The sequence below is a fragment of the Cavia porcellus genome, unplaced genomic scaffold, assembly GCF_034190915.1.
Source record: "Cavia porcellus strain 051 isolate PalLab524CR breed Dunkin Hartley unplaced genomic scaffold, mCavPor4.1 scaffold_1, whole genome shotgun sequence".
Lineage (NCBI taxonomy): Eukaryota > Metazoa > Chordata > Mammalia > Rodentia > Caviidae > Cavia > Cavia porcellus.
This window is the reverse complement of record NW_026947484.1, coordinates 111,232,563-111,376,741: the sequence shown is the minus strand read 5'-3', so window position 1 is coordinate 111,376,741 and position 144,179 is coordinate 111,232,563. Positions and strand designations below refer to the sequence as shown.

At 37.8% G+C, this 144,179-nt stretch overlaps 2 protein-coding genes and 1 non-coding gene across 4 annotated transcripts; 2 read left to right on the top strand and 1 right to left on the bottom strand.

Moving 5' to 3' along the window:
- Nucleotides 1-12,615: 12,615 nt before the first annotated feature.
- On the bottom strand, nucleotides 12,616-24,670 carry LOC100714902 (guanylate-binding protein 5). Its single transcript, XM_003478925.4, has 11 exons — nucleotides 24,484-24,670; nucleotides 22,565-22,773; nucleotides 20,510-20,637; nucleotides 19,599-19,708; nucleotides 19,141-19,337; nucleotides 18,546-18,788; nucleotides 17,222-17,502; nucleotides 16,253-16,465; nucleotides 15,264-15,366; nucleotides 14,845-15,026; nucleotides 12,616-13,414 (listed from the first exon to the last, which is right to left on the bottom strand). The coding sequence occupies exons 2-11, from the start codon at nucleotides 22,752-22,754 to the stop codon at nucleotides 13,301-13,303; spliced, it is 1,761 nt and encodes a 586-aa protein (XP_003478973.2). The 5' UTR covers nucleotides 22,755-22,773; nucleotides 24,484-24,670; the 3' UTR covers nucleotides 12,616-13,300.
- A 28,240-nt stretch (nucleotides 24,671-52,910) lies between these two features.
- On the top strand, nucleotides 52,911-53,017 carry LOC111754381 (U6 spliceosomal RNA). Its single transcript, XR_002789073.1, has one exon. It is a non-coding gene; the product is annotated as a U6 spliceosomal RNA (small nuclear RNA).
- A 37,893-nt stretch (nucleotides 53,018-90,910) lies between these two features.
- Nucleotides 90,911-108,734, top strand: LOC100714630 (guanylate-binding protein 6). 2 transcript variants are annotated; one of them, XM_063253865.1, is made up of 12 exons: nucleotides 90,996-91,017; nucleotides 93,029-93,123; nucleotides 93,647-93,855; nucleotides 94,771-94,898; nucleotides 100,574-100,683; nucleotides 100,887-101,083; nucleotides 102,976-103,221; nucleotides 104,377-104,657; nucleotides 105,374-105,586; nucleotides 106,600-106,702; nucleotides 107,030-107,223; nucleotides 108,485-108,734. In XM_063253865.1, the coding sequence occupies exons 3-12, from the start codon at nucleotides 93,666-93,668 to the stop codon at nucleotides 108,704-108,706; spliced, it is 1,884 nt and encodes a 627-aa protein (XP_063109935.1). In that variant the 5' UTR covers nucleotides 90,996-91,017; nucleotides 93,029-93,123; nucleotides 93,647-93,665; the 3' UTR covers nucleotides 108,707-108,734. The 2 variants fall into 2 exon arrangements, with proteins under 2 accessions (XP_003479199.2, XP_063109935.1); XM_003479151.3 differs by lacking the exon at nucleotides 93,029-93,123 and having other exon boundaries at nucleotides 90,911-91,017.
- Nucleotides 108,735-144,179: the final 35,445 nt, after the last annotated feature.

Genomic DNA, 144,179 nt, shown 5'->3' with positions numbered 1-144,179 from the left:
GGTTCTACACATGCATGAGTCTTAACATGTATTTCTATCCTTTCTATATTAGAGGGAGAAACAAAACAAAGCAAGGCAAAACAAAACATATTACTATAAACACATGAAATGAAAAAGACATACAAGGCCATTGTACAAGAAGTTCTACCATAGTTCCTGTGTTGTCTCTTGTTATCTTCAATAGAATTGGCTATATCATCAGATATAGTATAATTGAATATATCAGTATATAACAGTATTAATAAAAACACAATTTCGTATATAGTATAGAACTTCAAAAACCAGCAGTTATCAAATCAGAATGTGTATCGCAGAGTCTTGTCATCTTCAGTGTAGTTGCCTATACTCTCAGACTTGATACTATCAATCATCAGTTTGGAATAAAATATGTTGATACCAAAGAGCAATCAAACAAAGCAGATTTAACTAAGATCAGTCATGATAAAACAGTATAAGTCATACACGGCTCCAGATTAAGTTAATAGGAAATTAAAGATGATTATTGTGCTATATCCTGATGTTTTTGGGATAGCTGTCTGTGCCCTCAAATCTAATGCAAGTAGACAAACTGGGACAGAATAAAATCTATCTAAGCAGAGTGGTGCGAGTACTGTGGGTTTTAAATCCTGATACACTATTAACAATATCTTCTGCATATTTTTAAAGACTCTCCCTCCCCTTTCACTTCCCCAGGGTACACTGCATTTTTGGGTCTTACCAAGACCCTTGGTTTTAAATTGGTGGGTGGGTCAACCTGCTTTTATCTAAGTGGTTCCAGACATTCTCTCTCCTGGACTTGATCTCTAATTGTATTCCTTTATCTGTTAAAGCCTGTCTTTCCAACCATCAAGAAATACTGGCTAGTTGCCCCTATTACTCTCTGATTCTCTGGCGCATAGAGCATTGTTTTCTCACATTTGATTTTCAGTCCATGTACCATTTTCATGTTAATTATATTTCTTATAAATAGCATCTTGGTGGACTCTATCTCCTGATCTACTTCATGTGTGGTTCTTTTTTTTAAATTTAGTGTATCAAGACCATCTATATTAGAGATTACAACCAACCTGTTTTGCCTCATTTCTGTTATGGTCTTTTTTTTGCCACCAGTTGTCTGCTTATCTTCTTCATTCTGTTTTCTGCTCCATTCATTGAAGCCTCTCTGCCACTGTTCCTGGAATCCTAGTACTTTTCTTCTCTCTAGAATGCCCTGCAGTATTCTCTGTAGAGTTGGATTGGTGGTTGCAAATTTCCCAAGTTCCTCTTTGTCTTGGAAGCATCTTGTTTCTCCATTAATTTATAGAGTTTAGCAGGGTATATCAACCTGGGCTGGAGCTTATTTTCTTTCAGGGCTTGGAATATTTTGCTCCAGGCTCTTCTTGACTTGATCGTTTGTGTTGAGAAGTCTGCTGTTATTCTGATGGGCCTTCCTTTATAGGTGATCTGTTTCTTGTCTCTAACAGCTTTTAATATTCTGTTCTTATACTGAATTTCTGGGATCTTGATTATTATATGCCTGGGTGTAGCTCTGTTTTGGTTGTAGGTGGCTGGAGTTCTGTGTGTCTCATACATCTGAATATCATTTCCTTTTCCTATGTTTGGGAAGTTTTCCTTAATTATTTCTGTGAATAGCCTTTGCAGCTCCTTTGTTTGTCCCCCTGCTTCTTCATTCACATTCTTTATTTTCAAGTTATAGATCCTCTTGTTGTCTTCTAGCCTTTGTATTGTTACTGCTTGTTTCCTTGCTGTTTTAAAAAAGTTTTCCCTTTCATAATCCATATTGCAAACCTGTCCTCCAGTTTGGATAATCTATCCTTAGTTTCTTTCAAGAAGATTTGCCATCTTTCCATAGAGTTTTTAATTTCCTGGTAATCTCTTTGAATCTGCTTCATATATTCTATATTTTCTTCATATTCTTTGTCAAATGGATCTCTCCTTTGTTTAAGTTCCTCCCTTCTGTCTGGTCTTCTTGAGGAGTTCTTAGCATCTCTTTTATTAATCTTCTTATATCTTGCTTTTATTAGCTAAATATTTCACTTTTGAACTCGTCTATGAGGTCCCAAATATATCTCTTTATGTCCACTGGCGCTGTGTCTGATATTGCATGTTTGCTGTTCTCGTTCTCCTTTGTTTACCTGTCCTGGGTCAATGTTCTCAGGGTTGGGACCTGAGGACTTTTTTTGTTGCTTCCTCTTCCCATCTTTTTTGTTTCTTCCAGGAGGCCCCAGTTTCTTTCTTTGTTGGTTACAATTCTTCTGAAGCATGCTGGCTAGATGACCCTTCCCACTGCAGTGTGCTAGTGAGTTGCAAACAGGGGCAGTGAATGCTGGACCCTCCCCTCCGGATCAGTCAACCTGCTGAGGCCTTCACTCTATATATTGTGCACTGCCCTCTGTCCAGGTCAGTCAAACTTCTGAGGCCTTCACTGGGTTAGTGTGTACTGTTGCTGTAGGGAATTGATTTTGGATAATCTATTCGGTCTCAACCAGTTTTTGTGACCCAGGCCAAGCTCACTCCACCAGTCCTGTTTAGGAAGGGAACAACTGACTGAAGTCACTGCTACGCCTTGTACTTGCCAGTCCTGCCTGGTCCCAGAATGTTGCCCGCCAGAGCCCTCTTTTCTGTGGAATGGTTCTACTCCCATCACTCACCACAGGTTGATGTAGGCTCCCTGCCAGCTCAGCTCTCTATTCGGCTAGCGGACCCTCAACCTCAGTGTGACTGTGCCTCCAGTGAGTTGAAGCAGCGGGACCTTGGATACCTTGACAAGTTGCCTGCTGGGGTGGGAGAACTGAACCTTTAGCTGTTCCAATAATAGCTCTGAGACTGCTCCAATCCAAGATGTGGTCTTTTGTACAATGGAGTACTATTCATCCCTAAAGAAGGATAAACTCAAGACAGTTTCAGTTAAATGGATGCACATTGAGACTTTTATAGGTAAATGGATACAACTTGAGACTATACTCATGAGTGAAATAAATCAGACCCATGTGTAAACATCCTATTGTCTCACTAGTGTCAGAAGCTGAATGAGTTAATAGGACCCAAAAAGTACAATAGATACTGTGCACTGGAAAAAAAAACTTCAAAACAAAAGAGAAACTATGATGGGAGAAAGAAGAAAGGATGGAAGGGAAAAGGAAAAAAATATATATAATAATTAGAAAATATAATGTATGTAATAATTAAGATAATTATACTGCTAATTTCTCCTAGTTAGTTGAAAAGAAAGTTTTGTGTAAGTATTCTTTGGATAATAGCTCATGTCTGTATTTTGAGCCCTGAACAATTATTCTGAAGATAACAATACAAAATGTATTGATTATTGTTACTTTTCTACTATTTTGAAATTCAATTTTTTTCCGTTTTCCAAAAAAAGAGTAGAGATTATAAATCATTACCCAGGAAAATTTTAAAACAAACTTTTAAAATTCCCTCCATGTCCTTTCATACATGATGTAGTACAATGAGTCATAATTTTTTTTTTTTATTTAAGAGGAAAAAGAGAAAAACACAAAACAAAACAAAGCAGTGTAAAGTTACATATAATACAGAACTACAAGAGTCATAATTTTATTGGACATTTTACTTTTAAATTAAGTTTATATACTCTCCTTTTAATACTGCTGAAATGTACCCTTATTATATAAAATCATGATGAAATTTGGTAATACACTTTTTATAATTCCTTTCTTTGGGGATTCCTGAAGGTTAGCATTGCCATTTTCCCCTTCCATCCTTGAGGACATGTTTTACCTGAAAATGCAATCCAGGGTGGGCTTTTGAGTACTTAAACATGAGCAAGCAAAATTCTCATTCAGAGCTGTATCTCGAACAGGGCAAGCATTATAAAGCAAGTGAGGTGATTTGCATTAAATAGTGCTACAGAAAAAGCAAGGCTCTTTATAAATAAGGATAATTTATATTTGGGAAGATGATAGGTGACTTCTCAGGGAGGTGTCAATTCTTCTGGGTCTGAAGAATGATTCAGGCTGCAGAGCAATAGCAGGAAATGTATTTTAGTGAGAAGGAATGCAGTAGACAAATGTATAATGGCAAATAATCCATGCTGCAAACAACCCAGGGTGCACTAAAGCAAATGGGCTCATGTAGGACACAGTTAACAGATCAGTCGTGACCCAAACTACAGACTTTATTCTGGAAGCATACTCCAAGTATTTTTCAAGTCTGTCTTTCTGATGGCAGTAGGAGGGAGAGCAGGAAAAGGGAGTTCCGGAGAGGAAGGCTTCATCCAAGTGATGGTTACATCAGTGTAGAAGTTATGTTTTCTCCACTCTTGGCTTGAATGGAAGCATTGTTCCTTAGGATCATTTAGGGTCACAGTTTCCTTGTATCTCATTGTTCTGGACCCAGTAAGTCACTATTTTCATTTGCAAGGTCAAACCTGACTGCTACATCTGTGATCCAGACATAAAGAAAGTAAAGAGAGGTTCATAGAACACAGGCTCAAAGTTCTATGGCCCACCTCCACACTCAAGGTCTGCGTACTGCTGTCTATAGCCCTTGTGAAACTCATCACACAAGCGCTCCAACTTGCAAGTACATGTAACTGGAAAAATATAATCTCTAGAAAAATTGCCACAAGCTCCTTTTATAAATATTATACAGTTTTTAGATTGTTTAGAAAATGAGTTGTAACTCTAAAACTTTATTCAACAATATCAGATAGAACTTTTTAAAAAATTTAACTTTGCATTTTCTGAGGTTGACTCCAACATGGGCTATTTACCATGGTATTATACTCCCTGAGACACAGAAGAAGACATGCAGGTAGGTGCAAGCATTACCCTGTAGCAAACAATAACAGTCTGTTTTCCTTCAACTAGACCCAAGAAGTCTTTCCCTTTCTTATTGTCTCTTCCTCATACTTTTAGCTTTTGTTTTGTGTATGCAGGTGTAAGCTTGTAACTCCAGAAAAGAAAAATCTAGTGCTAGCTCATTTGTTTTTACTTTAAACAAGATTCTTTTTTTCTTTTGATACTGGGAATCAAACTCAGGACCTTGCACTTACCAGGCAGTTGCTGTGCCAACTGAGCTATATTCTAGGCCCTAAACAAAAACTTAAAAAATTTTTTTGTCATGAAAGAAAAAGTAACTTGGGAGTCTTTCGTTTGTCTCCATGATGTGTAACTGTTGTTTTGGAAAATATTTTTTAAAATCATGCTCATTATCTCAGTTATAACAGTATAATATTTGTAAATGAGAACTTATTGAAATGGTTTTTGAAACTGATGGAGTTAATGAAGGTTTGTTAAGCTGAAATGAACTTATCTCTTGTTCTGTTAATTAACTCCAGAAAAAAATGATCTAGCATCATCTTTTTAGAGATTGTAGTACTTTATTTTGTTTTCTTTTGACTGCTGGTATACTCAATTCTGGGATTTAAGTGACAATTAGCAGAAAGAGCAATACTATTTTTGACATACCACTATACAGTTTGGCAAAAGACCATGAAAACATTCAACTCGAATGTTTAGGAAAGCCAAAACACACAGTAGAAGAGAAGAGAAGGCCTTGTTAGAGCAGGCAGGCTGAGCATTCCAAGGTTTGATAGTGTACGGCAGAGCCTAGGGGGAAGAGATAACGTACACCATTACCAGATGCCTTGAGCTGAGTACAGATCAGAACAGGTTGGAGGAACATGAGCACAACGAAAGAAAAGGCCCACATGACACAGATGTAAAGAGTTTGTTGGGACACAGTGAAAGGGCATTTCAGATAGTGAGACAAATTCCTGGCATTCCAGGCTTCTGGAACAGGGACTTGCAGAACCTCACTGATGGAACTAGAGCCCGTGGTGCACTGAAGGCAGCAATAGAAAAATAATACCTGCATCTGCAACCAGTGCTCACTGCAAACATTGTAATATAAAAGAAGAATGCATATTTCCAAACACAGATACTACTATGTCCTTCCCCACTAGTTTGTTTATTTAGCAATGTTTGATATTCAATTAAATAATTGGGTTGCACAGAAAAGCCAGGTAAAAATGGTATTTTAAAGAGATAAAACAAACAGTAGTTTTAGACATACACCAAATGTTGGCTCAATCCAAGAGGACCTTTAAAATCTGTATGTTTATTATGCTAAAGGATCTAGTGGAAAAGAAAGCTAGTGAAAATTGATCAACATACATGAACAGATGTGGATTTTCTGCAGATAAATGGAAACTGTTAACAAAGTCAGATGGAAATTATGTAAATGAAGAGCACAGTATTAATGATAAAAAATATCCTTAATGGTCTTAATAAGAATGAACATAGACACAGCAGAATAAAGAATTAGAAACTTTGCAGTTATTCAGGAGAAATTCACCAAACTACATCACAAAGACATTCAAAAAATGAAACAAGTAATGGGTGAGCACCCCAGTAGCTAAGGATATTGTGCAGAGCAATGTGAAAAGATTTACCCTAAATGTAATTAGTGTTCCACAAGAAGAAATAGAAAGAAATGCAACCGTATTTGAGAGCTTTCCAGTATTACTAAGGTAGCAAACAATAGGTCCTGAAGCAAAGAGAACCCAGGACAAATAAGCACAAGGTCACCCATGCCCATCATAGGCAACATGATAAAACTCAAATATAAAGAAAATATTTTGAAAGCAACCAGAGAAATGCATATATTATATTTAAAGAAGTACAGGTGGAATGTTAGCAGTTTCTTTCAGGTAAAGTAAAAAAAGTATCTCTAAGATTATTGAATAGAAAATGAAACTCAAAATTCTGTAGTAAAATCTTTCAAAATGAATGTAAACACAGGTTTTGTAAAAATAGCTGATAAAAAAAATTCATGAATTCAGTGTAATCACAGTAACATACTAAATCTTTGCCAGCGCTATGAAATATTTCTGAAATTAATATGGAATTTCAAATGTTTGAGTAAGTCAACATATTTTTGAAAAACTTTGTAGACTGACTGCAGCATAAATAACAGCACATTAAAATTTGGTAAATAATGTATTGTTATATTTGCATCCATGGGTGGGGAAATAGGCCAAAAGTAACAATTAAGAGGGACCCAGAACAAACAGGAATAGCTTCATACTTGAATCTGAGAAGTTCTTTTGAAAGGTTATGTAGAATATGAACTTTTTATTGAACTATGTTAGGAGAAATGTGTTTTCTTTTTCCAGAAAAATATTTTGAGCCCATACTTCACACAACATAGATTTTCAACTCTTACTAAAAAAAGAACTAAATTAGAAAGGTATAATGTTACATACTTTAGAACATAAAGAGGTAAGTAACACCACTTTCCATAGCTAAGAGAATTCATATTGAAGATAGGACTCATGGGTACAAACACACATGCACAAACACACATGTACACATGCACACGCACACACACACACACACATACCACAATGCTGCTAGGGATAAAGTTAAGTATGGTTGATTACATTAAAATTATGAACTTTTTCATGAAAATTCTGTAAATTAAAGGATGCCACAGAATTAGAAATGACAATGGCAAATCATCTGACCCTTATATCCAAGACAGTTAAGGAACTTTTAAAAATCCAGAAAACTGCAAACTACACAGTAGAAAAAGCAAAAACAGGCCTTTCACAAAAATCAAAAAGACCCAGCAAAGATGAGAGATGCTCCATCTGATTTGTAGGAAAAACATGCAAATTAATGTGTAAACACAATATGACCACATAGCTACCTTTCTTTTTTTTTTTTTTAAATTTTATTTAAAAGGAAAAAGAGAAAAACACAAAACAAAACAAAGCGGTGTAAGGGTACAAGTAATACAGAACAACAACAACAACAAAAAAAAAACCAGTAAGAAATCACCAGTTAATAGATTACATATTATCATCTTAGAAATAGTTGCTCAAATCACAGTATCAAAGAATATGAAGTGGACATTCAAACAGTGAGACTGCAAACAGTTGTGTTCAATGATCCAACCAAAAACATTAATATGGTCAGCTATTTAACACACCTAAACCTTTCAAAAACATGAAAAATGTTGATGTGAGACATATTAAAGTTCTGGTAAGTATGTAAATTGTGAGAATTGGAATTATAACAAAATTTATATAGAGAGACTAAAATATCTACCCTTTCTGACCTAACAATTTCATTCTGGGGAGTACTACACAGGAAATTTTTCATGCAATTGTGCAAGTATATATGTTCAAAATTACCCTTACTAACATTATATAAAATATAATTTTGAAAATCCAACTACAAGGTATGTTGGAAAAGTATCATGAGTGTTTAAATACTGAAAAAATATTACAGTGAAAGACATCCCTATTAATCTCTCTCAAAATACTCCCCCTCACTCAGAATATACTGATTCTTTTGCTATTTTCTCGTGCAGCTCTGGAAGTCTTGTTTTGTGAGTACTTTTAGTTGTAGTGTTTTGTGAATGGCTTGTTGTCCTGAATCAGTTTGAAATGTTCAAAGTGGTTTTTACTTTGGGAAAGAGCCATAAGTCACACAGTGCCAGATCTGGTGAGTGTGATGGAGGAGGACACTGTAACATTTTTGCAAGTCCCCTGTTCTTACACTTGGCAACGGCATTCACTGGATTTTTAACACCTAGGACCTTTGCAAAATAGGACTTCCAGAATTGTTGCAGAAAGTTACAAAACACAACTGGTGTTTGAAGTGAGAAATATTTTGAAGGAGAGTAGTGAAATTGTGTATTTTACTGAAATCAATGTCTAAAAATGTAAGCTTTCATTGTCTTTGGTTTTTTTAGATTTGTTTTGATGAAATCTCACTATGTATTCCAGGCTGTCCTTGAACTCAGTATCGTAGCCCAACGTGGCCTGGAACTAGTGGTAAACTACTGCCTCAGCCTTTTGAATTCTGGGCTTATAAACATGCAGCAGCATTTTCATGATCACCCCTTGAATTTATCATTACTAATGTGAATAAACAGTGCTTTATTTTATATACTAGAAGTCATAATAGTGGTTGGTTTTAGCAAGTTTGCTGGAAGTCCTAATATGTGCTATTCATAATTTATGTTCCTAGGGAGCCATTTATGGGTCCATTTTATAATTTTTGAGAAATATTGTACATTGCATGCCTTCTAAATTCTTCTAAATGTGTCATATTTCATAATTTTGAAAAAATGTTAAATGTTAATAGTAATGCATATTAACAATTTTTTAAAATAAATGCAGTAAAACTATACTAAATGCTCAAATATTTTGATGAGTAATAGATGAATTGTTGCAGTAACCACTACTGGCACACAATCCTGAATCCATACTAGGTGGCATTAATATTTGTATATGGTGTTAACTAATAAAGAAGTTATGTTTTCCATTGCAACTATATAGCAAATTACCACAAATTTGGAGACTCAAAACAACATACGCTTATTGCTGTACCACTCTGGAAACTAAACGTCTCTGAGACCAAAGTCAAAGCATAGGAAGGGCTAAGTTCCATGAGAGGTTCTAGAGAAGAATCTATCTCCTCACTTTGCCTTAAATTTAAAATTGAATCAATTAATTTCACAATAGTTGGACCCAAAAGGTTCAACTGCACTGTCTAGTTTTTGATAGGTCTGAGAAGGGGAAGAGGGGGAAGGACTGGCCGGCAGTGGTGGCTGAAAAGATAAGAAGTATAAAATATAAATAACCTTTATTTTGGGAATGCGGGGAGAGACACCCCCAACCCCCCAGGGCTTGGCATCTCCCCCCCCGGGGCCGGCGATCTCTCTCTGGAACACGTGGAGTGAGGCACATAAGTAGCCTCAGTCTGGGGTGGACCCTAAGGGGCATTAGGGATGTACGGGTAGCACATTGGTCTTAGTTTGGCACCAGAGGTAGGTTATTAAGGGTACAGGGTTACAGGTAAATCTCTAGGGGCGGGGGAGGCAGGAGCTCCCTAATTCCAGCTGAGGCTTTTCCTGGCTAAAGTGTCCGATCTGGGCCAGCAACCCTTTCATATCCCGTCTTATGATTATTAGGAAAAGGGGCGAAGATTTTTTTCTGTAACTACTTCCTGCTGGCTGAGGGCGCTGTATTGGGGTCTAGGGGAGTCGATGGGATGACGGTTGATGTCTAGGTAGAAGCTGGTGCCAGGAGTTTTAGGCAGGACAACTTCACTGGTGAATGCACGTATGTTAGACTGAAAAAAACAAAGAGACAAGATGTTATGTGGAGACATGGCACTGTCATACTTACGGACCCAAGTGAGGTAGAGGGAAAGGTGTCTTTGATTTAGACCTGTTATTCTATCAGGATGACGTTGAGGTGGCAAGGCAAAATTCTGAAAAATTAAATGTGGGATTAGGAGGAGTGAAGTTATGAGAGGTGCTTACTCCCCCATATGAAAGCATAAAAGTTAAAAGGTAGGTAGGTAAGGCTTGTCTCTGGTATATATGACGTTGGAGTCTGTAGGCAATCCTGTTAGAGAGTCCTGCTATAGAAATGATCATTAATAGAATGTAAGAAATTAAGAACCAAACTGGAAAACAAAACATGACAACCTGTGAGTCATAAGGCAGAGATGAGTATCAAAAGGATGGTTAGATCTAGGGCCTGAGTGATGTGAAACCAGGATGGCAGTTTAAAAGGGAATAAAAGCATTTTAAGATTTAGGACTGGGGCCTGTATAAAATAGGCCCTGTTTGTAACTGGCATAGGTTGACCTTTAATACTCCGTGAGACATTGAGGATTTATTAGCCTGAAAACTCAGTAAGAACTCTGTATATGTGGCTTCTTAGTCCACAAATATAGAGAATGTCTTACCTTGAGAGTTTTAATGTGACTTGGATTCTGAGATTGATATCCACTAAGGCAGTTGGCCCCTGTGACCTGTGAGGGGTACAAGTTAGGATGCCCCGGCCACTCTCTGGTGGCCAGGATAGCCCAACAGCCCTGGAGTAAGGTCTCGAAGAATGCCAGGATGGGGGATTTTGTCTGATGTTTTCTGATAAATTTGAGTGTGGCCCATGGCGGGGGGGGGGGCAGGTAGCTTCACCTTGTGTAGATTTGTCTGTCTCAGAACTGTGTTATTTAAAATATGAACAACCATATCAAGGTCTCTATGGAGCTTGAAGGTCAAGTTTTGCCTTGTTGTTTGAGATCTGGACTATAGTAAAAGTTATCTGTGGAATTAAGTAAGTATGGAGGAGCTTAATATTGGCATTTAAAATTATAAGGCAGGCTGGTAAAATTATCAGGTGGCCAGTCATGGCACCATCTGATAGGTCTGAGAAGGGGAAGAGGGGGAAGGACTGGCCGGTGGTGGTGGCTGAAAAGATAAGAAGTATAAAATATAAGTAACCTTTATTTCGGGAATGCGGGGAGAGACACCCCCGACCCCCGGGGCATGGCATCTCCACCCCGGGGCCGGCGATCTCTCTCTGGAACACGTGGAGTGAGGCACATAAGTAGCCTCGGTCTGGGGTGGACCCTAAGGGGCATTAGGGATGTATGGGCAGCCCATTGGTCTTAGTTTGGCGCCAGAGGTAGGTTATTAAGGGTGAGGGTATAGGGTTACAGGTAAATCTCTAGGGGCGGGGGAGGCAGGAGCTCCCTAATTCCGGCTGAGGCTTTTCCTGGCTAAAGTGTCCAGTCTGGGCCAGCAACCCTTTCAGTTTTTAGTAACTTCAAGAAACTGGCAGTGTTTCCCTTGCAGTTCATTTTCTTGTCATTCTGTACCCAATAACACATCCTTATTCTATGAGACAGACTATTTGGAGATGAGTTGGTAGAGAAGAATGTTAGTAGTTCACTAGTGCAAACAGAATGTTCTTATGAAGTTATCTAAAGAAGAAAAAACCCTCCTTTATTTCTGGAGGGTAACACATAAGAGCAAAAGCTTAAGGTAATTATCAAGTTCTTGTAATATAGGGTAGGTTTATGATACCAAGTCATGGAATGCTGAATAACTAAGTTAGTTATGTTGAGGGGTTTAACTTGTATTAAAGTTGGGTGTCACAGAGATAAAGCAGTTGTTCTTTTTCTATTATGAAATTTCCTTGGTTCTGAAAATAATTTACACACGCCTTTATGTCTTATAAAGCTTACCAAAATAATTATAAAATGTTGATACACAAAAGTTTATCAGTGTGCTGGTACTTTGTGAAGTTAATGCCAAGTACAGAATACAGTTGAGTTATACTCAACCATAAATGCTATGAGTAGTTCAGGTTTCTATTCTTATATCTGGAGTAACAGAAACATTTCAACTTCCTATCATACAGCACAACTGGGAAATTCCTTAAGGGAGAAAAATACAACACTGCTTAATGTTTCTATAATTTTGAGAACATATTTTACTCTAGTTAAGCAAAACAAACAGAAAACACCGAAAGCTAGAACTATAATACAGGGTGTTTTCATTCTCATCTTAAAGCAGTCCTTAATGTCCTTAGGGAGATTCTGTCTTCCCTATAGACTTTTAAATACAGAGGAAAATAAACACAAAGTAATAGTTTTAGTTCAAAAGCACTTTAGTAGTTAAAATATATACTAATATATATTTACAGAGGAAAACAAAAACAAAGTAATAGTTACAGTTTAAAAGTGTTTTAGGAGTTAAAATATATACTAAGATATATTTATAAAATCCACAATTTTAAAAAAATCATCACACTTCTACATATGCTCAGAAAGAATTAAGATGATTTAATTTTAGCATTGATGCAAATGAGTTACATCAGGTTTTTGGCACATTCTTCATGTAACATATTTACAAAGTTTACAAAACTATGAACATATAGTAAACAATTATTAAATCTAATATAATTTATTTCCTATTATGGCATATACCATTTCAGTTACATCTTTAGTGAGGTTAAACATAAAGGAAAATACATTTTTAAAGTGCTTCAGTCTAGGACATAGTTTTCCCATGCTGGTGTTTTATCTTCCAAAATATCTCCATTTCATAACAACATTTGCTTTCAACGTGGACTTTCTCTGTGCAGGATGGTCCACAGCACTGCTCACCAGCTATGCCACAGCCCATAGAGTAGTGGTTCTCTATCAAGGTGAGAGCCGTGCATTGTTTCCACTTTCCCACAGCTTCCCCCTCTCACAGCATCCAGCCGCTTCGCACCAGCAGGGGTGGGGACCAGCTGAGCCTAAGATGTTGGTCTTGGTCCACTTGGCCCAGCCTGTGTGCTTTACTCCCACCCTGTGGCTTTTAATGTCCTGAACCAATACAGAAAGCTAGACAGGAAGAATTACTGGAATTACTTAAATATTGATTGTCCAAAGTTCTGTATTTCTTGTTCCTTTGTTTCAACAGTAAAAAGGGGAAAGAAAAGGAAACTCTGATGTTCAGCACCTTACAGCAAGATGCAGTCATTGTGTGGTGGGCTATAGGCTCTCAAACGGTTTATCTCCTCTTGCAGTCTTCGCTGTTCAGCTTCAGCCTGTGCTCTTTGCCTTTCGGCTTCCTCCTAAGAAATGGTGAATAGAAATCGGAAAGCTTAGCAATGAAGCTTCTTTTTCACTGCCTACTTGTCCTTAACTTGTTTTAGTACACAGCGGCAATAGATAGTCTCTGAAAATCTCTCCTCCATTCATGTACAACCAGCCTCCTACGGCAATTATTCACTCTTCTCTTCCCCTAGCTCCTGAAACTCGTGCTCCCTTCCCTGAAATGTTGGAGAACTCAGAATTCTGTTTCAGTTCTCCTTAAGACCTTTACACTTCACAAGTTATTTGAATAATATCGGCCATAGCTTGACTTAAATTCTCATTTACCCACAGAAGGATATTAGATATGTTTCTAAGAGAAGAGACTGACACAAAAATAAAGTGTCCAGGTGACATGCAGAGCCAGGTGAGACATCTGAGCCTTATATGAAGATGTGTTTCAGGTCACCACAGTTTTAGAGATAGAAATGGACATTGAAAACCACAGGTTTCCATACTGGCCTTTGGGAAAGAGCTGCAGTCTCAAGAAGGTCTTGGAGTAGCTGCCAAGCAGCCAGTGCCTGCAGATAGGCAGGAAGCAGGGGGAAGGTCATGATGCTGATTGTCTCAGGAAGCCTCTAATAGAGGGGTTTCATACCAGGTTTGCAGGGGCAGCAGTGCTCTGGACCACACTCACTGGGAAGGCAGTTTTGACAAGTTAAGGGCTGTGTGATACTGGTATTTTGTCCTCACTTGAAGAAATGAATATATGTTATGTACATGGACCAAATCCAGGGACACACTGGTTGTGCTTCCCAGTGAACAGGATAGATGAGGGAGTGTGGACACATGGCTTTCTACAGTGCTTGGCGAGTAAGAGCTGCTGCTGCTCAAGTGATTATAAGACTAAAGGACTGGATACAACAAGTTGCAAGTTAAAGTTCATCAGAAGCAGAGATGATCAAGGAAAGTCAGAAGCAAAGATACAGCAGGAAATTAATGCAGAAAGTGTGTATGATTAAGAGAAAAGATTGTCTGGAGAACCTGACGTGTTAAAAGTAAATACTGCCATGCTCACTTTGACAGCACATATACTAAAAGTAAAGACTGACATGGGCCTAATGTGCCTTAGTTTTTATTTAACAATTTATAGTGCTTATACTATCCCAAATACCGTTCTGGACATAAGTATTAGTGCATTTAATTATCACAGTAACTTCAGAAAATAGGTACCATTACTGTCTCCACTTTACATGAGAAGGAAAGGAGGCACAGGGAAGAGAGAACTTGCCTAGACCACAGTCTGTCAGAAAGTGGTGCCCAGGTTTGCACAGCAGTCTGCTTGCAGAATATTTGCCTTGGGCCACCAAATTATGCACCACTCTCCTTTGCCAGTGGCCCATACTCTCTCTCATGCTCACAGAGAGGGGAGAGTTGAAGAAAAACCTGAGATGAAACAATTAATAAATACCCGGAGCCGCTGCTCCCGGTCCCGCTGCTGCTGAGCCAGGAAGTTTGCTCTTTGGATCTCCATCTGCCTCACTTGCTCCTGATGGCGCCTCTCCTTCTCCTCCATGAGTCGCTGGTTCTCCCGGGCAATGGCCGCCAATCTTTCTGCTTCAGCCCTTTCAGCCTCTGCCTTCCGCTGAGCCTCTGCAGAGATGGAGGAAAATCACAAACGCTGTCAGACTACTGTGCCCCTTCCTTTGCCTTCTGCTCTTACCTATTGTAAAGATAGATATTGTAAACTTCATAGGTAAAGTTTCCCTGGGTTGTTTCCCCCTTCCAGCTAATTTAATTGTAGCTGATGGTGCTCTCGGGAGGGCCTGGTTATGTTTATTTTTAGACAAGCAGCAGCTCTGTCTTGTGTTTCTTCCATTTTTGTCTCACCTTTCATCTCCTTTTCCTTGGTGGTGAGAGCCTGGTCTGACTGTAAAACAGCATCACTCACCGACTGCTTGGACGTTAGGTAATTCTGCAGAACTTCCTCAGCCTAGGAACCCCAAAACATGCAGTCAGAATCAGGCAGTGGTAACCGGCAGCATTATGAACCTCTTTGTTTCTATTTGTTCTTGGCATCCTCCCCTGCTAGTGGATGCTCAGCCAGCATGGGGTGGAAATGTCTACAAGTCTGTCATGTCACAGGTGTGGGTACAGCTTGGGCCTTGACAGCTGAGCATCCATGGCAACTTCTGGAATTAAATTAAAACCTTTTTATTTCTTGAATTAGTTCCAATTTTCATGCTTCTGTTTTGTGTGTTCAAAAATCAACAACAATAATAATCAACAATAATAATAATCATCAATAATAACAGTAATAAAAGAAAAAATTCCTTGTGGCAGTAAGTACTAAAGGTTGGAATAGATGTCTGGTGATAATGATGAAGGTTCATTTTAATACTGTGGTTATGGCTATGCTGGAGTGCTAACACGCATGGCTTCCCATGAATGCTGAGTCAAGTAAAGACCAAAATAAAATGTAGATAACAGGAAATAGGGATTTTTCTCAAAGAGGAAAGGCACCAAGAAATGGAGAAAGGGAGAGGGGGGAAAGGGGAAGAGAAAAGAAATGAATATATGTTATGTACATGGACCAACTCTACACAAAGAGTGTAAACGTAATGTACTGCAAACATTGTGTAATGTACTGTATCAGAAAGAGTCATCAAGGATAGAGTGAGGAGGAAATGAAAGACAAGGAGAAAACAGAACAAATTAAGATGTATTGTGTACATGTTCTATCTCCCCACAAGACATGTGCAATAAACATATTACTAAAAAAAAGAACTAGTGACTATATATGTTTTTCTTCTTATCTACAGTGTTTTTACAGAATGCTCCCTAAATTGTCCATAGTTAACGCATAAATCTGGAGATACCTGTAGTCCTTTCCTTGGCTGTTGATAGTAATTTGCCTTCAACTCTTCCACTTTTTGAAGGAAGAGATTATGGCCTCCTGGTTTAAAATAAATCCCCTGCCTCACTTCTTCTTCCAGCGGACCAAAAATAATCTGAAGTAAAGTTGAGCAGTGTTCTGAAGAGGCTGCCTTGTTCCGCTCACAAATGTCTTCCAGGTTTGCATCTAGAAGTGTCTTCAAAGGGACAAAATCCCACAGAGATGTTAGCAAAATTCAGTAGCTCCAGGTGAGGTTTTTAAAGGAATATATAATCTTTTATAGAAATTTAGTGGAATGTAAACTAGACTATCTTTTTCACCAAACCTTGAAAAGTCCTGAGAATGACACTTGATGAAAAATAACATTTACTTTTGGGTTAGACATGTACTAAAACCACTTTTTCTTGTTATCTGTGCTTTGGATGTCATCTTATGAACCCCTGTCTCTGAACCTGATGCCTAGACTTTAAATGCAAGAAACTGTTTTACAAGATTTTAATTTTTATGTTTTTCTACCTTTAGTGAGAAGGCAGATTTGGATAATTAGCTGGAATGATATTGGATAATTTTATTCATCCTGAATACATCGTATTTTAGTAGACACTAATTCCAATTTTGTCTCACTAATAAAACAGTAAGGTAATGCCTTGTTAATACAATTTTGAAAGCAATAAAATCAATTCAACTTTCGTCCATGGGTATGTAATATGTTGAAGATGAGATATGTGTTTATGTGAAAACCTAAAAGTCTAAACTGCCTACAGTATTACATGCTTTTTTGATTTTAGACTGAAAGTAGCATCATCAAGTGAATCACATGAGGTTCATCATTATGTTCAAGTCTGACATTTGCTTTTCTTAATTAAATCCTGTTTTAACATTCATAGAAAATATTTGTCTTCTATTAACCCTAAAGCCAATGTATTAGACAAACAACAATAATATTAATTACCTGTAATTCCTTCTGGAAGCTTTGGTCCTCATCCTTGAAAGAGTACTTTGTGAATATTTCCAAGGCCTCCCTCTCACAGGCCCTGTGCAGGTCCAGCAGCTCCTGGAGGGTGTCTGTGGGCAGCTGAACCTTCTGGCCCATCTGCTGGTCATAGTGGGCCAAGGCCTTCTGCACTGCAGCTGAGTTCTCTGTCTGCACCAATGCTAGGACTGAATTCTCCATGCAGGGCAGATCCCCATTGTTGATGGCATTGACATAGGTCTGTGCCAGGCTCTGTAGACCTTCATAGAAATAAAAGATGCTTATATTATTTTTAGAGAAATAGTCTATGTTCCACTGAGTAATGCTGAAAATGTAGACTTAATGACTCAGTGCCTGAAATTTTTCACCCTTCTGTGAAGCATTCAAAGGGCCCACATAAATTCTTTAGGAAAACTATATAATTTAGAACCAAAGTCTATCCTTCTTTCGGAAAAGAAACTGTATTTAAATAAAAATACGGTAAATCTTAAGATATATGTGACTTTCACATTTCATAACTGTCTACGAACACCTAAGGAGATGGTTATGTAAAAGTCACACACTTGATTGGAATGCTATAGGCCTCACCTCTTTAATCTGCCCTTTCCCTCTTCCTCAGCTTCCATTTTCTTTGGAATTTACCTCTTTTATTTTATGATAAAACTGGTTGAGATATAGCCTCTTCTTTAAAAAAAAAACAAAATGTCAAATTAAGCAATTTTTGACCACATCATTTTTCTTATTCTTGCCTGGAATTTCCTCTGCTTTCATTCTCTGTCAACTTGTACTCTATTCCCCTCTATAATGTAGCAATTATTTATAGAATTCTGACTCAAGAGCTTTCTTAGAATAAACTAGACCATGAAGCCAGCGTTCATATATTTTAGAAATCCAGACAATTAACACCTTGGTTCAACATTTGTATCTACACAGTACTCCTTCTACCAAGAACATGCCATCTTGTGCCTGTCAAAGGCTTTGACACATAATAAGGCTACAACAGATTTCTTAGACAAATGGTGCCAATCAGTGAGGATTAGTACATTTCAGCAGTGGAAAGTGGATGATTAAAACTCTTAACCCTATCTTTCCTTCCTTTCTCTTCTTGTTTTATGTAATTTTGGAGGCATTACTAAGATTACTAGAAATATATTTCACATCTATTATAATGTTTTAAATGTGCCCCATATGATTTTCATGGTTATAGTTACTTATGCACTTGTTAACACTGGTGCTACAAGGAGATTCACGTGTTTCTTATACTTTCTGTTGAGTTGAAGGAGCTACTTAAATAGATACTCACAAGGTCCATCGACCTTGATGCCTCCTGGAAGAGTCTTGGCTGCAGAGTGGTTGAAGATGTAGGAACAGAATTCTGCCACTTGTTGCACAAACTCAGGATATAGCTCATCATCATGCAGCATTTCAAGCTGGGAAAGCTGCTTTTTGTGAGCCGGTGACTCAAAGATAAAGCATTTCTTTCTTGGAAAGAACTTCCTTATACACAGACGGGGCAAATTGAAATGCTGAATTCTCTCATTGCTACCTGAAGAAAGAAAAATAGAATTTACTTAGTATAGTGTTTTTGCTTATCATGTACCTCAAAGTAACATTCTTTTTGCTAATGTTCCTTAGTTTAACATTTCTTTATAAAGCCTAAGCAAAAGCTTAAAAATATAATCAGGAAATTGAAACAGGAAAGAAATTTGTTCCAAGAACAGGAGAGTGATACATTTTAATATTGAATCTCTAAATTTAAGTTAATAATATGCATCATTTATTCTGTGGGACAGTTAGTAAGGTAAATGTGAAAAAATATACATTTAGTGACCTACACACAAAAAGGATACTTTATTGGGCTGCTTCTTTTTCCTTTTTCCAAAACCAAACCTCCTTACCTTCTTTGAGTTTCAATGAGTTCTCCAGGTATTGATCTGGTGTGATGACTTTTCCACCTGCTTCTAGGCTTAGGTAGAAATCTCTTAAAGTCCATACCAAGTCTGGAAAGAAGCTCATTAAGTCATTATTATCTTCATTCTCATTAATAACAGGTGAGTTTCTTGCTCTGAGCAGATCTGTGAGTTCTGTCACATTGCTGAGATGCAATTAAGGAAAGTTCACAAAAACAGAACAACACCTAAATCTATATTTTATTTCCTGTCTCCTCAAACATTTATTTTCTCTCTACCACTTAACCAAACTGACCTTTTATCATAGCCAATATGAGGTTTATTTATATTGTATTTTCAAAGATTATCAAATTTTTATTTTTGTGATTTGCAAGATCTCACAGCCATATAGCTGGTGAGTACAAATCTCTCTGGCTGTTCTCCTATCCTGAGCCACAAAAGGATACTGCAGTAGGTCGATAGCACCCTGGTCAATTTTGTTCATGGTGTTGTATACAAAAGTGCTGCTCAGCAGAATTGCCAGGGCGAAGATCTGGGCGTCATTCTTATCATCAACCTGGAAGTCAGAACAAATTTAAATAACATCTCATGGCATTCTAAGGTGAGCAGTCATTTAAAAAGTAAGATCCTAGTACACAAACATTAAACAAGACAAACAAAAGTCACTGTCAGACACAATGAACTTAGTGAGGCTTTCTCACTGGGGATTTTATATCTGTTCATACATTGTTAACTCATTGCTCCTTTTGTAACTACTGTTAGATATTTTCAAAATGAGTATTCAAATTAGTTATCATGGAGGTCCATGATAGCTAATACTATGTATGCCAGGCTGGGTGATGACAGACAAGATCTTCAGAGCATCTTGTTTAACTACTTACAATCAAGGTTTTTCCAGGTTCTAAAAATTTGGCCTATACTTGTAATACTCGCCTGCATTTTATTGAGTAACTATTATCCACAAGGCTCACTGAGAAAAATGCCTTGATTTGTACCACTTAACCATTTCCAAAATAATTTGATCAGAACTGATTTCAGGCTATCAAAGTAAACACAAAATTCACACTTAAAAGATATATATAATTGATTTATATGAGCTTATGTGAGCCAATTCTTGGACATATCTGAAGCTTTGTCTTGCATATCCAGTATAATTCTTCATACTGATTTTGCCTTATAAATATATCTTTTTTCAAGACTCTTACCATTAAAAATAGAAAGGAAAAAAAGAGATATACTCTAATCAAGGAGAAGTGTGTGTTTATAAAACAAAACAGAGTAGCAACAATAAAGCCTACAAGCATAAAGAACATTTAGAGATGAACAGGTTGGTCAAATAAGAATCTTTCTCCTCTACCTTCTCTACGTCTCCCAGACCCTCAGTGTCAAGCAAGACAAGGGTGTGGTCTGGCTTCTCAGGATGAGGCACACACCACATCCAGATCCCCTTGGTGTGGGACTGCACCGTGGAGCCAACAGAAAAGCCTGCAAAGGAGAGTTTGCCATTAATAAAGGTCTCGGGAGAATGAATAGTTTTGGCATAATGAAGCTAGGGCTTAAAGAAACCAAAGAGCAGAAAATATAAGTATTGATCTGAATTGCAATCAAAAGGTGAGAAAGTAGGGGTTGGGGATTTAGCTCAGCGGGGTAAGCGCCTGCCTTGCAAGTGTGCAGTCATAAGTTTGATCCCTGGTACCGATAAAAAACGAAAAAAATAAGGTGGGAAAGTAACATTAAGTATCATAGTTCGGAGGTTTGAAAATGTAATATTGCTTTAAAATTTTAATTTTATATGGTGATTATTTCATTGATGTCTTATTCAATATGAAGGGCAATAACAAGACCAAAACCAAAATGAAACAAAACTATACAAAACAAGTGATATATATATATATATATATATCTCACTTGCTCTGTGATACAATTTGGGGAGTATGGCCATTTTCACTACTTTGGCTTTTCCTACTGAAGAACAAGCAATATTTTTCCATTTTATGATATCCTCTTCAATCTCCTTTTTAAAGAGTATTATAGCTTTCAATGTAAAGAACTTTTACGCCCATTGTTAGATTCATTCCTAAATATTTCATTTTTAAATGGTATCACGTGAGTGTTTTCTATTCCAATTTTCTGTAGGGTGTTTATCATGAATGGCTGCTGGACTTTGTCAAATGTTTTTATGCATCTCTTGTGACAATCCTGTGATTTTTTTTCCTTTGGTTATGTTGATATGATGTATTACATTTATTGATTTGTGTATGTTCAACCATTTCTGTAGCACTGGGATGAATCCCACTTGGTCATGATATACAATCCAAAAATGGACATTTGAAATGAACAGACACTTCTCAGGCGAAGAAGAAAAATAGCAAATAAACATAAGAAAAAATGTTCAGCATCACTAGTGTTTGAGAGATACAAGTTAAAACAATGCTGAGATTTCATCTCACTCCATAAAGAATGACAGTTATCAAGAAATCAACCAATAACAAGTGCTGGCAGGGTTATGGGGAGAAAAGAACCCTCTTCCACTGTTGGTCAGAGTGTAGACTGGTGCAGCTGCTGGTGGAAATCAGTATGAAGAGACTTCAAAAAACTAGGACTAAAGGTCTCACTGGACCCAGCTATTCCTCTTCTTGGTATCTTCCAGAAAGAGTTAAAAACATCATACCATAGCGATATACGCACATCAACATTTATAACAACAGTTTGTAATAGTTAAATCTTGGAACCATCACAAATTCCCATCAACTAATGAATGAATATAGGTGATGTGGCTTTTTTATACAGTGGAGTACTACTCTGCCATAAAGATGGATAATGTTGAGACATTTCTAGCTAACTGGATGCACTTAGGACCTACTTTTAAGTGAATTAACTGGACACACATGTATTAATACTGCATTCTTTTTCTGGTGTGAAAAATCAAAAGTGTAAGCAAGAAGTAAAATGAGTAATAGATATTGTGTAATGAAAAGAAAATGTTCAAAAGGAAAGGGAACTAGGGATGAAGAAGTAGAAAAAGATGGAAGAGAAAAGAAAAAATGATGAGACAAGAAGTAAAAAGTAGAAACAAGCTTTTATAAATCAGAAGGGGAAGATGAGTTGAAGGAAGGGTAGAAGGATGGGGAAAAATCAATTTATGTCACTCACAAAATCCCTATGATGTATGTGATCATTATGTATAACTAAAATGTATTAATAAACTTAATTACTAAAATAAGCAGATATTTAAAAAGTGATGTATTAGAATCAAAGTGCTACCTTGTATTTCCAGTGAGATAAAACAACCAGCTATGGCCCAAACTTTGGCTTCAATGTTCACTGCCTTTTTCTCTCCTCAAATCTCCATGCTGGATGGTGACATTGTAGGGGAGAGAAGGGAGTCATCATCTTTGCCGATGGCACTCACCTTTATTCTTGCCAGCCAGCTTGTTCATCAGGTAGGATTTGCCTGTGCGGTAGAGGCCCACGATAGCCACCACCACGACGGGCTGGCTGATGGCAGACAGGATGCTCAGAGCTTCTTGTTTAACCACCAGCTTCTCCTCAGTGTTCTCAATGAAGCACAAGGGCTCTGGCATGTGGATGTGTGGTGCCATTTTCAGTGTGTTTTCTGCTCTATAAGAACAGAGGTAGATTGAATCAGATTCACGGTTTCTAGTCCTTGCACTCAGAAAAGAGAGTCATAAATTTTCTCCCATATGAACAAAAGTTTTGTATACATCAATAAAATGGAGACAACACTTGTACAATTTAAAGATTTGTAAAAATATTATGGATGTAGTTCGTTCTACACAGCATAACAGTGACATCACAACATCCACCTGGTTCTTATGAGCCATATGTTCCATTCAATTTATCATACAAAACTTTGCTTTTGGATTCAGGAAAAAAAAGCCAGAGACAACAAATAGCAAACAGCATAAAATTTAAGAATTTATTTTTCATTCTGTATATATACAAAAAATCATTTACTTATTATTTCTTATAATGAATAAAGATACTATGAATAAATGTTTCATTGTTTGATCTATGACCTTTGAACAATTTCCAGGGATTCATAAATGAATTATTCTTGATAGTCCAAGAAATTATGATCACTTCAATGGAATGAGGAATCACAGAACTCCTCATATTGCAATCTCCGAAGTGAAAGCAGCACAGTTTACTGCCACCAGTTTGTGGAAACACCTGACTACGGGAACACATGAAAGGACTTTCCTTCGGACTTGGGGGGGACATGTGTAAAAGTGCATGCCACTAGAGCTACCTGAGCTGAGCAGCGACTGACCATGAAGTCAGGAAGATATAACTGTGAAATACTGTAGAAAAGGCTAAAAATGACTATGAAATAAGGATTAGGAAATCAGGAAGAGATACTAGACAAAGAGCAGTTCAAAATATATCTGAATTTTCAGCAATACATTTTAGGTCTTCTGCTTTTTCTGTTTCCCATTTGGTAGAGGCAAAGAATTAGAAATGGGAAAAAGGAAGGGAGAAGAAGTGGAGGAGGGAGAGGGTAAGGAGCTGGTGGTGACAGGCAGAATTTAGAAAGGTGATGAATGCAGCTAGAGCCCGCCAGTAATCCGTGGGATAGGTTTCCAGAGGACAAGAAAATTTGTTTGTCACAGAGACACCTGGGACATAAAGTGCTGCCCCGAGTGCTGCATGGCAGGAGATTCCTTTGGGGAAGCCGTTTACTAAATACAGAGCCTGGATTCTGCTGGCAACAGATAAGGCATGAGTACACACACGTGCACGCGCGCGCGCACACACACACACACACACACACACACACACACACACACACACGTCACTGAGCCTGGGCTACATCTGGTGGAAGAAATCTAGCCTGAACGAAGTCTAGATGTATGATTAGAAAGCAAATTGCCCTTGTGATCTTTGTCTTTCTCTATGGCTTCCTGTATTTTTCTCTCTTTGTACCTAACCATGTGGCGCCTGCTCACCAGCATCTTATTTCTATGCTTTCCTCTCCTGAAAACAGCAAACTCACCCCTGACCTTGGTAATTTACTTGTGCCCCCTCAACACAGAGTCAAGCAAGAGAAAGTAAATTCATTCTCGTCTGTTAGTGCCTACCCCACTCAAGCCCAGTAGTACATATAAGGAACCTGCTGCTTTGAAAAAGTCTGAATTTCATCCGACCTCATGCTCCATGTGAGGATCAGCTCCAGCCCTTCACAGTTCTGCTGGTTTTAAAAAGTAACCAGTGTTATAGACCGCTTCCCATCCACACCCCAGGCTCAGAGGCTGCTTGTCCCTGAGCACAGCTCTTTCAGAGCTAGAGACGCTGGGGGAAGCACCTTACCTGCTCTTTCCCGTGGTGGAGATTTTGCTTCTCTCTTCGGCCTCTCAGTGAATTGTTGGACTCTTATTTATCCCTTTAATGTTGTAAAGCTTCCTGGATTTCCCCAATTTGCCCAAGAGACAATTGCACAGCAGCCTTTTGACAGATTTAGAGTAATGTGAAACTGAAAGTACTTGGTTCAGCGTTGTGAAAATCTGCAATCATAAAAGGAGTTTCTGGTGCTCTGCTGGGGCAAGATATGATGGGGTTGCTCAACCAGAATCTTCAGATACTGTATTGTGATAGAAGAGGTCCTAGAAATTATTTGATCTTTTAAAAATGACTGTTAGATGGAATATGACAGAGTGATTTTGAAGAATGGGGAGCAATTGGAGCAACCTAGAATGAGGAAACACCATTTATTTTTAAAATCTAATTTCATAAAATAGTAAGCCCACTAACAGTGCAGCTGTGATTCCTTGGGAGCTGTAGCAAGTAAGGGAAAGGGCACGGTTTACACGCTCATGAGTACCTGGTAGCTGGCACTTACATGGTACCAACACAGAGTCAGGAGGGAACTCCATGCATTGCACAGGTAGTCCAGAGCCAATGCTGACTACATTTTTATCATAACAGACATCCCTATGATTTTACAGAAACTTCATCACTTGTCTCAAATCATAGTACTACTGGTATAGTGAATTCAAGCAGCCTGGATCACCTCTTCATGAACCAACTTACTCTGTTGCCCCTCTGTGTTTGCAGACTGAATAATTGTTAAAATAATTACGCTATTTGTATATTATCTTGTAATTGTAACCTATGTTACAAGTAAAACCTGTCCTGATCACAACCACACAAATTAAAGGACTTCGTCAATATTTTACAGTGGAAAAAAAGATCTGGGGGAGGGGATTACGTTTTAGATATTTTTGGATATGATTTGATTGTAAATGAATCCAAAAGGTTTATTTACTATAAGCCTTGGACTCAGCATATTGAAGTGAAACGTGCTGAAAACTTTAAGTGGTGCAGCCTAGTGGGAGGTGATTAGGATTTGAAGAAAGATTACTAGTTTTATTGTGGGAGCGAGTTGTGGTTGTTGTGACAAACTCCAGGATGATTATGTGTGTGTCTGTGTTTGTGTTCCATCACTTTCTTAATGCAGGCCTGTCTTACACGATGCCATCCATGGTGTGTAAGGTACCCAAAATGCCTCATCAGAGGCTGAACAGATGGGACCAGGCACTCTTGGATTTTCAGCTTCCAGAAGAATGATCCATCTCTTTTCTGTAAATAGCACCTAATCTTGAATGCTTTTTAAAAATAGTAAACACAAAACTAAAAAGGGCTAAATATAATTCCATTCAGATTCCCTCAGCAGGTCACAAGAGTGGGATGAACACTTTAAACTCTAGTCTTGCTTGTGCTTTGCTCCTTGCTGGTATAAGGAGGGAATGTGGAGGAAAAGTGGACAGACCTGCAGTGTCCTCTGCTGGTGGCACTGTACTCCGGTGTTGGCCACACCCTGCAGCCAGGGTCCCAAATGTCAGAAATGAGGATAGAGTCTCTCTTTCCTTTTCCTTTTATTCTGTGATCTTTAAAATTTTTCTAGGCAAATGCTCTAGAAATTAGTTTAATTTTCTCTAGAAATAAGATTCATTTGAGTCTTTCACTTGCTGGACACACCCATGATTCTCTTGTCTTGGGGTCTCTATGCCAGCAGCTTTTTGCATCTAAATCTTACCCCACTTTGACAGAGTTAGTTCTTTCCCATACTTGAGGTTTCTGAAAATGGGTGTCTTCTTACAGATGTCTGACAGGCTTGTTTTTTTCAATCACCATCCCATTTTTATTTTTAAATTTCCATATTGAATACTTGCAATTCACTCTCATATCAGGATCTTCAGAGAATAAGAGATACGTCCCCAGGATCTAGAAGAGTACTTGGTATCAGATGTAGAACTCTGGGATGAATAACAAGTCAGGCACTAGAGTCAGGACCAACTTTCTATCCGTCTCAAAGGCAGTTAGACTCAAGTTTTACTAATGGTGGTTATGGACAACAAGGCGGGACTTCCTCTTCCTTTGTTTTCTTGGTCTTTAAACTCCTGCTTGTATAAACCAGTTTCCTGGTGACTCTGACCAGAAATCAAATACACTTGCTTCTGAAGCCAGCCCCACTCAAAGCATGCAGGTGTAGCTCAGGCATGGCACTTTGAGAACACCTGGCTTGATCACCCTCACTCTGGTTCCTTTCTCCGGTGCAGTGTCCATGCTGACAGAGGACCATAAGGAAGCCCAGCAGCTGCTTCCCTGGATCAGAGGAAGGAGCAAAGCTCAGAGATTCTCCTAGGAAGGGAGGCTCCCATGAAAACACAGAGCTCTGAAGTCCTCCCAAACAAATAGACTATATCTGAACCTGAAAGTGAGGCTTCTACTTGACACTTGAAGAAAACTGTATGAAGATCTACTTTGTAAGAAATACTTATATCAGGTTTTCAGGCAGAAAACAAACAATCCCAGATGGTTCTGCAAATTCACATGGAAAAACAAGATCATTATTGAGAGAATTATGAAATTATAGAAGACAGTATAAATGCGTGATTCTTCCCTTTCTTATTTAAAACAGCTGCATGCACATAATTGTATTTCAGAGAGTATAACAGAAATGTTACAAATTTAGTGAATTAGGTAGAAGCAAAACTGTAGTGGAACAGAGAGATGATACCAGGTATAAAATTGAACTAGAGATCGTAACCAAGCGAGCTCTGTAAATTTAGCACCTAATCTATGGTAGGCTGTTGCTAAATACTTTACCAGTGCTAGTAATTAATTTTTCCTCTGTAGTGGGTTTATGATAATATTGTTATCTGCATTTTTTCAGACATTCAGTGTGGTTTTAGTTGCAGATTGTCCTGTTCATCTCCTGACAGCTGCTTGATTGGGAATTTCTTCAAAAATCAGTGTGTTAAAAGAAGTTCAGATCAGGTTTATTAATGCCTGTATATTTTGCCACAATGAACTGAAGGGTTTTTTTTTTGTTAATCTCACCTTTATTTTCCCTAAATTTGAAGTTTGAATAGTTCTCTAATAAATGAAACATCCAAGCTCTTTTCACTTTTATTCATGATTAGCAGAGTTTCAGTGTCAATCAGGACAACTAGAAATAATCTTCATGTCTGACACACGTCAGATGGAAAGTGAAAGTATGGCAAGCTCTTGGTTCTGGGAAATAGACTGGATGTTTATGAAACCCTGAGTTGGGAGGAGGAGTGTACATTCTATTTGTACTTGAAAACTAAAAATTTTTCTAGGAGTTTTTGTATGTTAAATACTGGAACAAAGAAGCTACATTTTCTCCCTTTTATGTTAACTTAATTTGCAGTCTATGAAATTATTGTGTACTGCTCTACTTCACATTTGCATACCAGATTAATTTGCAATTTAGCATACATGTTTAGAGATTTGAAGGACTGTCCAAAGGCTATCATCCCAAGGACAGATAGACTGTGAATTTCAGGTATGGAATGCTTAAATAAATAACAAAGTGCTTATCACATAAAGAACTCTGCAGGTGCTCCAGAGAGTGCAGCTGCAGGGACTTGCATAGTCAACAGGATTCACGGAATTCCATCTAGGAGAGAGGCAAGATCTGCATATTGGAAGAACAAACAGTACTTGTCTGTGTGTGTGTGTGTGTGTGTGTGTGCAGGCAGATGCACAGAGAGCACAGCACTATGTTAGTGCTGAGTGGGTGAGGATTCCCAGATGTAGTCCCGCCCTCACAGGACTTAGTCCAGCATATGAGATCATCCCTCATGCTGGTAACTGAAAGCAAAGACCTGGAGAAGAGAGGAAGGGAGGAGCGCAGGATCCTGAAATGTACCTAAGGCTGCAAATGGGAACATTTGGAACTTTGAACAGTGTGGAATTTAGTTTGATGCTCATTATGCAAAATGTATTTAATTGTATTAAAACATAGTCCAATTGTTTTTCTTATTTATATTTAAATTTTTTTGACCATCTGTTGTCTTTTTTCTACTAAACTCAGAGTGACAGCATAAACATCTATTGCTAGTATACATTTTTCACACTGTAGTGAAATCATGCCCAGTACATTGTATTAATTCCTCTGACCCACATAGTCTTATAGATGTTATTTCAGTTGTTCTCATTTCAGAATGTAGAATGTCGCTTTATTTATTCAAAACTTTTTGTTCGTTTGCTTTTTTTTGCTCCAATAAGATTTTGTTGGTACATTTTAGATATACATAATGATCACATTCATCATAGAGAATTTATACCTGTACATGACCTAACTTCTCCTCCCCCTGACCCATTTTCCTTACCTTCCCTTTAACATGTCCTTTGAGATAGGATCTCTGTGTAGTCCAGAGTAGCTTTGAACTCCAGATCCTCCTGCCTGTCTCTTCAATGGTTGAATTAATGGTTGTACCATCATTTCGAGCTCTCAAAAGCCTTTTTTATTCTCCCATTATTGTGCCAGGGATTTAGCTCAGCAGCTCAAGCACTTGCCTGGTAAGTGCAAGGTTGTGAATTCAACCCCAGGTACAAAAAAACAAAAACAAAAACAAAAACAAAAACAAAACAAAAAAAACCTCTCAATCTCTCAGTATTATTGGGTAGTTCCCTACATTTCCATTTAAATTTGAACTTCTGATTGATTTATCCATGCATTAATGATTTTATCATTTAGATTGTACCAAAAACATACAGTAAAATATTTACCAACATAACCACCCATAATTCATTAGGGTTAAGAATGTTTGCATTTTAGTGCAATGGAATATAGAAAGTTTTGCTTTGCAAAAGAGAAGCTCTATATCTATTGATTTACTATTCCTTAATCTTTTACTCCTTTATTCCTTGAAATAATCATTCTATTTTGTTTCTAAGAGTTTTATTGTTTTATTTATAACATTGTGGTGTTAAATTTAGGTGTCTTTCTAGGGGATTATGTGGAGAGTCTCAGTGGAGAAATCATATTAGTTTCTAGAATATGACAACATGGAGAGGGCCCGACGAATGGATGATGATTCTTATTAACCAAGGCGGTAAAGGAAGGGAAAAATAAAACTGGGAAAAGGAAGGAAAAGTGCAGAATGAGAGCTGAAGCCCAATGTAACTCACTGAGCCCTGTTCCACGCTGTACTAGGTGCGGCCAGAGGATTTAAGGTCCTGCTGAGACTGTAGCTGCTGATAATGGAGGTCTGTGAATCCTGCACCTTAACGTGGCATACTGAGCAGTGGATCCAAGAGGAAAAGCTGTATTGGCTTTTGGTGACTGCTGGACATTGAGATCTTGGACACCATGAAGCAGCCTGGGACACTCCAGTCTGAAAGAAACCAGAAACCTAACAAGAGATAGAAAAAAAAAAAAAAACTCCAGCTGCCAAACGTGAGAAAATAAGCCCAGGAGAAGTAAACACAGAAGAGAACCAGCACAGTAACCCTCCAATACTAGACACAGCATCAGCCGAAATAAAGAAATACCTTCATGACCTCAGATGAATTTAAAACTGTACTTCTGATCCAAGTGAGGCAAGATATAAAGAGATTAATTAATTAAATGATAAGCCCAGCCCAAGAGAACACAGATGGAAAAACAGAGGAAATCAGAAAAGAAAGAGAAACTTCTGAAGAAGAATTTAAACATAACCTAGAATACATGAAACAGATGTAAAGAAATTACCAGGAAACTAAAATCTCCATTGAAAACTGGCAAAATGCCTTGACAGGAACTAAAGTTAGCCTTTTGAAACTTGAAGAGAGATTTATGATATATGGTCATGAAAGAAAAGCCCTCTTAAAAATAATGAGGAACCAGAAAGAAACAATTCAAAGGCTAGGAGATGACAAAAGGATGCATAACGTAAGAATAAAACATGTGAGGAAGCAGGAGCAACCAAAAATGAAATACAAAGAATATTCACAGATATATTAAAGGAAAATTTCCCAAGTATAGGAAAAAGAAATGATATCCAGATAAATGAGACATACAGGACTCCAGCTACCTACAACCAAAACAGATCTACACCCAGACATATAATAATCAAGATTCCAGAAATGCACTAAAAGAACAGAATACTTAAAGCAGCCAGGGAAAAGAAGCAGATAACCTACAATGGGAAAATTATCAAAATAACAACAGACTTGTCAACACAAACTCTCAAATTGAAAAGGAACTGGGGGAAAATATTCCAAGTCCTGAAAGAAACCAACCAAGACTCTTGCAACCAAGACTCATATACCTAGAAAAACTCTCTCAAAATTAATGGTGAAATAAGATGTTTCCAAGACAAGGAGGAACTGTGGGAGTTCGTGGCCACCAACCCAACCCTATAGAGAGTGCTGAAGGACATTCCAGAGAAAGAGAAGAAGGGATACCAGGACTCCAGCAACAGTGGCAGAGAGGCCTCAATGAACAGGGCAGACAGTGGAATGAGGGAGTAAGGTGGACAAATTATAGCAGGAAAGTGGAGTAGCAGACATGAGGCAGAGACAGTAAGCTATAATCTTTAGTATAGATAGCTTTGATACACTATAAAAAAAGGCAGAGGTCATTGTTAATAGTGTATCAGGATTTAAAAAACACAGTAGTCTTATCGCCCTGTTTAGTTTGAATTTAATTTGTTCCAGTCTGTCCACTCATATCAGATTGGAGGGCACAGACATCTGACCCCAAAATAGCAGATTATACCATGGTAACTATCCTTAACTTCCTATTAACTTAAACTGAAACCCTGTATTACTTACATTATCTTACTATGACTGATCTTATTTGAATCTGATTCATTAGACAGTGATCTTGACTGATTTTATTTGAATTTGGTATGCTCGATAGTATCAACCCTAAAAATAGAGGCAACTACTCGGAAGATGACAATATGTAAAAGATATCCATACCGGTTTTGATTATTAACAGCTCTCAAGTCCTACAAGTTTTCAAAGTTGTATTTTTATAAAAATAGCTATGTAATACTATGCTTAACTATATTAAGCCTGATGATGTGGACAAGTCTATTGAAAATAACAAGAGAAAGCATAGTAACTATGGTAGATCACCTAATATTATGGTCTTATGTGTCTTTTTCATTGAATGTTCTTCTGGGAATTTGTTTTGCTGTCTTGTTATGATTTTTTTCCTATAATACAGAGAGGATAGATATACATGTAGAAATTCACACATGAGAAGATTTTTTAAAACTATTTACAGGAACAGATTATATAATGCAAGATGTAATGAAAAGATACTCTGAAGAAGAAGAGACACTAAGAAACCCAATGCTAATTCTATAGCATTATGATATGAAGTCTAGCAATACTATTCACTGATCAGAGTGATATTAGTCTAGTCTCTTAAGTTCAATTTCAGCATATGTAAAGATAAGGACAGCTACTATGAAGAGAATGAGAGACACTATGGTAGTTATTATTGTCTTCTCCAATGTCAGATCTTGAAGATTTATGGAGCCTTCATCATCCTGTGATGATTTGATTAGTTCTATAATATGCAGTATGTATCTAATGTGCGTGAAGATGGGGAGAACTATTTGGAAGAAACTAGAGACAATTAGATAAACAGTGAAGATCTCCAGTAGACTTGCTTTGAAATCTGTATTTCTTTAAATTGTTTCTTTTTGAACTGTTTTTTTCTGTTTTGATATGTTTAATCTTACCCTCTTTAACATAAAAAACAAATGTGTAGGACTGATAACCATATTACTAACTTTTTGATAGATCATTGAGCAGAACTGTTGGCAGTGTCACTATTTGAGTGTCACTTTACATACTTTAATTTTATAATCTGAACAACTATTTCTAAAATGACAATATGTAACTTATCAACTGGTGATTTCTTACCATTTACTTTTCTGTAATTCTGTATTATTTCTACCATTTTTTTCTCCATGTATTTTTTTGTTTCTTTCTCTTTAAATAAAAAAACCCTTATAAAAATAAATTTAGGTGTCAAGTTGACTGTATTGAGGGATAGCTAAAGAACTAATGAAGTTTTGACTTTAGGTTTGTCTTTGAGTTTGTCCCAAAGTAGCCTGGCATTTGAGTCAGTGATTTATGAAGGAAGGACCACCCTCAAGTCATTTGAGGGCCTAGCTAGAGCAAAAAGACAGAAGAATTTAGAAGTCTCACCCTAGAGCTAGAATATAATCCTGCCCTGTCTTTTTTTTAAAGAGAGTAAAACAAAATATAACAAAATAGAACAAATCAGATCAGAAGAAAACAATGTAAGTGACATAGATTTCAAAGCAAGACAACAGGAGATCAACAGTGGCTACCATAATGTCTCTTGTATTCTTCTAAATAGTTGTCTATATCTTCACACACAATGAATTCACACAAAGCAAAATAGCATAAAACTGACCAAAACAGAATAATGAAGGCATTACAGGCCTTCAAAAACAGACAAAGGAAAATCAACAATGGCTTCCATAATGTCTCTTGTTCTCTTCAAGATAGCTTTCTATATCTTCATGTATGTTGAAATTAAACAATATAAAACAGACTAAAACCACTCTGAAAAAAGATAAAAGCATTACTGGATTTCACAGCACGATGATAGGAAATCAGCAATGGATACCATAATGTCTCTTTTTCTTCAATGTAGCTGTTCATATCATCATGTATAGCACAATTGATTCTCATAAACTTTATGAGATGGTTTAGGCATGTATAAGCCTCTATGTGTACATCTATCCTTTCCTTTTGTAATATTTATTGAGGATTTTGTACTTTATGTACTTATCATTTCTTACACTAGAGAGACAATGTGGTATTTACACATGTGAGTTTGATTTATTTCACTTATGAGGAAGGTCTCAAGTTGCATCCATTTACCTATAAAAATCTCAATGTGATCATTTTTTATAGCTGAGTAATATTCCATTGTATAAAAGTACCACATCTTCTTTGTTCATTCCTCAATTAATGGGCATAGGTTGTTTTCAAGATCTTGCTATTACAAATTGTGCTGCATGGGTGGGCATATATCATTGTGATATGGTGTTTTCAGTTCTTCTGGGGATATGCCCAGAAGTGGAATAGTTGGGTCAAATGGAACTTCCAATCCCAGCTTTTTGCACACCAGAAATTCAGGTGCTCGGGCCTTTGGACTTTGATAGAGCCAACTCCTAGAATCCTAAAATATGTAGCTTGTTGAAGGACTCTCAAGAGACTTCTCAACTTCCATAAGTATGGGAACCATATCACTTAGTAAATCTCCTGTCTTGAATCTCTCTGAATCCTATTGTTTCTGTGAGAATCCTGATTGATGTACTCATATAGCTCAATCATATAGTACTTGTTTTTCTGTGTCTGCCAGATTTTACTTGTTATAAAGTATTCAAGATTCCTTGTGGAAGACCACCTGGATGACTCTCCTTCAATTAAGAGCAATTAGCTCCTCAAGATAAGAGGATATGACTTCCCAGGGCAGAAAAGTTCCACATCAGAGCTGTAGCACTGCCCTATATACATGAAATGCTACCTCGGTTGTGTTATGCAAAAGGATCTTGCTGCATATTGCAGAGATGCTTTCAGACCTCCTACATAGCCCGGTTCATAGTACTCACATATTTCCTGTCATTATCACGGTCACACATCTTCAAAACACTTCCTCCTTCACATATTAATAAAATTTAGGCTGGGCTCTAAGTGAAGGCCTTTATTCCGATGAACCTTCATCCTGGCTGGACTTAGGACTCCCTTGGCTTTCCATAAGTATAAATGTTTTAGGATCATTATTCTCTCTGTGAGTTGCACTGGAGGTGGTAGATTGGAACCACTAGTGGTAGATTTATTGGAATTCCAATAACTTTTGCATAGGATTAGAAATCTAAACTTGCCAGACTGCCATGAATCTTGGGAAGGGCTCTCTGTAATTCCTCCGTGGTGTACCTGAGATTTGTATTTCTAGAACAAAGTGCCTGAGATAAAGAATGTATAAAGAGATAAGAGCTATTTAGCTCATAGTTTATAGGTTCATAGTCCAGAGACACAACCCCTTTGTTTGGACACATCTTGACATGTGTGCTGTCAAAATAAGTGCTCACATCTGGAGCCAGGAAATAGGAAGAGTAGATTGGTGGGATTCTGAAGTCCCTTTTTCAGTCACTCCCCCAGTAACATAAGAATATCCCAATACCCACTAACTAAGGGTCACTAGTACCTCCCAGTTGGGCACTTTGAAAACTAGGCCTTAACCTATGGACTTTTGAGTGACCATCATACAAACCATAGCATACACAATGTAGGCTGCTATAGTATTGTCTAGTGTTTGAAGCTTAATAATACCCCATTATATTCACATAATATATTTTGTTTATTCTTCATCTGTTGATGGACTTTTGGGTTGTTTCAGTCTCTTGTCTATTTTGACAAATGCTTTATATAAAATGTTGGTGTAAATATCTCTTTCCACCTCTTTTAGGTTCTTATGGATAAATATCCAGAAAATTGCTTGTCATAGTAATTCTATTTTTCAGTGAACTTCTATAGTGTTTTCTATAAATTTTTGTTTTCTACCTATAGTGAGAAAAGTTTTTAGCTTTACTTTACTTTTTGTAGTGCTAATTCTTTTCTGTCTTCCTAAAAGTGACTCTACTAAGGGGCATTATGTGAAATCTCATTGTGATTTTTCTATGTTTCCTGCCAACCGGTGTTGTTTTAGTTACTTTTTTCATTGCTGAGACAAAATGCCCAACACTCAAAGTTAAAAAGGCAAAGGTATATTTTGGCTACAGTTTGTAGAGTTTTCAGTTCATTGTTGTCCTGGTCCAAAGCAGGGTAGCTTGGCCGAGGGGTATCACATAGAAGAAACAGTCCATGGCTTGGAAGGGCAGCCAGAAGGCAGCAAAACAGTGAGGTGGTGGAGCAGGAGCAGCAGGGCGGCAGCCTGCCCCTCACTTTTATCCCTTCGAGTGGACTGCCCTTCGGTACATGCATGGCCTTGCAGATACCAGGCTGGTGCTGTGCTACTAAGCTACATCTCTGGCCCAACTTGCCTCTTTCTGAAAGGTTCTGGAAGTCTTCTTTTGTCAATGTCATCATGAAGGATGATCAGAAATGTGGTAAGTGCTGTTACTAAGTGCCCTCAAAGAAAAACGCAGGCTTGGAAAAATACTGCGGTATGTACTCATCACCAGATCTGACACTGTGCAAATTCTGGCTCTTCTCCAAAGTCAAAATGAATGCAAAATATAAAGCTTTTTTTATTGATTCATGTCACTGTGACAACCATGGCAACCTAACTAAAGGTATTTGGAAAATAAGATTTCCAGAACTGCTCCAGAAAAAGGTATGAGTGATGGGACACTTGTGTTCGAAGGAAGGTAGATATTTTCAGAGGGACTAATGGCAATGTGTCTTTTAGTGCAGTACATTAAAAAAATTTTTATTCACCATAATTTTCAACTATACCTGAAGTCCCCCTTACCTGCTTTTGTTTTTAGTACCTGTACTTTTAGTACCATATGAAAGTGGTCATTACCAGACTCCGTGTCATGAAAGTTTGCTGCTACAGTTCTTTAGTTTTATAGTTTTAGATCTCACACTGAGGTCTTTTTGCTCACTTTGAGTTAATTTTTGTGTGTGATGTAAGATAAGTGTCTATTGTGCTCGGGTTGTGAGGAGAACAATTAGAATCAGGACATGGAATTTATTTTATTATTTTATGATGGTCACCCAGAGTTCACATAAGAAAGCACAGGAAATCTATCCACAACATCAAAGGCATAGAATATTCAGCCAATAGCCTGAATCCCACAGCAATGTCCTACATGAAAATGCTGCCTACAAGTCCAACTGGAGGTCTAGAGCCCACAAAAATGACTCATTCCAGTCTGTTTTATGGACTTGTGCTGGGAATGCCCAAAGGTCAGCAGTGGAGCCTAGGAAGTCTATGTTAACGGGGTGAAGGAGCTGTTTTGTTAGGTTGAGGGTTCCATGCCGGAGCCTAAAAGTCATGCTCAAAACAAAGCCCAGAGCTGTCTTGAAAAGCACCACAGCCACCCGCAGTGACACAAAGACCCCCAGATCCTCTGACAATAAGCACAGTTGTGTACCTGCCAGGAAGCCAGTGTGATGAGTTCATCCTGGAGACCAAGAGGCACATGCCTTCTGATCCAGAGCCAGGAAGCAACGGTTGATGTCAGGACCAGAGCTTCCCCAGGAGAACCAACGGCTCAAACAGCAACATGTAGGAGAACCCACAATGCCTCAGTGCCTCCCTTCTCCTTCTCCACATATCTATTTATGCTGGCAACTTTACTCAGATGGACCATCTATGCTTAGCATCATGGTGATTTAATTCCGCTGGCATCAAGTTGACCACTAGTTTTTAACTTATAAGAATGTCCAACTTCATTTTTTCCCACAACACCATTTAGTAAAAAGGTTGAAAGGCTGTCCTTTCCCAGATGTAGGGTCTGGACATTCTTGTCACATCTCATTTAATGATGTACATTAGTATCTATTCTTGGTTTCTCTTCTCTTTCTTCGATTTTGAAGTCTGTTTTTGTGTCTGTCATCCATTTGGGTTTCTCAGCTTTGTAAGGTTATTAAATCAGGAAGTCTCTAGGTGTGGAACTGGGTCTGGTTTAAATTTGTCCTTCAGAATGCCACAGGTGATGCATGTAAGTAGAAGCTGCAACAGTATTCAGGTGGTAGAGTGCTTGAGAGATGGTGTCTAGCAGGGGGAACTTAGGCCATCCTCCTGAGTGAGTTTATGCTGTCTCACACAAGCTCAGGCTCATGGGACTTCATCAGTCCTGTACAAGAAGTTGTTACACATGAATATGTTGTCTATCCTATGTCTCTTCTGCTTTCTGCACTCTCATGATGAATGCAACACCCTTGAAAGGAGAGAAAGGGAGAGCACTGTCCACCAGGACTGAGCCTTGTCTCACATCATTTAACTGTGCTGAATAGAGTTTGTTCTTGGGTTGTCTCTTTTGTTGATCTATGTGTCTGTTTTTTATGCCATGACTTTGCTTCGAGTTCTGTGGACTTATAATATATTTTGAACTCAATGAATGTTCTGTGATGTGAGCATAGTTTAACTTTCCCCACCACAGCTCACGTACTAATGCATGTCATGAGTTAAGGCAGCTAACAGTGTTGAGTTGGTGGAGTGTTTAAGAAGTGAGACTGAGTGGCAAGGAAATAGACCATATTGGCACTGTCCTCATGAATGAGTTTAAGCTGTTAATCTGAGTTTAAACCCTTGTGAAATTGCTTATTTCTATGATATCAGATGCTGTACTGAAACATGGCATCCTTCCTGAGTCCTCATTTTGTCTCTTGCTATTAGGCTTGTTGTTCTCACATGTATTTCCATTTCCACCTTGATGCTTCTATCGTGCTGTGACAGTGACAGACATCCCTCAGCAAAGCAGGAATATGCTGGCATCTTATTCTTGAACATCTAGAACTGTGTTCTAAATAAACCTTATTTCTTTATATATGAGCTGGTATCAGTTATTTTGCAGTAGCAATAGAAAATGAACTAACACAAAATGTAGCAACTCCAAATGTATTCTTGTTTTCAAGACTGTTTTGGCTATTTGAGATCTTTTGAGCTTCCATTTGAATTTTAGGATGATTTTTTTCCTATTTCTGCAACAAGTATATTGGAACATTGATAGGTGTAACATTGAACCCGTAGATCTCATTGAGTAACAGGGAAATTGTAGTATTATTACTTTCACTCTGTGCTATCTTTTCATTTATTTAGATCTTTAATTTCTTTTAACAAAATTTTGTAGTTTTCAGAGTGAAAAATCTTCAACCTCCTTGATTAAATTCATTGCTAAATATGTCATTCTGTGTGATGCAATTGGACATTGGATTGTGCTGAGGACCATCTTGACATGGTACAGAGTAGGTTATAAATGATACCAGTAACTTGGCATAACAGTAGTTCAAGAGTCTGTCTTAGGCCTGTATGACTTGTGAGAGCTGTGGCTGCCTTACACACAGATTAATCTTTAGGTCAATGGCCTGGGCTGAGACTAGCAGTTTGTGGTGCCTCAAAGCAAAATAACAGCAGCAGGATTTTCCAACTAACACTGCTAACAGTCAGGCCAAACAATTATTTGCTTTGTGTGTGCATGTGTTAAGGGAGTCATTTCATTCATTACAGGATATTTAACAGTGTCCATGGCTTCTAACCATTAGATACTGTTAGTATCTTACCTACAATCTTGACAGTCAGAAATGCCTCAAGATGTTGCCAATTGTCCTGGGTGTCACAATGGCTCCTTTGAGACTCAGTAGGCTAAAATAATAATCTGATATTATCTTCCTCCTCTCAGTATCTGTCACATTGCTCATGACAAAATCTTTCCTGAATAAAAATCCTGGTATTGTCTCTATCTTGTTTAAATATCTTCTCAATTTCCTATGTCCACAGAATTTATAATTTTCCCTGTATATAACAGCCATAGAAAACATGTCCTGAAATATTAGCATTATACTATTTCTGCCAGGAATTGCTATCTGATCTTTAATAGGTACATTGACCTCCTTGGGTTTCAAGTTCCTGATTTCAAAAGTGAGGCTCAACCTAAAATCTCAACCTAAAGTCTCAACCTAAAATCTTAGATTCTTAATATAACTCAGTTACATATGCAAATTAGCAAAGATTGTTTTTATACGTTTAGCGCTGTTTAGGCTAAGCTTGTGTTTTAAGTTTAAAACTCAGATCCACCAGGTCCAGAATGTATTCGATAAATAAAGTTTAAGCTAAGTGACCTTCCTTTTAAGCACCACAAAATCCTATAGAAAACTTTAATTATCATGTTATTTTGAAAATAAGGTTTGTTCTTTCTCCAATAGACCCTACATAGCAGAGCACTGTGCTAAAAAGATGAAGCCTGAATTGTAGAAACTTACTGTTATATGACCTAAAGGAAATGAATTAACTTCTCTGAACTTAATTTCCCCTATCTGTAGACTGGGAATTACAATACGTGTGATCATCATAAGGTTTAAGGTGTGGCAAAACTCACACTGCAATGTAAGTATTTAATATAATTTACTCTGTTCCCAACCTACTTCTCACCATTTTTTAGCAATGGTAACAGTACTATAGTCAAATTTTTCTCTTTCTTGGTGTCACATGTAAGTATTGTTCATCTTTCAACCAGTCACATCACAGAGATGTATTCACAGTGCCCCACAATGAAGCAGCTCGACATAAATCTTGAACTAATCATCAGTGTACCTGTGTGCATATATGAATTCACCTTCTATTTGATGGAAAATATAACATTATTGACCTATATGGAAATCAAAAAAAGTCATTTCTTGAGTATGACCTAGATCAGTGATAATGATCTTTTAGTGATACAATGACCTTTCAATGATACAGCACACACGTCATAGGTTTGCCACCACTTCTCCAAATGGAAAGTTAAAATTCACATCATAAAGTTATATTAATTTGCATAAGATGTCCTTTAATAGTAACATTTAATTAACATTGTAACTCATCAGAGTGCTGAATAATAACATATGTCATTATCCAATTTGGACAATTCCAAAGGCCAACACATTTACTCAGATTTTCCAAACCAGAGTGGAAGTATGGCATGAGGACGCTGTATTGGAGCTGTCTTAGCTTATTTTTCCCCAGGCTGACAATTATGCTCTTAAAATATGATCATCAAAGTTATTTGTATGCAAAGCACATCCTATGATATATGCCTTTATGTCCTTGTCATGTGATCGCTGAGCTCATGTAACCTAATAACCCATCATCATTAGAGGTGATCTATACCCACAAGAGAACAGTGAGTGAAGTATGGATTAAAAAAATGTGTCAGTACACCCAGAAACATTAATTGCAGTTTAATCAAAGTAATAATCAAGGAATGGTTAGCAGTAGTTTTCCAGTTGAGCCGAATAAGAGACTCACCCGGAAATTTAACACATAGCCAAGGTCTCACCTTGCATGAATTAGACCAAAATATCTGAGGGAACATTATGGTGATAGTTTTAAAAATCTGCCCAAGAAATTCTAATATATATAGCCAGGATCAGAAATAATGAGCTAAGTTAGCAAGCATGGTATGGATCTGGTACAAAGATACCGGTATATGTAATATGACCTAGTTTCTGTAATAAAGGAACTTAAACGTGTGGAAACTGGCATGATTATGTTGGTGTCAACTTTGGGTTACAGCCTTTGTCCTAAAAAGAATGACTTTTTTAAGTTTTCAAGAAACTGGCAGAAATAGAGCATTTGGTGGTAATCCTATAAGACAAAGACAAAAAAGCATCACATATTTGTAGGTGTTTGAAACTCAACAAGCCTCTGGCTTATCATTGACAGATAATACTGTTTTTTAGAAGAAACTAGTTGTCTTTCCAAAAGTTATTAATTCAATTATTAATTAAGGAGTTTGTTTCACTTATAAAGGAGTTTGTTTCACTTATTACTTATAGAGGAATAATTACTATAGTTTACTGTTTTTTACCTGCATTATTAGGGTAACATAGAAGCATACAAATTTTTGGTATATACAATGTGGTTCAAAAATTCTCTGAGAGAATGTGTTTGTTAGTAAGCAGACTTGAAATACTTATAGGAGCAGTCAGAGATGTGACAAGAAGATCTAAATACCAGCAGAAACCTATCAAATATGAAGTAACTGTTCAATTACTTTGCCAGAGAAATTTTGTTTGTTTTTTAAAAGAAAGATTCTGAAAGAAGAAGATAGAACAGAAGAGAGGAGAAATTGGGGCTAGCAAAGCAGAAATTATCTTGGCTCAGCTATTGTGAAATCAATATTTATGATGAACAAAGAAATCTCAGAAGAAAGGTAATTTCCCATGTCCACACATTCAACAAAATCTACTACATTTGAATGTGGTTTTTCCATTATCTTAAAAGTATGAGTAAGTAATAGGCAATGCACAATTTCAAGCACTGAGAATAAAACACCATCCTCAAACTGAGAAGTCATTATCAACATAACTGAAAAATGAGAGGTAACAAATCAGAGACCCGACCTGTTCTCAGTTAACTCCAGAAACCCATCCACATTTCACAGAAACATGGTAGCAATCTTTCTTAACCTTGACTCTCTTAAAGGTTGTACTATTTGGTTATTTGAGTTAGAGTACTGTGTTTTTGTTCCAGGACTTGTTTCCAGCACAGCAAATAATTTCATCACAAACTGAGCACATACAAATCAGCTGCACAAAGGGATTCCCTTTGAGGCAGGTCCATGATTTTTGGACTGTTCTCCTTTTTCAGGGTGAGTAATTGAAAATCACAATGTGTTGCAACTAACATCTGTTAACTGGAAAAACAGCTGACCACACTGAGGTTTTATGAACTTGTGGAGTCCATGCCATGCTTATACATTAGTCGTGCAAATATAAATCAGTACATCTTGAAACCAATGGACAGTATCTACTAATGTTAATATAATGTCAATAAGAGACAAAGTACTTAATTTTCAAGGATAAAGCAAAAAAAGAGCTTTGAGGATCAAGAAAGAGGTGATGGGAAGCCAAAAATCACAGAGGTACACAAGACCAGGCAGAAAAAGAACAAAATTAAACCTAACCATGGTACCAGGGAGGGGAATTTGACTCTGCAAACACAAGGTAGTCCCAGAAGGGTTGACAGTCCCAGTAGTAGACAACATTCTGGCAGCTCTACACCCAAGACATACATTGATTATAAAGCAGAAAATATTGCTTAAAATTTTTGTTACTGGAGTTTGAGGTGGTGGAGTCTCCTTCTAGAGGTGATTTTTAAGTTCTTTAAGTTCTTTTCCTAAGAATTGGTCAACACAAGTGCAAATGATAGCAAGATTTTACATTATTTAAGTTAGGAAAAGAAATAGGTTCTGCAGAGCAAGTTTGGGCCAGCAAAAAGTAAGACCATAAATGAACTTTACAGGATGAGTAGACTACTGTTTAAGAGAGAAGCCAGTAGCAAAGAACTCAATGGTGACTGACCTTTTTGTATCTTCACTTTTTGGTTGAAGTCTTATTGAAAACCTGCTTAAGTTGTCATGAGAAATCCATATGCAGGATTTTGAGAAAAGTTTTATGCATGAGTCCTGGGGTTTTGTTTTTAACAGGTCGTGCCTGATTCCCCAGCCAGGTTGGCCACACCCTAGACTCCGACCTCAATTTTACTTTGAAAGTGATACTTTCAGAATAGTCAGCAACCTATATTGGAGAAGAAAGCTACTGTAAGTGCCCATCATATACAGCAGTGGTATAATCAGGAGAAATTTTGAAAAGGAATTTAAGACTGAACAGCTCGACCATATTAATGTTTTTGGTTGGATCATTGAGCGCAACTGTTTGCAGTCTCACTGTTTGAATGTCCACTTTGTATGCTTTGATACTGTGACTTGAGCAACTATCTCTAAGATGATAATATGTAATCTATTAACTGGTGATTTCTGTTTTTTTTTTTTTTTGTAGTATTGTATTGCTTGTACCCTTACACCACTTTGTTTTGTTTTGTTTTTTCTCTTTTTCCTTTTAAATAAAATTAAAACAAAAAAGACTGAACAGCTCTGGCCATGCATGGTCAGCAAGGAAGAAAACTAGATGCCAGCCTCTTCATGTCAATCAGTGCCATGTGCAGGCTGTGGGGAGAACTAGATGCCAGCCCCTTTCTTTAAATCAGTGCCATGTGTGTCCCAAGGGGAAGAGAACTGGACACTGTATCCTTCCTGTGAGTTGGTACCATTCATGAGCCATGGGAGGAGAACCAGATGTCAGCACCTTTAGGTGTATGATCTGGGAGATAAGAATAGCCAAAGTACACCCACCCCATAAGCTATGGGCTGATCTGGAGAAACACAGGCTGAGATGATGATTATTGAAGTAAAGTATAATTTAAAGTTTACAGAGTTTATTGTTCCATTGATTTTGCAAGCCTAAAGCTGGAAGTCTGATCATTTATTTAAAATACAACAATATGCAATATAGCATCTACGGGGAATTTCCTTCTGAAGGTGGTAGTCATTGTTAATTCCCTATTATCTTGTTTTAAAATAATGTGTTGCTTTCATTGTTTTGTTTTCTTTGATTTTATTCCATTTTGTCTTGCTTGATTTATTATATCTGATGCCGTGCGCAGCTATTTCAAAGATAACAAGATATAATAGCCATTTGGATTTACTATTATTTTGTTTTGAAATCTGGTATTGTGCTCATTGTTCTATTTTTATTGGTTCTGTTCTGTTCTGTTTTGTTAGATTTTATTATGTGTGATGGTTTGGGCAGCTATTTTGAAGACAATTAGAGACATTAGTGTAGCCATTATTGATTTCCTATATCTTGTTTTGAAATCCTGTGTCACTTACTCTGTTTCATTTTGAATGGTTTTACCCTTTTATTTTGCTTGGTTTCGTTCCTTTTAAAGTAAAAAAAAAAAAAGACTGAACAGTTCTGATAATCAAAATCACAATGTTACCGGCAACATAGGTTCACATGCTCAAGTTCATTTGCTTCCTGGTGAGCAAATCATAGGGCATACATTTTCATACAAAGAAAAATGGAATTTATTCAAAGTTTGCTCCAAGGAGGTGGAGAGGTCATTTTGCCTCAGATCATCATCTCCAGTGTGTACGTGTGTAAGGGTTTTTTTACAGTAAGAATCAGAAGGCTGGAGGAACATAAAGAGATAATGCAGACATCCACACTTGCTTTATTATTTCCAGCTGACTTCAGCTCAGTATTTTCTTACTTGTGAAAAGAAAACTGTCTTCTGTAGGAAGCATCTGCAGTTCCTGTCCATTTATCTGGACTGAAGAGAGATGAAGTTAGCTGTTTATGTCCTAGGCCTGAGGAAACTTGGAGAAACCACTCATTTCTAACAGAAAAAAGCTAACTTTTAAAGTTCCATTTTTCAGTGTTGTTTACAGTAGAAAAACCATGCTTTGGTGTCTCTAGGACTATCCCACAACAGGGACTTAGTGGGAGATGAACACAAAACACAAGAGAATGGAATGAAAATGGGAAGAGATAACCATAGACTTTCCAGAGAAGTTTAAGGACTGGGAACTCTGGCTGTGGAGGACAGAGTGATTGGCAGTATTGTCCTGAGTGGGGAAAAGCAAGTGTATTGTGTGTAGATTCCTTGGTGGGAGTCTGGATGTTAAAATGCTGGAGCAAGCCCAAGCGTGATGCTTAGCTCTCCTTATTGCTTCCTTGAGTTGTCTGTTTGATTCCCACAGTCAACAACATGATCGGAAATATGCCTCTGCTTGTATGTTTACCATGTTCCTGGGTATATGGACAGAGAAGCCTCTTCAGCAAATGTGACATTTTGAGAGCTCATGGAATCTAAAGCTAGTTGGGGATAGCAAGTGCTCAGGGCATATTACCAGGACTAAAAAAGAAAATAAAAACTTCTACAGTGATTTAAAACTAAAATCTTCTACAGTGAATACAGATAATACAACATTGAGTGAACTTGCACAGAAGAAAAAATTCGACAGTACTAAACATTGAAATAGCAAAAATGAGTGAGCAAACATAAAAAGCTCCAGTTACAACTCAATTCCTCCACCATATTGGGTGTATTACATTACCACAAGCGCAAAAAAGAAACTACTCACCCAAAACCTTGTTGTGGGGAATTTTTTGAACTAATTTTGTTTCCCTTCATTTCTTCTGTGTTAATGTTTTCTGTTATTTTAAATTGTCTATTTACTTTTATTTATTCTTTTTTGAATTTTTAAAATCTCACTCATATTCTTTTCTTTATTTCTCTTTCCACTGATCCCTTCTCTTCCATATTTTACTCTTATTACTACTAACCTTTATTTTTACCCTTTAGTTTATATTATTATTGCTTACTTCATTTTCTTTTGTGAGTGGTGGTATTGTTGCTACTTTCTTTGGTGGGAGAGGGCTACTGGGAACTTGAAATTGCCAGGCAGGCACTGTGCCATGGAACTATATCACTAGCCCCTAGTTGTTGCTTATAATTGATCTTCGCATCTGTTTTGTCTGTGTGTCATTGACAAAATTTTTTCTTCCACTTTGAAGGACACTAAGGATTGATTTTTCAAAGGAAATTTGGATGCTAACAAGAACTTAAAATAAAAATGGAAATGATATCTATTCCAACAGTTACACAAATCTCAATATAGAAACCCAAGTATAAAGCAATAAAGAACATTGAATCTTCTAAATTTCTGTAATTCATAGTAACTAAATGCAAAGATATTGGGATGGATGCTATATCAGATACAGAACTGAACAAAACTGATTGGTAAAATGGTTAGTGACTAAAGGAAGACATAAAAAGTCAAATAAATTCCTGACAATGATGCAAAATATGAAGGATTAATTCAACAGAACTATAGAAATTGTGAAGAAAAAACAGAAATTATGAATAGATTATGCAAAAATTGAAATTAAAAGCTCAGTTGAAAACCTCACCAAAAGACAGAACCAGGGAGAATTCAGAATTTTAGAACTTGAAATGAGGTTGAGGACTTAATATATGCAGATACTGTATGAATAAAGAAAAAATACTCAAGACATTAAAAACCACAAATAGCCACAAATATTGTGACATTGGTAAAATATTGTGACTTTTTTTTTTTGCATAGAAGGGTCAAAGCATAGAAAACCTAATTAATAAACCACTAATAGAAAACTTCTGTCTCTGTCACTTTCCCATCACTACATACAATACTTGACACTCAAAAGTTAAAGGAGGAAAGGTTAATTTTAGCTCACTATTTAATCCATGGTTGATTGGCTCTGAGGCAGAAACAGGATAGAAGACGAGCATGACAGAGAAAAAGGTCCTCAATCTAGGGCATCTAGCAAGCAGAGAGAACAGGAAAGGTTCCAGGGCAAGAGTGCGTCCTTACCAGTTATGCTCAAGTGACCCAACTCCAACCAGACCCTGCCTTTTAAGAGTATATTTATCTACCGAATTCTTAAATATAATGTCATCATGATCCAATCACCTTCTAAAACATGAGACTTTGAGGCATTTAATAGATCTAAAGCATACTCCAGGGGGAAATATGGGCATCAAGATACAGGAAGTATTTTGAACTTCAAACAGGTATGACACATTGCATTATAGTTAAAATGGCAAGAGTGCAGAACAATTAAAAATATCAAAAGCAGAAAAAGAGAAATTCAGACTTACTTACAGACACAAAGCTATTTCTAAGTAATTTCACATATCTCTGTAGAAACTCTAAAGGCCAGGAAGACATGGACTGATACTTCAAGCCCTGAAAGAAAATAACTTACAGCTTATGTCACTATATCCAGAAAAGACATGCTATAAAAAAGAAGTAGAAATAAAGACTTTCCAAGGTAAACACAACTAAAGAAATTACGAAATTAATACAAAGCCAATCTTACTAAAAATAGTTAAAGGAAATCCTCCCACACAGAGGACAATAAGTACATATGCTCTTGAGAAATAAAAAATCAGGCATCAGAAAAACAACAAAATGACAGGAATTAGTGTATACTTTTTTAATTACTCTGAATATATGTGCTCTCAATTTCTCACTTAAAACACAAAGACTTGAAGACTGGACTAGAAAGCAAGACATATCTATTTGTCACTTGCAAAGACACACTGACTGAAAATTTAAGAGTAAAAGATAATATTCTGTGAACATAGAACTTGAAATCAAACATGAGTAGCAAAAGCAAACTTCAAGCCCCAATTGGGCAGAGAAGAAAAGGCTACCACATACTAGTAATGAGAACTGTGGTGATTAGGGAGAGTGTCAACTTGACTACATTCAGGGTACTCTCGAGGGATGGGTGGATCACACTACTGTATGTATCTGGGTGGATCATGAAGTTATGACCTCTGGGTCTATGTCTGGCTCCGCTTCCTCCTTTCTGGTGCTGTTCCTATGCTCTGTTTCCCAGCCACTGTGAATTAAACATCTTTGCCAAGCATGGCACTTCACCACTATATATTTTATCAATTATGAGGAAGTTCTTTTTCTTTTCTTTTTTTAAATTTTATTTTTGAAAGTATAAAATTGAGGAAAATAAAACAGAATAAAAACAATAAAAACAAACACGTGTAGGGGGTCTGGCTGTCCCGACACCAGTGGTGGCCTGCACATGGTGCTGGTTTGCAGTGGGGCTTGCTTCTTGGTAGGGGCTTGGTCTCTCCCTCCACAGTCTGCAAATGGCACTCACTTGTGGAGAAAGGTTTGGCTCAGGCTGCCCACACTCTGGTGACTCCCCACACATGGCACTGATTCACAGTGGCGGCTTGCTTCTTGGTGGGGCCTTGTTCTCTTTCCCTGCAGTCTGAAGATGGCACTGACTCATGGGGTCACCATATTTTTTATTGGAGTTAGTCAATGATGTACTGAACTCCCCCAAGCCATGAGCCAAATTAAACATCTCTGCTTTAAGGTATGCTTTGTCAGATGCTGTGTTCCAGAGATGCAAACATGATCCAATAAAAAAATAACTCATCACAGAGAAATATGGGTGTTGCTGTGACTATACCTGATCATGTACTCTAGAGGCTCAATAGCTGGTTTGTGGAATCATTTGTAAGATTTGCAGCTGGAGACTTGGCAGTGCCTTTGAATGCTGTGAGTAGAGCTTGATCATTGATTTTGTTTGGACCCTAAGAAGACAAAGAATGTACATAGAAATGTGAACAGCAAAGGACATGTTAAGAATTTCATTTGGGATAAAGGAATTAATTGGCAATTGAATTAGTGACCATGCATGTTACACTTTGTCTTACAATTTGCCTATATTTTCCTTATTTCCTAATACATTGTGGGAGATTGTGGGGGGTTGAGATTAAGGTGGTAGAATAACTAATATGATGGAACAAGTTTCAAGTCAGCCTAATTTCTATAATTTCTAGGTTGTGACAGGAGTTTTACTGGCTACTTTTAGCCAAATTTATAGTGAGAACAGAAGGCAAAATTTAGGCCAGAAAATTTGGAAAACTTAAGTTTTGCACATGCAATGGTATACTACTCTGCCAAAAAGAGTCATTTGTAGGAAAATGGAGGCAACTTGAGATGATAATGTTAAGTGAAGGAAATAAGGCCCAGAAATATGAAGTTTCTCTTATATGAGAAATCCAAAGTATAAAGAGAAAAATAAAAGGTAGGTAATAAGAAGTAGGCAGATAGATCTTTCTCAGATGGGAAAGCAAACCAGATATGTAGAGAGCCAGGCATGGTGGCATATGCCTGTAATCCCAGCACTTGGGAGGCTGAGGCAGGAGGATCATTTCAAATTTGAGACCAGCCTGGGCTATGAAGTGAGATCAGCCTGAACTGCACAAACAGATCCTGTCTCAAAGAGAGAGAGACAGAGAGACACAGAGAGAGAGACAGAGAAGAGAGAGAGAGAGAGAGAGAGAGAGAGAGAGAGAGAGAGAGAGAGAGCAGGGAAGGGATAAGTAATGAGGAAAAGAATTAAGATGAGTCATTCACATGTACCAGCTACACACAAGGGTTGGTATGATCATGTACTGTAAATATGTACAAAATAAGAGAGTGGATCAGGAGGTGGTTGGACAGCAGAAGGAGGAAACCTTTAAATTCTGTACTTTCACCACCACTCAGGGAAAGTTGTGGTGAGATGTAAACTTCCATAGGCTTGAGCATCCTGCTTCTATGGCATTGGTGATTCCAGCCTTCAAGCTCTTTCCCTTGAATTGTGTACACTGCCTGTGGCTTTCCTCAGGCAGTAATTCCATGTTTCTGTCATCTACAAATTACTGGGTTATCTATTGCCCTTTTGGTTTCATTTTCATAGCTGAAAGCACTACCTTTTCAGGGGCACACATCCTGGCCGCCCAGGTATTATGAAATGTAGGAAAAAACTCCCATGAAACCATAATTCACATTCTGGAAGCTTGAAAAGTCAGCATTGTGTGGATAATGCCAATATCTGTAGGCCATTTTACCAGTAGCCAGCATCCTAGGATCATAGCTGCAGAGGCCTCTGAATGTCTGTCTGCATGACACTCAGTGTGAAAGGAATCTCAGTCAACCAGTTCCCTAGACGGTCTTTCTTAAGCATTTTGCCATAGGGCTCTCTTCTCATTGAAAAGCCTTTTAAAATTTATCTTTACTCTTTCATATCCTTGAACCAATGAGGGTGGGATCTTGCTGATTCCTAAGAAGACTTCAAGCAGATTTCTTACTGTCCTGGTGCAAACATGACATCATTTGTCCCAATTTTTCAAGAACTATTTGTTTCTTATTTTCGTTATAAATCTGGCTAATAGCTTCCAGCACTATCTATGACACGGGTCTGGTATTCTTAGATCAGGTTTCCCGGAAAGTCTCAGAACAATAGCAAAATGTAGGCTAATGTTTGCCAGAGCATAACACACATGGCCGTAAGTCTGACTGCCAATGTAAATCTTGCTCCTGAATAAATCTTTCTGTGCCTTATCTTTATCATGTGCATTGTTATCATCATTTTGGTCTTCTGAGTGAGCTCTGAACGAAACTCTCATTAACCTCTGTTTATAGTATTACAGAGCTTCTCTAGCCAGGATCTTATTAACTTTCCAAACTTCTCCCATGAACCTATTCCAAGAGCTTCTAAACTACATAATCAAGTGCAGTCATAGCAACAACCCCACTGTCAGAACTGTAATCTGTTATAGTAACTTTTATCATTGCTGGGACACAATAACTGATTCTTACAACTTGAAGAGAAGTTTATTTTTGATCAGAGTTTCTGATTCCAAGGCAGAAACACCATGATCAAAGGACTTGGCAAAGAAAAGCTGCTCATATCATATTGTTAGAAAACTGAGAGCAAAGTGAGCAGCTAGAGAGGGAGATATAAATCTCCAGGTCAGTTCCCCAGTGATTCACCTCCAACCAGGCACCACCTGAACCAGGAGGTTTTTGTTGGACACTAAAAAGCTAAAATTAGATTATGAAGTGTGAATTTGTGAAGTTCACTTCACATCCACTTTCCTATATGAGATTTTGCTTACACGAAGGCACTCCTTTCAGTGTATGACTATATATCAAGAAGGAATCACCTACAAAGAAAAAATGTGAGTACTTACCATACCTGGAATCTGCAGATGCCTTCATTGTGAACTTCTGGTGTTTGTTAATGTAAAAAGTAAATTTCTTTTATCTAAATGCCACTCAGTGTAAAGCATTTTTAAAATCAGTATAAGTAAACTAAGGCAGGGGAAAACTGTTTCCAAATATTAAAGAATATCTTCAAAAAACTGTTGACTTGTATTATATTTAATGTCAAGTAACTGAATGTAATTCACTGAGATCAGAAATAAAGGGTGTTTTCAATTACTACTATTCATAATCATATTGGAATATTATCTAATGCCAAATGGAAAGAAAAGTAAACAAAAACATTGGATAAATGGAAAAAGAAAAAACAAAACTACTTCTGTTCTCAGATGACATGACTTTTATGTAGAAGATCTACAAGGATCAACAGAAAATTCTCTTCAATAAGGACTGTTAGTGAAATGATAGGATATGTGGTAAATAGGTTAAACTGAATTGCTTCCAATATACCAAACATGAACATTTGAAATTTAAAATTAATGACATAATATCATTTATATTGGTCCTTCCCAAAATAAAATATGTAATTATAAACCTAAAAATGTAAAAGATCTATAAGGAAATACTACAGAAATATGTTGAGAGAAACACAGGACCTTAATAAATAAATATAGATTCTGTTTATGGACCAGAAGGCAGTGTTACCAAGATCATATTTCTTCCTACTTTGTTTGCGAACTTAATTCAATCCAAATAAGAATCCCATAAAGTCATTTTGTGCATGTTGGCAACCCAATTCTAAAATTTACGTAGGGAAGTAAACTCTTAGCATTGACAGTCTCATTAGCCCATCATCCTTTCCATTTGAGTTCTACAAATACTTGCTATGTTCAGTGAGGTGGCCTGACAGTTCCATGAACAACTGCCTCACAATACTTTCTTTAGAGTATTGGCTTTAGTTCTTTCTGGTTTCGCTGAGAGAGTGCCCTTTTGTTGAATGTGAAACACTCTCGTGTTGAGCTAATGGCAAATGCGTTTGAAAACCATAGACATGAACCAAAGTCAGCTGTGAATGACAAAATACAGAATGACTGTGATTAGGGACCTGATGGAAGCTCGTTTGACAAGAGAATTTGTTTGTTTCTGTGGTGTGCATTAAAAACATATTGAATGATGATTTAAAAGATGCTATTGTTGGAGAACAAGTCAGTGTCCCCCGAGAATCAGCCATGCTAGAGCATGAGGGACTGACCAAGAAAGAAATGAGCCAGCCTTCCTGATAAGTGGGGAGAGCCATGGGAATGCTAGGCAAAGAATAAGTCAGTGTCTCCCATGAGCCTGGCCAAGGGCTGAGAATCAAATGGCCCATCCCTCCTGTTCCCCCACCCCTTTAGCAACTGGATGGTTTTGAGCTGGGCTTGATAGCAACAAGGTACATAAAGCAATTAAATGCTTGTATTGTTTGGTTAATTATGCTGACCTAAGGCCAAAGGTCTGAGCATCTATTGGGAGAATAACAGTGTGCAATATAGAAAATATGAGGGATTTCCTTCTATCTTGTCTTTGAAGGCCAATATTGTTTTAATGTTTTGCTTTGTTCTGATTGTCTTGCTCTATTCAATATTCTGCTTTGATTGGTTTTTTTAGTGTTCTGTTTTTGGTTTGATTTTGCTATATTTCATTTTGCTATATATGATTGGACAACTCCTATGAAGATAACAAGATATACTATGGTAGTTATTATTGCTATTCCAGCATCCTGCTGTGAAGTTCTGTACCAATTTCACTGCATTGTCTTGATTGACTTTGTTTTTTCTTGTTTTATTGTATTTTTCTATCTTTAAAATAAAAAATTAAAAGATTCTATTGCTTAATAGGTAAAACAGCAACAGGACAAATCATGAACCATAGGACACTGAAAATTTTCTGCAAAATAATATATAATATATGAAAATAACATTTATCCATGCACATATGATATAGAGAAGGATAAGATTTAGTATTTGACGATGTTTTTAATGACATTAAATTAACTAAAAATAAAATTTTAACCTGTCTTTTAAAAGATGATAGAGCAAATTCTTTGTGATATTCCATGGCACTTCTAGGAAATGTCAAAATCAGTTTAAGATCAAGAAGATATTTTTAGGATTCAGGAAGGTCAAACTGCCAAAAGATCTGGACATTCAACTGAATAGACTTTAATTTTCTTTGAAGCAATATCTAGCTATGTGTTTAAAAACATTACAACAAATGAATTCAGGTGGGAATTATATTTTGGCTCTTTCAAAAATGAGAAAACTTTCTTTTAAATAATCAAGGACATAATGTAGACCACAGGGATTAATCTGATAAGGCAAAGAATTTTAAAAAATTTATAATACTGTGCTTGCTTTGGCAGCACATATACTCCAATTGGAATGATACAGAGAAGATTAGCATTGCCCTTGCGCAAGGATGACACACAAATTTGTGAAGCATTCCATATTTTTACAAAGCAACTGTAGTAAAATCAACATGGTACTGGAATAAAAACAGAGTCAAAGATCAGTGGCATAGATTAGAAGATAAAACCACAACTACAAACACACTCAACCACCTTATCTTTGATAAAAGGGCCAAACAGGTTCACTGGAAGAAGGACATGTCGATGTCCGCTCCCGGCCGGCAGGAAGGACACACGACAAAGTCTGGCAGTGGACAACCTTTTCTTTTATTTTTCTTCTCCGTACAGCCTGCCCTGGGATCGCTCCCAGCCGAAGCCTCCTTTGGTCCGCTCCCCGCGGCTCCTTCTGGGCTTCTACTTCCGGGCTTCTCCTTTCCCCCAGGGGTGGCACCAGTATATATACGGATACAGTGTCCAATCATGTTAAAGTAAGCAAGGCAAGCTGATTGGCTAACATCATCAGTTGCCAGGCAGACTATATTGTTGAGCGGGTTGCTTACGCGGTAAGCAGGAAACTAACGTGCTCGATGGGAGGGGTAATCTACCTCAGGCTTTACTCTTTACTACAGGCCTCACGTCCGCCAAGTGAGGCGACCGGGCTCGGGGCTGCGGCTCCCAACAAGGACAGTCTCTTTAGCAAATGGTGTTGGAAAAACTGGCTCTCCATATGTCGAAATCTAAAACTAGACCCATGCCTATCACCATGTACTAAAATAAAATCTAAGTGGATCAAAGATCTGAATATTAAAACAGAAACACTAAATCTATTGGAAAACAAATTGGGTAAAAACCTTGAAGACATAGGGGTAGGTAGAGATTCATGAATCAAACCACACGGGAAATACTTCCCAGAATCAATAACTGGGATCACCTCTTATTAAAAAGTTTCTGCATGTCAAAAGAAGTCTCCATCAGAGTGAAATGAAAACTCACTAACTGGGAAAAAATCTTAGTGAACTGTCCCTCAGACAAAGGACTTCTGTCTAAAACATACAAAGAATTAAAAAAAAACTCAGACCCCAAAATTCAAAGATCCAATCCAAAAATGAGCATCTGAGTTAAATATACAATTTTCAGATGAAGAAATACAAATGGCAAATAAATACATGAAAAAATGTTCATCATTATTACTCACTAGAGAAATGCAAATTAAAACCACACTGAAATTCCATCTTACTCCTGAAAGAATGGCCAGGATCAAGAAAACTACCAACAACAAATACTGGAGAGGCTGTGGGGAAAGAGGAACTCACCTGTACTATTGGTGGGAGTGTATACTGGTGCAACCATTGTGGAGATTAGTCTGGAGATTCCTTGTAAAGCTGGACTTGGAAGTCCCAATTGTTCCAGCTATTCCACTTCTAGGCATATTCCCAGAATGACTGAAAACATCATACCACAGTGATATATGTGCACCTATGTTTATAGCAGCACAATTTGTAATAGCCAGATCTTGGAAGCAACCTAAGTGTCCATCAACTAAGGAATGGATAAAAAAGTTGTGGTATTTTTATACACTGGAATACTACTCAGCTATAAAGAATGATCATATTGAGATATTTATAAATGAATCTGCACATCTTGAGACCATACTCATAAGCGAAATAAATCAAACTCACATGTATAAATACTGAAGTTTCCCTAGTATAAGAAATGATAAGAATACATAAAAGTATGTGGTAATCACAATTCCCCATTATATTGCTTTGAAGCCTTATAATGTTTTCATTCATTAATTGGAATGATTTTATTCTGGATTGTTGGGTTTTATTGTGTGTGATGGTATGAACAGCTATTTTGAAGAAAACAAGACATCATAATAGCTAGTGCTGATTTAATATCATCTTGTTTTGAAGTCCCATCAAGCTTTTGTTCATCTGTCTCCATTGGTTTTATCATGTTACATCTTATTGGATTTTATTATATGTGATAGTATAAACAAAATTTTTATAAAGAAGATAATATAGAAACCATTGTTCATTTTCTGTTAGTTGGTTCTAAATACTTGTAATACTTTCATTCTCTTGAATGGGTTTACTTTTCACTTGAAAAGTTTGATGCTGTAGTATACGAAGTCATACTCAAATAGGAAATAGACACTATGGTAACTACTGTTATGTTAAGTTGTCTTGTGGTGAAACACTATGTTGCTTAAATTGTTTTGTTCTGACCTGTGTGTTATGTTGTTATGTCCTCTTTTTTCTTAACTTCCTTCTTTTGTGTTTTTATTTTTAATAAATAAAAGAATTTATAATACCTTATTTGCAGGCCAATAATCTGAAGAAAAATTTACAAATAAAATGGATAGAAAATAAAACTCTGTTTTTCAATCAGTATTTGTTGCAGTCAGGGATTGCAAGGAAAATGATTATATAACAGGACACATAATTTATAGTATCATTTTATAGTAGTCACCCAATGAGTTAAATACAAGAAATGCAAGGAATCTGTCCACTCATTAAGACTCAAGGAACTCGGCTGAGTCCTGCATCCCATGCCAATGTCCTGCATGAGTCTAGAGCCCAAGGCAATGACCTTCATGAGTCCAAGTGCAGTACTAGAGCCCAAACAATATCTCATGTAAGTCTGTTTCATGGATCTACACTGAAAAGACCCAAAGATTAGTGATGGAAGCTAGAAAGTCTGTGCCAGTGGGAAGAAGGATCTTTGCCAGTAGAATAAGGGTTCTGCACTGAAGCCAGGAAGTGACTCTCAAGGTTCCCTTGAAAAGTACCACAGTCATCCTCAACAATGAGACCCAAGCTCCCCTGATGATGAGAACAGCCGAGTTCATATCAGGAAGCCAGTGTGACAAGCTTTTCTAGGAAATGAAGCAGCACACATCTTCCTCTCTGGAGCTAGGAAGTGGTAAATACCAGACCTCCACTCAAAGTGAACTGCAGCCACTGTCAGTGACAAGAATCTGAGCTCCTCTGATGCTGAAAATAGCAAAATTCATAACTCAAAAAAAATCTGACAAGCTCCTCTATGATAGCCAATGACAACAGGAGAACCAACAACAAGAAGAATAAACAACAACACTATGGAGAACCAAAACCACCTGTCTTCCTCTCCAGGTCTCCTATTTATCTTAGCAGCAATCCTCAAGAGGGCTATACACACTCAGCACCACACTGATTCACTTCAGCTAGTATTACAAGTTGACCACCAGTTATCAATCCATCACAGTAATTATTCTTACTTTATTTAAAAATACTGAAATAAGCCTATTTAATCTTATATTATTCTGAGCAAATACCATGTGATTCGTTTTCTGCAAAACTATACTTTTCTATATGCATTGAAGTTTTTTCATATTTTTTTCCTTGTGCATTGTAGAACTAGAGGTCACTTTGCTGTGGAGAATGTGACTTTCTTCATAACTTTAACAAAAACACATCTTATATAACTTTCACTTTTTCATAGAAACAACATTTTCCAAAATCTTTGCATATTTTGCATATGAAGTTCCTTTTCTGCCTCTTTAGTATTTTATCCAGTTTCTGCTATATATATTGGTTTTGACTTTGGCAAATGGTAGACTTTATTTTACAGAGAAAACTAAAGTGGGCCCATTATGTTTTGTCTGTTATATGCCATTTTTCTGTGTCACAAAAGAAAAATTTGTGAATATACCATATCATTCATTTTGTACATGTTTTATCATAATGTAATTTCTTCACAATGTAATTTTTGTTAGGAGAAAAAGAACATATCTACTGCCAGGCCCAAATTTTCTAAACCTATAAAATTTGAAAGTCAAGAGTGTCTAAACCTAAACTGATGCTTAGAAATTAATGATTCAGTAGCTTCTTACCTAGACATATATGAATATTTCTAAAATATTAAATTTAGCATAAGTTTAAATTTGCCAAGATGATTTTGTTAACTGTTTGGTAACTGGACCCAAGACCAAGTGCTTATTGATCAAAAACCAGTAACTGGGATGCAAAAGTTGGGAGAGAAATCATTTGACAAAAAGCAGCTGCAAGAAATGGCACACATGATCATCTCCAAAAGTATGAAGATTTTTGGCATCTCAGTTGACCGGAGCCGCGGAAGACAGGAGACCAAACTCGAGCAGGATCAGCTCTCAAACTTTATTACGTACAGCGAACCGGACCTAACAAGGTCCGCCACCCTCAACGTTGATTCCTCTTCCGCCGTTGGGGGCAGGAACAACCTCTTATAAGGGGAAGCAGTATCCAATCACAGAGAAGCGTGCCTAACAAGCTGATAGGCTAGCGTCACAGGTAACTGGGCAGATATGACAATTTGGTGGGCTTGTTCAGGCCGGGAAGAACCCGGAAGCAGGAAATGGGCGCCATCATAGGCGGCTTCCCACATCTCCCCCTTTTTTATTTATTAAAATAGGATGGTCTGTGGGTCCCTCCAAGGTGTCTATGACCTTGTTGCTGTTAGACACCTAGGAGTGGGCCTACCTTGTAGGCCGAGGCATGAGAGAATGTAGAGGTCTATACCCTGCTGTGCATCACCCTGTTTTGTGCATATCCTTGCGCCAGGACCATGCTCAAGGTGAGTGGTTCATTTTTTCGCAGGGCCAGGCTTTTGTGAACCGAACCTGGATGCATATAGACATTCATTCCTGCCTTCCCCCCAACCTTTGGGGCGGATGGCACTGCAGTACCCTTGGTCTCGCATCTCAATGCCAATAATTTGACTCCAGAAGGGACCCCTGGCCTTATAGGCCATGTATATCTGAGTGGAGCCTGTCTTAGGTTGACCGGGAGGGCTTTTCCCGTCTTACCCGTCATTGGCTTGCCCACTCAGCTCTTATAGCTGATGTTATGCAATGTGAAGGAGATATGCGGCGGCCTGCTGGCCTGATGGGCCACCTGCTGCCATTTGCATGGCTGCCATAGCTGTGATCTTAACCTGCTGCTGAGTTTGTATGAGGTGATCTAACAAGCATTTAATAACCACAAGCCCCACTAGGAAGGCCACGGCAATCAGGATCCAAATAGTCAGGTTGGGCCAGGAGAACCAGGAGGTGACGCGTTCCCACAAACTGGCTATAACACTGCCTAAAGTTGATAAATCGAACCTGACTGGACCTAGTTGGATACCGTCCATATTGTCAAGTTCCTGACCGACTATGAGGGACAAATTGTGAAACTTAGGTAGGTAGGTGTCTTGCAGCCAAGCTGTCATATTTTTAACAGTGTTGGTCAAATTTGTGCGAACAGGGGTGATTAATAGGAACCCACAGAATAGAAAAAGCTCCAAACCAGACATTTTAGTTTGTAGATGGTCTCGGGTGCTGAGCGTCGGTCCCAGAAGGGTCAAGTTGACTTGTGTCCGCGGGCTTATCCTCCTGTGCTTTATCAGGAACTGGTGGGGAGTTTACTGCTCGTGTCAATCTTTCCGGGACCCACAGCGGTTCGCAGCCTGGTTCCTATGGGAAGACACAAACCGCACCTCGGGTCCAGCTAATCACTGGATCCGGGCCCATCCATTGTCCTGTAAGGACATCTTTCCATCTCACCAGCCCTTTGTCGGCCGGGGACGGGTTATTGTGCTCCATGGCAGGGGAATGATTATTGTGATTAAGATTTAAAAAATTTATGGTAAAGAGTGCCAATGATATTCTTCCTTTGGGCGTTAGGCCATGGCCTATTCCCTCCTTTTGTTTTTGTAAGACATCCTTGAGTGTCCGATGGGATCGCTCAATGATGCCTTGTCCTTGGGGGTTGTAAGGAATGCCATGTTTAAGAGTGACTTCCATTTGTTGACAAAATGTCATAAAAATTTTGCTGGTATAGGCAGGACCATTGTCTGTTTTTAGTATATTGGGCTTTCCCCAAGCAGCCCAGGCTGCCAGGCAATGATTAATAACGTGGGTGGCCCTTTCTCCGGGTTCTGCCGAGGCAAACATAACCTGGGAGGCGGTATCTACCGAAACATGAACATATTTAAGTTTTCCGAATTCTGGGATGTGTGTAACATCCATTTGCCAAATATGATTTGGGCGAAGTCCTCTTGGGTTAATGCCAATAGATTGTTGGGGTGAAGAGATCACACAAGCTGGGCAATACCGTACAATCTCTCGTGCTTGTGCTCTCGTGATGTTGAAGCGCGCCATGAGGGTGCGGGCATTAACATGGAACTGAGAGTGGAATTTTTGGGCTGCTTCCAGAGGGTTGGGAAAGGTGAAGACCCATATCGGGCGCGTGGCCGAGTCTGCCAAGGCATTGCCCTCCGCCAAGGGCCCAGGTAAATTAGTATGGGCTCTGATATGTGAGATGAACACTTTTGAGGTTCTATTCCATAGCTGATGTTGAATACCTAAGAATATGGAGGCTACCGTTGAAGAGGGTTTAATGGGACCCGCCGTCTCCAGAACTTGGAGAGCATTTACCACATACTTGGAGTCTGACAGGAGGTTAACGTCGCCTGGGAAGCGACGTAAGACTTCCTGTATTATCTGGAGCTCGACCACCTGGGGTTGGTCTGGAGTGAATTGGATAGTTTTTGGCTCTTGACCCATAACCACATATGCGCCTATGCCTGATTTGGAGCCATCCGTGAAGATTATTGGAGCTCCAGTTATGGGGTATGCGGATGTAACCTTGGGAAAAATCACAGGGTGTACTGTAATAAACTGAAGTAGTGGGTCTTTTGGGAATTGATTATCTATGGTCCCCTGGAAAGTACACCGAAGGATCGCCCAGGAATCCAGGCATGTTGTTAAGGTTTCAATTTGATCTCTTGTGTATGGCACATGTAGGGAGGAAGGAGGCACCCCAAAATGTTGTATAGCGCGTGAGATGCCCTCTAGAGAAAGGGAAGCGACCGCGTCTGGATAATGGTCAATAGCCTTAGCAGGAGACATTTTTGGGTGGACCCAAAGCAAGGGTCCTTGCTGCCAAATGACAGCCGTAGGTTGTCTAGCTGTTTTGAGAACGCACAAGGCGAAGGTCTTTTCTGGATTAATACGCCTTAATGCGGCCGTGGTCAGGGCCCGCTCTACTGCTTGTAGTGCCACTTCTGCCTCCGGTGTAAGTTCTCGGGATGAATTTAAGTCAGGGTCTCCCTTAAGTAAGTCAAACAGGGGTTTTAATTTGCTGTTAGGTAAGGCCAAGTACGGCCTGATCCAATTGATATCCCCAACTAATTTTTGCATGTCATGTAAACTTAGGATCGTATCACGCCGGATAACCAATTTTAATGGTGATACCTGAGAGGAAGTAATTTTTGTCCCTAAATATTGGGCTATCTCTGACCGCTGGATCTTGTCTGGGGCAATGTGCAGATTAGCGGCTCTAAGAGTAGAGACCAGCTGTCTAAGCATTTGCTCTAAGCTCGGGAGGTCCTTTCCTGATATTAGGATGTCGTCCATATAATGGAGGCATCTATTTTTTGGGAATTTATGTCTTATGGGCTCTATGACAGCGTCGACAAACAATTGGCACATAGTGGGACTGTTGGTCATCCCTTGGGGTAACATTATCCACTCATATCTAAGGTCTGGCTTTTCCTGATTGATAGTGGGCAAGGTAAAAGCGAAGCGAGGTGAATCATCTGGGTGAAGAGGGATGGAGAAAAAGCAATCTTTAAGATCGATGACATAGACCGGCCAATTTTGTGGGAGCGCTGATAGTGCAGGCATGCCTCTCTGAACCGCACCCAGGGGTTGCATCTGAGCATTGACTGCCCTCAGGTCATGGAGGAGCCGCCATTTTCCTGAGCGCTTTTTAATGACAAAAATAGGGGTATTCCAGGGGGAGGTTGATGGTCTGATATGTCCCAACTGGAGTTGGTCCTGAATTAGCTCCAGAGCGGCTTCTGCCTTCTCCTTTGGTAGGGGCCACTGTTGAACCCACACAGGGGTGTCAGTTTTCCAAGTAATTTTTATGGGTTCAGGTGTGAGAAGGCTTTCAGTGACCCCTAGGAAAAACCCAGTCCTTTTTTGTCTTGTTTGGGGCTGCCTTGAATAGGTGAGGTTCGGCCTTGTAGGTGAACACCTAGGCCCTTTCCAGGGATATACCCTTGTTTTAGCAACATGGAGTGAGCTTTTTGGGAGTAGATGTTAGTTAAGGTGATACCCATGTCTGTCAAAATATCTCTTCCCCATAGAGATACGGGAAGCTGGAGTACGAAGGGACGGAAGTGACCAGAATGACCTTCCTTGTCGCGCCATGTCAGGAGCGAAGCACTCACCTTAGGGGCGTGGACAAACCCAAGCCCCTGTAGGCTCTGGGATGCCACATCTGTGGGCCAAGAGCTAGGCCAATCTTTTTGTGAAATGATTGAGCGATCTGCTCCTGTGTCAAGCAAGCCTTTAATGGGTCTGCCATTGATGTCAATGGTTAGCATAGGACGTTCTTGCAACGTCAAATGTAAGCCTTCAAAGGTATCCCCGGAAGAGCCGAAGCCCTGAGCGCCTCGGGTTAGGTTTCTCGTGGGGAAGTTTTTATGAAGGCTTGGTAGAACCAACAGCTGGGCTATTTTATCTCCTTTATTAATGATAATCGTGCCTTGTAGGGCTTGAACCATAATTTTGATGGTGCCAGTGAAATCTGAGTCAATTACACCTGGGATGATTGTAAGGCCCCTGAGTGCCACCGAGGACCTCCCCAATAGAAGTCCGACCGTGTCTGGTGGAAGGGGATTTGGCAGGGAGGTTTCAACTAATTGTACTCCCATCTCAGGTGTTAATAGGAGGTCGGAGGTGGCACTGAGGTCCAGCCCTGCTGAGCCTGGGGTTGCCCGCCTAAAGGGACCTGGGGTGTTTGTGGTTGCTGGGGCTGGAACTGAAGGAAGGTTTGGGCCAGAGGGGGCCCCACCTGCAGGAGGGGCCCCCTTCGGCCGTTTTTTGGCTGATTGTCTGGACATCCTGAAAGCCTATTGCCATCTTTATCGAATATCGACCGGCACTTGGCTGCTGAATGATTACCTTTTTGGCATCTTGGGCATAATCCAGGGCCAGGGGCTCCTCCCTGCCCGATCTGTTTGTTGGGGCAATTACGCTTAATGTGTCCTAGTTGGCCACAGCCAAAGCAAGAAGTGTTGTTTCTATTTTTATTTCTATTGCCCCCTACCCGAGGCTTGCCTCCGTTGGCAGCGCCTTGAAGGGCAGCGACCATGGCGGCAATGAGCCCGTGATTAGTTACCGGGCCGCCCAGTTCACGGCACAGGCGTGTCCACTCTTCTAAAGACCTATTTTTGTTGGACCTTAGGACATCACGACACTCTTTAGTGCACTGTTCGAAAATCAGTTGTTTTATGAGAGGGTGAGCCACCTCAGTGTCTGGAAAAATTCTGTTAGCGGCCTCAAGCATGCGGGCCACGAAATCGGAGAAGGGCTCCCCCTGCTGTTGTAAAATTTTTGTGAGGTGGCCCGTATGCTCTCCCTTTCCAGCCAGCCGTCTCCAGGCCTGAAGGCCACAGCGACTGATTTGTTCATAAACCTGGCGAGGGTACTGGGTCTGATCTTCCTCGAAAGCTCCTCGCCCTAATAACATGTCTCTGTTCCAATCTCTTTGGCCATGTTCCCGGTTAGCCGCCGCCTGCTCTACGCAGAATTCCTCATTCCAGGACTTCCAATCTAAATATTGTCCGGGGGAGAGGCAGGCGCGTGCCAGCTGGGTCCAATCTCCAGGAGTTAAATACAGGCCAGCCAATGCCTCTAAAAGCGCCATGGTAAATGGTGCATTGGGCCCATAAGCTGAAACTGCATCCTTGATAGCTTTAAGTTGTTTAATTTCTAAGGGCTCATAATATCCTCCTCCTCCCCTGCCTCCTACTTGTACCGGGAATGCATGGAGACCGGGACACTCAAAAGGAAGCCGCGACCATACCCTCTGGTGGAAGGAACGTCCTCCTCCTCCCCCAGAAGGGGGCGCAGGAGGTAACCCAGGAAATAGCTCTCCCTCTAACCAGGGCGGTGCCATGGATTGTGGGCGCCCTCCGGCGGCCACGGGTGGAGGTGGCAGCCCAGGGAGCAACTCCTCTTCCGGCCACGGCGGTGTAGTAGGGCCTGGCGTCCTAAAGGGGGCGACCATGGGTCGCGAGCTTGCCAAGGAGCGGAAGGGCCTAAGTTCCTCCCGCGAAGCAGAGTAGCTCGGGCAGGGTGGTGTTTGGTTCCCCTTTTTATCTTCCCGAGCCCTAAGTTCCTCTTTTAACGGTGTAGGAGGGTCATGCTTAGCAAAGACGACCTCCTCTTCTGAGCCTTCCGAATCCGAATCAGAATTAGAGCCCTGAGGGTCCTCCGGAGACCCACAATCGGCAGTGGCTCCGGGCTCCTCTGAGCATTCCAATCGAGCTCTATCAAAAGCCTGTCGGGCTGTATTAGCGAAGCGAAAGCAAAACAGATGCAAAGGGAAAAGAAAAGAAAAAAAAACCGGCGTCCACTCGTGTGGCGCTCAAAATCTGTTAGGTGCGTCCACCCAACCCAGGTGACCCAGTACTCACCTGTCCCGGGAACCGCTGTATCTCACGTAGCTGATCAGGGTGAAGAGAAGAGGCGCTCGGGGCCTTCCGTTGTTATTGGGCCAGGTCCTCCATCGTACCGCAGGCGACAGCAATCGCACCTCCCGGCCGAAGAGGCACGTCGCTGAGTCTTTTATCTTTTTCCCCGTACGGGGCCACCAGATGACCGGAGCCGCGGAAGACAGGAGACCAAACTCGAGCAGGATCAGCTCTCAAACTTTATTACGTACAGCGAACCGGACCTAACAAGGTCCGCCACCCTCAACGTTGATTCCTCTTCCGCCGTTGGGGGCAGGAACAACCTCTTATAAGGGGAAGCAGTATCCAATCACAGAGAAGCGCGCCTAACAAGCTGATAGGCTAGCGTCACAGGTAACTGGGCAGATATGACAATTTGGCGGGCTTGTTCAGGCCGGGAAGAACCCGGAAGCAGGAAATGGGCGCCATCATAGGCGGCTTCCCACATCAGTTACCTGAAAAGGCTTTTGTTGAGGAAAAAAAAAGATGCAAGGACCTTCACTAGGGCCTATGGTTTGCTTTGTATTATATATTTGAAATAACAGTGTGATTTTACCTCACTGGCTGGACTCTATAATTCTTCACATGAATACATCATTCCCCTTCAGTTACACATTATTCTATTTCAGTTAAATAAGAATATCAAGTCATTAGCTCATATTTTAATCTTTACCTGAAACCCATCAGCACTGAAAAATTAAAAGAAGTTAACTGATTAGGGGTCTTATGGGCACCATTCATTTAATTAGCTTTCTTGCAATGGTTGGATTTTGAATTATTATCTCAGTCCTGAAAATGTGATTAGTTTTTGGATTTATAACATTAGAAAAAGGAGAAAAAAGAATAAATTTTAAAGAGCAGTCTATAGAATAGACATACACTAAATAGCATGCCATGGACACAATAGCAAAAGTATTATTGCCATTACCTGCTTAGGCAAGCATACTAAAAATGAAATTATAAATCAAGCTTATAGCTTTATTTTCTTAAACATATAGCAGACTTAGTATTAATTTACTTGTTTACAGGGGAAGAGAATAAGAAGTCAGCAAACTCCCTGTGAGTTGGTACCATGCATGGGTCACTGTCAAGGAGGACCAGGTACTACCTCCTTCAGGCACATGGGCTGCGAGACAGAAAAAGTCAACCTCCCACCTTCTTACAGTAAGAAACGGGCTGATCTGGAGAAACATAGGCTATGATGATAGTTACTGAGGGGTAAAATACAATTTTATGCTTATTCTCTTTAGTGTTTCAATGAATTTGCAAGTTTAAAGCCATTAGTATGATCTTCTCTTTAGAGGATGTAGCATCTATGAGGGATCTCCTTCTGAAGGTGGTAACCATTGTAAATTCCCTATCATCTTGTTTTGAAGTCCTTTGTCATTTTCTTTGCTTTGTTGGATTGGATTTTATTCTGTTTTGTCATGTTCAATTTTATTATATCCAACAAATAGGGCAGCTATTTCAAAGATAGCAAGATATATTATGGTAGCCATTTTGAATTTACTATTATCTTGTTTGGAAGTCCTTTATTGCATTTATTATTTTGTTTTCATTGGTTTTATTCTGTTTTGTTTTGTTTGGTTTTTACTATGTCTGAATTATGGGCAGCTATTTTAGAGAAAACAATAGGTATTATGGTAACCCTTGTTGATTTCCTATTATCTTGTTTTGAAATATTGTAATTCTTGCACTGTTTTCTTTTTTTGATTTAAAGAGAAAAAACAGAAAAAAGGGTAGAAATAATATAGAATTTCAGAAAAATAAACAGTAAGAAATCACTAGTTGATAAGTTACATAATGTCATCTTAGAAATAGTTGCTTAAGCTACAAAATTAAAGCATACAAAGTAATATTCAAATAATGACACTGCAAACAGTTATGTTCAGTGATCCAAGAAAAACTTAGTAATATGTTTATCAGTCCTACACACTTATTTTTTATCTTAAAGAGGGTAAGATTAAACATCAAAACAGAATAAAACAGTTCATAAGGAAACAATTTAAAGAAACACAGATTTCAAAGCAAGTCAATTGGAGATCTTCACTGTCTCTAGTTTTCTTCCATATAGTTGTTCCCATCTTCACACGCATTGAATATATACTGAACATTATAGAACTAATCAAATCATTGCAGGATGATGAAGGTTTTTTATGTCTTCAAAACCTGATTTTGGGGAAGTCAATAATGACTACCATAATGTCTCTCATTCTCTTCGAAGTAGGTGTCTTTATCTTTACATATGCTGAAATTGAACATACGAAACCAGAATAATATCACTCTGAACAGTGAATAATAGTATTGCTAGATTTTATATCATAATGTTAGCATTGGGTTTCTTAGTGTCTCTTCTTCTTCAGAGTATCTGTTCATTACATCATGTATTATATAATCTGTTCCCATAAATAGTTCAGAGATTCTTCCCATGTGTGAATCTCTCTACATGTGTGTGTATCTATTCTTTCTGTATTTTAGGGATAAAACAGATCAAAAAACAAGACCACAAAACAAATTCCTAGAAAAATATGAAATGAGAAAGACATATAAGACCACAATATTAGGTAATCTACAGTAGTTACTATGCTTTCTCTTGTTATTTTCAATAGAATTGTCTACATCATCAGGCATTATATAGTTAAGCATAGTATTACATAGCTATTTTTATAAAAACACATCTTTGGAGACATTGTAGGACTTGAAAGCAGTTAATAGTCAAAACTGGAATGGATATCTTTTACATCTTGTTATCTTCAGTGTAGTTGCCTCTACTCTTAGACTTGGATACTATCAAGCATACCAAAGTTGAATAAAATCAGTCAAGGCAAAATAGTAGTCTAACAAACCAGCTTCAAATAAGATCAGTCATAGTAAGACAATGTAAGTAATACAAGGTTTTGGTTTAAGTTAATAGGAAATTAATGATAGTTACCATGGTATAACCTGTTATTTTTGGGTTAGCTGTCTGTGCCCTCAAATCTCATATGAGTAGACAGACCAGAACAAAATATAATCAAACTAAACAGAGTGGTAAGACTACTGTGGCTTTTAAATTCTGATACACTTGTAACAATGTCCTTTGCCTTGCTTTTTAAGGCAATTCTTCACCTTTCTCCTTCTCAGGATGCTTTGTATATTTTGGGTCCCACTAGCACCTATTAGCTCATTTTAGACTAGGGGGTTAACCTGTTATCTATCTGAGTGTTGCTGAACCGTTTTACCCCCGAGCTTAATTTTGAGCTGTACTCCTTTACTTACTAAAGCCACAAGGTTTTCCTTCCTTCCAGCTGTGACATTGCACAGAAGTGTCATAATTTTCCAACCTATCTGTGGCTGCCAGACGAGTTATCCCTATTTCTCTCTGGTTTCCTGCCACATGTAGCATTGTTTTCTCATCTTTGACTTTCAATTTATTAACCCTCTTTCAGATTGAGTGTATTTCCTATTTAGAGCCTCTTGATGGATCCTGCCTCCTAAGCTACTCTGCCTGTGGTTTTTTGTTGTTGTTGTTAGTGTATCAAGGCTATCTATATTAAAAGTTATAGCTTACTATCTATGTCTCATCTCTGCTATTCTATTCCTTTGCTATTATTTGTCCACTTTACTCCTTCGTTCCACTGTCTGCACTGTTCACTGAGGCCTCTCTGCCACTGTTGCTGGAAGCCTGGTATTTTTTCCTCTCTCTCTCTCTGGAATGTCCTTCAGTACTTTTTGTAGGGTTGAGTTGGTGGCCATGAACTCCTACAGTTCCTCTTTGTCTTGGAAATATCTTGTTTCTCCATTAATTTTGAGAGAGAGTTTTTCTGGGTACATCAGTCTTGGTTGGAACTTATTTCCTTTCAGGGCTTGGACTATTTTTCTCCCCAGGCTCTTCTCGATTTGAGAGTTGGCATTGATATGTCCGTTGTTATTTTGATGATTTGTCCTTTGTAGGTGATCTGCTTCTTTTCTCTGGCCACTTTTAGTATTCTGTTCTTGTCATGGATTTCTGGAATTTTGATTATTATATGTCTGGGTGTAGATCTGTTTTGGTTGTCAGTAGCTGGAATTCTATATGCCTCATTTATCTGGATATCATTTCTTTTTCCTATACTTGGGAAATTTTCCTTTAACATATCTGCGAATATTCTTTGTATTTCTTTTTTGGTTGCTCCTGCTTCCTCACTCACATGTTTTATTCTTATGTTATGCATCCTTTTGTCATCTTTTAGCCTTTGAATTGTTTCTTTCTGGTTCCTCATTTTTAAGAGGTCTTTTTTTTTTCATGATCATATATCATAAATCTCTCTTCAAGTTTCAAAAGGCTAACTTTAGTTCCTGTCAAGGTATTTTGCCAGTGTTCAATGGAGTTTTTAGTTTCCTGGTAATCTCTTTAGATCTGTTTCATGTATTCTAGATTATGTTTAAATTCTTCTTCAGAAGTTTCTCTTTCTTTTCTGATTTCCTCTGTTTTTCCATCTGTGTTCTCTTGGGTGGGGCTTATCATTTAATTAATTAATCTCCTTATATCTTGCCTCACTTGGATCAGAAGTACAGTTTTAAATTCGTCTGAGGTCATGAAGGTTTTTCTTTATTTCGGCTGATGCTGTGTCTAGTATTGGATGGTTACTGTGCTGGTTTTCTTCTGTGTTTACTTCTCCTGGGCTTATTTTCTCACGTTCAGCAGCTGGAGATTTTTTTTTTCTATCTCTTGTTATGTTTCTGGTTTCTTTCAGACTGGAGTGTCCTGGGGTCTCTGGCCCTCTCATTATTGCTTAGGCCTTTCCAAAGAGTGCTGACTTGAATTTTTGCTGCCATCCCCGATTTGCTATTATCTGAGGTAGGTAAGGATGAGGGATGGTGCAGGCAGGCCTCCTGCCTTTGTGTCAGTCAATCCACAAGTTAGGCTGTACCTTGTACACGTCACAGAGTTGCGACTGTTTTGTATCTGTTTATTGGGTCCCAAGCAGAGGTGTACATTTCAGGATCCAGCGCTCCTCCCTTCCTCTCTTCTCCAGGTTTTTTTTTTTTTTTTTGCTTTCTGTTACCAGCATGAGGGATGATCTCATATGCTGGATTAAATCCTGTGGGGGCGAGACTGCATCTGGGAATCCTCACCCACTCAGCACTAACACAGTGCTGTGCTCTCCGTGCATCTGCCCTGCACACACACACAGACAAGTACTGTTTGTTCTTCCAATATGCAGACCTTGCCTCTCTCCTGGATGGAATTCCATGAATCCTGTTGACTATGCAAGTCCCTGCAGCTGCACTCTCTGGAGCACCTGCAGAGTTCTTTATGTGATAAGCACTTTGTTATTTATTTAAGCATTCCATACCTGAAATTCACAGTCTATCTGTCCTTGGGATGATAGCCTTTTAGACAGTCCTTCAAATCTCTAAACATATATGCTAAATTGCGAATTAATCTGATATGCAAATGTGAAGTAGAGCAGTACAAAATAATTTCATAGACTGCAAATTAAGTTATTATGAAAGGGAGAAAATGTAGCTTCTTTGTTCCAGTATTTAACATACAAAAACTACTAGAAAAATTGTTAGTTTTCAAGTACAAACAGAATGTACACTCCTCCTCCCAACTCAGGGTTTCATAAACATCCAGTCTATTTCCCAGAACCAAGAGCTTGCCATACTTTCACTTTCCATCTGACGTGTGTCAGACATGAAGATTATTTCTAGTTGTCCTGATTGACCCTGAAACTCTGCTAATCATGAACAAAAGTGAAAAGAGCTTGGATGTTTCATTTATTAGAGGACTATTCAAACTTCAAATTTAGAGAAAATAAAATAAAAAAAAACCCTTCAGTTCATTGTGGCAAAATATACAGGCATTAAGAAACCTGATCTGAACTTCTTTTAACACACTGATTTTTGAAGAAATTCCCAATCAAGCAGCTGTCAGGAGATGGACAGGACAATCTGCAATTAAAACCACACTGAATGTCTGAAAAAATGCAGATAACAATATTATCATAAACCCACTACAGAAGAAAAAATAATTATTAGCACTGGTAAAGTATTTAGTAACAGCCTACCATAGATTAGGTGCTAAATTTACAGAGCTCGCTTGGTTACAATCTCTAGTGCAGTTTTATACCTGGTGTCATCTCTGTTTCACTACAGTTTTGCTTCTACCTAATTCACTAAATTTCTGTTATGCTCACTGAAATATAATTACATGCATGCAGCTGTTTTAAATAAGAAAGGGCAGAATCATGCATTTATGCTGTCTTTTATAATTTCATAATTCTCTCAATAATGATCTTGTTTTTCCATGTGAATTTGCAGAACCATCTGGAATTGTTTGTTTTCTGCCTGAAAACCTTCTGTAAGTATTTCTTACAAAGTAGATCTTCATACAGTTTTCTTCAAGTGTCAAGTAGAAGCCTCACTTTCAGGTTCAGATATAGTCTATTTGTTTAGGAGGACTTCAGAGCTCTGTGTTTTCATGGGAGCCTCCCTTCCTAGGAGAATTTCTGATCTGTGCTCCTTCCTCTGATCCAGGGCAGCAGCTGCTGGGCTTCCTTATGGTCCTCTGTCAGCATGGACACTGCACCGGAGAAAGGAACCAGAGTGAGGGTGATCAAGCCAGGTGTTCTTAACGTGCCATGCCTGAGCTACACCTGCACGCTGTGAGTGGGGCTGGCTTCTTCAGAAGCAAGTGTATTTGATCTCTGGTCACAGTTACCAGGAAACTGGTTTCTAGAAGCAGGAGTTTAAAGACCAAGAAAACAAAGGAAGAGGAAGACCTGCCTTGTTGTCCATAACCACCATTAGTAAAACTTGAGTCTAACTGCCTTTGAGACGGATAGAAAGTTGGTCCTGACTGTAGTGCTTGACTTGTTATTCATCCCACAGTTGTACATCTGATGCCAAGTACTATTCTAGATCCTGGGGACATATCTCTTATTCTCTGAAGATCCTGATATGAGAGTGAATTGCAAGTATTCTATATGGAATTTAAAAATAAAAATGGGATGGTGATTGAAAAAAACAAGCCTGTAAGACATCTGTAAGAAGACACCCATTTTCAGAAACCTCAAGTATGGGAAAGAACTAACTCTGTCAAAGTGGGGTAAGATTTAGATGCAAAAAGCTGCTGGCATAGAGACCCCAAGACAAGAGAATCATGGGTGTGTCCAGCAAGTGAAAGACTCAAATGAATCTTATTTCTAGAGAAAATTAGATTAACTTCTAGAGCATTTGCCTAGAAAAATTTTAAAGATCACAGAATAAAAGGAAAAGGAAAGAGAGACTCTGTCCTCATTTCTGACATTTGGGACCCTGGCTGCTGGGTGTGGACAACACCGGAGTACAGTGCCATCAGCAGAGGACACTGCAGGTCTGTCCACTTTCCCTCCACATTCCTTCCTTATACCAGCAAGGAGAAAAGCACAAGCAAGACTAGAGTTTAAAGTGTTCATCCCACTCTTGTGACCTGCATCTCTGGTTTCTTTCAGACAGGTGTGTCCTGAGGGTGTCTGGCCCTCTCCATATTGTTTAGGGTCTTTCCAAAGCGTGCTGACTGGGGTTTTGCTGCCCTCTCCAATTTGCTGTTATCTGAGGCACAGGCAAGGATGCAGTGAAGGTGCAGGGTAGCCTCTAGCTTCTGAGCCAGTCGACCTGCAAAGATAAGATTATGATAGTGTTTAGAAGCCCTAAATGCTAACAGAAATGCTGAAAGTACACTAGAGACACAAAGAAGCTGAAGATGCTAGGAATGTGTTTTGTTTTCTGAGGAAATCTGTATATACTGAAGGGAGCCATCCTAAGAGAGAAGCAATGAGGCCCTTCATCAACAGTGATGTAGGCTGCTGGTGATATTTTTGATGTTCATAAATATAAATGGATATACAGAATTTTCTACTTATATTCTGGTTTTTTATTCTTCTTGTACTCAGGTTTAAAATTAGGGCCTTCACACTAAGTCTTTTTTCAGTTTATTGAGACAGGGCCTCACTAATTTGCTAAAGATAGGCTGAAAATTGTGCCCTTTCTTCCTTCCATAGGATCTTTCAAGATCCAGACACTTTCCCTTCATCTGCCTTGAAACTGAACCTGTTTTCTTTGGATGCATCTCATTCCCACATAAGTTCCTACCCCTCTTTCGTCTCCTGTTCTGGTCACACTACCAATCTGTGCCCAAGGAATCATCCATGTTTTCCTAGTAACAACTGTAGTGAGCTCTTCAGGAATTTAACGTTTCTGACCTCTCCCTTTCTTGGATGCTCAATTTGTTCACACTTACTCAGAAACTCCGTGCTTTCTTTGGACTCTTATTTTCTCTCATGATTACTTGAATTCTCTTTTTGTATTCTTAAGGTGATTTATCATCTTCCTTTGTTTCTGTTGCAGACCTTTTTCTTGAGAATTACTTCAATTCAACAAGTTTTAACTGGATACATACTATGTGTCCAGCTTTGAAACCAAGCAGTGATCAGGGTATACTTGACATCTGTCTTCCAAATTGGAGGTGATAACAGGGATAATTACAGGTTTGATCAGCAATGAACTATAATCAATATTATTCCCTGTTGTCTTCTTGTTTTGTGATAGCTACTGAGAGATACAGATAACTCACCCCTTCTAGTATCCATTTTCCCCTTTTGGGATAATAGAACTCCTTTTTATTTATTTACTGTGTCAGTGTTTTCCCAGACTACTTAAAGAAGTTCCACCTAGGAATGATAATATTATAACTAAAGATCTTCTGTATGAAATGAGAAATGATGAGTTGTTACAGAAAGCACCTACATTTTTCCCTCTTCTTCAGCCTGATGTTGAAGCAAATATAACAGCACATCATCTGGACTTGGGTTTAGCATGATGGCAAGCAGAGATTGTGAAAGATGTGTCCTTGGCCTGTCCTACAGTGGAAAAACATATTAACAGCTGACTTTGGAATTTATATAAGAAATTTGTATATTTATATTATTTATGAACTAATAGGTTTTTCTATTGCTCACAGAAAATCTAGTCTTAATTTCCATAATTTATAATGTTATTATGAGTACCCTTGCCATAGTTGATAAGTAGTTTTATCAGAAAGAAGAGCACATATATATTGTCTTCCAAGCACTGACATAAAGGTCTATTTTATCAGGAGTGAGTACTCAGGAATGAGAATCTGAGAGTGTGCAATTAAAAATTAATATTTGATCTGTAGCTCTTCTTTACTGGTCATAAAAGAAATGGTCTCAGGCTGGAAACTACCGAGAGGTTTATAGATTGATGGTCTGAGTTTACAGAAATATGGGGATCCTTTTTCATTGCACTAATGAACTGAACTACAGAGCAACATGGGGAAGTAGTGTCAATATTAAGACCTTGTATGTTACTAACCAAGGAGCATGCGATATTCAGTGTTGTGGAGAAAGATTATTTTGCTGGATAAGTAGGTCCCTAAGGTCAGAAATCACCTTGCCTGAGACTCTAATACTGAGTTTGCCATTCAATACATATGTTGAAGTGTCAATGTTCCTGGGCTACTGAATATAGGACTGAGCTGCTGTGCATTTACAAAATTACCTTAAAGACATTTCATGAGAGTTTTCAACCAGTAGTGGTCCTTGATGGTGTGTCTTATCAAATATGGCATTGCTAAGTTTCCAAGGCCGTATCCTTGACTTGGTCCACAATATATTTGACGTACATTCCATAGCTCCAGTCTGTCATTAAGAGAAGTTTCCTAATTTCTTATCAAATCAATTTTTTCATGAGTAAAATTGTTACTCTTTCTCTGTCTGGGTCCAATTCTTTAGTTCAATTATTTGGTTTAGCTTCTGGTTAAAGTAAAGTTCCCTATTATGGTAAATCAATCATTTCTAACTTGTTTAGACATTAAGCAATTATAATGTTATTTACTCTAATTTGTAATTTTGCTTTCTCTATCATTACTATTCTTATTAACTAGTCCACATATTTTGATATGTGCTCTGCTAAAACTCTCTCTTCCATATCTTATGTAACTTCTTTGTTTATTGCCATCACCTCTTCTTCAAACAAAAATATTTTGGCTTACCTTATCTTTTCCACTTCATCTGTTCCTATCCCTGTCTTCAACTGACTGCTCTCTTTCTTAAATCCCAACATTCTGTAACTGAGCTGCCTTCTAGGGAAGACTTTTTTTTTTTTTACTATGGAAAACTCCCTTCTGTAATCTTTTTTTAAAAAACAATGCTTTAGCAAGCCATTTTTTGCATGACATTATTTCAAGTGTCCTTTCTACTTACATATTCATATGAATTGACACCAGAACTGGAGAGACGTGCAGATACTGACCCAGAGAGTTGAGGTCCAGTTCAGTTTCTCTGGGTAAAACAACCAAGAATAGCCTGTTAGACAAAACTCTGAAAAAGATCATTGCTCAGGACCAGGATTATCTGCCCACTGTCTCACTGTACCCTTTTTCTATCCTGTAAAATTCTATCATGTCCACTGTTTGAATGTCCACTTTGTATACTTTAGTTTTGTAACTTGAACAACTATTTCTAAGTTGACAGAGTATAATTTATCAACTACTGATTGCTTACTGTTTTTTTGAAATTCTATATTATTTCTACCCTTTCTTCTGTTTTTCTTTTTTTCTCTTTAAATAAAACTTTTAAAAATTCGATTATATCTCTGAGCCTGGGACCATTTCTTTTATGACCAGTAAAGAAGAGCTGTAGATCAAATATTAATTTTTAATGGCACACTTTCTATGATAGAGTTTTGTGGTAATAAACTAGCTTTTCTTTCTTACTTAGTATCGTCCTTAAACACATGTTCTTCTCACAATTTACGTTTCTTGAGTCTTTTGAATGAACACTTAGTCATACACCTGTTTAAGTCAAATAACAGGCTGTAGCACACTCCACATGAAGGTTCCTTTGTTGTTAGACTGCATTGTGGGATCCACAGAGAATCCTGTAAAGCTTAGGAGGCATGAGTGAGTAGAGTTAATGGAAAGTGCATCTGGGAATTGAGATAGAAGTTAAAATAATCAAAAGCAGGAGAGAAAACTGAAGCCATAGCCAGTATTGATCTCAATTATAATTAGATATGTAATAATAAAAATTAGAAAGTACAAGAAAAATAAGTCATATAAAAAACTTTTCATTTTATTTGTAGAGTAGAAAAATTAACCCTAGCTTCCTTGTAAAAACTGAAAACATCTCCAAATAGAAAAAAATAAACTTTTAAAAGAAAGTTCACATTTGATTGATTTATACTTTCTGAAATCTAATGCCACAGAACTTGATAATCAGAGCAGTGTGTAACTGGCATAAAGGCTACCATATTGCCCAATAGAGTAGAACAGACAGCCCAAGACTTAACTGTCATGTATGTGATCAAATGGTGTTCTATAATTGTGCTAAGATCATTTAGTGAATAAAGGATTTTCTCATAAACAATGACTTTGAGAAAACTGGATATCTATATGTGAAAGAAGGCAAGTAACAGGAAGAAGAATAGAAACAACAATGGATGGTAGAAAAGAAGGTGAAAGGAGAATGGTAGACAAGAAGAGGAAAAAAGGAGAGAATTTGTTGTTGGACTCTTACCATACACAATGCAACTATTAACTCAGAGATGTGAAAGACATAAATACTACAACTAAAAATATAAAGCTTCTGCACTAAAAGGTTCAGGACACTGATTGTGACAGTGACTTCTCGGTATGATCGTAAAAGTGCCTATAACAAATGACAAAAAGTTGAACTTAATGCAAAGTGAAAGCTACTATGCATCAAAATAACTTTCTATCAGATGTGGTGCAGGAATAATTAGCCAGTTCTATACCTGATAGTTAGTTGACATTCAGAATATATGATGAGTTCTCACACTGAAAGACAAATTACCAGAATAAAAAATGAATACTAGGCTTGAATAGGTATTCCTACAAAGAAGGTATACAAATAGCTAATAAATCCATGAAAAGATAATCAATATGAATAGTTATTTAGAGAAATATGAGTTGAAATCACACTATTACATACCTAGTATAATGACTACTATCAAGAGAAACACGAAACAAATAAACAAATGCAGGGAAATGTTAAACACTTTTAAGCATATACAGTTATTAGAATATTTGAGTATGTTTGGTTGGAAATTAAACCTGTATAGAAAATGCTAGTGCTATTCCTTAGGAATTTAAACAAAATTAGTATGGGAGACAGTAACTGACACGTGGGTATATACCCAGAGGTGTTGAAAGTGATCACTAAGATTTTAATAGATGCATTGTCAAAAGGTGAAATTGAGCCACATTCATCTACAGATAAATCGGTAAACAAATTGCTACATTCTCTCAGTTATTGAGGCCTAAAACGAAGAAAATTTTGACATGTTGCTACAATTTTGATGTCTTTAATACATTATGCTAATTGAAAAAAATAAGTTACAAAGGGACAAATCACATATGATATTCTTAGAATGGTCAGATTCATAGAGACAGAGTATAGGAAGATAATGGGTGGGTTATGGGCCGATAGGGAATTATCATTTAATGGATACATAGTTTCTTTGGTGAGGAGGTCTAGAAATGAATGGAGGTGATACCAAAAATATGAACTTTACCATAGAATGTTATACCTAATAATGTTTAAAATGATGAATTGCTCATTATGTTAAATTTAAACAGCAAAAAGTAACAACAACAACTTGTAACACAAATTGAATTAGTTTTAACCAATAAAAAAGTGGAAATTTGCTTTTAGTACAGAAACATTTTAATAACTTTTTATATTTTTCAATAGATACCTACAGAATGACAGACACTGTATTGGTTGTGTGGATGCAAATTTTCATAGGACAAGAACATGACTACTTAGAGAAGCAGGTGACCATGTAAGCAATATGGAAAACAAGATCAGTTTGATAATGCCTGGCAAGATTAGAAAAGTATATAGTATGAATGAAGAAGTGATTGGGAGACAAGGAAGAGAAACAGAGAATATAGTTCTCAAGCAAGGGAGGTAAGGAGGATGAGCAGGCAGGAAAAGAACAGGGGGAGGATGCGGGGAGGGAAGAATTCTAGGAGAATAAACCAGGCAAGAGCATCAGAAGCCTGAGCTCAGATGTCTACATGCAGATTCTGGAGGCAGGACGCCAGTGATTAGCCTGTTGCCTCTGAGGCCTCTAAACCTCAATTTTCTTAACAATAACATGGACAAATCGGTAAACAAATTAAATGAATGGAGGTGATATTTATTACTTTTTGGAGGTGATATTTATTACATTTATTACTTCTAATTATTACTTGGGACACTAGTAATGTATGTTTTGTTTTGTTTGGTTTGGTACTGGGGATTGAACTCATGACCTCACACTTGCCAGGCATGCTGTTATGCCACTGAGCTAAATCTCCAGCCCATGAATCGTTTCTTAATATATTTTTAAAGAATTTTCCTAATGTAATATACAGTTACTAAATGAACAAGTGAGACAGTGAGTTGATATGTTTTCACTTGTCCTAAAAAGCTGAGTTACTAAGAAAACTAGGTAAACTGTCCATCTTTTATATCAGAAAAAAATCAAGCTTTTTTAAAAACCAGTCTTGTATAAAATTTGCTTTTCTTTGCGTGCAGCTATTATGAGACACTGTGCAGCTCTTAAAAAATTCTAAAGCAGTAAATATTAAGCGAGGAGCACCCAGTGGTTTAGGTGGTCAGTAGTCATAAAAAACTAAAGTGACTTGCAGAAATAGTTTGACTAGTTCAAAGCGTAGTCTTGAAGGAGTGATGATATACTGGCCTTATTTGAGGAGTTTTGGGTCTGTGATTGGCAGAATCTTCCTGTAGTGATTATCTAAGACTCAGTAATCTGTTGTAAGCTTATAGTTCCCACTTAGTTTCTTATTTATATAGATAGCAGTTCCTTACTTAGTCATCTTAAGGCCAAATTCTATTTAGTTTAACACAATTAAAACATGAATCATTTTCTCCTGGAGCATACAAGAGAGTTAAGAGTTCTTAGATTTGCTATTTTGAAAAGCTTTGAGGAGGACTATGCAAGCTTATAAAGTTTTGGGGTTTGAGAGTTTTATATTTGTTTTGGTTTTGGGTTTTACTGCAAAAGAGGACTGACTAAGCCATGCAATGGAGATTTTAACTCCAAACAAAGCAATTAGAAAATGAATAATTCTATCAGATTGGACAGAAATGTGCATAAGCCATGCATCAAAGAAGCACATAATATGTGAATACGAATCAGCTTTATAGTTTTTTTTAATAGATAAATAGTAAGTGTGATTGTAATACACCAGGTTGTCTTGGAATCTATGAACTATTAAATAGGGTTGCTGCAAACATAAGCAACACACACACACACACACACACACACACACACACACACAAACACACACTTTGGGATTTAAATTGCACCCTCATAGTAACATCTCTGCAAGGGATCTCTGAGGAGACATCGACTTGCTTTCTGCAGGTGAGGGATAGGATGTGCTCTTTTGTTTCCTTTGCCAGGACCTTTATTGCAGACTGTGTGCAAGCCCAAAGAGGAGGAGCAGTGCATCGGGGACAGGAGCACATGCTCCTTGCTCTCAGTGATCTCTGTATTAGAAACAGTCACCCTGAACAGCAGGGACCACACACTATGGAGTCACCGTTGATCTCCTCTTCTTGTCTTCAACAGCTCCTCAATGTGGAAGTCATGATTTGTGTTGATTTTTGTCTCTGCTTTCCAGCCATCACCTTTATTTAAAAAAAAAAAACTCACTGTTAACATGAATATTCTTTTCATATCGATGCATACATATATTTGCATGTATGTATATAAAATCCTTATACTAGCCTCCAGATTATTCATTATTATTGTATTCAGTACTCTAGATTATTTTCTCTGCTTGCTTAGAAGGCTTTTAATGTGTTGAAACTCACATAATTTGTATTTCTGTTTTAAACCAAAGAATAAAAACACGATTTTAAAAATAAACATTTACTTAAAGCAAGCAAATAACTCATGACCAACATTTCTGGAAGCTGAGTCCAGCAAACATTTGATTTAATTTTCCCTTTTTAATCTATGTTAGGATACTTCTGCCCTACTGTGTATGAATTTCAGTATGAACATTGATTCTGGCATATAAAGTAGAGGTACAGAGGAATATAGAAGAACCATTTTAATGTTTCAGATTTCATTGCATTATATCAAGCAACAGAGAGAATTGTGTAATCAATTCATTCCTTTTCTATATCTTTGTATCTTCTTGGATAGATTCAGTTAGGAGCTATTTTGCTAAAACAGTGAGGTCTGTGGTTTGTTAGCTGTGTTTCTTACTAAGAATATTCTGCACAAATTTAGAAAATATGAAGGATGTTTTCCAGTTTCACCAATACATTTCCGTGCAATTTGTCCTTTGGTAATAATAGATCAAAATTAAGTACTGATATTCAGATGTTGAATTCACATTTAATGTTTTTTCCCTTTCCTAATAAAACAAACATGGTAAAAAATACATAATAGAATTTCATGCAGAAACTCAAAAGTCTGTCATTTGATAAGTGATTGCAATACCAATGATCATAATCTTATTGGGAATTTTGCTTTTAAATGAAGTTATATACTCTTCTAATTGTAAATGTTAAAATGTAGTTTCCTTATATTCTATTGAAATTAATGATCAACTTATATTGTCTTTACTCAAGAGTACTGAATTGGGTAATGCTATTTTTTTTTCATTCAACACTTGAAGATAACTTTTAGCAGAAAATGTAATTTAATTTATGCTTATGTCGCTGAGCTAAATCCCCATCCCCAAACACTGCAAGAATTATAAAACAAAGTGGGAAATGATTTGTAATATATTGCATCAATAAAGTATTTGTGTCTCCTTATAAGCAATGATAAATTATATTTGAGAAGATGAAAAATGGCTTCATAAGGAGTTGCCATTTTCTAAATTTTGAAGGATGTCTCACAATTTGGCAAGGAGATCTAGGAGAAAATATATTTTGTAAAAAGAAAGGGAATGAGCAAATACCTAATGGTAGAGAATAAATACTATAAACCAACCAGGTTCCATTTTTGTCAATGAGCTCATTGAGGATGTGGTGAAAATAGTGGCAGCTTTTATATGGCTATTTTGTTCAGCAGAAGCTCCCGTGAATAACAGATGTCTCCTATGACTTTTTACGGTAGAGAAGTGGAAGCACTGAAATCTTTCTGTTTATTAGACATTACCCAACAGAAATCTAGTTAAGAGCTTCCATAATAAGACTCTGAGAAGAAATACACAACTTTGTCTTATGTGTTAGCCTGGATTTGTTCACTCATGCTTCTTCCTAATTTCCCCCAAAGACCTTGTTTACGTGAGTAATAACTTCCACAACTCAGAAATGATGAAGCCGGGAGGTGCTGATGTGAGACAAATGCTTTGTTGTGCATTTCTTGGACCTTCTTAGTCTTCTGAGCTTTACAGTTTAAAAGCACATGACTAGTAAAGTTCCAATTATGATCTTCCAAGTAAATTCACTTATGGATTCCTTATTCTCCAGAACAGTTTGCTTTTGGTCACAAGACAATTTGGTTAGAATATAATTTCCTGGGATTAGTGTAAAGATTCATGTTCAAAAGCTCCAGAAAACTCTTCAAGGACCTTGGAATCACATTCTGTCAAAACAAGCGTAGATGCAACTTTCAAGTATTTACTAAACTTTTAGCAAATATTTTTCCTCAGCAAAAGAAGAATTGTCTCATGACTGAATTAGTATTTGTCAGCTGTTTTACACTTTATAGGCAATATAGAGGTAACAGGTGAAAATTAAATTAGATGGATACATGAGAAAACATGAGTTATTTCTAAGTATGTTAAAATACTAAAGCATTAGCTAAGCATAAATCCATACATGTTTGGATTCTTAAAGTTTATAAATGATGATGCATTTGAGTCTTAAATGTATCTCATAGATTGTATACATATATATAATACTGATATAAGATCAAGATATATCTAGTCCTTAATAAGTTTCAGAACAACTGTTCAGGAAAGCAGAGACTTGTGGAACTACTGGTCAACAAGTTAAAAATGAGCTTTAAATATTAAGTCTCAAAGTGCTTAAGGGTTGTATATGTTCATCATTTTAAGATATTCTAAAGTTAATAATTTGTATAAGCATGTCCATTTAATAGTCTAGTAACAGTTGTATTTAAGAAAAACATACTTTTTGCTGTGAAGAGTTAGTGGCAAAGATTTTCCGAAGCTCCTAACATGGTTGCTTTTGCAATCTAAAGATAATAGTTTTTTTTATCAAAGCATACAAAGTGGACATTCAAACAGTGAGACTGCAAACAGCTGTGTTCAATGATCCAACCAAAAACATTAATATGGTCATCTATTTAACACCCCTAAATACACTTGCAGTTTTATCCTTTAGAGCACTTTTTCCCCTCTCTTTTTTACAACAAAATTTACACATTTTGGGGTTTATTACTCCTTAGTTCTTATTACTTTTTTTTTTTTTTTGAAGAGAATAAAGTCAAATACGGCAAAACAAAGCTGTCAGTCAAAATCAAGGATAGACATAGCACATGATATAAAAACAGAGTACAAGGTTCTCAACAATGGTTACCATAATGTCTCTTGCTTCCTTAAAAAGAATTGTCTATCTCATTAGGTATTATAAAGTTGAACAAAACAGTAGCGAACAAGACCAATAAAGCCTAAACCTTGTAAACATTACAGGACTTCCAAAGAAGATAATAGTCAAACCAGAATGGGCATCATAGTGAATCTTACTGTCTTCAGAGTAGTTGCCTATACTCTCAAACTTCATACTATCATACAAAACGGAACAGTCTAATCAGTCAAAACAAGATAGTGGGAGTATTATAGGACTTTAAATCAAGTTAGTAGGAAATCAAAAAAGTTACTACAATATATCCTGCTATTTTTTGATTTTTCCTCTTAATTAAAAAATCATAAAAAAATAACTAAATAATTTTTTTAATGAATAAGGGAGAGATTGAGTTAAAAGAGGACATAACAATATAATAATACAGGTCAAAGCACGACAGTTTCAGCAACCTGGCACTTCACCACCAAATAACCCGACTTAATAGTAGCTACCATAGTGTCTTTTTCCTTGAAATATTTGAATATAACTTCATATACTATATCTTCAAACATATCAAGTCAGTATAAAACCATTCAAGTGGATGAAAGCATTGTAGAGGATTTAGAACCAGCTAACAGAAAATGAATAATGGTTTCTATATTATTTCTTTGCCTATAACAATTTTTGTTTATACTATCACATATAATAAAATCCACCAAGATACATCATGACAAAACCAATGGAGACAGAAGAGCCATAGTTTGGTGGGGCTTCAAAACAAGATGATAGTAAATCAGCAGTAGCTATTATGATGACTTATTCTCTTCAAAATAGCTGTTCATTTCATCACAGGCAATAATATCAAGCAGCCCAGAATAAAGCCATTCTAATTAATAAGTGAAAACTTTATAAGGCTTCAAGGCCACATAATGAAAAATCATGATTACCACATACTTTTATATATTTGAATCATTACTTACATTAGGTAAACTATTCAGTATTCACACAAGCGAGATTGATTTATTTCACTTATGAGTATGGTCTCAAGCTGCGTCCATGAACTGATAAATATCTCAATGTGATCCTTTTTATAGCTGAGTAATACTCCATTGTATAGAAATATCTCAACTTTTTTATCTATTTCTCAGTTGATGGACACTTGGGTTGTTTCCAAGATCTGGCGATTACAAATTGTGCTGTTATAAACCAAAAGCCAAAAGAAGGGAGGAAATTATAAAAATTAGAGCAGAAATCAATGCAATAGAAACTAAGAAAACAATCCAAAGAATCAATGAATCTTTGATTTCAATGATTCTTTGAAAGAATAAATAAAATCAATAAGGCCCTAGCCAAACTTATTTTAAAAAGGGAAGAAAAAGCTCAAATTCATGCAATAAGGAATGAAAAAGGTGAAATCACTACAGACTCTACAGAAATACAGAAGATCATCAAGACCTATTTCGAAAACCTCTACTCTCAAAGTTTTGATAACACAGAAGAAATAGACAGATTCCTAGAAACATATGAAGTACCAAAGCTAGATCAAGAGGATGTAAAACTGCTGAATAACCCAATCTCTATCAATGAAACTGAACATGTAATTAATTCCTTACCTACAAAGAAGAGCCCAGGCCCAGATGGATTCACTGCAGAGTTCTACAAGAAATACAAACAAGACTTAATGCCGACACTCCTCAAACTATTCAATGAAATTGAAAGGGAAGCAATCCTTCCTAAGGCATTCCTGGAAGCAAATATTACTCTAGTACCAAAACCTGAGAAAGACCCAACTAAAAAAGAGAACTATAGACCAATCTCCCTAACGAACACAGATGCAAAAATCTTCAATAAAATATTGGCAAATGGGATACAGAAAATCAAGAAGATTATACACCATGACCAAGTGGGATTCATTCCAGGAATGCAGGGATGGTTCAACATATGTAAATCAATAAATGTAATCCACCATATCAATAAAGCCAAAACTAAGAATCACATGATCATTCCTATAGATGCAGAAAAAGCCTTCAATAAGGTCCAACATTCATTCATGATAAGAACTTTACAGAAAATTGGAATAGATAGTCTTTACCTCAATATAATAAAGGCCATTTATGACAAACCAACAGCCAGCATCATACTAAATGACCAAAAATTGAAAGCCTTTACTTTAAAATCAGGCTCAAGACAAGGATGTCCTTTATCACCACTCCTATTTAATATAGTACTGGAAGTTCTAGTCAGAGCAATTAGACAAGAGAGAGAAATAGAAGGGGTAAAGATAGGAAAAGAAGAAATTAAATTATTGTTGTTTGTAGATGACATGATACTCTATATAGAAGACCCCTAAACTCCATTGAAAGACTCTTAGATATAATAAATCAATTCAGTAGTATAGCTGGATACAAAATCAATACTCAGAAAGCAATAGCATTCCTATACACTAACAACAAAATCACAGAGAGGGAAATAAAGGAAACCACACTCTTCACACTAGTAAGCAAAAAAATGAAATATCTAGGAATTATTCTTACAAAAGAAGTGAAAGACCTATACAGGGAAAATTATGATACACTGGAAAAAAGAAATTGAAGATGATCTCAGAAAATGGAGACATCCCTTGCTCATGGATAGGAAGAACAAACATTGTGAAAATGGCCATTCTCCCAAAACTGTTATACAGAAAGAGTGAAAGGGACTTAAATATTTCATGATGCATATTCCATAATGTCTCCAAAATCATTAAAAACAGTATAATTTTCATAATATGATTTACACAGTTTCAATTCAGTCCACAAACACTCATCGAATTTGTTACTTATCTAATGCAGACGGAGGCCAGTGGACTTGAAAAATGTTCACTTTTTGATCATTGATTTTGATCATCTGATCTTCATTGTCAACGAAGTTTGTAAGACAATTTTCAGAGACTTAAAATGGTTCAATTGATGTATTTATTTAGTTTAGTAAAAATAATTGTGTGGGTTTGTGACGCTTTCACATCCTTTAGACAGCCCAAAACAGGGTTTTTCTGGGCAAAACCTGTGTCCATTCTGGACTGCCCACACTGAAAGACCCTCACAGTTCTCACGGCAGAGCAGTTACTTGGCCCACATAAAGTCCACTCATAATGTTGGTGACGGCCAATTATTAAGAGTTTGGAGCCATATAACCGACCTCTCCTTCTGGGGTATAAAGTGACGACTCTAATCCTGACAGACTACGGTCCATTGCTTCATCTGATTGTAACCCCGTAGACTAAACCCCACGCTTGTTTTTACAAGTGGTCGGGGACCACTTCCTGTGTCTCCCCCCCCCCCCCCAGAAACCATACCTATCTGAGGCTTATCACACTGCCAACAAGCTTACAAAACTCTCTATCTTTGTTTTGGGAATGTGTGTCCTTTCCCGCTCCTCCAAGATCCCTCCTCCTCCCCACACTTAAAGAGATAACAGCGTCTTCCCTTGCAGCCTATCATAGCTTTCTCAGTGTCTCCTTTCCTCCAGGCTTCCCCTCCCCCGCACCGCGCTGCCAGCCTCCCTTTGTTTCCCGTGCGTGCCAACTCGTCCCCTGCCGCTGAGATTAAAAAAAATGAGACCAACCAATGTTAAGAGATACACATAAAACTGCTTTAGATTTTAAACAGCTTTTTGGCTTTCATGCCGCGCCCCAATTCTGTGTGGTATCTGGGCTCTCATGTGGTGCTCCAGGTCCAAGCGGGGTCGGCATTTCAGTGCACCCCATGGGCAGTTCCAGCTCCATGTGGCGGCTCAGCTCCACATCCAACCCATTCCCTGCCATACCGGCCCATTCGTGCTGGCCCATTCCCCACCGGGGTAGAGGGCAAGCCCAGAAAGTGTTCAGAGATACTCTCGGGCCTGTTTTAAACTGCTTCTTGGGCAGCTTTGGGTTCTGGTGCACCATGGCCCCCAGCTCCACACACCGTGTTTCATCTCTCACGCGGCCAGGTCCAGTTGCATAGTTTGGCTGTAACGCTGTGCCCTGGTCTATGCCGTGGGTTCAGCTTTTCACGCAGCCCCCAACTCTGCGCATGGTGTTTCGGCTCTCATGTGGCCAGGTCCAGACATGCAGTTCGGCTTTAATGCTGCGCCCTGGTCTGCACCGTGGGTTCAGCTTTTGGCGCCATGCCCTGGGTCGTGCACCCCACGAGCAGCTCCTGCAGGTGACAATGTGCCAGCTGCCAGCGTGCACCTCCAGGAGTGGCCCAGGCTTCACGCTGTGTCCGGGTGTCTCTCAACCCCACTGCCGCCGCCCTCCCCCCCACCGCCCCCCTGCCCTGCTTGCTGCTGCCCCCCACCCCACCCCACTGCTGCCACCACTACAAGCCTCCAAGCCCCACCCCCGTGCACTGCAAGTTTCTGGGCTCTGTCCCAGCCCTCCCTCCCCGTGCTTGCGTTTCCGGATGCGGTCTCAGCCCTGCGCACTGTGTCCCAGTGCTCACCCCGCCCATTCTGCGTGTTCCACCTACGCGCTGCATGCCAGATAATCAAGGTTAGAAGCCACCTAGTAATTTTACCAGCCTTGTTTATCAGTCAAAGCCTCCACTAATCTCCTGTTTTAACCACTAAAATTAAGAGATATTTATCAATTCCTTTTGCTGTTCACCACCACTAATGTTCTCTGTTAAACTTATTGCCTCTACTGTACCATGTTGTTGCCAATCTCCTGTTTAACAACTAAGGTTATAATAACTTGAGAGTATACACTAAGTTATAATAACTTGATGGTATATTTGTCTTGGTTAAGACTTGAGGGTATGTAGAAAGTTATGTAAGGCTCGAGAAGATGTAAGTTGTAAAAAGCTTGAGAAGCTGGTAACTTGAGAGTATATACTAAGTTCATAGATTTATTCATAAGATTGGTAAACCTTTACTGCAAAATGTTTCCATTAAGGTTTTACTCCAAAACACAAAAGACAGACTAAAGCCTTTTTAGGGCAGACTAAAACCTTTTTTGTTAATTCCACGTGGCACCCTATAAAAAAGCAGCATGCCATCCAGATAAAGCCTGCTCTCTGACCTCAAATGTCAATATTATACTCCTACATACTTACTTAATTCTACAGATACATTTTACTGTAGTCCAGATCTCAAACAACAAGGCAAAACTTGACCTTCAAGCTCCATAGAGATCTTGATATGGTTTTTCATATTTTAACACTTATAACATTTGCAGTTCTGAGACAGACAAACCTATACAAGGTGGAGCTACCTGCCCCCCACTCCCACCCCACGGACCATGCTCAAATGCAGCAGAAGACATCAGGCAAAAAAGTGCCTCATCCTGGCGTCCTTTGAGACCTTACTCCAGGGCTGCTGGGCTGTCCTGGCCACCAGAGAGTGTGTGGACCATCCTAACCTCTAGCCCTCACCTAAAATGTCCATACTGCCAGATTTGTCACCAATAGATGAAATTGCTGCCGAAGACTCAGGGGGTTCAGGGCCAACACAGCCCACTTTGTGGGTGTCCATCTCAGAATCCAAGTCACATTACAGAGTTGTTCCTAAATTTTCAGGCTACTATATTAAGTCCTCAATCTCTGACAGGGTATTGATGGTCAACCTATGCCATTTATAAACAAGGCCTATTTTGTGCAGGTCCCAGTCCTAAATCTTAAAAGCCTTTTATTCCCTTTTACAGGCTGACAGATACATTTTGTCTTCTCACTTTGTTTATACTTTTTCAGGACACATAAAAGCCTTTCCCACAACCAGGGAAACTGCTGACATACTTGCTAAAGTTCTGTTACAACAAATCATTCCAAGAACTAATTTGCTAGACTGCCATTCTGGTTTCACATCACTCAGGCCCTAGATCTGACCATCCTTTTCCTACTCATCTCTGCCTTACCAAGGCCTCATAGCCACGACTCACAGGTTGTCATGTTTTGTTATCCACTTTGGTTCCTAATTTCTTATGTTCTGTTAATGATCATTTTTACAGCAGGACTCTTTAACAGTATTGCCTACAGACTCCAACATCATACATACGAGAGACAAGCCTTACTGACCTACCTTTTAATTTTTATGCTTTCAGATGGGGGAGTAAGCACCTCTTATAACTTCACTCCTCCTAATCCCATGTTTAATCCCACGTTTAATTTTCAGAATTCTGCCTTACCATGGAAATGATCCTACCTCAACGTCATCCTGATAGAATGACATGTCTAAATCAAAGGCACCTTTCTCTCTACCTCACCTGGGTCCTTAAATGTGACAGTGCCATGTCTCCTCATAACCTCATGTCTCTTTGTTTTTCCAGTCTAACATACGTGCATTCACCAGTGAAGTTGTCCTGGCTGAAACACCTGACACCAGTGTCTACCTGGGCATCAACCGTCATCCCGTTGACTCCCCTAGGCCCCAGTACAGTGACCTCAGCCAGCAGGAAGTAGTTAAAGAGAGAAATCTTTGCCCCTTTTCATAATAATCATAAGATGGGATGTGAAAGGGTTTTGGCCCAGGCCAGACACTGTAGCCGGTAAAGCCAAGGAGCTCCTATCTCCCCCTCCCTTAGGAATCTACCTCTGGTGCCAAACAAAGACCAATGGGCTACCTGTGCATCCCTAATGTGATGCCTCCTTGGGTTCCACTGCAAGCCTAGGCTACTTATGTGCCTCACTCCACGTGTTCCACGGAGATGATCACCGGCCCCAGAGTGGAGATGCTACGCCCCAGGGGGTCGGGGGTGTCTCTCTCCACATTCCCAAAATAAAGGTCATTTATATTTCATACTTCTTATCTTTTCAGCCACTGCCAGTCCTCCCCCCACAGTTCTATCAGTAAGAGGTAAAATGCCCTTGCTACCCACCTGTGGCAGGCTGTGTGCTATGAACTATCTTCTGTGTGTGCTTTATTCTACTTGGGCCATTATCTGCATTCTTCAAGCCAGTAAATACACTTTAAAAGCACACAATGTGGTTTTACAGCAGCTTGTTAGTCATCAATTTGAGATTTCCTGAGCTGATCAAAGAGAGTATTAAAATAGATTAGGTGAGGTTAGGTTTCTAGGTTAGGTTAGGTTAGGTTTCTTACCATCTCTATATTTTGCAAAGAGTGTATTAAAATAGCTTAGGTTAGGTTTCTTAACAGCTTCATTATATTTTGCAAAAATGAACAGAAATTTTCCCTCCTTCATTTCCCTGTTTGCAATCTACATTTTCCTCTATGAAATGAAAAACACCAAGTCCTCACTTGGATTCAGGAATGGAAGAGTTCAAATTAGAACAACTTGAAAATATCTTCATGTTGGGCACAGGCCAGATGAAAGTGAGAAAATGGCAAGCTCTTAGTTTCTGGGAAGTAGGCTGGATGGTAATGAAACACATCCTTTCCTACTACCGTGGGTTAGGGGAATTGGGGGTTCTGTTTGTACATTAGGGAAATTAAAATTTTTCTGGGAACTTTCTCTATTAAATATAGGTTATAAAGAAGTTATATTTCCTCCCTTCCCTGTTCACTTACCCATAGTTCATGGAACACCTATATTGTCCTAATATCCACTTGCAGATCATATATATATATATATATATATATATATATATATATATATAGAGAGAGAGAGAGAGAGAGAGAGAGAGAGACAGACAGACAGACAGACAGACAGAGACAGAGAGACACAGAGAGACACACACAGAGAGCGACACAGAGAGAGACACACACACACGAAGAGAGAGAGAGTTTCAAAGATCTCACCAAACATTTTCCCAAGGACAGATAGACTTAACTTCAGGTGTGGAATCCCTTAACAAGGTTCATTCACTTGAAGAATTCTATGCTAAGCTCTGGAGAGAGCAGCAGCAGAAAGTCCCTCATGTAGATGTGGTCACAGTCTCATCTAGGTGGAGGCAAGACCTGCATGTGAGAAAGACACCTACAACGTGCTCGTATATGGGTGCAAGACAGATGCAATGAGTGCACAGTGCCACACTGATGCAGAGTTGATAATTCACAGGCAGAGCCTCACCCTGGCAGAATTCATTCCCGGGGTGAGGTTGGCCTGCACCCCTGTCATCATTGCGTAGCCTGGAGTGGGGAAGAAAGGAGGAAGCGGGTTCTTAAATGGTGCTGTTGGATACAGGAGTGTTTAAGACATTTAACTGTTAAGAATTTAGTCTGATGTCAGTTGTATTAAATGCTTTTAGTATTTCAACAGTGGTCCAGTGATTTTCCTTATTCATATTCATTTATAAATAAAGAAATTTACCAGTCATTTTCATTCTGATAATCTCAGAACAGTATTATAGATGTGTCTCATTTGTAACTCTTTTTCAGACTGTACTAACTTCTTTTCCAGTACACTTAAATTTTTTGTTTTAATGCAATACCAGTAGATATTAATAAAATAAATATAAAAAGCACTCTTTTTACTGCTATGAAAAAATAAAACAAAATTTCATGAAAAAAATAAGCGTGACTCTAGTATATACACAGTGTGTGGGGATCTTAAAAGAGTGACCAAAATGTTAAGTAAAGTAAAAATTATGGACAAAGAAGTAATAAAAAAAATAAAAAGACAAAACTTTCTTTTCAACAAGAAAAACTAGTAGCATAAATGAAACCAATTAGCATACACCTTAAAACATTTCTGAAACAACAAAATATGTAATTTATGTAATTATTAGAATTTTTTTCTACTTTTTGTTTCACTCCCATATGAATGCATATGTATAAATATGTGTACATATAAATACATATACGCATACATACGAATTTCTCTTGAAAGAGACACTATGAGATATTTAAGCTTACTTTTCTGAAATAAGGCCATACATTGTTTTAAATATTGTGATCAATACATTTCTCTCAGTGAAAATTAGGTTCAGTTTGTGAAGCTTCACCAGAACTCAATTATATAAATGGCATTTTTAGTTCATTCCTTTCATTTCAAGATATGATTGTGCTCTGTTTAGAAAAAAATCGTTTTGTTTTGTTTTTTTTTTTTTTGGCTTTTTCATTTTTATTGGTACCAGGGATCAAACTCACAACTGCCTGCTTGCAAGACAGGTGCTTATGCTGCTGAGCTAAGTCCCCAGCCCCTTTTGTTTTGTTTTTGAGACAGAATCTTACTGTAGAGTAATGATTGGCTTTAAATATGAGATCCTCCTGCCTTAGCCTCCTAAGTGCTAGAATTATAGAAGCATGTCACCATATCTGGCTTTCAAAACCCTTTTAAAACCTGATCTCATTATTATGAAAAGTTTTCTATATTTCCATGCAAATTCCAATTTCCTGATCAGTTTATATACATTGTAAACTTCACCTTGGCCCACCCCATGCAGGATATCAGGACTTACTATATCATGTGATCACTTCCTTGCTCATTCCCATTCATCACTGGACCTAGACAAACATTCCCTAATCAAGCCAGACTCTTTTGTAACAGCTGATTATGCACCATCACTGCTTATTTACCTCTGGCTTGTCTATGAACTATGGCAAAGCTATGAGCTACGTTGTTGGAAGTTAGACAACTGCTCATATAGACAAGTGAATGCATGATCCAAGGACCCAGGCAGATAATCAAAAACTTAGAAATAAGATAGATGACAAAAACTCTTAGTTGATAGTTCTGCTTGTGCCCCAAATAAGAATATTTCATGCTGCTTGACTCAAACAACTATAGAAGCAGACATTCAGTTTTGGAATTGATATTGTGAAAGTCTTCCAACACAAAGAGGACAAAAGCTAGTGGGCAGGATGCATTGACTGGGATAGCACCACATAGTACCTGTGGGCTTTCTGACCAAGCTTGGTCAAATATTTCAAACATGAGTCTGCTAGCAATCAGTAAAATTGGGTAATTTTTTGCTTTCAGTTTTAGCATTAATGCAACACATGTGTGAGTAAACTAGCTTTCAAGGATTTTTTTTCTTCTTCCTCTTTATGTACTTTCTCTTTCTGTTTTAGCTAATAAAAGAGAGAAACAAGTTGAAAGAGAACCAGCAAGGAGTGAGAGGCAACTAAGAACTTTGCTTGGACCTGTGGTGTACTGGAATAGGTATGTTTTTTCCTTTTCTTTTCCTATCATGAAAATCATTCTTGAGCTTGACTTGATTTTTCCTTCAAAGTAGCAGCTGAGTAAAGGACAGGAATTGTCCATTGTCCATGTGACACCTTGGGATCTGTGTCTGGCTTTAGTTCTGGGAATCTCAGACTTTGCCAGGGAGAGCAGGCTGGAGGAAGCCAGACACAACTGGAACCTGAGACGCACAGCTCCCTGGCCATCAACTCACAGTAGCAGCAGCATCAAGTTGACCAGGAGGAGCTGTGGACAGATGCCTGCCAGACTCTTATCAGTGCTTGCCTAGCTCTGAAAGACGAGAACAAAGTCTTACAGGCCAAGCAGCTTATAGTTAATTATAACAAAATGAAAAATTTTCTTTTCTTTTCTTTCCTTTCCTTTAAAAAAAAAAATCTTTCTAGCAGTTACACTTAAGAAAGCTTCAAAGAAAATACTTTGCATGTATTTGTGCAAAAATAAACTAAGTTCCTCATCCTTTATAGTAAAAAATAGCTGTATTGTTACCATGAAGGCTTATTTCTTTCTTTCTTAAAAGGGCATCTTAATCACATGTGGCACACATCGGTACTTAGGCCAGCTTTTACCAGTCCTTCTCATGTACCTCAGAGTTTTAATGCCACTCTTGAACAGGAGCAAACTGACCTACTCAGCATTTATATGAAGCTAAATGCTCTGTGATTTATTCAATCCTAAGTAAACAGACACATGTACAGCATTATACATATAGTGATGACCCTATCATTTTAGAGAAAAGTTTTGTCCTCACTTCAGACAGAGGGTAGTTCAGGTCCAAGAATACAAAGCGATTCTGAGACTCATAGTTTACCTCCATATTCCTTATGTCCACAAGAGGAATAAAAATTGTACAAGAAAATAGTGCAGGTACATTTTGTTTGAACTTGATTACTGTTCTGTTGCAGTGAAAACTGATTTGTAAAATTTCTTTTTCTTAATAATTTATAATGTAAAGATTTTGATGAAACATAGAACCTACTAGGTTGTTTGTTAATAATAATTTTAACAATTTCTATGTAACTTGACAAAGGCTCCCTGAAATCATATTTTGACACATGCTGTGTTGAGATGTAAGCTTCTTTCATTTCTTTTAATTATTAACACATCCCCCAGATGGACTTACAATTATATTTTGTTGCAGCTCATTAATTACGCTAAAAGGAAAACAAATCTCCTTGCTTAAATCCACACAAGATGATGATAGAACTGTGTCAGTGTAACCAGAATATTGGTTACACTTGAATATTTGATTTATAATTGTAAAATACATATTTGTGACACTTGAATCAACATTGTGTTTATATAGTCTGATTTAAAAAAATAACAAATTCCATGGACAACTATTTTAACACAATGCTATTGGAAAACTTGACAAGAAGTTCATACAATAACTGTATACTTCACATACATTTTTAGAATAAAATCTGAGGGAATCCTACTATTGCGGCAATTCTCTGGCACCTCCCCCACCTTAACTTTTTTTTCTTGATACTAAGGATTGATCATACTCTCCTAGCACTGATCTATATCAATATACATTTTTAATTTAATTTTTTTGAGAAAGAGACTATCTTACTATGTCAGCAGTTTTCCCAAGCTGAACTCAAAATGTTATCCTCAAATGTCCTCTCACTGTTACCTGAAATTTCACCAGCCTGGCCTTTACTGTTCACATTTGTATCAACTATCAGTCAGAATCTCCCATTAAATCCTGGACATTGTGTTCTAAAACTTGTATAGCTTACATCTCTACAGTTTCCAACTCCTCTCACAAACCTACCTGAAAGACTTCTGAATCACATGGTCAGGTGTCATTTACAGCAACATCTCCACTTGTCTGGCACTAGTTTTCCTTATTAGTTAGCTTTCCAATTGGTGAAACAAACTATTTGACCTTTTCAACTTACAATAAGAGCAGTTGATTTTGGCTCAAAGTTTCAGAGGCTTCATTGCATGATTGGTTGGCTCCTAGGGAAAATATCGTGGCCCTTAAGCATCTCAAGTGGCTGGAAGCAGAGAACAGGGAGGAAATGAGTGGGAGATAAATCATCCAAAGACATGCCTGTGGTGAGCTATCTTTTCCAAGTAAGCCTCATTTTCTAACAGGATTCAGCCATGAACTTACCAATGGATTAGTCCACTCACAGGGATAACACCCCCTTCATGATCCAACCAACTTTCAAAGCCCTACCTCTGAATACATTAGAGTTTTTCAAGAAATTTTTAACCTCAAGGATAATATTTGTAAAAAAAACTATGGCAAGTTATTGAACTTATAAAATAACCAATGTCTCTCAGAGTAATTATGCCAGGAAAGTGATTGCAGCAGCACGTGCAGAAAAGTTGTTATTATTATCCAGATTTTGGTGTCTTGGTGTTTGATTATATAAAGGATATGTAATATAATTTCATAATGCATATAAGATATGTATTTTCATATATATGACATAACATATATGTCATATAATATGGTAGATATGGTTATACATATCATTTTAATAATACTTAAGTATATATTTCAGTGACAGTGGTGTAGTCCCATCCTTGTGCAATCATTGTCATTAAATGTCTACATATCTCTTTTCATTAGTCTAGCTTGGCAAGCTGCTATGGCATCTGGACCTAAAATGTCGGCCCCCCAGTGTCTGATAGAAAATATTAATGAGCAGCTGTCAGTGAACCAGGAAGCCATACAGATTCTTGGTAGGATTTCGAATCCAGTGGTGGTGGTGGCCATTGTTGGACTGTACCGTACTGGAAAGTCCTACTTGATGAACCGCCTGGCAGGAAGGAACAGTGGTGAGTGCTGTCTTGGAGTGGATTCAGTTGCTTGATATCTGCTACATCTCAGCTTCTTATTTTTGTCCAGTATGTGAAGGTGGATCCCAACTCTTTGCAAAGAACCAAGTGTCACATTTTAATTCTGTCCACCAAATTAATACTTTGCTTTCATTTTTGTGCATATTCTTTTCTTATTGTTTTTGAAGATAATATATTCTTCTAAAGCTCATTATTCCACCTTTTCTTGCATCCTCAATCCTAGGCTTCTGTATTTTTCTGCTTAGGCAACATATTGTGCCTTTTTTATATAATGTTCCTGTCTCAATATAGAAACTCTTCTTCTGGGAGTTTAGCTCAGCAGCACAAGTGCCTTCCTGGCAAGTGCGAGATCATACATTCGATCCACGGTACCAAAAAGATAAATAAGAGGTGGAGGGCGGGGGAGAGACCCTTAAATGTTTGGCATCTTTAAGATGCTCCTCAAGCTTCCCATCTCATTATGACTGCCAACTCTTGCTGTGTGCTTCATTTTTTCATGCTTAGTATCTTTTTAATACAAAATATATTCCAATTTCCTTTTTGTGCTTCTTTTTTTCTTCTCATATCCCTCTTTAGTTTGTTCCTCTCTGACTGCATCTGATCCTTTTTTACCAGTAGTATTTTTGTAGTCACCAGAGGTCTCCATTTTGTCAGATTCCTGGATGCCTCTTTGTCGCCCTCTTAAGCCATTTAATGTCAGTATTCTTACATTTAATGCCCTCCGCCCCAGTCCTAAAACATAACTTACAAAGTAGTACATCCTTATGGACATAGACAAGGCCCTAATCATTTCTAACTGGAGTATTCACGGTTTCTGATGAAGCTTGACCTATCTTCCCTCTGTTACTTGGTGGAGCTCTGCTCACTTTCCGATGTTTCTCCTCTTCCCTTCAGGTTTCCCTCTGGGCTCCACAGTGCAATCTGAAACCAAAGGCATCTGGATGTGGTGTGTGCCCCACCCAACCAAGCCAAACCAAACGCTGGTCCTTCTGGACACTGAGGGGCTGGGTGATGTAGAAAAGGTAAGAAAGAGAATCTTGGGCTGATCTTTTTGCTCGGAATGGTTTCTTTTCAAGACCCTTCTTTTCAAGACTTGATTGTTGTGATCTGTTTATGAGATATAAGAAATCAAACTAATGAAAGAGGCAAGTTTTGTACTGCTTGAATCTTGTTTCTAGCTAAGATTCAATATCCTGATATTTAAGGTCAAATACTCATTTCTTGACACATGGCTGAACAACTTCAGTATAAGCACAACATTGAACAAGTGAGTTTCAGCATCAAGGACAGGAGTACAGTATTTAGTGAACAGGATTAAAGCTTGGTCCCCACAGAGTCTTCAGTCCCATTTTAGGGACTACCTGGTGACAGGCAAAGAAGCAAGTTGAAGAGAAAAAGAGACTGCACTGAGCAGTCCCCGGCCTCTGTCAGTTTGCAGGGACACATGTGATTGGAACTGCTCTTTGGAGATATCCTCTGTTGAGGGAGGGGTGCTGAGTTGTTAACCAGTTCAGTAACTGGAATTTTACCCTGGAAAATTGTTTCACAAGAGAGCTGACATTTGTGGAATGTTTTCCACCAATTCTGCCAGACTTGCTCAATGAGTTTTTCAGTTGTGGAAGGCGATGTATGCTCACATTACTCTTTCACCACATATAGTTATCTGAAGTGGAAGCCGGTGAGGTGCCAGCCCCACTTTAATGGCTGAGGAAAAGTCTCTGATCCACTTTCAATCTGCAAATGAAGTAGGGATTTGGGAGTTCCTTATGATGAATTTCCCTAACTATCCATAGAACATTCTGGAAGTTTCTGAGAGACCTCTAAATGGGCTAGTTCTATACAACATTTTTTATGGTAAACATTCTAAGATGGAGTTTTGTTGTTTTAGCTTCCAAACAATGTAATGACTTGTCTCTTTTCCCTCTTCCTTTATACTTATTTGAAAAGTGTATAAATTTAAACATGAATGGTTTCTGTCCAAAGAGGAGAGAGAAATTTAATTTTTTAAGTTTTATTGAGACATGATCAACAAAATGTACACTTGGGTATATATTTTGAGTGGCATTTTCTCATATATCATGAAACAACCACTTAAGTAAAGTATCCGGACCTGACATAAGTGATGTTTTTCCTTTTTGTAGTGTAAACACACAAGATATATTCTTTTAGCAAATTCAAATATAAGATGTTGTATTGTTAACTATGGTTACTATACCATTCTTTAGATCTCCAGAAATTATTTATGTTACATAACTAAAGCTTCATTTCTTTTGTGTATGATCTCTGCATTTCTCACACCATTCGAACCTTACAAAACACTATTCTATTCTCCAATACTATTTTTTTTACTCTTTTGTAATCCACCACTTGATGAAACAATGAATATTTGTCCTTTGCATTTGGTTTATTTCACTGAGCATAACATTCTCAAAGTAATTTTTGGTTGATGTAAAAGTAGGATTCTCTTCCTTTCTATGGCTAGACAAATGTATTCCACATTATATTTATTCATTCATCCACTGATAGACAATTAGGCTTGTCTAAGATGTTTTTTAAAATTTTTATTCATTAATTTATTTTAAATTGTATTTAAAGAAAGACTAAACAAGACAGAAAAATGGTAGAAATAATACATACGTTCAGAGAAAAAAATAAACAGAAATCACTAGTTGATGTTTACATGTTGTCATTTTACAAATAGTTGTTCAAGATACAAAAATGGAACATGTAAAGTGGAATTCAAACAGCGAGACTGCAAACAGTTCTGTTCAACTGTTCAACAAAAAATTAGTAACATGATTATCAATTCTACACACTTAATCATACATGCAGTTATCCATATCTTCATTTATATTGAGATTAAACAAACTAAAGCAGGTTAAAATCATTCTGAACAAAGAATAATAATATTGTTGGATTTCACATCATGACACTCCATGATCAACACTGGATACTGTACTGTCTGTTTTTAAAATTTAATTTAAAGAAAGACTAAACAAAACAGAAAATGGGTAGAAATAATATGTAATTTCAAAGAAAAAAATAAACAGTAAGAAACCACTAGTTGATGATCACAGATTGTCTTCTTACAAATAATTATTAAAGATACTAAAGTGGAGCTTATAAAGTGGGGATTCAAACAGTGAGATTGCAAGCAGTTCTTCAACTATCCAACAAAAACTTAGCAATATGGTTATCAATCCTATACACTTAAACATACATGCAGCTATTCATCTATTCAGTTATGCTGAGATTGAATAAACCCAAGCAGGCTAATATCATTCTGAACAAAGAATAATACTATTGCTAGGTTTCATATCATGACACTCTGGGATCAGCACTGGGTATTTTAGTGTCTCTTTTTCTTCAGAGTATCTGTTCATTTCCTCATGTGTCATATGTTCAGTTATCATAAACTTCTACAGATTCTACACATGCATGAGTCTTAACATGTATTTCTATCCTTTCTATATTAGAGGGAGAATCAAAACAAAACAAGGCAAAACAAAACATATTCCTATAAATACATGAAATGAAATAAACATATAAGATCATTGTACAAATCATTCTACCATAGTTCCTGTGTTGTCTCTTGTTATCGCCAATAGAATTGGCTATATCATCAGACATAGTATAATTGAATATGTCAGCACATAACAGTATTAATAAAAACACAACTTTGTATGTAGTGTAGAACTTCAAAAACCAGCAGTTATCAAACCAGAATGTGTATTGAGTCTTGTCATCTTCAGTGTAGTTGCCTATACTCTTAGACTTGATACTATAAATCATATCAGTTTTGAATAAAATCTTCTCTGTCTCATTTCTGTTATGCTCTTTTTTGGGCCATCAGTTGTCTGCTTATCTTCTTCATTCCGTTTTTTGCTCCATTCATTAAGGTCTCTCTGCCACTGTTCCTGGAAACCTAGTACTTTTCTCTCTTTCTAGAATGCCCTGCAGTATTCTCTGTAGAGTTGGATTGGTGGTTGCGAATTTCCCAAGTTCCTCTTTGTCTCGGAAGCATCTTGTTTCTCCACTGATTTCTACAGACAGTTAGCAGGGTATATCAATCTGGGATAGAGGTTATTTTCTTTCAGGGTTTGGAATATTTTGCTCCAGGCTCTTCTTGACTTGATGGTTTGTGTTGAGAAGTCTGCCATTATTCTGAAGGGCATTCCTCTGTAGGTTATCTGTTTCTTGTCTCTAACAGTTTTTCATATTCTGTTCTTATATTGAATTTCTGGGATCTTGATTATTATATTCCTGTGTGTAGCTCTGTTTTGGTTGTAGATGGCTGGAGTTCTGTATGCCTCATATATAAGGATAACATTTCCTTTTCCTGTGTTTGGGAAGTTTTCCTTAATTTTTTCTGTGAATAACCTTTGTAGTTCCTTTGTTTTTATCCCAGCTTCTTCACTTACATTCTTTATTCTCAAGTTATAGATCCTTTTGTCATCTTTTAGCCTTCATGTTATTGCCTCTTTCCTTGTTATTTTTAAAAAGTTTTCCCTTTCATACTCCCACATTGCAAAATTGTCTTCCAGTTTGGATAATCTATCCTTAGTTTCTTTCAAACTGATTTGCCATCTTTCCATAGTTTTTAATTTCCTGGTGATTTCTTTGAATCTGCTTCATGTATTCTATATTTTTTTATATTCTTCACCAAATGGTTCTCTCCTGTGTTTGAGTTCCTCTCTTCTTCTGTGTCTGCTTGAGGGATGCTTAGTATCTCTTTTATTAGTCTTCTTGTATCTTATTTTATTTGGCTAAATATTTCACTTTTGAACTCGTCTATGAGGTCCCAAATATATCTCTTTATGCCCACTGGCGCTGTGTCTGATATTGCATGTTTGCTGTTCTTGTTCTCCTTTGTTTACCCGTCCTGGGTCAATGTTCTCCGGATTGGGACCCGGGGACTTTTTTTGTTGCTTCCTCTTCCCATCTTTTTTGCTTCTTCCAGGAAGCCCCAGTTTCTTTCTTTGTTGGTTACAATTCTTCTGAAGCACACTGGCTAGATGACCCTTTACACTGCAGTGTGCTAGTAAGTTGCAGACAGGGACAGCATATGCTGACCCCTCCTCTTCAGAGCAGTCAAACTGCTGTGGCCTGCACTACTGTATTACTTTGCGCTGCCTGCCCTCCAGACCAGCCAAACCTCTAAGGTCCCACTGGCCAGCGTGGTTAGTGTGTGTCACTGCTACAGGGACTTGACCTCAGAAAACCTATTGGGTCTCAGCTGGGTCACGTAACCCAGGCCTAGCTCACTCCATCAGTCCCATTCAGGAAGGGAACAATTGACTGAAGTCATTGCTGCCCCTTGTACTTTCCAGTCCTGCCCAGTCCCCGAATATCATCTGCCGGAGCCCCACTCTTTAAGGAATGGCTCCACTCCCATCACTTACCACAGGATGATGTAGGCTCCCCGCCAACTCAGCTCTCCATTCAGCTTGCTGACCCTCGAACTCAATGTAACTGTGCCTCCAGTGTGTCGAAGCAGTGGGACCTCGGACAGCTAGGCAAGTTGCCTTAATTTCTTCTTGGGATGAAAGAATTCATTTCCCTCTGTTTGGGGCTCCCCACTCTGTATTATGTTCAGCTTGTTTAAAATCTTATCTGTTACAAATAATGGTGCAATAAATATAGAAGTACACATTTCTTTTTCAGGCACTGATGTCATTTCTTGGGTTCCATACCTAGAATGAGATTTCTGGATTATGTGATGATTCTATTTTTAACATTTGAAGAAAACTATATAATATTTTCTGTAATGTCTACACTAACTTATATTCTGAATGATAGATACAAGGATTTGTCCCTCAATCCTCATTAACACTTGCTGTGTTCTGCTTTTTATGAAAGTGATATGAATAAGTGTCATTTTATGTCTTCTGTTGGCTTAGTTTTGTATTTTTCCTGATGGTTAGTGACAATTAACATCTTTTCATTAATCTACTAATCATTTATCTTCTTTCTTTAAAGAAATGCATGTTGGAATTGTTTGTTTATTTTCAATTACATTATTTGGTTGGCTTTGTTATTGAATTGTGGAAATTTCTTAACTATTTTAATATTAACCATTTATGCAAAACTTTTTCTGCCATCCTGTAGTTTCCTTTCTATGTGCCTGATTCCTCTCCAGTCAGGAACCATTTTAGTTGAATGCAATCCCACCTGTCCAATTTTTTTCTCTGTTATCTGTCATCTTTGGTATCGTACCAAAAAAAAAAAAAAAAAGTAAAAAACCAAACGCATCATCACTCCATTATAAAGAGGCATTTTCCCTTCATTTCTTCTCATAATTTTATTGTTCAAATATATTTTCCTCCCTATAAGAAATTTTGTACTTCTTACCTCACCATCTCCAAACTATATATTTTTCTTGAATATGATGTATCACCCAGTAAATATGCACAGAATGAAGACATGCTAATTTCTACCATTGTATACACTACAGAAACCCTGGCACAGTAATAGTGTTTTTGTATGTTTTCTTATTTCCTATAATTTGTGGAAAGTAGAATTTTATGAAGATTACAATCTTCCTTTAGTATGAAATTATTATAATTATTATAATGGTCAGAGCTGTCATTTGCATTAATGTCTGTCTTCTTTGCATTGAAATTGTGAACAAAAGACTGATAGAATGAATGCCTGAATGAAATTCTAGAGTAGACTGCTAGATACCTGTGCTTTCTAGGGTGATCCTAAGAATGACTCCTGGATCTTCGCCCTGGCCGTGCTTCTGAGCAGTACCTTTGTCTACAACAGCATGGGCACGATCAACCACCAGGCCCTGGAGCAGCTGTAGTATCCTTTCAGGACCTCAGCCACCAGATGATACTAGAGGTTTTGGGAAAATAGTATTGAATTACTTTTTTTCTTCTCTGTGGCTTATTTGAGTTTGGTGGATCATGAGTGACCTAGGATAAAAGAGAATGTTAATGATACATTTTAATAAGGAGAACCTAGCAATTATTAGTAGGAATATTCTTTTCTTTAACCAAGTCTAGTTACGTGACAGAACTCACAGAACTAATCAGGGCAAAGTCCTCCTCAAATTCTGATGGAGTAAAAGATTCCACAGAGTTTGTGAGTTTCTTCCCCAGCTTCATCTGGACTGTTCGGGATTTCACTCTGGAGCTGAAGTTGCAAGATCAGCCTGTGACAGCGGATCAGTACCTGGAGCATGCCTTGAAGCTGATTAAAGGTACCAGAGCAAAGTCTGGGTCAGGGAGTTTCTGGAGGATAGATGTGCTGTCATTATCCACAATTTCTAAGGTTTCATTTGGAATTGGCTGCACAACCTTAGAAATAGTGACTGGTGTATCAGTTGAAAGCTCTAAAATTTGGAGTTTTAATTTACTTAAAATGGGGTCGATCATGACATACATGGGTAGATCATGACATACATGGGTAGATCATGACATACAGTGAAATTATTCAAAAACCTAGTGATTATTTACATAATTCATACTTTAGCATCCAGAGTCCAATGAATGCATCAAGTTTCTAAAAACAGTCCCTTGCATATTCTATTTTAATGTCTGCTTTCTCCATTTAAAACAACTGGTCGCACAATTTTTAAACTTGATATTGCAGTGCAGAGTTGGTTCTATGTGTGTGTGTGTGTGTGTGTGTGTGTGTTTCATGTGGTGAGACATTATGCTTTTCAAGAAGGTATAAAACTTCCTAATAGTGGTGTAATTTTCTAAAAGTGACCTAACAAAAATATATATATTCTAAGTAAATTAGAGGGAGCAATTGCATTTATCTTAACATTGCCTGTTACATGTTTGCTACCATACATTCATTTTCTTTACATGGATAACACATATTTCTGTTAACTCCTATATATATTTATGCTTTTGTTTCAAAATAAATATTAGTATCGGACTGATTATTTATAAATTATATAAATGTTTATCCAAATATTTTATGAAAAAAATGATTTTTGATTTTTTTTTTGAGACAGGTCTTGCTATGCAGGTCAGGCTGGCCTTGAGCTCACTTTGTAGCCCAGGCTGGTCTCGAACTCACAATGATCCTCCTGCCTCAGCCTCCTGAGTGGGATTACAGGCATAAGCCACCATAGCTGGCTGATTTATTCATTCTTGTTTTTCTACTACGGATTTCTCAAAACATTCACTGAAAATTTGACAAACAGGAAAAAGAAACATAATCTTTTATCACAAGGACTTACTGTGTAAAATTTTAAAAGTTAGATTTCATGGTATGAGTGTATTGGACACATGCAGATAGTATAGTGATTACTGTCATGTAGCAGAGAACATATCTATCATCTTATATAGGTATTTTTTTGTGATAAAAGTAGGTAAAATTAACTTATTTCAGTAGAAGTTTTACAATAGTTTTTTTTTGGGCTAGGGATATAGCTCAGCAACACATGCACCTGCCTGATAATCCCAAGTTCATAAGTTTGCTGTGGTACCAAAAAAAATAGTTTTGTTAATTCTAGCCTCATTTTGTAATGGTCTCTAGACTTGTACATGCTATATATCTGCTGCATTTTGTCTTCTAGCCTACATCTCTTCATTTCCCCTTTATCCGTGGCAACTGGTGCTTTATTGCTATCTCTGTATTTGGAAATTTTAAATGAAATATGTTTATCATCAAAATGGATTTTCTTAAATTGTCATGATAGCATTTTTCATATTCTAAGATTTTAATAGCATTTCATTGTCTCCTGTAAGTCTCTTCATTTTGGTACTGCAATTCAATTTCAAGGAAGGACTGAGTAGACTAGAAATATATATTTGAAGTTTTACTCATTCAGTAAACATCAAATAAACTACTACTCTATGACTGGTGCCATATTCAAGTTTGAGGAGATCAATCAACTCTTCTTTTTTATTGAAATTATCTCAGTCTACTTATCTATCATCTATCTATCAAAAAATCTTGCCAATAAAATCATTGGTACAAGTTTGATATATAAAAAATATTACATGCTTATATTAAAGGTATTGTGTGAATGTAGAACACTGCAAAGATACAACAATTTCTAAAAAACAAACAAACAAACCTTTTGTCTCCGTGTCTCAAGACTATCCTATCTTATGCTCTTTTCCCATTCCTTAGGTAACAATCCCAGAGCACAGAAATCCAATCTTCCCAGGGAGTGCATCAGGAATTACTTTCCATATCGGAAGTGTTTTGTCTTTGATTGGCCAACAAATGACAAAAATCACCTACTCAAACTGGAGAACATCTCAGAAGACCAACTGGACCCTAAATTCCTAGAACAAACACACAGTTTCTGTTCTTATGTCCTCACTAATGCACAGATCAAGACCCTCAAAGAAGGAATTGTTGTCACTGGGAATCGTGAGTCTTATTTACATATGTCTGGAAGGACTAATACATATTGAATAGACTACAAAATAAGCACAAATTAATTTTAATTATTATTACCACAGTATACATATATTTAAACTCTAAAATATGTGTATAATTTATAATGATTTGATTTGTTGAAGATTATAGGCTCCTCTTCAAAACTGTATAGCTTTTCACAAGAATGTGTAGTTTCTACATATTTGAAAAAAAAATCTTCCATTTGTAATGAAATTACTGTGTAAAAATAGATATAGACTACTTAATGAGAGAGAGCCGCAAATGTAAATTCTTGTTTACAGCGAGAATAGGAAACATGGGGCTGGGGATTTAGCTCAGCGGCATAAGCACCTGCCTTGAAAGCTCACGGTCGTGAGCTCGATCACCGGTACCGATAAAAGAGAGAGAGAGAGAGAGAGAGAGAGAGAGAGAGAACAGGAAACATTTCTAAAAGTCTAAATCAGCCTGAATATAAATGCTAACCTCTAACTCTCTGAAGGTCCATTGAAAGTTTCAGAATTTGGAGCAAATATACTGAGAAAACTTACCTCATTAGTTTTTTATACAATCTGTTTTTCTTCAGTTATCTTTCTTCCTTTCTTTCTTTCTTTCTTTCTTTCTTTCTCTCTTTCTTTCTTTCTTTCCTTCTTTTTCTTTTTTTGGTGGGAGGATTTGTTTCTGTCTGTAGGGTTTCTGTATTTATTTTATTTACTAAGCTTACAGGTACATTTGAGGTTTACATAATGACCACATTCATTACAGGGCACTTGTGCCTGTACATGATATATTTTGACTTTTTTTCCTATTCCCCATACACTCTTTTCAACACCTTTCTCTTTTCATTTACAAAAACATTGTTTCCATTTTTTAATTTTTCTTTTTCTATAAAATTTTAATTTGGAAATTTTGTTTTCCATGCACTTTTTATTAGATGAAGATAGACATTAAACAGTTTTTTAACATATTTGAATTGGAGAGCAATGGAAATGACAGATTAAGAGGTGAGTGAGGATGAAACTAGGAAGTAGGTGTACATGTGGGAGAGAGAAAGAGAGGCGTATGGATTTTAGGAAGTTAGTCTAATAATCTTAGAACCCATTGATTATACGTTTCCTATTTATCCTCTACAATTCCTGGATCATTCAGGGCTGGGGGCTCTGGTGGAGACCTACGTGAAGGCCATCAACAGTGGGGCCGTGCCTTGCCTGGAAAACGCAGTGACCACTCTGGCCCAGCGTGAGAACACAGCAGCAGTGCACAAGGCAGCTGACTTCTACAGTGAGCAGATGGCCCTGCGCCTGCGGCTCCCCACAGACTCGCTCCAGGAGCTACTGGACGAGCACATAGCCTGTGAGAAGGAGGCCATCGCTGTCTTCATGGAGCTCTCCTTCAAGGATGAAGACCAGGAATTCCAGAATCAGCTGGTGGTACTGTTTCTTTCCAGTACTTTTCTTGATCTTTCCTGTGATGAGGTGATTTTATTAAACTTGTCGTTTATTTCTCATTCCAATGTAAAAATTTTGGATTGTCGTTGAGAATGGAATTTCTAAACTTCATGCCACCTCAAAAATAAATAAGTAAAAACAAAAGACACCTTCAGGTATATTATACACAATCTTTCTGGGGAACTGAAACATAATCAAAGGAAATGTCATCCTTAATACTTGAAGTGAGTTCTGGTAAATATTTCTGTGAACTGCAAGCCTTCCTAGAACTCCCTCTCTCTCTAATTATCGTGGATATGTTTGCTTTTTTTACTGTGTCCTGGTCTGTCCATGAAACCTTAGTTTCTCTTAGCTCATTCTTCCAGGGCATTGCACATTGTTGCAGTTTGTGCCATTGAACATACAACCAAAGGACACAAAGCTCTAAGAAACCATAGACATTGTGGAATGCAGTAACTTTACTTCACAGATAACTTTTGAGATCCCAAAAGTTTCTGAGTTTACCACTACCTGGCAGGAAGTTTTCAGCGTTTTGCATATGTCTAGTTGTATAACTTCTCACTCATCACACATCTTAATAAAGTAGAAAAATTTTCTCATAAAAGAACAGGATGACCTTTCTACTAGGTTGTCTGAGATATTATGTCCTCTCCAAGACATTTTTTTTCTGGTTCTATCTCTGTACATTTCTCTTGCAGAAAATTATAGAGAATAAGAAGGCGGATTTCTTGCTGAATAATGAAAAGGAATCTGATCAATACTGCCAGGATAAAATGAATCTACTTTCAAAAGCATTAATGGAAAACATTTCAGCAGGAACTTTCTCTGTTCCTGGAGGGCACCAGCTATACATGGAAGCAAGGCAAAAAGTTGAAAAGGACTATTGGCAAGTGCCTGGGAAAGGAGTCAAGGTGAGGAGCAGAGTAACCTGGAAAAGTTTAGGGACTAATATGCAGGCTGTTCCAGAACTAAGTGTGAGAAATAAGAAAACAGGAATCGTGTAGAATGTTTTCCCTCCTCTTTAGGAAAGGGGATCCAAACTAGGGTCTTAGCATGCTAAGATTGTGCTAGAGCAGTGGGCTACTCCCAGAAACCCAGTTTTCATTTTAATTCTTCATATTTCCTTTATATTCCTGAAAATAAAAATGCTCATTTCTAAAGAATCTAAGGAGTTCAGGAATCCAAGGAGAAACAAAAATTGTTCATTTCATCATCTAAGATGACAACTCACAATGTGCTTAGAACTCCTAGTACAAGATATTTACATCGTTGGTTAGAGGTTTTCCTCTCCAGCCTGACCAAAATAAGAGAGACAAGATTAACCAAATAGACATGTGCATATTCTGTAGCATTACTTATGAACTTGCAAAAATGGCAGATATAAAAAATAAAAAATGTCAGATATAGATTGTGGTAATAAATCTCATGATGGTACAACTACCATGTATTGAACTGGTATTGCTGATTAATTTAGCAATAAGGTCATTCTCTGAATTTTTAATTTCATTCTCCATACAGCTTTACATAATATATATTTATATCATGGGCAATTTACACTAGCAAACTGAGAAGTCTTCACAGATTAAATAACTTTCATAGAGAAAAAGCCAATAAGATCTGGACAATGCAGCACAGTTTAGAACCAACACTTCTTGTTGGAAAACAAATATAGGAAAACATCAGAGGTTGTGGTTTTTACACATGAACATGATTCTGACTGGCTGGAACCTAGAGGAGGTGGCAGGGAGGAGCCCAGAAGACTAGAGGGAGAGAGATGGGAGCAAAAGATATAGATTGGTCTCTGGTTACACTGAGTAGACAGCCACTGTAAAATTTAGTCATGAAACAAATTGGCATATATGTACTTATTTTCCAGAAATATTCTCAAAATGGTAAATAAGATTTTTAATTCTCGGACTCACAGGCAGGGGAGGTCTTCCAGAGGTTCCTGAAGTCACAGGCAGCAATAGAAGAATCTGTTCTGCATTCAGATAAAGCTCTTAGTGATGGTGAGAAGGCTATGGCAGGTAAGAGGATTAGACAACTCCCAAGGGTGAGCAGATTGCTACAATGACCCTGAAAGATCCAACAAGAAGTTTTTCCACATACTGGTAGCATTCTTCCTCTGTGAAATGCACACTCTGGTGAACGTGAAATAACATGGGGGAGCTTTGGTTGTTTTAGCTAGAAGGATAGATCCTTCCCCATGACCTTCTAAACTGTTCTGTGGGTGGTGTGGAGTTGCATGAATTCTGTGATTACCTTTCATATTTGATTTCATCTCTTAGCTCAGAAAGGCAAATATTAGTTTTCAATTTTTTATTTCTTTCCTCTCTAAAATTTTCCTGGTGCAGCTGAGAAGGCCAAGAAGGAAGCAGCTGAGAAGGAACAAGAACTTTTAAGGCAGGAAGTACAGGAACAAGAGCAGAAGATAGCAGCTCAAGAGAGGACTATGAAAGAAAATATGGAACAACTAGAAAAGAAGCTGATATCGGAGAGAGAAAACATCCTAAGAGACCAGAAAAAAATATTAGATCAGCAACTTAAGGTAGGTGTTCCCCTTCTCAGTAATTCCCAGTGTCACTTGTGCTTTGTTAGGATGGTGAAGGTCAGGGCCAGATCATGGAAAAAGGCACCACAGCAGTTTGGTGCTGGAGATTCATTGAAGCTGGCATCCTGTGATTTATTATTTTTTAGGTGGCTGCTTTGAATTTTGCTCCATATACAGGCTCTGAAAATTCAGATTATCTTGATTTCTGTGTTTCCTTGGATAATATGAAAAGCATTTATATTTTGGGAGTTCATAAAATGATCTCACAAGGGCCTGATTAACCAGGACCTGAATAAACAGAATTTTAGCCAACTTTTGTCAATAACAGCAGCAACTGGTTTGCACTAACAAAACCCATACTATCAGGAGTCCTACTTTCACCAAAGACCCTGAAGTACGTCCATGCTGACATAAAACTATCAGGAATGTCCACACTTAAAAGCACAAGTGATAACACATAAACCCACTATACTTGTCTCTAGGTGTCCTAGTTAGTTTCCTGTAGGTGATACAAAAGCTTCAACATTCCATCTTAGACAGGCTCCAAGAGGGACACAACTTGGCAAAGAAAAGAGGGCTCAGACAATGGCAATCAGGAAGCAGACAGAGAGGGGAGGAGCTGGAGACAAGAATACTCTCATCCTGGTCATGCCCCCAGTGACCCACTCCAATGAGGCCCAACAGACTAACAGCACATCCACCTACTGAAATCATCAATGGATAAATGCCCTGATAAGAACAGCACTCTGATGATCCAATCTGTTTTCATACATGTGAGTGTTTTGAAAGATATGTCAGATCTCAGCCATATCACCATATGTGGACAGCCTGCCAAGACTAGCATGTGGCATCAGTTCAAATTTTGCTCCTACCCATCTGGAAATTGTAGAACAGACTTTATATGAGTGGACAAGTTCCAGTGATCACTGTTATATGGTTATCATACTGCCCAAGAGAAATGGAGAATCTGAGCAACCAGAACAATGAGATTTTTGTTGTTGTCATTTTCATATCTTGGCATAGCAGAGATGAATGGTGAATGAATAATAACAATTTAAAACTATGCTTCTGCCTACACAAATCTATGTTGAATTCAGATAATATAGTTTGTTGCTAAGTTAAATTATTCCCATGTAATTGTAAAAACATTTAGGGGTGATATAAATACAGTTTTCCAAATTTTTTAAAAGTACAACTCGTAAAATAGAAGTATTATAAATATTTTATTTAATTCTCTGTTTTTACTCAATTCTTTCAGTTGCAAAAGGATTATCTTGAAGAAGGATTTAGGAATAAATCTGCAGCAATGAATGAAGAAATAAATAACTTGAAGAAAAGAATACAATCCATGGAAAATGATGGCGCATCTTTCATTGAGCAAGCCTTGATTGGCTTTGGGAGAGCAATAGCTTCAGTAGTGTTTGCTCCTGCTACAATAATGGTTGGATTTGTAAAGGGAATTTCTTCAATCTTTAAATAAAATTATCTCTACTTCTAAAGAAATGATAGATTTTGAATGTATGCTTTGGTTTATTTTTGGTGCATGTGGTTGGCATTTGCATTCAGCCCAGTTTTAAAATAAAAGGAGCTTACTGGCTCACATCACATAGAACAAATGCATGTGACTGTTTAAAAGCAATGTTATCCTTTAAGATACAAATGCTTACAATAATATGTATGTAATAATATATATAAAGAAATCATGATATTTATATACAAGGCAGATAGACACTATTATAAAATGGATAAATTTCTATAGCAAAATGGATGCACCTTGAGGCTTTAAAGTTAAGGAAAATGAACCAGACACATAAGCTTAAATATCACATGATTTCTCTTATAAGACAAATTCAAAATAGAGTGAAATAAAAGATAACAGGAAATAGAAGATGGATTTTTTTTTAATAGGAAGGGATAAAGAGATGAAATGGGTGAGGAGGGGAAGGGGAATAGGATGAAAAATATTTAAGATGTGTAACATGAGTGTACCACTTCCCCACAAGAGATCACATAATCATTATGAACTGTAACCATGAATTAATAAAATATCAACATTAAAAATAGAATATACTGTGGTAAGAAACATCTTGCCTAATTTTAAGATGTTGTTCAGTATTTTCCTTTCTGTGGTGGCCAGAGCAGAAAAATAAACACGAATTTTCAGAACCTAATGGAAGGTGATAGGCATGGTTATAGAGAGGTTGGTTCTACCCAGGAATCTTTAGAATCCAAGCAGATGTATTTGCAGTAATGAGCTGCATCATCATAATGATGAACTGTGTGTCCTGTCCAAGGAGAGTTCTGAAGATGAGGAATAGATTCAAAAGTAATGAGGAGAGAGAAAAAATGATATCAAGGATAGTTTCCATGAACTTGAGAGATAACTCCAGTAATATTTCCCATCCTTACATTTGATCTGAGCTAACTTTACACTCCAAACTCATCAGCTGCCAATGTAGATGGGATCCTAGGGTTAAGAACTCTGAATATCTTGGGCAGGATAACTAATGAGTTTCCATGTGTTCTGTTTCTAAGACACCTATGGACACTTACCCAGAATCTCTGTAATGGAAAAATTGGAATGCCTCAAAACTACCTTAGGCACATATGCGGAAGTCTCAAACAGAAATTCTGAAATAAAAAGAATAAAAATATCTAAGAAGGCAATGTGTATGTGTAAAACAATAAAATATATTGATTGCATGAAACTACTTTAAGAATGCATTTTGATTACAAAAGAGAAAGTGAGATTAACATAGAACAACTGAGTCAAACGGGCTATAGTTCAAGTATTCTAGCTCTTGACATTATGATGGAGAAGAAGGTGAATAATTTTGACAATGAAAATTTAAGGATCAATAATATCTCATAATATAAGCAAACAGAGAACAGAGAAAGTCTTAAATTCCATTCTGGAAGACGTAGAAATTAACTTGATATATCTCAATATTTCAAAAATAATAAAAGGGTAGATCAAACACATAGAAAACTTATAATGTTTCAAGAAATTGTTGTGTACAGCAACTGCCCCCAACTGAGTGACCCCCCCAACTCTCTTTGGGTCTTTGCCCTCAATCTGAGGAAGGATGAGGAAGTAGGGCTCTTAGCAGAAAATGGTGGAGTCAAGGATGGTATAGTAGGAAGCAAAAAGTTACATTAAGTGTGCCAAATACAGAGAAACAGAGGAGAAGCTGTCTTAGCAACAAAGTGGTGCTGCAGGATAGGAGCACCCACGTGACTATGAGGTGCTCTTCCTACTGACAGGTTAAGCTTGTTTCCAAAAGTAACTCTTTCACTGATATGTGTTCTAGGTTGGTCAAGGTCTAAACTTTAGTTTCTGGAAGGTAGATATGGCCAGTACAATGTAAATGCAAGGATAAAAAGGTACATTTTCTTAAGTACATAGCAAACAATAAGCATGTGATGATCCTACATTTGTCAGACACAGACAAGCAAGTGATGATTTTACAATGCTGGCCATCAGTGTTTTGTCCCATAATTTTTGCCCTTACAATAAGATTAACAAATTTGACCTACTTGTGTTAGTATGGTATCCTCATTCAACAACAGTAGAATACGTACTCTTTTTAAGCACACTTGAGATCTTCACCCTGAGTTTCTCCATACTTGAGCACAAATCAGGACTTAATGGGCTTTCTGTCGTATTCCCAAGAGACAGGGTCTTGTCCATAGATTCCTCAGTAAGAGATTGCAGAGGCAGTGCCCTCAGTAGAACCGGGCTGACAGAGAGATCGAAGACAAAATTTTAAAACCACAAAGCTCTACAAAATCTAAGGGAACCTCCTGTAACCAGTTCCATAAAAGATTAGCTAAAGGATCTATCATACCTATAGACACCCCCTGCACACACACATAATCCACATGCATAATAACTACCTTTATAAGGTGCAGATACCCTGCTTTAGACCCATCATTCCAGAGTATAAGTGCCCATTCAGACAACTGTTGGAGAATTTGCCAGAATGAGACAACCTATTAGAAGCGCTCTCTGAAGAGATGAGGCACTCAAAGCCCTGCTGTGGTCACTCTGGGTGCTCATAAGTCCACACATGCCTGAAACCTGAGGACAACACACACAGGATTGCTCTACACCTCAATACATCATTCTCCTTGATTTTTGTGTTCTTTCAGGTTTCATATCCCAGTCTTTGCTTTTATTTCAGCACTGCTCTCTTGCTAGCTGTGGTTTAGAATAAAAAATGACCACTAAGGCCCTTTACCTTATTCTACAGTTGACCAAGATTTGGGGAGAGTCCAATGCTCTCATCACTGGACAAACTCCAGGGTAAAACTGATTACCCTGACAGAGTAATGTTAAAACATGGCTTCTCCTAAAAGCAATTCAGCCTAAACCCTGTATTAAGGAAAAAAAAAATCATAAACTTCAGGTGGGAAAACTACAGTGTTGGGGACTTTACAGAGGGCCCATTCTGGAACTACTCAATTTTACTGTTGATAATTGGGTGTTGTCTCAAAAGATTACATGTAATGTGCCTAGCAAAGACTTGCTAGGGAAATGAAAAGAGAGAGTTAATGTGACAGAAAACCCCTCCAGCCAGTTTGCTAGTTGCTCAGGTAATAGTTCCTGTTACTATTGTCTCCTACAAAGAGACTCCTATTGTCTCCTCCTGGTCACTGAATGTACATTCTAAGAACCAATCAAAGACAGTCAAATACTCCACCTCACAACTTCCCCTTTCAACCTCATAATAGGTGCTCTTCCTGCACCTTTTATGCTTGACATTTCGAGGGACAGTTGATTCCCTATCACCTCTCATCATAACCTGCCTCTAAATTCTGGGTTCTGTTTTGGTGTTTCTGCTTGCCATTTCAATTTATGAGCATTTATCTAGAAGGAGAGAATTCAGAGAAAAAATGGAGAAAGAGCAAAAGGTGAAGGAGAGAAAACAAGAAAGAAAGAGGAGGGGGAAAAAGTAGAAGGAGAGAAAGTTTAAGATAGGCAGAGTTAAAACAGACAAGTTTGCCTAGTAATACGATCATATTTAGTTTGATGTTGCCATGTAAATGAATCAGAATTCTTTAACAAAACAGAATCTTAGGCCAGAATTATAAGTAGACACAGCTATACGATGAGCAAAAACTGGGATAAAATTTGTGTAATAAAGGAGGCTTAAATTCTGATAGTGACTGAGCAGAACATGAGGTTGAGGTGTGATAGGACTGATCTCAAAATTCTCAGATGGCACCATAATTGCTGAATTCAGGGTGAAGAATATTCTCTCCTTCCAGAGTTCTGTGACTGTCAGAGCTCATAGAAATGGAAGATCTTAAGGCACTGTCACTTCTGGTACATGGCACATGCTAGACAAGCAATCAACAAGGTCTCCATGGCCTATTGACTTCTCTCAACTGAAAAACAAAGGCCAGTGCTACAGAAGTTTCACTTTCTTCACATACTTTGCAAAGACTTGAAAGAGTGTAAATCAAATTGTTTAAAGATCCCATGGTTTTTGAGACCAGAGAACACTATGATTTCAATTTGCTTTGCCTGTCTTGTTTGTCAGAAAACTATATAGACAAATTGGAGTGAACACAATACAAGTCTCTCAGACTTTAAAAAAAAAAAAAAACTATATCCTCAGATAAGATACAATAGGAAGTAGAAAATAGTATGGGCCTATAGCACTGCCTCAATAAAACAGCCTAATGGCACAAGTGAGTGTTTCATGGCAACCTGGAACCTGGCTGAGGGAGGTTTTAAAATGCCTGAAGCGAAACAAAGAAGCTGACCATCAGATCTTTCTCCAGAGCATTAGAAAGATTCAGGTATTAACAATGACATAAATTACAGGGGCTCTGATATACTTTTTGTTATCATAGTGTGTGCCAGTGATAACACCTGACATTGAGGTCCCAATAAATGATGTCCTTCTCTCTCACAATCCAGTTTTTCCAAGTATTGCTGGCCTCAAATGGACATTATAGAACTGCTATGGATACAGTAAGTTAAACTGCAAGTTGAAAAACAATTTCTACATAATAAGGGCCAGAAAGATCTTCAGTGATGAAGAAAGAGAGGTCAATCTAGTTATAAGCAAGTCTTATAAAAGATTTACCAACTAAACCAAATTTTATTTCAAAACTTCCTGATATAAACCTAAGTATCAGGTCACATGTAGGGCCTCACACTGATAAATAATACACCACTAATTTTGAAACTCCTTTGTGAAATTAAAAGGCAAGCAAGACTTCCAGAAGAATTCCTGGAAGCAAGCACTGTCTGGATGTCAAAACTAGTGAAAGACTCAACCAAAAAAAAAAGAAGTGTAAGTCCAATCTCCCTAATGAATCTAGGCTCAAAAATCCTCACAAAGATACTGGCAAACAGAATGCAGAAAATACTCAAGAAGATTAAATACCATAACTAAGGGTTTATAATGCAAGGATGCAGGGATAGCTCAACATATTCAAATTAATAAACATAATACATCATATTAATAGAGTCAAAAAGAAAAACCACATGACTATCTCAATAGATGTAGAAAAAACATTTGAAAAGCACAACAGTCATTCATGTTAAACTCGGATAGAAAACCGAAATAGATGGTCTTTATCTCAATTTGCTGATAGTTATGTTGCTGTTTGAGCTGTTGGTTCTCCTGGAGGAGCTCTTTTCTTACCTAGTGTGAGTTCGACCATTGTCATCAGAGGAGCTTGGGACCTTGTTAGTGAGGGTGACTGTGGCTCACTTTGGGGTGCTCTGTTCCTTCCAATGAGCATCACTTCCCGGTTCCAGAAGGGAAGACGTGTGCTATTTAATCTATAGGACAAACTCATCATGCTGGCTTTCTGGCCATGTACTCAACTGTTATTGTCAGAGGAGCTCCAGTGCCTCCATATAACTGAGGATGGCTGTGGTGCTTTTGAGGGTAGCCCTTGTCTTTATTATGAGCATCACTTCTTGGCTCCAGTATAGAACCCTCAACTTACTAGAACAGGTCCTTCACCTTGCTGGCACAGACTCTCTAGCTTCCATCCCTGACCTTTGGGCCTTCCCAGCATGGATCCATCCATAAAACAGACTGATGTGAGTCCTTCCCATGGGCTCTAGACTTGCCATTGGACTCGTGGGAGGCATTGTCACAGGCTCTAGATTTTCATCTGGACTCAAGTGGGACATTACTGTGGGATCCAGGCCCTTGGTTGAATATTGTGGGTCTTAAGTGTTGTGGACAGATTTCCTGCACTTTCTTGTGTTAACTCTGGGTGACCATCATAAAATAATATTATAAATCTGTGTTCTGATTCTAATTATTCTCTATACAACCCCTGACTAAAACACTTAGGAAATCACCTCAGCATCCTAGGTGGCAGTCCAGTCAGTGCCCAGGGTCTCACAAGTGCAGTAGGCAGTGGCCTCCATCCTAGAAAATATTTGGTGTACAAACAGGTCATGCAGGCATAGCTTCAGTGACTTGACTGCTGTTGCAGCACTGTGTATTACTGATGCTGCCAAGTAAACCTCAAACTCAATTAGGAAAAGCATAAAATAGTAAAAATCTGGGCAGAATTAAATGGAACAAATAACTAAAAATGACAAATAAATTAGATAGAGTTGGTTTTTTGAAGAGATGATGTCTACAAATTTTGTGCTATACTGACAGAAAAGCAAGACAAATCAAATAAAATCAGGGATGAAAAAGGAGCTATTACAATGATTATATCTTGAATGTCAAATTGTGGGGTATATACATGCAATTTTCTCATTAATGAAAAAGAAGTATGACTAGTATACTTTTAAATAGTACTTGACATGGGAGAAAGAGGTGGTGAAAGACAGAGGAGGGTAAGGGAGTGACAGAAGAGAGGGAGGAGAGAGAGGGGAGTCAGATAGGGAAACAAGAGAAGACAGGAAGGGAGAGACAGAAAGAATGAAAGATGAGGTGATAAATAATCCCCTTGCTTCCCAAAGCATGTAAATCTCTAAGAGCCAGCGTGCTGAAATGCAATATTGTCTGCCTGCTTCCTTTCAATTTTCTTTTAAGCCAACTGGGAAGCCAGTTTGTATCCTGGCTGTAATATAAGCAGATTGAAAGCAGAAGGATAAGAGTCCAGTCAGGAGTCAGGGCAGCTGAGATCATGTCCCTCATCCACCAGTGGCAGGTGAGTTTACTCCTCATTGTGGTTTTCCAGGCATCGTTCCCTGCTCTAGGATCCCATGGATTCCAGCAGTAACTGAACGTGGAGGCACAGACTTCACACTGCAGGGGGGTGAAAACAGCAGGAGGGCAGCACGGCTGGCCCAGGGGCTGTGGCTGCCCCACACCACTGCTCTCTCAGCTGCAAAGGCCTCATCTCATGTCAAGCATCCTCAGAGTGCACTCCTCCTCTTCAGGCGCCCACCTAATTCTGCAGCCAAGAGTCCTGCTTGGGAAACAGAGGCAGACTCCCTCCCTGATCTGTACTAAAAGAGCAGAAGTCCTTTCTCAGACCCAGGGAGCACCTCTCAGACCCTTGACAAGAGAAGTGGCTTTTTCCTTCTGCTCCTTCCAACCGGTTGCACTTTCCAACTGTGCTGCTGGAGAGGGAAAAAGCAGCAAGACAGCAGGGCCTTGAAGATGAAACATAAATCATACAGGATGATTTTCTGTATTAATTGCTACACTATGCCAATGATTCTACCATGCTGGCTTTATATAAAGTGATTCTTTCATAGTCTCTCAACTGTTCCTCAAACAGGAACAATGAACAAACAAACAAAAACACAAATTAGTTTCCATCTCAGGTTCAGTTTCTTTGTTAGAATGAGAAAGTGAGTCCACTGCTTGTTTTCAGCCTCTAAAAGATACCAACAGAAAAATAAGAGGAGGAAGGAGCCAGGCTGAGTGGAAAAACTGGGAATTTTTTTCTGTAACATGTTACCTTAAACCCTTCATTTCTGTTCTGTTGGAGACCACTATGAAGCAGCTCTGAGCACGACTTAAATTTTACTAATTGGCTTTCTATTTTGACAAGTCTGTCCTAGGCCTAGGCCCCTTGCCTGGCGATGGGAGCTGATTCATAGTAAGTGAACCTCTATGAATCACTGGTCCTGGCTGAGGCCTGTAGTGGCCTGTGAGGCCAGAGATGCCTCAAAGGGCAAGGTAAGGCCACAGCTGTGGACACTTTGCTCCAATCCCAACTAAGATAGAGACTGCAGCTGCAGAAATTACTCCTACAGTCTCACTCCTACCATGTCCTCATGATAAGACAGTGCTACTGAACTGACTTGGTTCATTATCTGGAGACATCCTGGAAGTGATTCCCAAGGTGCTGCTCATTGCCTGCACTTTCCTCAGTTTCCCTGACCCTTGTTGTTGGACCTCATAAATAAAGTGGGTGCTCAGAGAAGTCTTTGTCTTAGCCCTTGGAGTCACAAGCTTACTTAAAGGGTTTTGACCCTTCTGGAGCCTTAGAAAATCATACAATTTGTCTCTTTTTATTTAACCTCCACCATACACTTGTTTGGGAGATCTGGGCTCTAGGTCAGGACCTACACTGCTCCAAATGGCTTCTGCAAATGGGGAGGGAGGGAGATGGCAGGCAACGGGGCAGAGCCTCAGTCACTGGCTGCAGTTCTTCTTTCAGTGCTAGGCTCGCTGTAACTGTGGTTTGAGGCTCCTTTATTGCCACGTGATATAAGAGACGGATTCATTTCTAAAAGTTTTCATTTCCTGTGGTGGAGGTTACATTTTCTACAGATATAATTTGATGACATCAGAAACTGAAAAGGGTGAGGAAAAAGCTGGTAAATAATCAGCACTTTAGTATTTTGTCCAAAAGAAGCTTCTGTAAATGCAAAAAGAATGTTGTGATTTTGGAATAGTAAACATAACCCTACAGTAACCATCAGAAAGTAGACATAGAATATATCCAACAGAAGATGCAGAAACATAAAAACATTTCCCCACAAAAACTCAACTATATAACAAGTATGCAGTAATCCAGAGATTGAGGAATGCAAAACAAATGAAAAGTAGGAGACGAATAAAAGTTATGATTACCATAAATAGAAATATATAGTTGTACAATGAAAAATCTGAGACTGGCAGAGTGGATTGAGACAGGGAAGAGAAAGGAAGGGGAGGAGAGAAGGGAAGGGAAGGGAAGAAAATAAGGCAGAGCAGAGGAAAGGAGAAAATAGGAGGGGGTGGAGGGGAGGGGCTGGCAACATAAATAAAAAAGGAAAGGAAAAGAAACTTGGGGTACAACTGTGTGCTTTCTCCAAGAGACTCTGTTTAGAGTTAAGTAACTTGCAAGTTAAAGAATGAAAAAAGATAACCCATGAAAAATGTAACCAAAAGAAAACAAGCATAATTCTATTAATATCAGACACAATAGGTGTTGAATAAAAAGAAGTGAGACATAGGAGAATATTATTCAGTAGCAAAAGTTTTAATAAAAGAAACAAGGTATAAAAATTATGAATATTTGTGTGCCTAGATGTAGATCTTCAAAACAGATGAGGCAGAACCTGAAAAAGCCACAGTAAAAATTTGGACAGAAGATAAGTAATTGAGTCAAAAACTTGAATAACACAATAAAGCAAAGAGATCAGTCAGAGAATCAGGTAACAAAATAGATAAAAGACATCCAAATTAGGGGGGAAGAAATAACATTAACTCTGGTTTCAGGTGACAGGATCTTATATAGAGGAGAAACTTATAATTCTACAATAAATGTGAGTTGCAGCTCTCTCAATGAATTTGTGAATTTTTCTACTTCCAGTCTTATTTTGAGCTTCATTTAAAAGAGTAAATGAAACAGAGCATGGCCTTTTGCCACTAAATGCCTAAATGCTGTGTAAGTCATGGTGATAAAATTTAAAAATTAATATGAAATTTTAAAGTATAATGCTGGTAATCCAGGTGTGTTAGCACATGCCTGCAATCCCAGGACATGGGAGGCTGAGGCAGGAGGATTACTATGAGTTTGATGCTAATCTAGGTACATAGTGAGTTCAAGGCCAGATTGAATTACAGAATGAGAACATGTCTAAAAAAAAGCTAGTGATAATTATAATGAAATAAAAATTAGTAGATAATAAAATTTCTCATTGTTTCTCAAAATGATTTCATTAGGCTTAATGAAGGATCTGAGAAGTGAGATCTCAGTCTAGGAAAGCATAAAATTTGGATCCTGATGGTCTTTATATTTTGGAAATGTTTCTTAATTCCTATATGTGTTTTAAACTAAGGTACAACATTCCTGTGACTTTTGAAATCTCAGTAAGTAAAGCTCTGCTTCCTGTTTCTTAGTTACAATTTTCAGTCTTAAAAACACTTTCTACACACACTTTCTACACACTGTACTGGTGAGGGGGATCCTTCCCTTCTTGGAAGTTCAGTGGTGGTCTCTTTGGGATGGCTAGGGGATTGGAAACAGTCTGACTTTTAGAACTGGATCTGCTGCTGGGAGTTAATCAAGCCTGTGACATGGAGACCAGGTCTTCTCCCACAATCATTAGAATCCAGGCAGACACAGGCATAGTAATGAGTTGCCTATTGAAGTATCAAGCTGTGGGACTTGTCCAGGAATATTCTGATGATGAGAGATGGGATAAAAACAGATAAAGAGAAAGCAAATGGGGTCATAGATGTTATCCAGGAGTTTGAGAAGTTGTCCAAATTATATTTCTCAATTCTTACTTTTTTATTTTACCTACATTAAGAAAGTGAACATATCAGTTAGAGGCAATGTAGGTCTTATGGTTTAAGAACCTTGTAAATCTAGGACAAAGAAAATAAATAATGACTTCCCAGTTCTCCTTCTAAAACCTCTAGACATTTATTCAGTACCTCAACATTGGGGAAATAAGAATGCATCATTATTACTTTAGGCAGATGTAAAAATATCTCAGATAAAAATATAAAAAACAAGGGAAAGTGAATATCTAAGCAAGTAATGTGCATATGAGATGAGTAAATACATTTATTACATTGAATTACTGTAACAGGACACACTTACTAAAAATGATTATACAAAAGACATGAAACAATTGAATCAAAGTAACTATAGATCAAGTATACTAGAGTTTTAGGCTTATAATTCTATGGTAGAAAAAAGGTGAATTATTTTGAGATTCGTGATTTAAGGAATAATATTATCAGATAACATAATCAACTATAGACCAGAAGATTTAAATTTGCATTCTGCAAGATGTAAAAATTATCTTGACATATTTCGGTAATTCAAAAAATGACAGATCAAAATCATAGTAAATTTAAAATATTTCGAAAAGTACAAATAATGAATTTGGTCTAATGTTTTGATGCATTATCCTATACCCAATACAGAAAGAATACTCATTCATTTTAGCCACACTTTGTATCTTCATATAAAGTGCATTGTAAAAAAGCAGAAAGGATGTCTAGTCAAGCCTACTGTCAGATTCCCTAGAGGCAGAGCCACAGGGACAGGCTCCTGAGAAAGGAGTTAGTTAAGGCAGTGCATTCAGTAGCATGAGGCTGAGGGAGATGGGAGAACATAGGAAAATAAAAACTAATAAAAGATGCTGTCTCCATGTTGACTGTCTTCCAGCCAGTTTTGGGAATATTTGTAGCTCAAATAATACACAGAAGGTTGAAATTTGTGTCCTCTATCAGTCAGTTATTGTCTATGGGCAAATTAGGAAGCAAACTTTGGAAAGAGCAGACGACATTTAGTAAACACAAATTCTCTGCAAAAAGGCATTTTTGCCCTTTCGAAATGGATGCCCAGAGCATTAGAGAGATAGATACTGTGACCTTGTATAAAGGTTTTGAGTGCGTGGTACTGGTTCTTTGTGCAAGCCTATGCATGTTATGCCACCCATCCCTTTGACACATCTGCTGCCCAGGCAGCTCACTATGTGCACCCAGAATCCAGTGTTAGCATGTTAGTTCTCAGACTTCTTCTTATATGTTTTGCTATTTATTGGATTTTCTAAAAAGCATATCCTGAGAGGGACATTTGTGTGTCAGTTGTTCGTAAGAGACTACTCCTGAGATGAACAATTATGCAAGGTCATAGATGAAATTGGAACCAGGAAGAAGAGTATTTAAAATATAATGCATTTTCAACAACAACTTCACTGCTCTGTATAAGGTTTCTTGACAGCAGTGATTCTTCTTATTTCTCTTCCATTGAGAGAAGAATCCTTGATGATGGGCATACAAGGAAGAAGCAAGCACCTGAAAAAAAACTCGTTCAGAATGATGCCAAAGTGAGGCTCAGTTTTAAAGTGAAATTTCAAGAGAGGTTACATTTTAGAACCATAAAATATTTTGTACATGAGGAATAAATTGAGAACAAGGGAGAGTTAAAAATTTGTTAAACATATGGACATAGACTTCAATGAAATTTAAAAATAATTTTGAAGGGAGAAAGAGAAGGAGAAGGATGAGGACAACGAGTAGAAAAAGGAGGAGTAAAAGGAATACACAGGGGATAGTAGAAGTTCAAAAAGTACAGAGGGTATGCTGACACTCATGGTTTACCTCCATATTCCTTATGCCCACAAGAGGAATAATCACTGGACACCTTCTGTTTCAACCTGACTATTGTTCTGTTCTGGTACAATAAAAAATTGATTTGTAAATTTGTTTCTTAATAATTTATAATATAAATATTTTTATGAAATATAGAATCTACTTGGTCATTTGTTTATAATAATCATCTTAACAATTTATGTAAATCAACAAAAGCTCACTGAAATCATATTTTGTGACACATGCTATATTCAGGTGTAAGGTTCTGTGGTTTCTTTTAATTATCAACATATTCCCCAGATGGACATACAGTTATATTTTGCTGCAGGTGATTAATTACCCTAAAATTCCTGGGTTAGATAGACAAATCTCCTTGCTTAAATTCACACAAGTGATAGAACTGTTATTATTGATGGATCCAAATACATCTTGAATAGTTGATATATAATTATAAAATAATATTTGTGACACCTAAGTCAACATTGTGTTTACATACTCTGATTTCAAAAAATAACAGATTTCATGGACAACTAACAACACCATGACATTAAAAAATATGACAGGGGATTCATGGGATAACTATATACTTTACAGGTATTTTTAGAATAAAAACTGAAGAAATCCTACTATCGTAATTGTTTGGTACCTCCCCACACAACATTTTTTTTCTTGGTACTGAGGTGTGAACACACTCAATTGGAATGGAGTATACCCATAAACACTTTTAATTTAATTTTTTAGACAGAAAGAATTTTACTCTGTCAGTAAGTTTCCCAAGCTAGACTCAAACTTGTTATCCTCAATTGTACTCTCACTGTTGTCTGAAATTTCTTGAGCTTGGGCTTCACTGTGAACATTTATATCAACTTTCAGTCAGAATCTCCCATTAAATCCTGGACATTGTGTTCTAAAACTTATATAGCTCACATCTCTACACTTTCCAAGTCCGCTCACAAACCTACCTGAAAGACTTCTGAATCTCATGGTCAGGTGTCATTTACAGCTACATCTCCACTTGTCTGGTACTGGTTTTCTATATTAGTTAGAATTCCCATTGGTGAAACAACTATTTGCCCCTTTCAACTTAGTTAAGAGCAGTTGATTTTGACTCAGAGTTTCAGTGGCTTCGTTGCATGATTGGTTGGCTCCTAGGGAAAATATCATGGTCCTTAAGCATCTCAAGTGGCTGGAAGCAGAGAACAGGGAGGAAATGAGTGGGAGATAAATCATCCAAAGACATGCCTGTGGTGAGCTACCTTTTCCAAATAGGCCTTACATTCTAACAGGACTGAGCCATGGACTTAGTAACAAATTAATCCACTCACAAGGATAGCACCCCCTTCATGATTCAGCCAACTTCCAAAGCCCTACCTCTGAATACATTAGAGTTTTGAGAGAAATTTTTAGCCTCAAGTGTAATAGTCATTAACAAAATATGGCAGGTTACTGAACAAGGGACTTATAAAATAACCAATGTCTCTCAGAGTATTATTATGCCAGGGAAGTAATTTCAATGATATTGTACATAAAAGATGTTACATTATTCAAATTTTGAATTTTAGTGTTGGCTTATATAAATAATATGCAATACACTTAACATATATATATATATATATATATATATATATATACTTACATGTATATCATATAAGATGTATGTCATATAACATTATATATGATTATATATATATGATTTTAATAATATTGAAGTGTATATTTCAGTGACAGTGGTATAGTCACATCCTTGTGCATTCATCATTATTAAATGTCTACAGGTTTCTTTTCATTATTCTAGCTTGGCAGGCTGCTATGGCATCTGGACCTAAAATATCGGTCTCCAGTGTCTGATAGAAAATGTTAATGAGCAGCTGTCAATGAACTAGGAAGCCATACAGATTCTTGGCAGGATTTCTAATCCAGTGGTGGTGGTGGCCATTGCTGGAGTGTGCCATACTGGAAAATCCTACTTGATGAACTGTGTGGCAGGAAGGTACAGTGGTGAGTGCTATTCTGGAGCAGGGCCAATTGCTTAAAATCTGCTACATCTCTGCTTCTTAATTATTTTTGTCAGGCACATAAATGTGGAACCCAACTCTTCTCAGTGGAGCAACTGTCTCATTTTAATTCTGAACTCCCAACTTTGTTCTCATTTGTTTCCATAATTTTGCTAGTTATAGAAGATAATATATTCTTCTGTAACTCAATATTTCACCTACATCCTCAATCACTAGGCTTCTGTGAATGACTTTTCCCTCATACAACACATTGTGACTTTTCTACATACTACTCTTGTCTCAATATAAAGACTGAAATATTTGTCATCCTTAATATGCTCCTTAGGTTTCCATCCCCTTGTAACTACCAGCTCTTTCTGTGTCCTTAATTTTTTTCTTCTTAGCATCTTTTTAATACAAACAGTATTCCAATTTCCTTTTTCTTATTTTTTTCCTTGTTTTTTCAGGTCCCTCTTTAGTTTGTTCCTCTCTGACTCTGAGTCTCACTGTTTTTTACCAGTTGTATTGTTGTAACTACGAGAAGTATCTATTTTGTCAAATTCCTGTATGCTTCTTTATCATCAACTTCAGCCCTTCAGTGTCAGTATTCTTATATTTGGTGCCCTCTACCTCAGCCCTAAAACATAACTTACAAAGTAAGACATCCTTGTGGAAATAGAGAAGATCCTATTGTATTTTGCTGGAGTATTCACAGTCCAATGAAGTTTGACTTATCTTCCCTCTGTTACTTGGTGGAGCTGTGCTCACTGTTTGCTGTTTCTCCTCTTTCCTTCAGGTTTCCCTCTGGGCTCCACAGTGCAATCTGAAACCAAGGGCATCTGGATGTTGTGTCTGCCCCACCCCACCAAGCCAAATCACACTCTGGTCCTTCTGGACACCGAGAGCCTGGGTGATGTGGAAAAAAGGTGAGGCAAAGAATCTCAGGCAGATCCTTTTTATTCTGAATTGTCTTCTTTTCAAGACCCTTCTTTTCTTTTCAAGACTTGACTGCTGTGATCTGTTTATGAGATATAAGAAACCAAACCAATAAATGAGGCAAATTTTGTACTGCTTGAATCTCTCTTCTAGATAAGATCAGATATCATGGTATTTTAAGTAAAATGCTCATTTCTTGACACTGGTGTGAATAGCTTCATTCAGTATAAGCACAACAAGTAAGTTTGAACAAGTAAGTTTCAGCATCAAAGACAGGAGTACAGTATTTAGTGAACAGGATTAAAGCTTGGTCCCCAGAGTCTCAGTCCCGTTATAGAGACCACATGGTGACAGAAAAAGAAGAGAGAAAAGGGCTGCACTGTGCAGTCCCTGGCCTCTGTGCATTTGCAGGGACACATGTGATTAGAATAGCTCTTTTGAGATATACTCTGTTGGGAGAAGGGTGCTGAGTTGTTATACCTGGTGATGATCAATCACTGGAATTTGGTCATGGAAAATGTCTTATAAGAGAGCTGACACATGTAGGATGTTTTCCACCAACTCTGTCCAGAATTGGTCAACGAGTTTCTCAGTCATGGAAGGCGATGTGTGCTCACATCACTCTTTCACCATGTATAGTTAGGCATATGGGTATCTGGAGCAGAAGGCAGTGAGGTGCCAGCCCCACCTCATTAGCTAAGGATGGGTCTCTGATCAACTTGAAATCTGCAAACAAAGTTGGGATTTGGGTTTTTTTTTTTTTTTAATGATGAATCTCCCTAACTATCCGTGGAACATTCTAGAAGTCTCTGAGAAACCTCTAAATGTGCTGGTTCCATACAATATTTTTTCCCATGGTAAACATTCTAAGGTGGAGTTTTGGTATAAGCACACTTGTAACAGTGTAATGATTTGTTGATTTTCCCTTTTTTTATGACTTATTTGAGAATAGTGTATAAATTTAGACATGAACGATATCTGTCCAAAGAGGAGTGAGAAACTGCTTACTTTTTCAGTTTTACTAAGACGCGATCAACAAAATGTATAGTTGGGTGTGGATTTTGAATGACATTTTGATACATATTGTGAAATGATCACCAAGTAAAGTATCCGGACCTAACATAATTGCTATTTCCTTTTAACTTTTTGTAGTGTGAACATAAAATGTAGCCTTTTAGTAAATTCAAGTATAAGATGTTGTGTTATTAACTATTGTTATTAAGCTATTCCTTAGCTCTCCAGACACTGTTTATGTGGCATAACTGGAGCTTCGTTTCTTTTGTACATGGTCTCTGCATTTCTCACACCCTCCAGACCTTAAAAAAACATTGTTGTGCTCTGTACTACTATGGGTTGACCTTTTCTTTTTCTTTTTTCTTTTACTGTTTTTTATCACAACTCTTGATGAGATAATGAGTATTTATTTATCTGGTTTTTTTGTATCTGGTTTATTTGACTGAGCTTAGCATCCTCAAGGTTTTTTCTTGTTGATGTGAAAGGTAGAATTCTCTTTCTATGACTGAATGAATATGTTGCACCTTGTATTTATTCATTCCTCCTCTGATAGACACTGAGGCTTTTCTCACACCTTACCTGTTATAATAACAGTGCAATAAACACAGAAGTGCCAGTTTCTTTCTCTGGCACTGACTTCATTTTCATGGGATCCATACCTACAATGAGATTTCTGGATCATTTGGTGCTTCTAGTTTTAATATTTTAAGGAAACTACATAATGTTTCCTGTAATGTCTGCACTAATTTTTATTCCAAACAATGGATGCAGGATTTTTTTTCCTCGGTCCTCATCAACAGTTGTTATGTTCTGCTTTATGATAATAGTGACATGAATAGGTGTCATTTTATGTCTCCTGTTGGTTTGGTTTGTATTTTCCTGATGATCAGTGACAGGGAAAATATTTTCATAAATCTAGTGCTCACTTATATTTGTTCTGTAAAGAAATATATATTGGAGTTACTTGCTCATTTTCTATTGAATTATTTGGTTGGCTTTGTTCCTCAGTTATGGGAATTCCTTAAATATTTTAATATTAACCACTCCACAAATATGTGTTTGACAAACATTTTTCTGCCATCCTGTAGTTTCCTTTTCACATGATTGATTTCTTTCCTGGCAAGAACCATTTTAGTTGAATGTTGTCTCACTTGTCCAGTTTTTTCTTTGCCACCAGTTCTTTTTGGTGTCGTATCAAAACAAACAAATACAAAACATTTTCACCCCAGTATAAACAGGCATTTCCCTTTGATTTTGCTCTTAAGTTTTTTTCTATTTCCATTTTAAAGTTAATTTTAAAAAACAATGAAAACAAAATATATTTTCCTTCCTATCACAAATTTGTACTTGTTATCCAACATCTCCAAATATATATTTTTCTGGTATATGACCTATCACCAGTAGAATGAAGACATGCTAGTGTCCATCACTGATTACACTACATAAATCCTGGCACAGTGCTAGCATTTATATATGTTCAATTGTTTTCTCTAATTTGTGGCAAGTAGAATTTTGTAAAGATTATAATCTTCTTTAATATCAAATTATTATAATGACCAGAGCTGTTGTTTGTATTTGTGTCTGTCTTTTTTGCATTGAAATTGTGAATAAATGTCTGAATGAAATTCTGAAGAGTAGACTCCTAGGTACCTGTGTTTTCTAATGTGACCCTAAGAATGACTCCTAGATCTTCACCCTGGCTGTGCTTTTGAGCAGCCCCTTTGTCTACAACAACATAGACACCATCAACCACTAGGCCCTGGAGCAGTTGTAGTATCCTCTCAGGACCTCAGTCACCAGATGATACAGGCAGTTTTGGAAAAGTAATATTGAATTTTTTCTCTCTGTGGCTTATTTGAGATTGATAGATCATAAATGACCTAGAGTAAAAGAGAATGTTAATGATACATTTTAATAAGGAAAACCTAGCAAATACTAGTAGAAATATTCTTTTCTTTACCAAATCTAGTTATGTGACAGAGCTTGCAGAACTGATCAGGGCAAAGTCCTCCTCAGATTCTGATGGAGTAAAAGATTCCACAGAGTTTGTGAGTTTCTTCCCCATCTTCATCCAGACTGTAAGGGATTTCATTCTGGAGGTGAAGTCGCAACTTGAGCCTGTCCCAGAGGATCAGTACCTGAAGAATCCCTTGAAGCTGAGCAAAGTTAGGGTGGAGGAGTTTTTGTAGGGTGGATGTGCTGACATTCTCCATGATTTCTAAGGTTCCATTTGTACTTGAAACTGGCTGGAGGCCTCTAGAAATAGAGACTGGTAGATCACTGGTAGATCGATTGGAAACTCTAAAAAATTGACACTTTAATTTACTTAAAATTTGTAGACCTTGAAATACAATGAAATTATTGAAAACAAGTGTGTATTTGCAGAATTTATACTTTAGCATCCAGATTCCAATGAATGCTACAAGTTTCTAAAAACAGTCCCTTGCATAGCCAGTTATGATGTCTGCTTCCTCTGTTTGGAATAACTGGTCACAGAGTTGCTCAACTGGACATTGCAATGCAGAATCAGATCTCTGTGTGTGTTTGTTTCACACAGTGAGACATTATGCTTTTCAGTAAGGAATAAAACTTCTTAATAGTGATACGTAACTTCCAAAAAGTGATCATAACTGTATGTTCTAGTTAAAAATAACTATGTTCTAGTTAAATCAGTGGAAGCATTTGTATTTCCCTTCTTGCCTGCTACATTTTTGCTACCATACATTCATTTTACTTTAAATGAATAACACACATTTCTATTAACTCCAGTATATTTATTTATGCTATTATTTAAAATTTGGTATTAGTGTCTGACTGATTTATTTATCCAAATATTTTGTGAAAAATAATCATTTCAGACTTACTTCATTTTCTTGTTTTAAAGGGAATAAAACAAAACAATGAAATGAGACAAAACAAAATAATAAGAACTATATTGGATTTCACAAACAAGACAGGAATTTCACAGTAGTTATGATACTGCATATTATTCTGCTCTAAATAATTGTCAGACTATTGGCTTTATGCCTGAAAAGTCAATCACACAATACAAATGTTAAATGATTTCTTTTATTTTAATTGCTAGCATCTCAACCTGTGCTCCTTCAAATCAGCTGGTTGCTTAAGCTTAAGAAGGAGGGTGGCTCTTTCCTCCTGCCAGGTGCTGGTTGGCTCTCAGAGGATGACGTGTGGCCTCCTGGTTCATCTCCAGCTGGTCTGATTTACTCATTCTTGCTTTCATTTTTCTACTGCTGTATTCCCAAAACATTGATTGAAATAGTGACAAACAAAGCAAAAAACTGTTCAAACATAATCCTTTCTCACAAACACTTTTTAGATCAGTTGTGATTCCTTTAAAATCTAATACTATGTGAAATATTAGAAAGTAAACTTTATAGTGTATATTTCAGGCATGAAGATATTGAATACATGTAAACAGAACAGTGTTTACATGTAGCAGACAACGCATTTATCTTCTTGCATAGGTACTATTTGTGGTAAAATGACTCACTTCAGCAAAAGTTTTAAAATAGTTTTGTTAACTCTGGCCTCATTTGTACATTAGGTCTTTAGATGTGTATACCCGATAGATCTACTACTTTGCATCTACTGCATCTCTTCACTTCCCCTTTACTCCTGAAAACTACTACTTTATTGTCTATCTCTAAATATTTGGAATATTAAATGAAATATGTTTAGCATCAAAATGGACTTCCTTATCATGATAGCATTCTTATTATTCTAATGCTTTTATTTAAAAAGACAAAAAAGAAAGTATCATTCCATTGTCTCTATAAATCTGTTTTTTTTGATTCTGCTATTCAGTTTCCAGAAGGAATTGAGTTGACTAGAAATTTACATTTGACCTTTTTTTTCATTCAGTAAACAGCAAGTGAATTATTCTATAGTTGGTGCCATATTCTGGTCTGGGAATATCAGTCAAATTTTCTTTTTCAATGAAGTCATACACTATATATAGTATACATATATATTATATATAATATACATATATATAAATACATTTATATACATATATAATATACATATATATTACATTATACATATATATTATAAAATATATGTATATATATATATATATATATATATATATAGCCCATTATATCATTGGTACAATTTTGATGTGCAAAAAATGTTAAATATTTACATTAAATGTATTCCATGAGTATACAACACAGCAAATATACAATTTTGATGGATTAAAAAACCTTTTATTTCCTCATCTCAAGACTATCCTATTTTACTCTGTTTTCTCAATCCTTAGGTAACAATTTCAAAGCACAAAAATCCAATCTTGCCAGGGAGTCCATCAGGAATCTTTTTCCAGATTGGAAGAAAAGAAAAGAAAAATAGATTATAGAAGCTCATTGGTCACTTGTATAATCTATTTTTCTTTTCTTTTCTTGTTTTTGGGGGGGAGGCAGGTGGTTTATGTCTAAGAGATCGCTATATGTTATCAAATAAGTTGACCTGTACATTTGAGGTATACATAATCTTCACGTTCTCACATGGAACTTGTACCTGTACATGATATACCTTGATTCTTTTTTCCCTATTCTTTATATCCTCCTTTCAGTATTTCTTCCTCTCTTTATTTACAAAAGCATTGCTTCCATTTTTTCCTTCTTTTCTCCTTTTTCTATAAAATTTCAGTTTAGAAATTTTGTTTTCTTTGTATACTTTAATATATTAGATAGAGCTAAATGGTAAATATTTTTAAGATCTTTGACTTGGAGAACAATGTATATTAGGGATTCAGAAAAAAATGAGGATGAAAATATGAAGTAATTGTACATATGGAAGAGAGATAGAGATAGGCATCCTGATTTTAGAAGGTTAGTATAATAATCTTAGAACCCATTGAATCATAATTTTCCTATTTATCTCCTACAATTCCTGGATCATTGAGGGTTGGGGCCTCTGGTGGAGACTTACATGAAGGCCATCTACAGTGGGGCAGTGCCTTACTTAGAGGACGTAGTGTCCACTCTGGCCCATTGTGAGGATGCATCAGAGGTGCAGAAGGCAGCCCACTTCTACAGTGAGCAGATAGCCCCCGGTACCTGCAGCTCCCCCACAGATGCATTCCTGGAGCTGCTGGAGGAGCACACAGCCTGTGAGAAGGAAGCCATCTTGGTCTTCATGGAGTGCTCCTTCAAGGATGAAAGGAAGTTCCAGAAGGAGCTAGTGGCACTGTACCTTATTCTTGATCTTCCTCCTGATGAGTACAGCCTAGAAGTGAGTTTATTGAACTCATTTTTATTTCACATTCTAAGGTAAATATTTTGGATTGTCATTGACAATCAAGTATCTCAAACTCCATACCAACACTAAAAAAATTAAAAAATGAAAATGAAAAACAACCTCAGGCCCATTATGCAGTATTTCTCTGAGTAATTGAAACATAATCAAAATAAATGTCCTCTTTAATACATCCAGTGGACTCTGGTAAATATTTCTGTGAACTGCAAGCCTTCCCAGAGTACTTGTTGGTCATCCATTATATGTTTGGTTTTTCAATGTGTTCTTGATTTTTGTTGAAACTTAAGTTTCTCACCCAACATCATCATTCCAGAATATTGCTCATTATTGTGTTTTGTGGCATGGAAGATACAACTAGAGGACACACAGTGAAGAGACCAAGAAAGCTCGTTCCATCTGCTGCTTCCCCTCCCCTTCTCCCTTCAAATCTAACTAGGTTAAGTTTTAACTTCCTAAAGACATAAAACAAAGGCCTGAGGTAATAGCTCCTGACAACCCGGGTCTTCCCTACCTGGTAGCCCCGTAACAAATCATGTTAATTGCATCAGATTGTATTAGATTGTACATTCTTCACAAAAATAGCTTCATTTATATCATAGCAATACCTGTAACTTGGCCTTACTGTAAATGTGTGTCTTCCTTTTCCTCTGGGCAAAGGATTGATATGTTAATCAATGCTCTCCTCTGTAAGGAATTGTAAAATCTTACCTAATTGATATGCTAACCATTGTTGCCCTCTACAAATAGAACAGTTGTGGTGCTAAAGTAAGGTAACTAAGGTTGTTAATTGCTGTTAGACTTTTCTATTCAGGAGGCCTTGTGGTGCGAGTTTCGAAACTATGTGCAGCTCCACCCCCACAGGACCCAGTGTTTTGGGGCCATTTGAGATAAACAGGCTGTTTTCTCAGCCATGGGACAAACGCCTGTTCCTAAGAAGTGCCACCCCTTCTCGGAAGACAACCCCCTCGCCCCACAAAGAAATCCAATCCCTTAAGGACAGCTCACAATCAGCCCAGCTCTAATCACTATGATTGGCTTCTGCAACAACGCTTGCTTGCTTTGCGGTTTTAGGCCTTAAAAGGCACAGCCCTGCTCAAGTACGGGGTTTTCCGTTCCCACCTGTTTGGAGGACCCCGTGTGCACAGAAAATAAAACCCCTTTGTTCTTACATGAGAGCTGAGTCCTTGGGGTTTTCTTTGCGACACCGGTCTTACAACAGCTCTAAGAAACCAACAGACCTTGTTGAATGAGTCCCTTCATCTCACAGATAAGGACTGGAAGGTCCAGAAAGTTTCAGAATTCCCCATGACATAGAAGAAAGTTTTCAGTGTTTTGAATAAGTTAAATTGTATGATTTCTCATTCTTCACACATCTTACTAGACTAGAACAATTGTCTCATAAAAATCAGGTTGATCTTTTGGGCAAGTTCTCTGGGATATGATTTCTTCTCTGAGACATTCTTCTGGTTCTATCTCAGTACATTTCATTTGCAGAAAATTATAGAGAATCAGAAGGAGGATTTCTTGCTGAAGAATAAAAAGGAATCTGATCAATACTGCCAGGATAAACTGAATCTACTCTCAAAAGCATTAATGGAAAACATTTCAACAGGAATGTTCTCTGTTCCTGGAGGGCACCAGTTATTCATGGAAGCAAGGAAAGAAGTTGAAGAGGATTATTGGCAAGTGCCTGGGAAAGGAGCTGGGTAGCCTGGGAAAGTCCATAGAATAATGTCTGTGGTGGTCTGGAACCAGGCATAAAAATAAGAAAACAGGAGAATTACATGAAATGTTTACCTTCCTCCCCAGGAGAACCACACTAGGTTCTTTGCATGCTAAGAATGTGGTAAAGCAGTGGGATACTTCCAGAACCCCAATTTTCATTTTAGTTTTTGTATTTACTATATATCCCTGAGAATAATAATGTTGATTTATAAAGCAACTAAGTAGTTCAGGACTCCAAAATGGAGAAAGCAAAAATTCATTTCATCATTCAAGAAGCTGACTTAAAATGTAATTAGAGTTATCAGTGCAAGAGATGGTTCACTTAGAGGTTCACTTAGAGGTTTTTCTCTCCAACATGAAATAAAGAGAAACAGGTTCAGCTAATTAGAGATGTGTATATTATGTGCACTATGAACTGCAAAAATGAGAGATATGCATGGTGGTGATAAAACTCATAACAATATAATTACCATGTATTATATTGATATTGGTAATAAATTTAGTGATGGTTTTTCTCTGACTTTTAAATTTCATCCCCCAAATACCTTTAAGTTTCATACTTATATTGTGGGCATTTTACACTACTGAACTGAGAAACCCTGGCAGATTAGATAACTTTTATAGAGATAAAAATAATAAAATCTGGACAGAGCAGCACAGTATTGAGCCAGCATGTGTTAGTGAAAAACAAATATATGAAAGCATCGGACATTGTGGTTTCACAAGTGCACATGATTCTGACTGGCTGAATCCCAGAACAGATGGTAGGAAGGAGCCCAGGAGAAGACTGGAGCAAGGGAGATGGGAAGCAGAAGAGGTGGAGAGTCTCTGGATACACCGAGGAGCTTGACCTCTTTGCAGAGAGCCACTGTAAAATTTAACCATGAAGCAAAAATAATGCATGTATTTGTTTTGCAGAAATATTCTCAAAATAGTAAGCATTTTAATTCTTGGACTCACAAGCAGGGGATGTCTTCCAGAGGTTCCAGCAGTCACAGGCAGCAACAGAGAAATCCACCTTGCCTTCAGATAAAGTTCTCACTGATGGCAAGAGGGCTATGGCAGATATTAGGATAAGGCTGAGCTCACCCACGGGTGACCAGAATCCTGCAATGATTCTGAGTTTTCCATCAAGAAGATCTTCCACATACTGGAGGCATCCTTCCTCTGTGAAATGCACACTCCAGTGAATGTGAAAAGAACATGGGAGAGTCTTGCTTGCTTTGTCTAGAGGGACAGGGCCTCCCCCATCAACTTCTAAACTGTGCTGTGGGTGGCATGGACTTGCATGAATTCTGTGATTACCTTTCAGATTTGATTTCATCTCTGAGCTCAGGAAGGAAGAAATTACTTTTCAATTCTTTCTTTTTTCACTCTCTAAAACTTTCCTGGGGCAGTTGAGATGGAAGGCAGCTGAAAAGACACAGGAACTTTTATGATGGAAAGTATAAGAACAAAAGCAGAAGACAGCAGCTCAATAGAGGACTATGAGAGAAAATCTGGAACAACTAGAAAAGAAGCTGCAACTAGAGAGAGAAAACAATCTGAAAGATCAGGAAAAATATTGGATCAACAACTGAAGGTGAGTGTTCCTCTTGTCAGTAGTTCCCAGTGTTGTATGTGGTTTGTTAGGATGGTGAAGGTCATGGCCAGATGTTGGAACGAGGCACCACAGCAATTTGGTGCTGAAAATTCACAGAAGCTAGCATCCTGTGGTTTATTTTTTCTAAAGGTGCCTGCTTTGAATTTTATTCCACATACAGGTGCTGAAAATTCTGGTTATCTTGACTCCTGTATTTTCTTGTAGAATATGAAAAGCATTTGTATTTCAGGAGTTCATAAAATAATTTCACAAGGGCCAGATTAACCAGAACCTGATTAAAAAGAATTTTTCTCCAGCTTTTGTGGATGTCAGTAGCAATTGCTTTGCATTAACAAAACCCATACTATCAGGAGTCCTACTGTCATCCAAGACACTGAAGTAGATCCCTGCTGACAAAAAAAAACTATCAGGAATGCCCACGCTTAAAAACACAAGAAAGCACTAACTTATAAACACAATATACTTGTCTTTAGGTGTCCCAGTTAGTTTCCGGTAGGTGGGACAAAATCTCCAACATTCTATCATAGACAGACTCCAAGGTGGACACAGCTTGGCACAAGGGCTGGGCTGAGGAAAGAGTGCTCAGACAATGATAGTCAGGAAGCAGACAGAGAAAAGAGGAATGCGGGACAAAAATACTCCCATCCTGGTTGCCCCCAATGATGCACCTCCACCCAGGTCTGACAGACTAACAGCACATCCATCTACTGAGTCATCAATGGATAAACGCCCTGAGGAGAACAGCACTCTGATAATCCAGTCTCCTTCCATACACATGAGTGTTTTGGAAGATATGTCAGATATCAGCCATATCACTACCTGTGGACAGATGGCCATAGTAGCATATGGGACCAAATCATTCTGCTCTTACCATCTGGAAACTATAGAACAGATTTTAGATGAGCAGACAAGTTCTAGCTATCACCATCATATGGTGATCATAATGCCCAAGTGAAACAGAATTTTGGGGCCACAACGATGGGATTTTGGGGAGGGGTTGGCAAATACATTAAGAATTTGTTCTCATTCCTCGGACTAGCAGAAATCAATAGTGAATGAAAAATAGTAAGATAAAACTATGCTTCCTCCTCCCCAAATCCTGTCCAATTCCAATAGTATTTTTTGTTACTAAGTTAAATTAGTCTCATGTAATTGTAAAAACATTTAAAGGTAACATAAATACAGGTTGCTAATTTTTAAACAGTGTAACTCAAAGTAGAAATACTGTAAAAATTTTATTTACTTCTCAGTTTTTACCCATTTCTTTTAGTTGCACAGGGATTATTATCAAGAAGAACATAAAGAGAAATCTGAGGCAATGAATGAAGAAGCAAATAATTTGTTGAAAAGGATTGAAACAATGAAAGATGATAATGAAACTTTCATTAAGTGAAACTTGACTGTCTTTTTGTTTGGGATGGTTTCAGGATTGTGTGCTTCTGCTGCAGTAGTTGGCACAATTGCATCACTAATGTTTTTTTTTTTTTTTTTTTTTTTTTTGTTTGTTTGTTTGTTTGTTTTTATCGGTACCAGGGATCGAACTCACGACTACCTGCTTGCAAGGCAGGAGCTCATGCCGCTGAGCTAAATCCCCAGCCCCTGCATCAGTAATGTTTTTATGCATTAGATAAGATTAGCTCTTTTAAGGAAATGACAGATATCAAGTATATGCTTTGGTTTGTTTTTGGTGAAAATGATTTTCACTTACATTCAATAAAGTTTTAAAACAAAAGGTGCTTATTAGAGGAGATCAGAGTCTGGTCCTTATTACGTAGAATAAATGCATGCTTCCATTGAAAGGCAATGTTATCTTTCAGGAAACAAATGCTTGCAATAACACATCTGTACAAGAGGCCTATTGACATTTACTTTTCATGGGAATAATTGGAAACAACTTAAATGTCATAGTATATGCTTCACAATGTCAAATTCAGTAGGGTTTATATTGGAACACATGTAACAAAATGACAGTGGAGGTCTATTTGATCAAATGGAGAAATGTCTTTGGTATATTGTAAAATTCAAATAAAAAGTGACAAACTAACAAATAAACATACATGTATATATGATGATTATTACATTGTCATATGTAAGCATGTATGTGTAAATGCAAACAAAATATCTTTTAAAAGTTTAATGAAAAATTAGCATGCTTGTGTCCTTCTGGGAAGAACAGATAGAAACCAGTAGTAGAAAGAAACTCTTATATACATTATTTTTAAATTTTGTAAGGCTACATGTACTACAAAGTGAGGAAACAAAAAATTTAAACTGCAATACTAGAAATACCAGTTATGAAGATGAAAATGGCTGCAAGATGACAGATTTTCTCGTTGTTTGCAAAAATGACATCAGTAAGCTTAATGAGGGATTTAGGACTGGACTTGAGTCAGAGAAACCATAAAATTTGCATCCTAATGCAGTTTTCTTTTTTGATTTGTTTTTTAACCTCTATAATTTCTTCAAAGGAGGTATAAATATTCCAGTGACTTTTGAAATTTAAGTCACTATAGCCTCTATTGCTGTCTCTGAATTACAATTTTAAACTGTTTAAAGCACACTTAACACATATTAAGAACACATATTAAGAACATGCCCAGGTGACTAGACTCAGCTATTCTTCTTCTAGGTATCTTCCTGAAAGAGTCAAAGACATCAGATTACAGTGATGCCTGCATGCCCAAGTTTATAGCAGCAGAACTCATAATGGCTAAATCTTGGAAGTAACCTATAAAATCATTCAATAGATGAAGGATAAGAAAACATGGTATTTATACACAATGGAGCAGCACACTATCATAAAGAAGGATATGAAGTGAGTGATGAGGAGAATAAGAAGAGGATGAAAAAACATTTAAAATGTATAACGTACACACCATTTTTGCATGAGATGTAATCATTATGTACTGTAAGCATGAACTAATAAAAATTTTAAAAATAGAATATGCACTGGTGAGAGACATCTTGCCTAATTTTGAGATTTTATTCCCTGTAAGTCTCTGTGTTGGCCAGGATAAAAGAGATGAGGATAATTTTTCAGAACTGAACTCCCTGATGGGAGGTAGTAGACACAGCTATACAGAGGATGGTTCTGCCCAGGAATCTTTAGAATCCTAGCAGATGCATTTACAGTAATGAGCTGCACTTTCATAATGTTAGGCTGTGAGCTCTGTCAAGGAGAGGTCTGAAGATGAGGCACAGGTTCAAAAGCAATGAGGAGAAAACTAATGAAATCAAGGACACTTCCCATGAATTTGAGAGGGAGCCCCAATAATATCTCCCATCCATAAACTTGAATTTTACACCTCAAACTCACCAGCTGTCATGGCTGAGCTAATTTTATACTTGAAACCTATCCGCTATCATTGTTGATAAGCTTCTAGGGTTAAAAATCCTACAGATCTTGGACAGGATAATTAATAAAGTTTCCTGTTTTCTCCTTCTAAGATACCTGAGGATATTTACCCAAGGTCTCTGCATTGAGAAAGTTGGAATTCCTCAAAATTGCTGGTCAAGTGTGGAATTCTCAAACAGAAATTCTGAAATACAAAGAATAAGAAGACCTATGAAATCAACATGTATATAAAAATCAAACATTGAGTGCATGAAACTATTTTCAGAAGGTATTTAGATTAAAAAATAGAAAATGAGATTAACATAAAACAACTGAATCAGAGAGGCTTTAGTTCAAGTATTCTAGAGCTCTTGACTGATTATGAAGGGCAAGGTGAATAATTTTGATTATGACAATTTGACAATCAATAATACCTCATAATGTAAGCAAAGGTAAAATAGAGAATTTTAAATTCCATTCAGGAAGATGTAGATATATTCTAACATGTTTCAATATTTCATATAATGGGCAGATCAAACACATAGTAAATTTAGAATTTTTAAAAAATGTCATCTGGTGCAGAATCTCAGTGACCCTCCGCCTTACTTCAGGGCTTTGCATTCACTCTATGGAAAGAAGAGGAAGTAGGGGAGACAAACAAGGCTGGTATAGTAGAAAGCAAAAGGTTACATAAAGTGTGGCAAATGCAGAGAAAGCAGAGGAGAAGCTGTCTTGGCCACAGAGTGGTGCTGCAGGATAAGGGCATCCAAGTGACTATGAGGTGCACTTGGTACTTACAGGTTAAGCTTGTTTCAAAATACCAGTTTCACTGATTTGGGATGCAGGTTAGTCAGTGTTTGTTTTTAAGACAGAGACAAGGTCAGCACACTGTAAATGCAAGACTTTCATGAAGATAGAGTAGGTAGGTAGTACATTTTCTCAAGTGTATGGTACACAACAAGTATGTGATGACCTTACAATTATCAGCCATAGATAATAAGCATGTGATGATTTTACAATGTTAGCCATCAGTGCTTTGTCCTATATTTTTTTCTGTGTCCCCCTCCCCCTGCAATATGCTCGAAAAATTTGGCCTAAGTGTTAATGTAATGCACTTATTCAACACAACTGAGAATATTTAATCTTTCTAAACATACTTGAAAATCTCAAGCTAGATTTTCTCTGTACTTGAGCACAAAGAAAGATTGCTTGGGCCTTCAGTCAGATTCTACAGAGGCAGAGCCTTACCATAAATTCTTTAGTAAGATTTGCAGAGGCTGTGCCTTCAGTAGAATCAGACTGAGGGGGACAGGGAAGGTAAAATAATTAAAACATCACCAAAGATGGTGTCTCTGGTGAAAATCAGCTGTGGGCTAGTGAGAATTTCTGTGCCAAATAACGTCTACACGGTACCCTCCTTAAGCAAAGGAGCAGCTATTTGTATCCTGCCTCAAGCAGTCAGCATCTGTGGGCTGTCCAGCTGCGAGACTGTGTGGAATGTCTTGGGCAGAGTAGCTCCCATCAATCAAGGCTGATTCTTTGGAGAAGCGGTGAAGAGTTTAGAAGATGGTCATCATGGTCAGACAATGACTAGTTTCAAACTTAAGACTTGTGGGCCTTTGTTAAGAGTCAAAATTGGGGGAAGCAAAACTGACATTCCTACTGGATGACCAAGACTTATGGGTTCTGGTTAGTCACAGTGTCCTGGTGCTCGAAGTTTACAAATGAATCTGAAATCAAGATATTCACAATCCTTCAGCTTACAGGAGTGTTCCTCTGGTGTTTGCTTTCAAGGGATATCTCTCAGGTATTAACTCCAAATAACAATCTGTCCCTCTCTGTTGAGCTCAGTTCCTTTCTTTCCTAACAAGAAACACATGTGAACCTTTGTAAAGAGCTGTCAGAATGCTAGGCAGATGGGTGTTTAGATGGTGAGGCAGTTTTGGAGTAGTTACTAGCAATTAACAGCAGCAGTAAAATATTAACAATGGTATAGAGGTTGTGCCAACACTATGCATGCCACATTGACCAACACTGTGGGCATGGTAACATCCAGAACCCCAATTCAGAATCCATTGTTAACATGTCAGTTTTTGGACCTTTCCTGGTAAAATTTACTGCTGGTTGAATTTCCTAGGAACCAGATTCTGAGATGGACATGTGTGTGTCAGCTGCTTATTAGGGAACTCACCTGAGATTAACACACATGTAGAGTACAGAAAATGGGAGCGGGAAGAAGAGAAATTCAGTAAAACATCCTCTGATTCAGCTTCACTGGCTCCACTGGATGATTCTGCACTGCAAAGTTTCTTCTCATTTCTCCTCCATTGGAAGAAAAACTATCATTGAATTACAGCCACCATAAGCAAAGCAACAGGTTGGCCAAGAATATTTCTTTCAGAAATAGGCATAATTGGAGTTTAGTCTTTCATATTATTTTCATGGGACAGTACATTTCAAAAGCTAAATTAATAAATGAGGAAAAATTGGAGAAATACCACTCCTTGAAAACACTAAAGTCTTATAAGGGCTACAGATAACACTTGATGCTTATATGCCCTTATTCAGGCTAATATAAGACATTCCCTATGGGAAATGAGAAGATAACAGAAATTTATAGGATTCTATTGCAAGAAATCATCTCTAAATATGGCCTGTACTTGATTGGTGGCAATGAAAATGGGCCTGCATTTATATCAGAGATAATTCAAAATTGGCACAGTTATACAATATATAGGCCACAAAAAGCTGCAAAATTTAAGGGAATAACTTGTAACCAGCTTCATAAATATTTACCTAAAGGGCCACCCATTGCTGTAGACACCTCTGCACACACATAATCCAGATGCATAATAACTACCTCTGTAAGTTTCAGAAATCCAACTTTGATTCATCATTCCAGAGTTAGAGGAGATCATCCAGACTATTGCTGGAGAATTTACCTGAATCAGGCAGCTTCTCTGAAGCTCTCTCTGAAGAGATGATACACTCAAAGTCCTTCTCTGGTCACCCTAGACACTAACCAGTTTGCACACTGCCAAAGCCTGAGAGCAATGTGCACAGGATTGCACTATACCTCAGTACATTGCTGTCCTTGATTTTTGTGAACTTTCTGGCTGCTTACCCTGGTCCATGCTTTCAGTTCAGCCCTTCTTTCTTGATAGCTGTGATTTAGAATAGAAAATGACAAGTAAGGCCTTTCCCCTAATTTGACAGTTGACCAAGATTTGACAAGAGTCCAAGGCACTCATCATTGGACACACTCCAGGTCATTCTGACTCCCTTGCCAGGGTAATGTTAAAAAATGGCTTTTCCTAAAAGCAACTTAGAGAAAACCCTATATTAAGGGGAGCCAATCATGAACTTCAGGTGGGAAAACTTTCAGACTTGTCGACAATCACATATACTGACTTTACTTACTATGAAGGAGAATGAAATGAATAATGTTGACTATGACAGTTTACAGATCATTAATATCTTTATAATATATGCAAATATAGAAGAGAGAAGTTTTAAATTATCCTTCTAGAAGATATAGAAATTCTCTTAACATATCTCAATATTTCAAATAAAAACAGGGCATATCAAACACATAGCAAGTTGAGAGTATATATAAGCAAAGTGTAGTGAATAAGCAAATCCAGTCTGTGAGTCAGAAGGATTCATGGTATGGGGTAGAGAAAACAAAGGACACATAAGCAAGCATATTCAGTCTGGGAACTAGCACCATGCACGAAACCCTGCTGGACTGGAACAGCCAGACTCTACCCCCTTCTGGGACATGGGTTGGTAAACAAGAAGTAGCATGTATCCCACATCTCCAACCCCTGCCATTAGCAACCAGCTTTTTCAGAGAAATACAGGCAGTGATGATGGACATGGAGGTGAAAATGTAATTAGATGTTTGTGGAGCTTTGGTGTTTCACTAACATTGCAGGAGTAGGGCCAGTGCTCTTATCATGGGTTCAGAAGATACTGGCACAGAGTGTGCAATCTAGAGGAGAATCTCCTTCAAGAGTTGCAGCCATTGTTGATTCCCTATAATCTTGTTTTGGAAGTCCTATACCATTTCCATTGTTTTATTGGGTTGGCTTGGGTTGGATTTTATTCTCTTTTGATTTGCTTATGTCAAATCCAATCGCTGGGGCATCTATTTCAAAGACAGCAAGATATAACTATTTTTGATTTACTATTGCCTTGTTTTGAAGTCCTCTACTGCATTCATTGTCTTGTTTTAATTGTTGGTATAGTAGGCTGGTATTGTAGGAAGCAAAAAGTTTCATAAAGTGTGGCAAATAAAGAGAAAGCTGAAGAGAAGCTGTGTTAGCAACAGGGTTTTCCTACAGAATATGGGCATCTGCATGACTATGAGGTATACTTCGTACTTACATGTTAAGCTTGCTCCAAAAAAATCAGTAACTAGGAGTCTAGGTTAGTAAGGGTCTTAGCCTTTGTTTCTGGGGTTGGGAGAAGGAATGAATCAACATACTTTAAATGAAATTAACACTTTCATAAGTAAGAATAGCATACATTTTCACAAATACATAGCACATGATAAGCAAGTGAAGATCCTACAATTGTTAGCCACAGATAAGCAAGTGAAGATTTTATACTGTTGGCCATCAGTGCTTTGTCCCCTATTTTTTCTGTATTTCTCTTACACTATAGCATGATGAACAAATTGGTCTTATGGTGTTAATATAGTACTCTCATGCAACAATAGTGGAATAAATTTTAACTTGAAATCTTCAACTAGTTTTTCCATACTTAAGCACAAAGCAGAACTAATCAGGCCTTCTGTCAGAATCCTGAGAGACACAGTCTTAACCATAGATTATTCAGTAAGAGATTTTCAGAGGCAGTGCCTACAGTAGAATGTGGCTGATGGAGGCAGGGAAAGCAAAAATTTAAAACCTCACAGATGATGGTATCTCGGGTGAAAGTCTCTGTGGGCTAGTCCCTGGAAATTTGTACCAAATAATATCTAGACTGTACCCTCCTCTAAGCAAAGGAGCTGCCATCTTTACCCCATCTCAATCTGTCACAATCTGTGGCCCTCCCAGCAGGGAAAGTACATGGAATGCCTTGGGCAGAATAGCTCCCATCAATCAAGGCTGATTCCATGGAGAAGTGGTGAAGAAATAAGAGCCTCAAGACTCATGGGCCTTTGTTAAAAGTCAAAAATGAGGGAAGCAAAACTGACATCCCTACTACTGACCAAGGCTTATGAGTCCTTCTTAAAACAATGAGCCTTTGCAGATAAACATACTTAGTCACAGTGTCCCAGGCATCAAAATTTACAAACCAAACAGTACTCAGGGTAGTCACAGCCCTTCAGCCTATAGAAGAGTTGTGCTTAAGTATGGAAAAACTAGTTGAAGATTTCAAGTTAAAATTTATTCCACTGTTGTTGCCTTCATACATTTTTCTCCTAAATTTTTGTGTCCCTTCAGGTTTCTTAGCCCAGTCTTTTCTTTCATTTCAGCCATGTTATTTTTCTAGCTATGATTTGGAGTAGAAAATGACAAGTCCCTCTTTTTATTCTACTGTTGACCAAGACTTGATGAGATTCCAGTGCTCTTATCATTATGATATAGGGGAATGAAACTTCTGACCTACTATGTCATGTTCTCTAAAACCAAAGAATGAATTTTACAAACAATGGAGGTGAAGAGTAGAATATATTTTTCGAGGGAAAGAAAGTTTCTGTCTGAAAGAGAAGGGGATCCGGAGTGGGTTGCCCAAAACTCTGCATTTTCCAGGGACTTTTATAGAGTAAAAACCATGGTTCACAGTGGGACATAACTATAGTTAGCCAATAAGATCAATAGTTTAGGTAAAATTTATTAAATTAGGGACAAATGGGAAAGCAAGTCATGTATGAAGTGGGCATTCTTAGAGCTCAGTGACTCCTCCTATAGGGGTTTGGGATGGTGATTCTTGGTTTCTCAAAGTGATCCAGATTTAATCCCAAAGGATTATACTTAAGGATGTGGTTTCATTTGTTTTGCCTTCTGTCTTGAGATCTGGCCCACAGCAAGAGGTGTGTGTGCCCTCCAAGGTCATCCTTTGTGCCAGCTTCCTCAAGGGCCTAGCCCTGTCTGGCTGCCTATAATATTTCTAACTAACTCAGCTGCCTACAATAATTGGACACACTCAGGGTCAAACTGACTTCCTTACCAGAGTAATGGTAAAACATGTTTCTTCCTAAAAGCAACTAAGACTAAAACCTATATTAAGTAAAACAAATCATAAATTTAAGTTGGGAAAATTTTCAGTCTTGGGGATCATACAGAGAGCCCATTTTAGGACTACAAAATCTTACTGATGCTAGTTGGGGCTTGTGACAAAGTGATATAGGGAAAAAAAACTGAAAAAGTTTTCAGCCTGATAAAATAGAGAGAATATAAAGTAAAAATAGCCTTTACTCCAAGGAGGTGGAGAGAACTCCATGATCACCAGTGTGATAGCTCAGACCTGGAATAAAATCTAAGGAAGCAAGAAATTAAGACATTTGGAGCAAAGGTTTTATTTTAGGCCAGGCCTGGCGATGCAGCCTCTGGTAGCCAATATGGAAGACTGCACGCCTCACAGGTTAAGGGTGGAGTTTTTAAAGCTAAAAACTGCAAAGCTATCGACCTATTTCAGATGATATTCTTGGTACATCCCATTGCTCTCCGTGGTTAAACATTTTCCCAGAACGGTACACCTTGCAGAAGCATTCGGAAGTGGGTTGGGGGGAATTTACAAGGAGTTGAAACTTAAGTCTTTACTGGAAATGGAATTTTAATGTTTATTGAACCAGTGCATACAGAACAGGAAGGAGGTGTATTGGTTAGAGCTAGGCCACAACAACCAATAGCCTGGCCTTCTCTGCTAGAATGTAGGGTATGGGATCTATATATAATCTCTGAGCAGGGGTAGCTTTTAGGGCAGGCATTGATGAGGCACGAGTAGCTGATTGGAGCTTTCTTCTCATGCAAACAGGAAGAGGAGTTGCAATTAAGGCTGAGGAAGAAGCAGGAAGTGGTAGGTGGTCTTGCTTTGGCCTTCTGCTACATTAGACCACCTCCATATGCATACAGTAATTTATTCTAGGGCAAGAATTTTTCAAAAACTCCTCACCTACTATATGTCTGGAACAAGTTAATGCTCTAAAATTATAAAATGAATTTTAAGAACAAGGGAGGTTAAAAGCAGAAATATTTATTGAGAGAAAGAAAGCTTCTGTCTGAGAGAAAGACAGAAGCAGTCCTGAGTGGGTTGCCGGGGACTTTGTCTTTTGTAGGGATTTTTATAGAATGTAATCATGAGGTGAGACGAGTCTAAAATTGGGGAAAACTGGAAACTTGCAAGGCAGATGGTATCAGATGGAACAGAGTTATATTTAACCAATAAGTTTAATTATTCTGGTAAAGCTGTCCAAATCAGGACAAAAGGGGAAGTGAGTCACTTAGCAAGTGCGCATTCTTTATGGATCAGTGACTCCTTCTATAGGGGGCTGGAATCATGACTCCTGGCTTCTCAAAGTGATCTAGATTTAATCTCTAAGGATTATACTTAAGGATGTGGTTGCA

Coding starts and splice junctions, on each gene's coding strand:
- LOC100714902 (XM_003478925.4), bottom strand. CDS start 22,754: ATGGCACCACACATCCACATGCCAGAGCCCTTGTGCTTCATTGAGAAC. Junction 20,638..22,564: donor GCTGGCTGGCAAGAATAAAG/GTGAGTGCCATC, acceptor TCTCCTTTGCAG/GCTTTTCTGTTGGCTCCACG. Junction 15,367..16,252: donor AGCCAAGGAAAGGACTACAG/GTATCTCCAGAT, acceptor TGGGGTTCCTAG/GCTGAGGAAGTTCTGCAGAA.
- LOC100714630 (XM_003479151.3), top strand. CDS start 93,666: ATGGCATCTGGACCTAAAATGTCGGCCCCCCAGTGTCTGATAGAAAAT. Junction 94,899..100,573: donor GGCTGGGTGATGTAGAAAAG/GTAAGAAAGAGA, acceptor TGTGCTTTCTAG/GGTGATCCTAAGAATGACTC. Junction 106,703..107,029: donor TGGTGAGAAGGCTATGGCAG/GTAAGAGGATTA, acceptor TTCCTGGTGCAG/CTGAGAAGGCCAAGAAGGAA.